The 138228-nt window shown below is 55.3% G+C and overlaps 4 protein-coding genes and 2 pseudogenes across 12 annotated transcripts; 3 read left to right on the top strand and 3 right to left on the bottom strand.

Moving 5' to 3' along the window:
• Positions 1 to 24272: 24272 nt before the first annotated feature.
• Positions 24273 to 43571, top strand: RBFOX3 (RNA binding fox-1 homolog 3). 4 transcript variants are annotated; one of them, XM_077163136.1, is made up of 11 exons: positions 24273 to 24494; positions 29908 to 30042; positions 31958 to 32011; positions 32783 to 32875; positions 34249 to 34309; positions 38639 to 38692; positions 38954 to 39086; positions 39725 to 39764; positions 40828 to 40886; positions 41776 to 41854; positions 43387 to 43571. In XM_077163136.1, exons 1-11 carry the CDS (start codon positions 24273 to 24275, stop codon positions 43429 to 43431), a joined length of 975 nt encoding a protein of 324 aa, XP_077019251.1. In that variant the 3' UTR covers positions 43432 to 43571. The 4 variants fall into 4 exon arrangements, with proteins under 4 accessions (XP_077019251.1, XP_077019249.1, XP_077019250.1 ...); XM_077163134.1 differs by having other exon boundaries at positions 39584 to 39764; XM_077163135.1 differs by having other exon boundaries at positions 29905 to 30042.
• Positions 43572 to 47958: 4387 nt separating this feature from the next.
• ENGASE (endo-beta-N-acetylglucosaminidase) lies at positions 47959 to 58753 on the bottom strand. Of its 3 annotated transcripts, none has more exons than XM_077166146.1 (14): positions 58579 to 58753; positions 56813 to 56880; positions 56503 to 56704; positions 55484 to 55632; positions 54746 to 54903; positions 54025 to 54173; positions 53538 to 53703; positions 52400 to 52503; positions 51952 to 52060; positions 51534 to 51724; positions 51119 to 51267; positions 50537 to 50645; positions 50195 to 50309; positions 47959 to 49991 (listed from the first exon to the last, which is right to left on the bottom strand). In XM_077166146.1, the coding sequence occupies exons 1-14, from the start codon at positions 58719 to 58721 to the stop codon at positions 49563 to 49565; spliced, it is 2241 nt and encodes a 746-aa protein (XP_077022261.1). In that variant the 5' UTR covers positions 58722 to 58753; the 3' UTR covers positions 47959 to 49562. The 3 variants fall into 3 exon arrangements, with proteins under 3 accessions (XP_077022261.1, XP_077022263.1, XP_077022264.1); XM_077166148.1 differs by having other exon boundaries at positions 56503 to 56731; positions 58579 to 58594; XM_077166149.1 differs by lacking the exon at positions 58579 to 58753 and having other exon boundaries at positions 56503 to 56700; positions 56813 to 58362.
• A 3742-nt stretch (positions 58754 to 62495) lies between these two features.
• On the top strand, positions 62496 to 63170 carry LOC143688323 (HIG1 domain family member 1A, mitochondrial pseudogene; annotated as a pseudogene).
• A 734-nt stretch (positions 63171 to 63904) lies between these two features.
• LOC143688322 (ribosomal protein uL30-like pseudogene) lies at positions 63905 to 72697 on the bottom strand (annotated as a pseudogene).
• A 126-nt stretch (positions 72698 to 72823) lies between these two features.
• C1QTNF1 (C1q and TNF related 1) lies at positions 72824 to 95287 on the bottom strand. 3 transcript variants are annotated; one of them, XM_077166145.1, is made up of 5 exons: positions 95119 to 95177; positions 92139 to 92501; positions 82034 to 82210; positions 78827 to 78969; positions 72824 to 78056 (listed from the first exon to the last, which is right to left on the bottom strand). In XM_077166145.1, exons 3-5 carry the CDS (start codon positions 82195 to 82197, stop codon positions 77506 to 77508), a joined length of 858 nt encoding a protein of 285 aa, XP_077022260.1. In that variant the 5' UTR covers positions 82198 to 82210; positions 92139 to 92501; positions 95119 to 95177; the 3' UTR covers positions 72824 to 77505. The 3 variants fall into 3 exon arrangements, with proteins under 3 accessions (XP_077022260.1, XP_077022257.1, XP_077022258.1); XM_077166142.1 differs by lacking the exon at positions 95119 to 95177 and adding an exon at positions 92775 to 92973; XM_077166143.1 differs by lacking the exon at positions 92139 to 92501 and having other exon boundaries at positions 95119 to 95287.
• Positions 95288 to 102417: 7130 nt separating this feature from the next.
• Positions 102418 to 117993, top strand: CANT1 (calcium activated nucleotidase 1). Of its 2 annotated transcripts, none has more exons than XM_077166141.1 (4): positions 102418 to 102510; positions 112064 to 112716; positions 114483 to 114686; positions 115715 to 117993. In XM_077166141.1, the coding sequence occupies exons 2-4, from the start codon at positions 112086 to 112088 to the stop codon at positions 116083 to 116085; spliced, it is 1206 nt and encodes a 401-aa protein (XP_077022256.1). In that variant the 5' UTR covers positions 102418 to 102510; positions 112064 to 112085; the 3' UTR covers positions 116086 to 117993. The 2 variants fall into 2 exon arrangements, with proteins under 2 accessions (XP_077022256.1, XP_077022255.1); XM_077166140.1 differs by lacking the exon at positions 102418 to 102510 and adding an exon at positions 102890 to 106509.
• Positions 117994 to 138228: the final 20235 nt, after the last annotated feature.

Here is a 138228-nt window from a genome sequence, read left to right as displayed (position 1 = left end):
TCTCCTCCCTGCAGGTTTCTTTATTCCTGTGGGGTCAGTCGGGGTGGCAGGCCTGGCTGTCAGCTCCCTGGGGTGCCTGGCCCCCTGGAGTTGTTGGAAACGTGCTTGTCTTTAGTGTCAGCAGCAGCGCCGCTCAAGTTTTCAGGCATTTGTTAATGCCAGGTACTGTGCCACCTGCTCACCTGGGCTGCGGCCTTCAGTTCTCCTACAGCCCCCCCAGGTGGGTTCTGCTTTGATACTTGCCCTGGAGAGGGGCGGGGCTTGCCAAGCAAACCTCAACTGCTCGGGACTTGAGCTCAGGCCTGCTTGACCCAGAGGAGTTGCCCAGTGGCTCTGTTGAAGGGATCTGGACTTCAGCACCCCCAGCCCCACCCTCTCTCCCTGCCTGCTGACTTGCTGTGTGACCTCAGACCCCTAGTGTACCCTCTCTGAGCCTTGTAATAAGGAGACGTCCGATCCTGGACTCTCCTGATGAAACTGCAATTTCAGAACGGAAACCCTTGGGGACCTCCAGGCAGGTCCTCGTGCCCCCTCCCCTTCAGCAGCCTCAGCACATCCTACTACCACCACCACTCTCACCCCAGCAGGACCTCCTCAGCTCCCCTCCCAGGTAACTCCTGCAGCAGATGGGGGGAAATTCCCAGCTGGCTACGAAAAGAATTCCATGCTCTTAACTCTTCGCTGGCTGCAAGTCCAGCTTTCTGTGTTTTCTTCTCTTTTTTTCTTGTGATACTAAATATATAAAACAGAACTTGCCATTCTAAATCACTTTTAGGTATACAATTTAAATTAATCTCACTTACAATGTTGCGCTACCATCACCACTGTCCATTACCAAAACAGAATTTCAGGACCCTAGAAGCACTAGCTCCCCATTTCTGCCCCCACCCCAGCCTCAGCCTGGCCTGTCTCCATCCATGAACTTGTTTGTTCTAATTACTTCACATCAGTGAGATCATACCACTTTTGTCCTCTTGTATCTAGCTAGTTTCGCTCAATACAATGTCTTCACCCGCCCGGTGGCATGGGTCAGAACTTCATGACTTTTGGCGGCTGGAAGATTTTATCCGCTGTGTGCATTACCACCTGTGGGTCAGCCAGTCATTGGCTGGTAAACATTCAGGCGGTTCCAGCTTTCTCTTTTGTTCCGTTTTTTTCATTAATTCGTGACACTAATAATTGGTTCTTCCGTTCTCCTTATTTACAAAATATTACAGAGAGGTCAGAGTGTCTTTGGCCCCCTCCCCTAATCTGACCCCAGCTCCCCAGGGGGCCCTGCCCTGGGGTTCTCGGCCATGTCCCTTCCCGGCCTCACACCCTCTAATTGCTGTCTGCATCCCATAGCTGCTGGGCAGCCACCCCCACCCCACCCTTGTCCCCGCCAAGCCCTTGCTTTGTTCTAGTAAATGGTCCCCGAAGGTGGCGGCCCAGGGACTGTCCTCAGGAAGTCAGGGGGAGGCTGGGCACCTGGCTGAGGTGGGGGGAGCTGAGGACCCGCAGCCTCCAGTTCCTTCTTGCCTGGAAGAGGACCCCTCCGCCAGCGATGCCCATCAGTCCCTGGAGGGGACTCCCGCCCCCAGCATGCTCCATTTCCCGAAGACCTCCATGTCTGATTGAAATCTGCTTCAATCTGCTAAAGCTGCCGGAATGCGATATACCAGAAATGGGTCAGCTTTTATAAAGGGAATTTATTAAGTTGCAAGTTTACAGTCCTAAGGCCTTAAAACTGTCCAAACTAAGGCATCCAGAGAAAGATACTTTGACTCCAAAGAAAGGCCGAATGGCATCTGGAATTGCTTTGTCACATGGCTGGCATCTGAGGTCCTTGCTCCTGGTTCATTGCCCTGTGCTTCTGATTCCAGTGGCTTCCTCTCCAGGCATCTGGGGACCCTCTCTGCCGGCTCGCTCCAGGTTCTGGCTTGCTTAGCAGTTCTTGGGAAGGCACATAGCGACATCTGCTGGGCTCCAGTTTCTAAGGCTCTCCAACCAGCTGTGTCGGCCCTCCAAGCAGCTCCAGGTGTCTGCATCTGAGCTTTCTCCAAAGTATTTCCCCTTTTAAAGGACTCTAGTAAACTAAGACCTACCTTGAATGGGTGGGGTCACAACTCCATGGAAATACTCTAATCAAGAGGTCACACACACACACACACACACACACAAACTGGGTGTGTCACATCTCCATGGAAACACCTACTCAAAAGGTTCCCCCCTAAATCATAGGTCTGCCCCCACAAGATTGGGTTAGGATTAAAAGAACATGGCTTTTCTGGGGTACATGACAGTTTCAGACCAGCACAAATTCTAATAGAATTCTGGGGTCCAAGAAGTGTGGGGAAGGGCAGGCGCATGCTTCTGTTGCAGAACTTCTCAGGGCCTTGAATAGTCCCTGGGTTGGGGCAGCACAACCTTTCCCAGGGGAGTTTTGGCCACGGATACTCTTCCAGAACATTCCAAGGGGCTGAGTTCCTCAGCACAGGTCTTGGGAAAGTGCTAGCCCGGGGATAGCCCCAGGCCACGGGCTGGCATCTCCGCATGCTTACTTTGACCCTGCATCCTTTGAGCCTCAGTTTCCCCATTTGCTGTGACCTGTGCAGCCCATGCAGGTGAATGTTCTGGCGAACAGCAGGTATTCAGCACATCTGACCGAGTCCCACACCACCCTCTGCAGACACTGCTGGTGTCAGGTGGGTGGATGGTCCCTGGACTGGGGGCTTCCTGGAGCTGCCCTGGTGGGAGTTCCACCGTCCCCGGCCAGGGCTTGTTTTCTCCCCACTTGTGCCACCTTAGGGCTTAGCCTAGTAGGAGGAAAGTACCCCTGGGCCTGGCTGCGTTGCTCTGGGCAAGTCATATAAGCTCACTGAGCCTGTTTCCCCATCAGCAAATGGAGACAACAGCATATGCCTCTCCATTGCAGTGAGAGTCAGTGAAGTTGTTGGCTGGCGGGTTCAGGTAAATAGGCATGGGCCATCAGAGCTCACCCTCAGGGGCGCCAGGACCCTCTCCGGGAGCCCCCGTGGGGAAGCAGCCTGGCAGGAACACGGCTCCGTGCTCACCTCCCAACCCCGACACTTGCCGGCAGCGGGACCTACAGACTCCCTCCGCTTCTCGGCTTAGGGTTAGGGTTAGGCTTCGGCTTCCCCATCAGTGAAATGGCGATAATGACACCCGCCTTGTCTGACTGCGGTGAGGTCAGCGAGGGAGCCCTGCTGGGCACACAGTCACAGCCCAGACACCATTATTACAGTTGGTGTCCATTCTGCCCTGGCCACAGCCTTCCCTGGTCTCAGAAGGGCCTACGATGCCAAGTTCTAGTCCTAAATAATTGTCCCAACCCATGGCCCGCCCACCCTTGGGCTTGTGCCCCTCCCTGGCTTCTGAGCAGGGACTGCTGACTGCCCGGCCTTGGCCCAGCCTCGTGGGGAAGGAGTCCAGCATCCTCGTCAGCAGGAGAAGATGAATGTGTTTAATTCAAGGAGCTTTTCCTGAGCAGTGAAAGGGAGTAAATCATTGTTCCAAGCCTCAGAGCCCAGCGCTGGCGCCCGGGCACAGCAGGTGGGCGGCCACGGGGCCAAGTGGGCCGCCAGGCAGATTCACATGGACAACAGGTGGGCCAGGGACGTGGCCGCCAGGTGTGCCACGTGTCCACAGCAAGCCCCTCTTCCAAGGGTGGACGTCTGCCCTGCCTGGGTCTCTCTGTGTTCTCCTGGCTCGTGGTGGCTCTGTGTGTTTTCGGAGAAGGCCGGTGCCTGTTGCATGTGTGGCAGATGGGGAGATGCGAATGCAGACAAGGGTGTGAGCCGGGAGGCGAGCCTCTGCCAGGGCAGGGCCGTGATTGTGTGCACTGGGTGTGTAGATGAAGTTAGGGGAGGGGTGAGGGAACATGTTACCCAGACACGGGGGTGGCTGATACATGCATGTCTACGTGCGTGTGTGCTCAGGAGGGAGTGTGCATGCTGTATATATGTGGGTGTGGGTGATGTGTGCCCTGAGTGTGCAACACTCTGATGTGACACGATGCACATGTGTATGCTTAGGAGCAGGTGTGCAAATGTGACTATGTGAGCTGTGTGCATGGACAATGTATGTGGGGGGGTTCATGCACCATCTGTGTGTGTGTGTGCCAAGTTGCACACACGTGTTCAGTGTAAGTGTGCAGAGCATACATTACACACATGGGCAGGCACGTTGCATATACACATGGGTGCTACAGGTAGGAGTCTGCCTGGGCAGTGTGTGTGCTCCAATGGGAGTGTGCCTTGCACACAGAGGAGACTGCCTGTGGTGCCTCTGAGTGCCTGGGAGTGTGCACAAGTGTACATGTGCCTGGCCTGGGTCCCAGGCCACATGCTGGGAGCACGCACCTGCATATGTGCAGACACGCATGTGCCCATGGCTCCTGGAGAAGAAAATGTTTAAAAATGGAGTTGTCAGCCCCAAGTTGACAGGCGCAATCAGCAAAGTGCAGCGTCGGCAGGAACGGCCGGCCGGCTCCCGCAATTACCCGGGAGGAAATGGCCCGGCTTTGTGCTGAGGAGGCAGAGTGTGGCTAGAATAAAGCAAGTGGAGCAGACCCAAAAACTTCATTAATTAAAGAAACTCATTAATGAGGGACATTTAATCAGCTGAAGATTAGACCCACACTGCCTCTCGCCTGAGCCCGGCGCCAAAAGGAACAGGAACCATCTCACCCCCTCCCTGCACTGCCCCCTCCGTGTGTCTCCCTCCCCACAAACCCCTCCCTGTGCACCCCTCCCCACAGCTCTCCTCCCCGCACCGCCCCTCCTTGTACCACCCCCACTCCACGTTCCCCCCTCCCCGCGACCCCTCCCCATAGCCCCCCGGCCCTCCCCCTCCGCGCGTCCCCCTCCCTGTGACCCCTCCCCACGAACCCCCTCCTCGGGCCACCCCTCCCTACACTCCCCACTCTCCGCATTCCCCCCTCGCCGCATTCCCCTCTCCTGGTGCTGCCCCCCCTCCCACCCCGAGAGGGCCAGGCCTGGCGCCAGCAGCTTGGCTGAAAGGAGGGAGGTGCCTGGCCTAGCCAGCAGGGGATCCTTTCTTCTTAGGGGGGCAGGCAAGGCGGGCAGGGTGAGGGAGCCAGTTCCAATCCCATGCCTGGGCCAGGGGACAGGAGGGTGAGGTCGGAGGGGTGGGTGTTTCCTGCTGGTGCCTGGGGGGCAGAGGCAGGGAGGGTGCACAAGACAGGCCCTGCCGTGGCAGTGCCACAGCTGAGAAGGAGGCTCCCTTACCGTGTTGGCCCCCGGCCTTCCAGGGGGTTCAGAACACAGCAGGGGCCTCTGGGGACGTGAGGGGCATGTGCAGACAGGGGTGGGGGGTTCCGATTCCGTTGTCCCTGGGAGGTCAGGGCTGGGGGAGTTCCGAGGCCAGTGACTGAGGGGGCAGTCCTGCAGGGCACGCTGTACCCCTGGGGGCCCCTCCTTCTGTGAGGACTCAGGAGGGAGCTGGCCACTCAGGACCAAAGGCTATGTGGCTAGAGCAGCCCCTGCCCTGAGCCAGCGATCACCTGGGAAGTGGCCGTCATGGCCCCAGCGGGCTCAGCCCTGACTCAGGGGGGCTGCCTCAGGTGCACAGAGCGCTGCTGTACCCCCCTCACCCTGAAACCAGCAGGTGAGCACATAAGCACCCTTTCCCCCCACCTCACCCAGCTGGAGGTCCTGGCCAGAAGTGCCCTCCCTGGGCAGCTTTGACCGGTGGCCAGCGGGCACTGCCCAGGTAAGGCTCTGGTGCAGAGAGAGGCCCTTTCTAGAGCGGCAGGGAGGGGCTGAGGGTCTGGAGTGGTCAGCACCCAGGGGTGTGCATGGACCTGTCTCCCTGGGGCAGGGCCCACCCTGCCCCAGGGGTCTGGCAGCCTGGGGGTTCCCCTCACCCCTGTGCCAGGTCCCACCCCACCCCTCCCCACTCCAGTCCCCACCTGCACCAGCAGAGCTGTAAGTGTGGCCAATTCACCTTCTCAGCGCGGGCTCCTCCCAGCCCCGGGGTGCAGTGGGTGGGCCCAGCCCCCTCCCTCCCACCCACCGTGCCACCTGGGAGGGGTCCCCAGGGAGCAGGAGGAGCTTCCCCAGACATGTGCTGGACACTCGGATGGGGAAGGGGTACTGGTGTCACGGGTGTAAGCTGGCGGAAGGGACTGCTGGGGAGGAGCAAGGACACGCGTCTGGCAGCCCCAAGGTGGCAGGACAGGGTCACTGGTGTCCCAACTCAGAGTCAGCACGTGGGGATGGGGGAAGAGGGGAGGGGAACAGAAGCAGCGGCCGTGAGAGCCCAGGAGAGGGCTGCCTAGACCTACCAGGATTTGGAGGAAACAAACCCAGGCCTCTGCCTCTGTGGGGAACAAAACGGAGCCGGACGAGCGGGCTCACGCCACAGCAAGAGGGACTTAGGTCTGATACCAAGAAGCACAGTCTGAGGCGTCTCCAGGTCTAAGTCTGCAAGGAGGAGAGCGGGCTGCGGGTGTGTGTGAGAAAGGATGGTGGTAGGAAGGGGACATGTCCCTGGGAACACCCCCCCCCCACACACACACACACAATGCCCCTTGGGAGCCTCTTGAAGACCAGGCCAGTAGTGGGTGACCCTGTACCTCTGTTGGAAGGGCAGCTTTCTGGAAATCTGGGATTCCGTGTCCCCCCCACCCCGCCCTGATAGCATCCCTGCGTGGCCTGAGCACAAGCCTTCACCCCCAGCCTGGACCAGCCCTCCTCCAGAAGTGAGCCCCTGACCCCAGTGGGCAGCTCAGGACATGTGGATGACCCAGGCAGGTGCGTCCCTCGGAGAAGGCGGCTGTGGCTGGGAACAGCGCCTGGGGGGGAGGTGTTCCAGCCCCTCCTGTCTCGCCTTCCCCCATCCCTGGTCACAGATCTAACGTTCTTAATGGACCGCTGACTCAGTCTTCCCTGCTGGGCTGAGAGCTGCCCTAATGCAGCTGGGCTGGTCAGGTGCTCGGATACAAAGGGACCTGCCTCGGGTGCAGCTGCTGCCCCACGGGGCCTCCCGAGGCTGTGGGACCACCCAGCGTGATCCTCACAGGAGCTCAGGGTAGGGGAGCCGCAGTCCCTCCTGCCTGGCCAGAATCTCTGTCATCTCTGCCACCTCCACCCTCTACCCCACCCCTGGTTACTCTGATGCCCCAGTGACTTGTCCCTGGGCTTGAAAGCAAATCCGCTGGGTCCCTCTGGGCACCTCTGCAGTGTCCTGACCTTGCTGGAGAAAAATACCATCGTCCACCCCAGAGCCGCTGTCACCCGGCTCTCGCGGTGCTCTTCAGCAGCCATCCCCACCCCAGCTCCTCCTCTCAGCCCGGAAAGGGGTCTCTCCGTGCTCCCCCTCCCCACTCACCCCTGCATAGAGCACCTCCCTGTCCCTGAGGGCCTGCCCATGCCGACAGACCTCAGCCAGGGCCCCCCACCCACTCGGAAGGCTCCGGGTCAGTCAGGGCCCCTGAGTGGGATTCAACCCCCTTGACCCCTCCAACCTTTGACCCCCTGGGTGTGTCACTTCCTTGAATATGTGAAGCCTTGGAAGTTTGGTTCCCGGATGTTAGCTGTCTCAGATGTTAAACCCTCCAGGCGCTCGCTGGACATGGCCCTGCCCAGAACATTTGACCCCTGGGAGTTTGACCCCTTGGACACTTCACCCCTTGGACATTTGACCCCTGGGGCATCTCACCTCCTCACAAGTGCTGTTGAAAATGGTGTTTGCTGGAATATTTGTGAACATCTCCTTCCCATGTTAAGGAAACACTCTCCGTTCTAAGAAATTATATGAGGAAATGTGTGTAGAATTTTGTCAGATGCTTCTTTTGCGTTTATTAATAGGGTTTTAATGTTCTCCTTTATTGTATTAATGTGGCAAATTACACTGGTTTTTGAATAATAGCATGATGTCGAATTTAAGGAATTTCATTGTGATGCGTTTTTATGTGGCATTGGATTGATTTCTTGTTCTTTTGTTTAGGAAATGTGCATCTAAGATCATGAGAGGTTCTCCATAGGTTTTGGTCTAATAAGTGTTTCTTTTTTTTTTTTTTTGCTAGCCTCTGGCAGATTTTGCGTAAGAACAGTATAATTTCTTCCTTAATTATATGATTCCTGGTGACGCTTACTTAACTGTGTGATCCCCTGGTGGAATTTGGGGGTCTGGCATTTTCTTTTGGGGGAAGATTTTGATTTTTTTTTCCCAAACAAATACCCCTCCTTCCCCTCCCTGAACCCCGCAGTCATTTCTCATCTACTTTTTGTTTCCATGAATTTGCCGTTTCCAGTCGTCTCTTGTAAATGATGTCACACAAGCTCTGCCTTGTACACCTGCCTTACTTCACGAGCTCCGTTTTCAAGGTTGAACCGTGTTGCCGCAGGTCTCAGGACTGCTTTTTTCCTTCTGGCTGCATAGTGTCCCATCGTAGGGGCAGACTGCATGAGTCTGTCCTTCATCTCTTGATGGACGCCTGGGCTGTCTGCACTTAGCTACTGTAAATAATGCTGCTGTGGACACTGGTGATAAGTACCTGCATGCGAACCTGCTGTGAGCGCCTCTGGGTGTGTGCGTGGAAGGGGGGTGCTGGACCATAAGGGAATTCTGCTTCGCCACACTACTTTTCACTGCATTCCCACAGACAGCGCGCGAGGGCTCCCTTTGCCTCATCCTCTCCAGCACTCCCTGTTCTTTTCACAACAGCCATCATCCTGGGTGTGAAGGGGCATCACATTATGGTTTAGATTTGCATTTCTCCAGGGGCCAATAACCCCCTCGGGCCTTTGACCCCTGGGCTTCCCTCCCCTCCGTGGGCCCGGAGACTCAGGTTTGGAGTCAGCAGGTCAGGGCAGGGCCTGGGAATCTGCATTTCGTATCAACCCCCAGGACACCCACCTGGGGGTACAGAGGTCAGGGCGTGCCTTGTGGTATGGCCTCGCGGGGTTCTGGGGACACTGCCCCGGACGCCAACTCCCAAAGGGGCCCCCAGAGGCAGGGCCGCCGGGGGAGTGACCCCAGAACAAGGAATAAGGCCACAGTTCTCAGATAGGGTCCGCTGGGTGACTGGCTGTGCACGCATTATATAATCTCCGTCTCCGGGAGATTTACCCTCCTAATTACATTTTACTAATTCTCATTGGAGTCTGCCTCCTCAGAGCTCACTGAAACTCGGAGGGGGCCGCTGGGAACCCGGGGGGTGCACCATGGAAGGGAGTTGGGGGGCATCTGGGACCTGAGGCTGCACTGGAGGGGGGACCCTGCCTGCTCCACACCCCCGTTGCACTCCCCCCATCCCCACCCCACCTACCCCCCTCATGCCTAATATCCTGTTCTATTTGCTAAATGTGGATCATGGTCCATTAATAATGCTAATATTTCTAATGAATACGCAGGAACAAATATGAGGCTATTCCACCCAAGCCGGCAGAGCAAACGGCCCCGGGGTCTGGAAGGACTGCGGGCTGGGGGCTGCCTCTGATATTTGTCATTGCAGTGGAGGGGACTCTGGGGAGCACTTTTCACTTTGTGGGGGTGACAGTTGTCCTTTCGCTTTGTCCTCACGAGGCCCTGGGAGACAGCCGCAGCCCAGACGATGGTCCCCCGTCTCACCGGTGCCCCGGCTCGGCCCCCCGCCCCCCGCATGTACACGAAGATGCCCACATGTGTTTGCACACTTACACAGCAGCATCTCAGCAAGCCTCCAGGAAGGGCAGAGAGCAGATTACTGCACTGAGAGCTTGGAGGGCTTCCCAGAGGAGGAGTTCAGACACCTCCAGGGCAGGGGAGGGCCTGGGGTGGGGGGAGGACAGTCATGAGCGGGGACTGGAGTGGTTTTAGTTCTGGGCCGTGGCATCTCCCCAGAGACAAACAGTGGTTGACGGCGCAGGAGGATGAAGCGGGGGCAGGAGTGCCAGCTGGGTGGGAGCTGGGTGGCAGCACCGCAGGGAGCCGCAGCACAGCTGGGCAGTGACTGGCGGTCACGGCTGGCCTGGGTCCTTCCTCGGGGACCTGCTCTCTGGGCTCCCCTCCCTCTCCCCGCATACCCCTCCTGTGGGGCCTCTGGCCACAGCTTCCCCATGGACAGGGCTCCTCTCTGAGCTCCCCTCCTCCCGGGGACCCAAGAGCTTGGTGGGCCAACGAAGCCCACCCAGCCTCGCCCATCTACCTGCGTGGCCTCAGGCAGGCTGTCCCACCCCAAGGAGCCGCGCCTTCCTCTCCCGTGGAAGGGAGGACGCCGTTGGCCAAGAAGCTCTTCCACTGACGCTTCGCGGGAGGGCCGGGTAGAAGGGTCTCCCCAGGCCCGGGTCTCTCCCTCTCGGCCTTGCACCCCTCCCACCTTTCCCCTCAGTCGCTGCTTTTGTGGGTCTCCGAGGCACCCCAGAGGGAAGGTCCAAACCTCAGCTGGGCCTGGGGGGAGCCGGGAAAGAGAGGAGGGTGAGGCTTTTGGATTCCGAAAAGGCCCATCCAGGGGACGCCGCAGCCGAGTCAGCGTCTGCTCTGGGGAACATCTGTCTTGGGTCTTGTCCGAGGGGTAGCAGAGGAGTTCTCTTGTCTCCACCACCTGGCCCCGGTGGCCCCCTGCACCCCGCACCCTCACACCCAGAGCTACAGACCCAGACCACTCAAGGCCATGTGTGAAATGGGGGGTCTGGCCCAGCCGGCGGGTGGACCCTGAGTGCAGGGCTGGTCTCCCCACCACCCTGCCCCTCCCTGAGGGACCCCACCTGGGTGCTGGAGCCTGTGGCCACCTCTCAAGCCTGGTAGTCCCTGCCCAGCAGCCCCAAGCTCTGAGCGTGGGGGCCTGGGGGTGTCTCCTGGCCTGACTGGCCCTCAGGGGGCCCCACTTCCCAGCATCCTCTCCCGCACCCCTGGCCTGTCCGCCGGACCCCACTAGCCCCTTACTGATTTCCCCAGGCAGGGCGGAGAGCCGGGGTGGAGGCCAGGCTGACGGGAGGAGATTTATGAAGCCACATTATTTATGATTGTATGCAGCAAGCTCGGAGGGAATTACAGCTTAATCGTGTGAAAATCCCAGCCTTGCCTGGGGCTTTCAGCTGAGATCTGGTCCCACCTGAGGCAGGAGGAGGCTGGGGCAGGGGCCGGCGCTCTGGCTGGGGAAACGGGCTCCTTTGGGGACTGAGGTGCCACATCCCTCAGCCTTTGAGGGGAAAGGTCCCGGGGGTCCCTCGATGACAGAGATTCTTGCCATTTCTTGTGCCTTGAACCCCCTTAGCCTCTGGAGAAGCTGTGGACCCTTCTCAGAAAAATGGTCTTAAATGTGTGACATGAAACACGGAGGATGGCAAAGGAAAGGGGGTGTACTGGGTATCGTAACGTGGGCTTTCTCCTCGCACATGGAAGCACCAGCCCAGCGCCAGGTCTCGCCCTGCCCTGGGTCTCGGCACGTGGCAAACGGAGAAGGTGGCACAGATGTGCCAAGCCGCGCTGCCACAGGAGGGGACTGCAGGGCCTGCGGGGTGGGTGCACGCCCGCGCTAGTGGGTGGAGGAGGTGCCAAGATTCCTGTCCAGGGGGGCGCAGGAGGAGAGGGCACAGACGCCCCGAGTTCTCCAGAGCCCCTGGCTTCAGTGCAAGTACCCAGGCTTTCTCGGTGGCGCCGCAGCCTTAGAAGGCATCGTCGCTGTGCCTGCAGAGCATGAGTTGCTGGAGGGCTGGAGGGGCAGCCCTGGTCTGGCTTTGGTTTTGAGGATGAAGAAGCAGGCGGAGGGGATGCCAGGTCCCACCTCCTCAGAACTGGCATGTCACAGGGCGTCCCCATCCCTGTGTCTGGGCAGAGGGGCAGGGTGCCCAGGACACTCCCCAGGGGGTGGGTGGGGGGCGTCAGAAGTTGGACCCAGTGTTGGGGGCTTCATGAGAACTTGGACTCGACTCTGGGGGGTTCTGGACATGAGCAGGGCTCCACACTCAGATCTCTGTTTGCTGGGGTGTCCCAGCCCCACGGCCCACCCAGCTGGGGTGACCGTCACCCACCCACCAGCCTCCCAGGCAAGTTGTCTGGCCTCCACCCCCGGGAGTGGAGCTCAGGACCCCAGTGGGAAAATAAGATGCTGGAGACCACAGGAAAGGGAGGGAGGGGCCAGGAGTCTGGTAGAGGGAAGGTGGCAGGCACCCTCGGAGCCAGCCCACACCTGCCCTGCCAATGCCAACAGGAAGTGGCAGAATTCGAACTTGGTGCTGGATTGTTAAGTTGAGGTGCTTGGCTTTCAGTCCAGCTTGTCTCTCAATGAGCCTCTGCCTGGATTATCCCTGGAGCCTCTCCTGGGTCAGAGGGTTGGACAGACGCTCCCTGCGGCCTGTCCTTCGGGGTGTCTGAGAGGGAAGGAGGAGGAGGGAGGAAAGGAGAGGGGCCTGGTGTCAGTGGCTGCAGAACGTGGGAGCCTAATGGCCCCTGCAGGAAGCAATAGCAGGTGGTAGGCCGTTCGACAGCCTTAATTAATATAGGATATTAAACTGGCTGTCGGAACAGGAGGGACCAGAGATGGCTTAGGTGGTTTCTCACCCCAGTCTTAGAGCCAACCCTCCCCGCTGTCCCGCACGGCCTGCCGGAGCCCCCATGGCACGTACCCTTCCCTGGACCTTCCCTTTCTTAGTGGGTCAGGAAGGGGTTCTGGAGCTGGCAAGGCAGCCACTTCCCCCGCCCAGGTGTGCAGGTAGCTTGAAATCACCCTGGTGGGAGCCACATGGGCCCACGCTATAAAGCCGGGCTTTCCCCAGAGAGCCTCACCGCCCCCACCCTGGAGGGGCCGCAGCTGCAGAGGCCGCGGGCGTGCTGGGAGCCCCAGGGGGAAGCTCAGACACAGAGGGTGCTCGGGCAGCCCTGGTGGGATGCCAGGTTGGAGGGAATTCTGTGAAGCTGGGACCGCAGGCAGCTCCGCAGCCCTGAGGCCTTGGAAGGGGAGCAGGCGCCATGGGGCCTGGGGAGCGGGCGCGCCCCCTTCTTACTTCAGTTCAGTTCCCGAGGGTCCGACCGCTGCGTGGGCTGGGCAGGTGATTTCCGGGCTCTGCCTCTCCTTACGCCGACAGTACCTGATACTAAGTGCACAGACCATGCTAAGTGGCTATCGCTATTAAAGCCATCGCCATCACCACTGTTACTGAGCATTGATTGAGCACCTGCTGTATACCAGGAGCTACCTCAGGCTCTGAGGACTCGGTAATGGCACCAGCCAGAGCCGTTGCCCTCGGGAGCTCTTGGGGTCCCTCTCACCCCACTCTCAGGCTCGGGCTCACTGCTGCCCCGACCAAGTCCCTGCTCTGCCCTGAGGGGGCACCCCCTTTGCTTAAACAAGGCCACGCCAAAAGTCTTCCTCCCTCCCCCACCCTACAACTGCTGGCAAGCTCAAGGCCCACGGGACCCTCCCTCTGCACCCCCTGACACCTTTGGGATGACATCTTGAGTACCTTTTGCAAGGGATGTAGAAGATTTTCCTGGATGAGACGTCTGCATTGCTTCCATCCTCTGGGGGTGGCTGCATGGAAGAGGGCAAGGCAGAGTCCCCAGTGGTGGTGGGGTCTGGGACCCACCCACTGGCTACAACTCAGCTTCCCAGGTGCCCTGCCTGTCTGTGGGGGTGGGGGTGTGTCTCTGTTCCTGCCTGCCGTGGGTGTGCTCTCAGTCCTGCTCACCATGGGACTTAGGCTCAGGAGCCCATGACCCATGGAGAGGGCCTGTTTGGGGGCTGGGAAGCCGCTGAGATGGAAGGCAAAGACCTGGTGAGGGAGAATCCTGTGGCCGTGAGGCCCTCCCCTGTCCCTCCGCCAGACCCTCTGTCCTGGGCCAGCCCTGCTGTACCCGGGGCCAAGGAATCCTGCAAACCCTTTCTTTCCCTGTGGGATCTTGGCAGGTCCGTGAAAACTGTGTTAGAACTGCATCTTTCTGGGAGAATGCAGTCCCCCCTTCTCCTCCGTAGGGAAAGCCCCTCAGAACCACCTTGGCAGGTGCTTAGTGTGAGGGGGACACACCTCTGCCACCTGCCAGGAAATCCACCTGCTAGCCTGGGACAAACACGACAGAGCAGATGACTGGTCAGCCCTAGAAATCCCATCATGAATTTCAGGTTTCATGAGTGCTCAAGGGGCACCAACTGATGTGTCCGCTTCCAGAGGTCACAGGGGTGTCCCAGCACCGGGACCAAGGTCTACCCCTCTCCACACACTCCCAGCAAGGGACTTCGGGCAAGTCTGCCTCTGTGGGTGCCAAGCTGCTCCCCTAGGAAGCAGACAGTGCCCTCCTGGCTCTCCAGGGTCCCTTGCAGCGTGCACACTCTGGGGTCCTGGTTGTCACGTCTCTTACGTGAGCAGGGTCTTGTGCAAATCTCATATCATGTCCTTGAACCAGAGCAGGACCCCTTTCCAGAGCCCAACCCAACCCAAAGAAAGGATGTGGCACAGGAGCGTGAGTGAACCCGACCAATAGAAACATGTTGGCAGGGCATGGACAGGCCAACCCAAGCCAACAGAGACAACATGGCGGCAGGAACTGGGCCTCTGGCGCGTGGGCTGCCGGGAGCAAAACGCATTGGGCACCTGGACGCTCCCTTGCACGTAGACTTATTTCACCACCATGTTTTCAAGCTGAATCTTTGTCCTTTTAGAGAATCTAGCCTTTTCTTCCTTCCCCCCCCAACTTCTCTTCCTCCAATTAGCATATCAAAAAAAAAGAAAACATGACTTTGGCCTCCAAGAAAAGGTAACCAAATGTAGCAGTCCTTTCCACTGTCCCAATGTCTCTTCCCCCGCCTTTTTCCCCCTCTCCCATCTCTGTGCATCTGGATCCTATGTCTAATTATTGTCATACACGCATTCTCTCTGGCAGTCATCTCGCTTGTTGATGCTGCCTTCGTCTACCAGCGCACCTGCCATCCCGGACGGGCCAGGCAGGAGCAGGCCAGCCGTAGGGCACAGGGGTGTCCACGGTGCAGAAAAGTGGAGAGACCTTGGCACCTGGTAGAGGGGAGGTATGAGCCCAGCACAGGTCCCAGCCTCAGGCTGCTGTCTCGGAGCTGGCCTGGATTCAGTTCCTGCCAGGGCGGTTTACCTCCATTTGTTCATCTGTAAACTGTGGATATAAATAACCCAGCCCTCCTGGCAGTGCAGCGAGGGATACAGGGCTGGAGCAGCTAAAGCTGGTGTGGACTCTGCCCCTCAGAGGCTCAGCCCCTGAAGGTGAGTCAGAGCCCGCGTGCAGGCGCCGTGGCAGAGCAGGTGCTGGGGTGAGCCTGGGGGCAGGTTTGGGCATGCGGAAGGGCCCCTGACTGCCCCTCCCACACCAACAGGGCCTGCTCCTTAGTGAATTCCCTTCCCGGGACCCCCTCCAGCCAAGGCCGGAGGGACGCCTGATGGTGAGCGTGGAGGACACGAGGGCCCCTGTCTGTCTGGGTGGGGCCGGGTGGGTATCTTCGCCGACACCTCCTTTGTCATCCTGACACTGCAACCAGAGACGAGCATACAGACCGCCTGGCATCTGGTAGATGGGCCACAGCTCTTGTGCCCACCCCAGGAGGGCCTGGGAGCTCAAGGTGACAAGGGGCCCAGGGACAGGAACCTCCCGCCTGCCGGTTAGGCCCCCAGTCACCCTGCCTCCACCTTCGACGCGGGATTCTGCAGAGAATCAGACAGGGCCGGAGGTTGGGTATGCTTAGCAAGGACTCTCCGGGCTGGTGTCCCTGGAAACCAGTCTCCAACCTCCCAGCCCCTCGCTCCCAGACAGGCTCCCTCAGCTGGGGGCCGAGGAAGAGGCGCGGCAGGAGGAGGGCAGTTGCCACATAACGTGCCTGCAGGTGAGTGGGCTGGCACAGGTGGCAGCAGGTAGATCACCCCAGTACCAGTTTAGGAAAGGGCCTGTGGTTTTGCTTTGTTGCTCTTTCTCCCTCCTGCCTGGCAGCCAGCTTTGCCCAGAGGTGGTGGAAAAATGGCCCAGTGCCCAGCCTTAGCCACGAGGCCCTCCCCCTGCAGCCTGGCCTGGGGACCTAGAATTGCTGGCGGCGCCTTCCTGGGGTGAGGGCAGGGTGAGGGCGGCTGAGATGCAATCAGCTTAATTGTCCTGGAGAGCCTGAGGGCCAGGAAGGGACCCTGCAGGACAGCGGCCTGAGGCAGGGAGATCAAGGCAGCTGAGGACCCCTCAGCTGCCAGAACCCCACTTTTCCCTTCCCTCCACCACCTGCTCTCCAAGCACCCTGCCCACCCATCCCCTTCCATGCACAGGCTGCACAGACCCTGACCCCGGCAGGAATGGCGAGCTGAGGGACCCGGGGCTCAGGCTAGGGGAAGAGAATGCTTCATGCCAGGGATGTTGGGACAAACACATGGCAGGGAGGTCTCCAGCTCCAGATCTTGGAGTTAGAGGGTGTCCTCTTCCAGCACTTGTCTTCAGGCAGACACCCATGCATCCCCGTTCCACAGAGAACAAGCTGGGGTTCTGAGGGGCTCAGGCTGAGCCCGGGGTAGCCCGGAAAGCAGGATCCCCGAACAGACCATCCAGGCCCCTGCAGTCAGTCATGGGGTCGCTCCAAGTGGGCAGCCAGGCCTCCCTGTCTCCAAGCCACTGCCCGCGGGTTCCTTGGGCAAAACAAGCCCTTTCATCCAAATCAGCACATCACCAGGTCACTTGCTGTAGTGTTATTTGAGGTGAGTTTATGTACGAGAAGATGGTTTACAGAGGGTCTGAAGGGTGTAGAGGCCACCAGGGGACAGTGCAGGACCCTGGAGCAGATAGAGGGGAGGGGGTGCAGTGTGGGGCAGGTCCAACAGACAAGGACACCAGGCACAGACCCTGCCCTCCGGGCCAGCCCCAGCTCCCCCCTCGCTGGAGCCTTCCCTCCCCTACCCAGCCAGTTCCACTGCCCTGTCCATGGCCCTCAGGCCTCTTCACCAGGAGAAAGAGGATGGGTCTCTCTCGAGGCTTACCTGACTCACCAACGCTCATTACTTTTGTTGGGAAACCCCTCTAGGCACAGCCTGTGCCCTGGTCATCTTTAAGTATGGGCTCAGAGAAGGGGCTCCTCAGTTAAACTTCATTTTAAAACAAAAAATTCACGCCTTTGCTGGCAGCCGTGTGGAGTATCATTTATTTGCCCCGACATTGGGCTGTGGGGTCAGCCCTGGTGGTCACCCTGGGGTGTGATTTGAGGGTGTCAGGCAGTGGTGTGCTGGTAACAGCCAGGCAGCTGGCTCTCTGGGGGGAGGACCCAGACCTGATGTATAGTGCATGCAAGTTCCTGTGAGTGGTCCTGGTAGCGTTTGCCAATCCCCGTGGTGTGAATGCTCCCACTAGCGTTTGCCAGTCCCCATGGTGTGAGTGCTCCCACTAGCTTTGCTAGTTCCCATGGTGTGAATGCTCTTGCTAGTGTTTGACAGTTCCCGTGGTGTGAGTGCTCTTGCGAGCATTTGCCAATTCCCGTGGTCCCACTAGTGTTTGCTGATCCCCATGGTGTGAGTGCTCCTGCTGGGATTCGCTGATCCCCATGATGTGAATGCTCTTGCTAGCATTTTTGATCCCTGTTACGTGAATACCCTTACTAGTATGTGCCAATTTTCATGTTGTGTTCTTATGGTGTGAATGTTCCCAGTAGCATTTGCCAGTTCCCTTGGTGTGAATGCTTTTGCTAACATTTTAGACCCCTGTGGTGTGAGTGCCCTTACTAGCATTTGCTGATTCTCATGTGGTAAATATTCTCACTGGCGTTTGCTGATTCCTGTGGTATGAATACTCCCACTATGGCCGATTTCCCTGAACGTGGAGCAGGGAAGAGGTGCTCCCATTTGGCTCTCATCAGCCAGAACAAGCAGCTCACCCCTTGGAGACCCCCACTCTCTACCTAAAACATCACCTGGTGCCTTCCCACCTCTCTTTGAAGATGGTGTGTGCAGCAGTGCACATGGGATGGGACAGGTGTGTGTCCCGGCTCTGCGACTCACCTGCTCTGTGAGCCTGGGTAGGCATGTTGGCCCCCCTCTGAGCCTCCTTCCCCTCTATAAAAATAGCGACCATAGCACCTGCCACGTGAATAAATATGAGATAAAGGGCACAAAGAAACTGGTCAGAGCAGCTGCTCCACACAGCAAGATTTCCTAGTTGTATGGAGTTCCCCATTCAAGGGTAAACCCCTCCCCGGATGTGACTGTCATGTTCTGTGGGAGTTTCCGGTCGGAGCCTTGGTTCTCTCACCTGCAGAGTGAGGCCAACACCTGAGCTGCCTTATGGGCTGATCCTGAGGGCTCGGCAGGATGGTCCACAGAGCTCAGCCGGAGACCACGCCCACGAGGACTTCTTGTCGTCTCTCCTGCTCTGCTCATTCGCTCCTTCAGTCATTCGACCCACATTTGTCACGTTCCCCCAACAGGCCGTGCGCTGTTCTGGGTGCTGGGACTCAAGGTCCTTTCTCGTGGAGATTACCTTCTGAGTGCTAGGGGCGCGGCAGGAGGCAGACAGTGGATGGGGACAGCCTCTGGGGTGGAAAAGAGTAGAGCTGGGCAAGGGGGGTGGGAAGGGCTGGGGCGGGCTGGGGGGCTCTTTAAATAAGGTGGCCATGGAAGACCTTGCTGAGACCGCAGCCCAAAAGGAGGTGGAAGGTGCCCTGGAGATACCTGGGGGAAGAGTGTCACTGGGAGAGGGGACAGCCATGCAAACTCCATGAGGCAGGAGCTGGACGTTCAAGGAACAGCAGAGATACTTGTGGCTGAAGTGGAATAAACAAGAAGAAAAGCAAGAGATGAGATCCCAGAAGTAGGTGAATCCAGTCACACAAGGCCGAGGGAGCTGTTCTGAACTGCAGTTTTTGCCCCGCGGAGGATGGGGTGTGGGGACATGGAGACGGTGAGACATGGTTGGATTCATTGGATTCCAGGTGCATTTGGAAGGAGGAATTGCCAGAGTTTGCTGCCGGATTGTTTGTGGAGTGTGAACAAAATGTCCTCAAGGGTGACCCCTAGGTTTGAGGCTGAGTGCCCAGACTGAGAGGGTTGGTGTGTCCTGAGATGGGAAAGCTCTCAAAGGAGGGATAGCTGATGGGGAACAATGGAGAATAAAGCAAGAGAGCCTTCAGGAGCATGTTAAGCTTGAATTATGTATTAGATGTCCCAATGGAGATTATTGAGGGCAATTGAAGTTCCAGAGAAGAGTCCAGGATGGAGCTGTAACTTGGGAGTTGTCAACATGTCAATGATGTTTTGTATTTTGAGACGGAATAAGAACGCCCAGGTAGTGAGTTGTAGCCAGAGAAGAGAAGGGGGTCCAAGAGCGGAGCTTGGGGGTCTATCAGCATCAAGGGATACATGGGAACCAGTAGCACAGACTAAGGAGAAATGACCAGTAGGAGAATCCACAGAGTGGTATGACAGAGCCAAGAGAAGAAAATGTTTCTAGAGCAAGGAGCAATCAACTACATCCAGTGCTGCCAAGAGGCCTGGTTGGACTTTACAGCATAGAGGAGGTGAAAACCTTGACAAAGGTGGTTCCAGAAAATGGTGCAAAAGAAAAACCGACTTGGGGTGTGGCTAAGAGAAAATGGAAATGAAAGAATCAGAGACCACAGATTTAAGCAACTCATTCAAAACGGGAGGCACAGTGACTGGGGTTTGTAGAAGGAAGGAGCTGTGAGGTCAAGGAGAGTTTCTTTTTTCCAACCATGGGAGAGCTTGCAGCCTGTCTGTAAGCTGGTGGCAGGGGAGGGTGGCAGGAGCTGTGATCACGTGTGAGTGAGGAGGGATGAACCTGAGAGCACAGTTGTTTGGTTGGATGGGAGCACTCAGGTTCGTCCTCAGCTGAAGTATAGGATAGAGGCACGTAAGTGAGCAGAGAATACGAGGTACTCTTGTTCATCGCCATGAGGAGGGCATTTGGAGGGTGGAGGCAGTTGTTCAGAGTGAGAGCTGAGTGGTAAGACCAGACCCCCTGCAGGTGGTGATCACAGAGCTGGAGTGAACCATTCAGGGTGATTGTGTGTTTCTCTCTAGCAGTTGTGGAGTGAAGCAGGCAGAGCTGGATCTTGCCAGGATGGAGGTTTTGCCAGGAGAATGTGATGACAAGAGGAAGGGAGATAACAACTTGACCCTGATCTTTAGGGTCATCCATCCACCTACCCACCCAGCCAGCCAGCCAGCCAGCCATGCATCTACCCATCCGCCTGTGCATACAGCCATCCAGCCACCCACTCCCTCATCCATCCAACCACCATCAATCCATCCACCACCCACCCATCCACCCAGCCAAGCATCTACCCAGCCAGCCAGCCATCTAGCCACCATTCCACCTACCCATCTAGCCATCCATCATCCATCCATCCACTCACACGTCCATCTTACCCATACATCCACCCACCTACCCACCCAGCCAGCCAGCCATCAATCCATCTATCCACCCACCAGACCACCCACTCACTCACCCATCCATCCATTCATCCACTTACCCACCCACCAAATTATCCATCTGTCCATACACCCAGCCAGCCAAACAGCCGGTCATCCATCTACCAGCCAGCCAGACAGCCCCCTACCCACCCATCAACTCACACACCCATCCACCCCCACCCACTCATACGTCTACTATCTACCCACCCAACCATCCGTCCATCCACCTATCCAGCTACCCATCCATCCACCCCCCTACCTACCTACCCAACTATCTTTCTATCCATCCACCCACCCACCCATCCATCCATCCATCCAACTCTCTGTCCATCCAACAAGTGTAAGTTGAGACTCTTCCCAGTACAGTAGGGTGCTGTGTTGAGCATGGGATATGGGGCCCAGGTGTGTGAGTTAGTCCCCAGTCTCTGGGGAATCACAGTGTACTGGGGAGCCAACCCCATTAACCAGACTCTCCAAAGTGTGGCCAGCTGAGATAAGCCCCACAGCCTGTGCAGTGCAAGCTGAGGGGTCTGCTCTGTTCTTGTTTCTGTGCGTCATTCCCGCCACTGACACAGGCCCCGGCAGACCTGGGAAGAAGGAAGAAAAGGAAAACCTCAAACACTGCTGAGCAGACCTACTGTGTGCCAGACACGTCAGTGCCCTTGGAGGTGGCGCTGGTGCCCTTTGTGGGGCCCTCCACCCAGGCAGCGAGGCAGAATCTCCTAGGGAACTTGCCATGAGGCCGCTTGCTTCCTCTGGGGTGGGGTTGCAGCCTGGTGGGTTGTCTAGAGCCCTCCTGGAGATGAGGATGCGCGACCCGCGTGGAGTCACAGACACTTCCAAGGACCCACCTAGCCATGCCCTGTGATTAGGAAACCGTTAACAGATAATGAAACATTCAGAGGATAAACAGTTACCCAGGGCCATCAGGAGCCAACAGGAGGGACTGGAGCCGCTGCCTGGGCACTCCAAGGCCTGACTGTGAAGTTCACTCTGGTTTGGCCTCTCAGAACCCTTTCCTTGTGCAGGCAGGACAGGAGCCAGGTGGCCTGTGTTGCGTCTGGGCCCTCCCGAGCTGGCCAGCAAGGGGCTTAGATCTCTGTCCTTTGGAACCGGTAGCTGGGGTAGGGAAAAAGGACAGTATCTGAAAGTGAGAGTGTCTGCAAGTCCGGGAGTGCCCAGATGTGCTGTTTGATGTCACCTACATCCCTAAAATAGCCCCATTGCCCAGCTGCTCCTTGCCCCCTGAAGACCCCCAGCTCAGGGTCACGTCACTACCCCCCAAACACTTAGCCTGGGTGCCCCCACCCCGAGCCCCTGATGCTGTCTGGTTTCCCTAACTGTTGTTCTCTAGCGCTGGGCTGAAACTGCCGCTATGGGAGTGATTGACAGCTGTCAGTTTGCCTTGGCTCCCTTAGCCCCAGATGGGCTTTAGGGTCATACCCTGGCAGGAGGGCACACGTGTCTATGCAGGCAGATTTGGGCGTGGGGAAAGAAGGGAGCAGATGGAGGAGAACCCACCCTTTCTGGGCCTTGGGGAAGGGTGCAGAGGAGAGCCTGACCATCACAGAAGGTAGTGAAGGTTCTAATCAAATATTTATCAATTCATTGATCTTCCCCGCGTCTGCTCGAGGCCCGGGACAACGCCCTCTCCCTCATCCTGGGCCTTTCCACACTTCCCCCTCAGTCTCTTACCCCTGCTTTCCCTTTGTCTGCCTCCTAGATGCCCTCCACGGCCCCTGTCCCGCCCTTCTTTTTCCCCTCTGTCCTGAATCCACCCCTCTCCCCATGTCCAGCCGAAAATGGCAGGCTGGACACATCCACCAACGTGCTTGCTAATGGGCAGTGGGGTCTCACTGGCCACTTCGGGGCCGTGGGGCAGGGGTGTGTGTGTGCAGTGCATGTGCGTGTGTGAGTGTGAGTGTGTGCATGCACACACGTGTCTGGGCATGTGTGTGTGGGTAGGCACACATGGGTGCTCCCCTCCTTTTTGTCTGAAGCTTGAAGGCTGCCCCAATTTCAGAGTTCCTGCAGGGAGAAGGAAGGGATTTGGTGGCCCCAAGAGAAAAGTGTCCGCTCATCAGGCTTGGGGCTCAGCGATCTCTCCCAGGGGTGGTGACGCTGAGGATGCCCGCCCGGCACAGAGCCCAGCGGAGATGGACATGGGGGGCGGGGAAGCCAGGCAGGGCTGGGCGGAGAGCTGGATGACTCGGGAGGCAGGCAGGGTAGATGGCTCATGGGAGGCAGAGCCCTGGCCTGCGGGCAGAACCCCAGCCGTGGGTCATGCATGCATCGCTATTGCCCTCTTGTAACCACTGTAATTCATTAAGCATCGGGCGAGTGCCATCTGAAACTTACCTTTCCTGCTAGGCTGCCGGCCTCAGGAAGGCAGGGTTTTCTGTCTTGTTCGTGGCTGTAACCCCAGCCCCTGGCACAGCTTTGACACCCAATAAACAGTGGTTGGAGGAAGAAGTGGCCTAGAGAAGGGGTGGCGGAGAGCAGTGTCTCAGGAGGGAGACGGACACGTGGGCAAGACGTTAAAACATGCTGTGGTCCAAGGAGCTGGGGGGAGAGAGGAACAGGGTGCAGCCAGGCTGAGCAGACAGGAGGAATGAGCAAACAGAGGTGTGTGTATGCGGACACCCCCAGGGAAGCAGGAGTGGGGTGGAGTTCTTGGACAGACAGCAGCCCCCAGCCTGCACCTAACAGGTGCTTGGCAGAAACCTGCCCTGTGGTCCGTGGCTGCAGCAGGGTCTGTGCATGGGGAGGCCCAGGTGAGAGAAGCCTGGGAGGAAAGCAGCTGCTTCCCAGCTCTGCATCCTTCAGCAAACCCCACTTTGTTGACAAGGAAGCAGATTCCTGCCTGGGGGGCTTCACGGCTCAGATCTGTCCATAAGTGGAGGGGGATTAGCAGTGAGAGAAGCATCTGTCCAGGCAGAGGGGGCTCCTCTGTCACCTAGGGGTCCCTGCCCCACCTGCACTCTGCCTCTGACCCTGTAACATCCCAGTTCCCCTCCTCTGGGGAGAAGGACTTCCACCAGCCCCAGATCGGGGGCGCCCAGAATCACCCGGAAGCCTTGTGAAGTCTCCACCCACCCCAAGCATCTCTGATTCCAGGTCTGGGGTAGGGGGAGACCTGGCGCGTCCAACAAGTTCCGGGGTGAGGCCTGCGGCCCTAGAGCTTTGCTGGAGGCCCACCCGGGGTCCGGGTTTCTAGAAGCCCCTGGGGGTGGCCAAGGTCAGCCTCCAGCAAGCGCCTTCCCCTCCTGGATGGCAGCAGATGGCTTAGGGAACTCTTCTTGGGGGTTCTTGTGAGAGAGACCCCTACCCCTAAAGGCCGGGGTGGGGCACGTGGGCTGCTTTCAGCTCTGCAGGACCCTCTCTCGGTCCTCCCTGCAGGCCCAGGAGGGACCTTTGCTTCCCCTTGCCTGGCCATGAGAAACCTGAGCCTCAAAACCTCCAGGAAGGCGGGCGGGAGGTATGGCCCTCCATCCATGGAATGGTCCCTTTCCTGACTGTAGGGCACACAGACCCTCTCTGTGTGGCTGCCGCCGACTGCACGGGAATTTACAGTTATCTCAAAATAAAACACTTAGGTAAAAGGAAGTTTAAGTGGGTTCAAAGAGCAAGCCCTGGCTCAGGGTCTGCAAGGGCCGGGGCCAGGGCTGAGACCCCGAGGGTCTCACTTCAGACCCTGCACTGTGCTGGGGCCCCTCCAGCTCTGAGGGGGTCCCTATGCTGGGGGGCGCACCCGGGGGGGCGGGCAGCAAACCCCACTGAAGTCATGCATCCACCCATGGGGGCTCCGGGGGGAGCAGGGGAAACAGGGTCCGGGAAGCTCCAGGGTGTGACCAGGTCTCTCTCTCTCTCTCCCCACCTCTGCAGGGCAATCAGGACGTTGCGGCTCCGCCTGAAGCCATGGCCCAGCCCTACCCCCCGGCCCAGTACCCGCCTCCGCCCCAGAACCGCCTCGCTGCCGAGTTCGCCCCGCCGCCTCCGCACCCCACCCAGGGCTACTCGGGCCAGACCCCGGTGCCCCCCGAGCACGGCCTGGTCCTGTGCCCGGCAGCACAGACCCTCCCCGAGCAGCCCGGCCCCGACGCCGGCACCCAGGCCATCACCGGGACGCAGGCTGTGCCGGTAAGGCTGCCCTTGAACCGTGGCGTGGGAGCTCAGCAGGGCGGTGGGCGCAGGGCTGGGAGGGGTCGTGGGGCACCCCCTGGACTCCATGGTATGGGAGCCAGGCCCCCCACCCCCAGCTGGGGCCTCTCCAGCCCGACCATCCAGCTCCCCACAGGCAGGACGAGGGTCCCGGCACCCCCAGCTCCGGCATCAGGCAAATGCACCACCTCGCCTGGGAGGCAGGCAGCGTGGCTTTGGCTGCAGGGACCTGTTAATGGAAAGTGAAGGGACTGGCCAAGGTCAGCGCCCTGGGCTCACCCGAGGTCAGGGGGCGCAAGCCGGGCGGGCTGGCTGGAGGGAACGCTGCAGCCGGCCTCCGTCCCTGGAGCGGGCAGCCAGTGGGCATCTCGGGTGGCCTTTTTCTAATCACTTGTAATCTACCTGCTTGGCTGCCCTCCAATCAGATAGTCGCGATTATGTGGTTGTAATGCAGCTCCGGGGGAAAATGCTGAGCCTCGCGCTTCTCAGACATCCCCTGACAGCAGAGGGAACAGTGGGGTGTGGCCGGCACCCCAGGCGGACGTGGGGTGGGCACCCCATCAAGATCGCTTCCTCCCAGAAACGAGGCTGCCTGCACAGGGCCTGCCTCTGCCCGACTGCGACCCCTGACTGCCTGGGCTGCTCCATCATCTTCCTTCATCTCCCGCGCCCTCCATCTGCCCATCCCACCCCCACTTGCTCTGGAGCTTTGCCTTCATCCACCCATCCCTGCTGCTGGCTGACGGGGGGGGGGGGGGGGGGGGCTGGCCAGGAAGCCAGCACACGCTGCCCCTCCCTGAGGGGTGCACCCCACCTCCCACTGTGCTCTCTCATCACTCCCCGAATCCATCCCAGCTCCCGAGATGCAACAAGGATCCAGAGAGCACTTTCCCTCCTCCCCCGTGTGGGCAGAGGCCCCTGTCCAGCATCCCCCAAGCGCTCTGAGGAGAGCGCCCACCCTACTACCCCCTGGGCTGGGCGGGCCCTACTCTCCCTCCCTGCTCTCGGTGCTGCCCAGCTGGGCTCAGTCCCGAAGCTGTCAGACCTTCCCCCACCTTCCGCAGTCCTCCTGGAGCCCGGTTCCCTTAGCCGAGCCACGGGTGGGGAAGGCCAGGCGCGTGGAGTCCTAGCAGTGGGAGTTGGGCCAGGCTGCCGGCGGCCTCTGGTTCTGGCTGCTCAGGCCTCTGACCCTGGGAGCTTAGCAGAGAAAGCAGCAAACCCAGGCGCCAGCGTGGGTTCACCGTACACAAACCGTGCGGACAGGCTGGTCTTTCTTTCCAGTGGAGCCGCTGAAGACACACTGTGCATCTGGTCACATCTCAGCCTCCGCTGGAGCACACAGGGGGCTCTCGTGTGAGCCCAGGGACTCGTCCTGGAGGAAAGAGTGGCAGGCAGGGTGCTCTGGCTTGCAGATGACCCGAGGTGGGGATGGACAGCTAATGACTGAGCCTGGAGGCCTCTGGACACCCAGTGTGTGCCAGGCACGGAACTGGCACTGGGGGCACAAAGAAGAAATAACCAGCCCTACTCTCCGGGGGGGCTTCAGTTCACACGAATCAAGGACATACATGTCCAAAGAGGCAAGCTGGCTTGGAGGGGATCCAGGAACGAGCAGCAGCTGCTAGAAAGGCTCATCGCGCATCCAAGGGGTAGAACATCCAACCAAGAGGCCACCACCCCGGGGGACCTCCAGGAAAAGCGCTTGGCCACACGAACCCTGGTTGGCGGGGAGCCCTTCCTCCCCAGGAAGCCCTTCCAGGGGGTCTGCCAAGGTGCCCCCACCCCACCCCGAGTGCCACAGGGCTTCCAGCCTCTTCCCCAAAGGGATTGCCTTCTTCCTGCGGTGGGTGAAGGCCGCCCCAAGAGAAGCTGCGCTGGGGCCGGCTGCCCCAGCCTCCCCCCTCACCTGCCCTGGCCCAGCCCGATACCTGGGCCAGTGATGTGGATGGGACAGGAACAGGGCCCCAGCAGCTGGTCTGCACACCTTCCCCTGGGGTGAGACACCCCCAAACAAACACTCCGGGGCCCCCTCTTGAGAAGCGTCCAGGTGGAATTTCTAGAGCCTCCAGGCCCCCTTCCTTCTCCACCTCCCTCGAGACCCTCCTGGCCAGGAATCCGTTCAGGGACCCTTTCTCAAAACCTCCATCAGTCGGGCAAGATTCTCAGAGTCCCCCCCACACTCTCACCCCAAGTAGCAGAGGTAAAAGTCAACCCTCCAGACCTCGTGGAAAGGGGGCGAGAAGATCAGATTCCCGGAAAGGTCGACTGGGCTGATTTGGAGTGGTTCCCGCCCTTCCCCTGAGTCCATTCCCCAGATGGGCTCTTTCCCTTTCCACTCTGGGGAACCCAGCGTGCCCTCCCCGCCCCACCCCAGAGGCCTCCAGCCTCCTGTCTCTTGATGAAGAACGAAGCCATGAGGTGCCTGGGGGCACATCTGCAGGGATTCGCATCATCTCACCTTTTATCATCATCTGCAGTCATTTGGCAAAAGGCCACACAGGCTGTGGAGTGTGATTTGGGTGCAGTGTTGTGGGGGCGGGTGGATGGGGGGACCCCATCTCGGAGCTCTGCAGCGCCCACCCGAGGGTCTAGGTTGCAGGCTGGGGACACCGCCCAGGAACATTCATGGATTCAGTCATTCAAGCCCAGGTGGGGCCGGCGCCGGGGGCCCACCCCCAGCCCTGGCTGGGGACTGGATAAGACGTGCTGTTCGGGCCCCCGCGGCTGCTCTGGCGGCTCTGCCAGGTGCGGGAAACCAGCGAACGGCTCCACTCCACGTGGTCCCGGCCGGCAGCGCCGGTGTCCACACAGGGGTCTGACCCCACCGAGGGGCTGGGAGCCTGGGGTCTGCCTCTCTACCTTCTTTGCAGGCTCTGAGTCTCAGCAACCTGCTCCTGGGGGCCACCTCTTGGCGTCTAGGCCGGGGGCATCTGCATTAACCCTTAGCCCCCCCCCATTGTGGGACAACAGAGTGGCCTGAGCTCAGAGACACCGCCCCCCAGGTCCTCTGTCTCACTTTACGCCGTGGACCTCTGTGACCACCGCCCTCCCCCACCCAGACAATCACTGCTGCAGTAGAAACACCGCCAGGGGCCACCTTTGGGTGAAGGAGAGGGCAGTGGCTGGAGGCGGGTGGGAGAAAGGCTAATGAGGCGCCATGTCTGCCCCCGAAGCTCCTCACCCAGATGCACAGTGGATCTCAGCCACGTGTCCCGGTCCTGGCAGAGGGGTGGACAGAGACCAGTCCTTCCCTCGGCCATCAATACGACCCTGCCTGGAAGAGGAGACCCCCGCCCAGCGCCCTAGGTTCCGAGGAAGATGTGACTCAAGGCCCCAGGCCCCTGCACCCAGACCAACTCCCTGCACCCGTGGATGGGCCGCACTGGACACACGTTGCTGAAGACAGCCCACGGCCTGAGCACCCAGAAGGGACCCAGAGGGACAGGCTGGAAGCGGGCGGCTGCAGATGGGCGATTTCCCGCTCACCTTGGGCCGCGTCGGCAAGGCTCGGCTCCATCTCAGCAGCCGGCCAGAAGCCCCTGCCCGGAGCAAACCTCGTGGCTCCTGTCCAGGGCGGTGAGAAGACGCCCTGGGTGTCCCAGGCCCTGAGCGGGCAGAGGAGGCAGGCCAGCCAGGGGAGGCAAGGGGCTGCCACCGTCGTGGGCGTTTCTCCCAGTGCTTGAGAATTGGCAGCAAAGATTGCTTTGAGAAAAAAAACCGCAGGAAAGCAAAGCCAGCCCCCCTGCAAAGCCGCCTGGGGCTGTGATAAATGACAGGAGAGCGCTTGGCCTCCCCCCAGGCAGCCAGCATGCTGGGGACGCTCTCGGTGCCTCCACCTGTCTTATAATGTTCAGCCGTGAACCCGTGTATCTGCCCCTGTCCACGGCCGAGCTCTGCTGCCCGGGAAGGGGCGGAGGATGGGGGGAAGGGACTGAAGAGGGATCTGTGCTGACGTGGGTGCCTCACACCCCAGACCTTGCCTGTTCCCCTCACCCCCATTATCCCATTTCTCCCACCTCGCACTCTGCCACTGCCTTTTAGGGCCTTTTGGGGTGGGGTACTGAAGGGAGGGGCCTCTGCACCTTGCAGACACCCAGCCGGCAGCCCAGCCCGAGCCCCTTGCCCCGTGCCGGGGCTCCGCCGGACTGAGCCCCCTCCCAGGAAGAAATCCCCCTGTCTCCTGGCCAGGGAGCTGGGGCGGCCCTGCCCTCTGCTGGCCAGAGGCTGCACTGCATCCACTCTCCAGGCCATCCGGATCCCCAGATCCGGCGCAATTCATTCAGGCGAGTGTGTCCAGAAGCCTGGGAGGGGTCTGGGGGTGTGGCCTGCCCGGGGAGCAGGTGGGCATGAGAGGGCAGGCACTGTGCCAGCCGAGAGGAACCAGCAGGCAAAGGGAAGAGTCAGCTGGGGCAGCGGGTGCGGGTGGGGGTTGCTTGGCCTTGATCCAGGGATGCGGATGGGATCCCCCTCTGCACGTGTGGCCCCAGCTTGTTTGTTGCAAGAAAGACGGGGGCCAAGTAAGAAAGACGGAAGCGGGCCAGCCCCCAGGGCGTCTCCAGGCCCCTGGGCTCGGGCTCATCCGCCCTCGGGTGAGACCTATGGAGAGAGCCGTGTGCTCCTGCCTGCTCAGCCTCCCTGGTCACCACCCTGCAGGGCCCCGGGGGTCTCTACGCGGCCCCCTTGCTGCGGCGCTAGGTTTGCTTTGTAGGGCACGAGTCTTTAGGAGCCAGTCTGCAGATGAGTGCTGAGAACCAAATCAAGGTGCAATTGTGAAGGGCCAGGCTTGGGCCAGGTCTGTGCCCGAGCGGGCAGGAGCCTCCTGGGGTGGCTGCGGTCAGGGGTCAGCCCTGTCTCAGGTGCACGTGCTCGGGAGGCCACTGCCGAAACCTCTCTGCGCTTCATCATGAGTCTTTGGAAGCCCAAAATGGTCCCCCTGTCCCCAGAACTTAGCATCTGTCAGGGAGAAAAAAACCACATGGTCTCAATGAAGCTAAAAGTCAATGGACATAAGGTGGGCCACGGTGGTCTCACCTGCCATTCTGGAGTCCCGGGTTCAATTCCCGATGCCTGCCCATGCGAAGAAAAAGAAGAGAAGTCAATGGATATAAGAGACCTGTGTGGCTACCTGGCAGGGAGGGGGTAGGACGTTGGGCTGGGCAGAGGCTCGAGGCAGGAACTGTGAGGTTCCAGGTGCTCTGTCCAGCCCTCCTGAAACCGTCTCCACGATGCTCGTGGATGCTGGGCCGAGGGAGGGGGAGTCGGGTCTGCAGCCCCCCCACCCATGCCAGAGGGGACGGGCTGGTCCTGACACACTGCAGGTGCCCCCCCCATGGGGGGGGAGCGGGGGAGCCAGGAGGGCCGCTCACAGCCTTGGGTCCTGTCCCTGCAGCAGACAGACGAGGCGGCACAGACAGACAGACAGCCGCTCCACCCCTCCGACCCCACAGAGAAGCAGCAGCCCAAGCGGCTACACGTCTCCAACATCCCCTTCCGGTTCAGGGACCCCGACCTGCGGCAAATGTTCGGGGTGAGTGTGCGTCCCCATCCCCCATCCCCCATCCCCGGCCGAGCGTGCAGGCCCTGGGGCTGCCGTCTTGCCACCTGGGTATCCCGGACCCCCCGAGGGGGGGGGAGGGGAGTCTCGGGGTCCCGCACTTCTTTCCCTCCTGGGCCCCGCGGGAAGGGGCAGGATTCCAGTTCAGGGTAAAGGGTCTGCCATGGCCACCCACCAGCACCCCGGCCAGAAGTCCAGCCCCACAGCACGCTGTGGGGCCCCGCAGCCAGGGTTGGCTTGGTTATCGTTGCCTGGGTGTTCCCTTTGGCGGGGGACCTCTGCATCCTCTCCCGAGGGCCAGCTCGGCCTCCTGGTCTCACTCTGGGCAGCTGTCCGGCCCCTGCCCCTCTGGTGTACCCCACAAGCAGACAGTCAATCTCTCTGGGTCTGTGTCCTCCAGCCCCGGGGCTGGACTCAGGTGACACGGTTGATGGGAAGCAGATTCCGAGAGGCATCCTTCCTAGAGTCCCCAGGCCAGTCCCAGAGTGTCCCCTGCAGGATCTCAGCTGGGGCGGGGGGGGCACGGTGGCCCTAAGAGTTCTTAGTTCAGTGGCCGGCAGGGTGCTACCAGCGGGTGCACGGGGCTGCTGGGTCAGGGGGTGAGCGAGCAGTGGCCGGAGGACGGGTCCCTGACCCCCCCAACTGCTGCACCCCCACTCTGCCCACACATATCGTTCATCTCCGGCTCCTAAACCACAGTCTACCCTCCTGCCCCCCACTGCTATTCATCAGGCAAATGGGAAGTGCCTTCTAAGCAGCCCCAGCCCCAAAACTTGCCCCCCTGAGTCTCACCCCCATGGGGGCCATGCCACTAGATTTGGGGTTTGGGCCCACAGGGAGGCCAGGGGAGACCTAGAATCTCCAAGGACCAGCACTCATCCGGGCTCTGTGTCCCCTCGCTCTGGAGCTTGGGCAGCTGCTGAGCCTCTCTGAGGCCAGGCTCCCCCCCCCGCCCCTTTTAAGCAGCTGGCCTTAAGGGGCTCTGGCAGGCCAAGGCAGAATAGAAATGCCCCCCCTCTTGACACCCTGCCCCCTTTGAGACACCTGCCGCGTGGCGCAGGAGAGGGGCCAGGGCATGGGTGAAAGAGAAGAAATCCTGTCGGTTTGGGGGGCCCAGGGAGGCTCAGAGCCAGCCCCAGGGCCTCACACACACTGTTAGGGGGCCGCGGCCACAGGCTCACAGGGTGCCAAGGGGAGAGTCGGGGCCCCTTCCTGGGGAGTTGGGCCAATGACCAGGTGGGAAGGGGCAGCCGGAGCTTCTGGGGTCACACTGCCCCCCAGCCCCCCAGCACACACACAGCCTGTTCCCAGACCCAGAGCCCCCCACTGCCGCCCTTTCTCCCCTCACCCTTTGCCTCGTCCCTTTTTCCCGGAGGGGGCTGAGAGGCACCCCTTCCATCCTTTGGCTGTGCACTCCAGGGACCGCAACCCCCACTTCCGGCCCCAGAGTTTTCTTTCCCTCCAGGACACCTTTGGGAGGGGCCCTCCCCCAGCATCCCACCTGTGGGGTGGGAGGACCCACAGTGCACCTTGAGTGTGAATGGGGGGTAGACCTAACACCTCAGGTGGGCGCCCACCAGCAGCTGTAGCAGAGTCCCAGCTGGGAGAGGTGAGGGGACCTCGGGGGAGCCCCCACTCCCCAGCCCACAGACAGACCCATGTCCCCAAGGAAATGGCAACAAGAAGGTGGAACGGCACCTGGTGGGGGGGGACGTCCCTGCCCCCAGCCCCTCCGTGCCACGCCAGAGTGGACAGGAGGTGAAAGGGGCTCCTGGGCCTGGCGGGGGAGGGAGAAGGACCGAGCATCCGACCAGGGCTGGGGACCCGCCTGGGAGTCTTAACCCACCCCCTCCTGTCTCCCCACCCCTCCTCTCTCTCTTTTCTGCAGCAATTCGGAAAAATTTTAGACGTGGAGATCATTTTTAACGAGCGGGGCTCCAAGGTGGGTGCCGCCCAGAGGCCCCCACCTTTACAGCGCCGGCTGTAGGTCCCGCCAGGCTAACGTGTGAAATGTGCGTTTCCTTCCTGGAAAGCTCGGAGCCCGAGGACCCCTGAGCAACACGGGTGCTTGTATTCTCCGCGCCTCCCACCCCCACCTCCCCCACCCCAGCTGTCTGTGCTGTTGATACCCCAGAGCCATTTCTTTCTCTCTGAGCACAGGACCTCTCTGCCTGCACCCCCGGAGCCCCTGGGCCCTGGGCCTGGGTCCCCACCCCTGGGTCCGCCTGGGGGGCTTGGGGAGGAGCTGCAGGGCATTCGCTTCCCAGGGTGGGGCAGGCCGGGAGGGTGCTCAGCAAGGACAGCCCCTGCCTCCCCTCTGGGCAGGGTGGATACCCCAGGGCTCCTGGGGGGGAAGGTAGAGTGGGGGCTGCCCCGCCCCCAGGAGACCCTGACCCAGCCTCAGCCCGCCCGAGGAGGGGTGAGGACCACAGGCCGGCTTGGCCACAGCAGCACCTGCTTTTAGCTCTGCTCTGTCCCCTGTGAGGTGTCCGCGGTCAGCCCGGGGCCCCCCCCCAGCCCCCTCCCGGGCCCCAGGGCCAACCTCGGGGCTGCCTGAACCCCTCCTTCACCCTCCTGACTCAAGCCCTCTCTCTCTCTTTCTCTCTTCCCCTCCCCGTCACCCTGCCCACCCCCCTTCCGGCCTCTTTTCCTTTCCTCCCTTTTCTCATCCTGTGTCTTTCTCTCCATGTCTGTCCTTCTCCTCTGCTCACAGGGTTTTGGGTTTGTAACTTTTGAAACTAGCTCAGATGCTGACCGAGCCCGGGAGAAGCTGAACGGCACCATCGTAGAGGGACGGAAAATTGAGGTGCTCAGATAAGTGTGCCGCGGCAGGGCGCCCCCGGGACTGGCCACACGTGCCTGCCCGCCGCTCCGGCACCACCCCCCGGCTTCCCCTGAGGCAGGAGAGGAGGCGAGGGGACAGGGACAGGTCAGGCTGAGGCACACCCTGGCTTTTGACCATTGTCCCCTTGTTGGGACTAGAGTCAAGCCCTCCCTGCCCAGGGCCTCTCCCCTCCCAGCTCCTCCTTCTTCTTCCCGGAAGAGACCCTGACCTCAACTGTGGGGTCAGCCAGTCCCCGGGAGGAGCCCCAGAAACCCTGTGCTTGGGATTTTGCCAGCCTCAGGGATGGCAGCACCCCCCCCCCACACACACACACACACACACACACATTGAGGGGCTGGGTCAGCCGAGGAGCCACTGAGCCTCCCTCCCCCATGCTGCCCGGTGTCCTGCAGTCGCCTCTGTCCCTGCAAAGATCCAAACCATAGAAGGGGCTGAGCCGGGGGAGTCCGGGGCCCTCCCAGGCAGCGGGGCCCTCTCTCCCTGCTCTCTCTCCAGAGACCCAGGCTCCGAATGCTGCGGGACTGGCATCCTGTCCCTGACACTGTGGCTCTTTGAGGAGGGTAGTGAGGGGTAGCCAGAGAGTAATAGGGGACAGAGGCCACCACGGAGCCCATGGGACAAACAGTGGGAGGACCTGAAGATTCCAGAACACCTGCTGAAGGCACTTGGGTCAGGGTGCTGCCAGCACCGGGTGGCCCCGAGACCCAGTGGGATCAGCCTGGATGTGTGGGAGGCAGCATGGCCCCCAATCCATCCCTCCCTCCTCACCCCAGCCTGGCCTCAGCCACTCTGGGCAGGGGTGCAGGAAGCAGGAAACCACGCCCCCTCCCCAGCTGGAAACACACACAGGAATTCTCTCTGCGGGGCCAAGCAGTAAGACTCAGGCCCCCGGGGAGTGGGGTGTGTGCCCCACGGGGCGGGGGGTGACCATCTTTGTGCCCAGGCCTGGGAGGTCTTGGCAGCACCCGAAGCTCTTGGGGAAAACCCATGAGCAGGGCTGAGAGCAGTTAGTGGGGAGTCCACTAGCACAGTCTCTCCACAAGGGCTGGGGTCCCCCTGTTCTTGAGAACAGTGTTATAAAGAGCTAGTGCCCAATGGCCTGGATGCAGTAGCCTTGGCCAAAAGCCCAGGGACCCTGGGCCAAGCTGGACATTCGCCACTAGCACCAGGAAGAGGGGACAGCCAAGGCTCCCTGGAGGCTGCATGGAAGAGAGAGGAGTCCCGGCTGGGTAGGCCAGACTGGGCCCGGGTGCCCTGGGAGGGCCCCTCCCGATCCCCAGACCCACTCCACAGAGGCCCAGAAGGAGGCTGATGCACCTCTTCTTCCTGGGCAGGTCAACAACGCCACAGCCCGGGTCATGACCAACAAGAAGACTGCGAACTCCTATACCAACGGTAAGGACCCCGGGACACTGCAAGCGCTACTGCTGGCTGGAGCCCTAGAGGAGCACTGCTGGAGGCCCACCTTCTTGCATGCTGAATGGCCATTGCCCCCTGGTCCCATCACTCTGTGGGTGCTCTGCACCCTGGTCTGAAGGGTGGGTTAGCTGGGGCAGGAGGAGAGCTGGGTGTGTCTCATGTCAGGGCCCCCTGGCACCCAGAGAGACCTTGTTATGGGCTGTGGGTCAGTGTGCCAAGAGCGGCCTCTTTGGAAACACCCGAGGGTTTTCCTCCACGGGCTCGTGTTGAAGGACTCTGCTCAGACTACTGCACCGTGTATGCAGGCTCTGGGCAGGGGCAGAGAAGCGCTAGGGGTCCATGGATGAGTGGGAAAATGAGGGCCTGGATCGAGAGGGGCTGAGCATTTAGGGAGTGGGGGTAAGGATGGAAGGAACAGCTTCCCTCAGGCTTCGCAGCCGTGGGTGGGGACCTGCTGGCCCAGGTGGGCAGATACTGATGGGTTTGGCATGTGTGCGTGTCGGGAAGTGGATGGGAACCGTGCTCCTTTGAAGACAAACCTGCAGGTGCTAAGGGCAGGCTGCAGAGAGGAGACGTAAGGGAATGAATCCTTGTGCTTTTAACCATCCTAACGCCACCAAGCGAGAGGTGCTGGCGTGAGTGGAGTTGACAAGGTGTCAGGGACCTTTTCTAGAAAGTTCCTTCCCTTTGCCGGACAGCAGCTTCTCAGATTGGACTCCCTAGATGCCACAGTGCTGCACACAGACAGGACAGGTAGGGAGTGGGTGCAGACAGGACAGATGGATGCAGTCAGGACAGGTAGGGGGTACACACAGGACAGGTGGTACAGACAGGACAGGTAGGTGCAATCAGGACAGCTAAGGGCTGGGTGTAGACAACACAGGTGGGCAAAGACAGGAGAGAGCAGCACAGACAGCTTAGGTATGCCCAAAGGACATTGGGCCTTCTCTCCTCACCTGTCCCCTTCTGACCAGCTACTCACCTAGTGCAGAAATCCTGGGATGGGCTTGGAGCTGTGAGGATCTCCTGTGTGCTACAGCAGATACCCACACCCTGTTCATCCCAGACGCAGGGCTGCAGCTCTGCCTGGGCCCAGCCTAATCTTGATGTGTCCCCCTCTCCCCCCACTGCTTTATTGAGCAATATCAACTATCAGATTCTTTATGAAAATTTCGGGGAGCCTCTGCTTTGCCAGTGTCCTAAGCACATGCTTGCAATGACTCTTATGCAGTCTGGCCCCCAGCACTGGAAGGGAAAATTCTAGACATATTTTACAGAGGAGGGGTCATCGTTGAAAGTGGGGACTGTGACCTCCAGAGCGAGCACTCCCTCTTCACATGAGAGCTGCATGTCCCGCTTTCTGGGCAGAAGTGGGAAGGTTGTGAGCATGGAATTCAGAAAAAATTCCCTAAACAGCTATTTTCTATGCTGGCTCATATTAGGAGTGTAAACCCTGTTGGTTGAATGAATGAGACTGGAGCAAAGTAAAATACTCTGCTCAATAAAAGAAAAAATAAATTAGACTAGATCAAAATTAAAAACCTTTGTGCATCAAAAGGCATTATTGAGAAAGTGAAAAGACAATGTACAGAATGGGAGAAAATAGTTGCAAATCATGTGTCTGATAAGGGCTTAATATCCAGAACATAAAAAGAACTCTTACAACTCAACAACAAAAAGGCAAGCAAAATGTGCAAAGGAATTAAATAGACATTTCTCCAAAGAAGCTATACGAATAGCCAGTAAGCACATGAAAAGATGCCCAACATCATTAGCCATCAGGGAAATGCAAATCAGAACCATGAGATGCCACTTCACACCCCCAAGGATGGCTGTTATTCTAAAAAACAAAATAACGAGTGTTGAGGAAGATGTGGAGAATTTGGAATGCTCGTGTATTGCTGGTGGGAATGTAAAGCGGTGCAGCTGCTCTGGAAAACTGGCGGTTTCTCAAAGTTAAACATAGAATTGCTACATGACACGGAAATCCCACTTCTAGGTATATACCAAAAAGAATTGAAAGCAGAGACTTGGGCAGATGCTTGTACAGTGTTCACAGCAGCATTATTCAAAGAGGCAAAAGGTGGGAACCAAAGTGTCCATCAGTGGATGAATGGATAAATTGTGGCACATTCACACAGTAAAAAATTATTTGGCCATAAGAAGGAAGTTTCAATGCATGTTACAGCGTGGACAAACCTTAAGAAACATCATGTTGAGTGAAATAAATGAGGTAAATAAAGGCAAATACCATATGATTTCATTTATATGAAATACTTAGAATAAACAGATTCATAGAAACAGAAAACCGAGTGGCACTTACCAGGGGATGGGGGCAAGGGGAATTGTTACTTGGTGGGTAAAGAGTGTTTGCAAATTTGGGGAAGGGGGAAAAAAAACTTCTGCTCACCTTTGTGGCATGAACAGTTTCACTTAAACAGCTTCGCTGACCTGGGCTGTGGTCAAAAAGGTCCTCTGGAGGTTGTCAGGAGTTCTAGCACATGAGCTGATGGTCGTGAGCCTGGAGTGTGACTTCCTTCCACGTTGCAGTGCACGCCACAATTCATCCATCAGGGGGACAGAAGTTGTCCCCAGAGAAAACAAGCTAGCCAGGTTGGACCAGGCATTACAGTTTGCATGTAGAAAAAACAGGTCATCCAAGTAGGTAGCAGGCCTTCTCCATCATCTGGGGTCCCAGACCCCAGATGCAATGAGGCCAGCAGGGGCAGGGCGTGGCACTCAGGGCCATCTGAAGCAGAGGCTCTGCCTCTGGGTCTCACCGTCCAGGATGGACCCGGGAAAGCCCAGATGGAGCCTGGAGCCCCGCCGGCCGCCTTAGCTGAGACCCCAGGGCTGCACTCCTCATGGGCATTTTACTAAGAACAGTCGGTTCTTAGGGCTGGAGGTTTTCCCAGAAGATGATGCGTCTTGCCTCCTAACCAAAGCTTTATAGAAGGTTCCAGAGTCCCGGCAATGATGTGCAGATACAAGTGTCAGTGCTGGTTGCAGGTTGGAGGTGGCTCACTGTCTTGGCAAGGGTGCCAAAAGTCAGACCCCGCCAAGAACAAGGAGCCAGACCCTGGGCTGGACACCTCCCTACCCACCCCATGGTGCGGCTTCGAGAATCTGGGTTCAGGGCTTACGTGGAGCTGGCCGCTCATGCCCTGACTCTAGACACCCAGCGAAGACAGACAAGGAGCTGGGCCTGCAGGGCAGCCTGCAAAGACAAGAAGTGTCTGAGCTCAAGGAGGGAGTGGGGGGTGGGCGTGGTAGAGAAGGCCCCCCTCTGCCATCCTCCATTCCCCACCCCCCATCTGGACATCTGGGCTGCAACTTGCTCAAAGCCAGCTGGTTTCTACCACCTGGGGCCTCAAGGTAGAAACAGGCCTTAAGCTCATGCCACCCCATGTGAGTCCAGGTGAGACAGGAAGATTGGCCAGGAGCAGCTTGCCCTGGGCCAGCCATCTGCACGGCGAGAGAAGCTGGGCAGTAGATGGCCTGGGACCCCATTAGCGGCCAAGATGTAGATTCTGCTGTTGGGATATGACCCTGACACTCACCAGCTCTGGGCTGCAAGGTGGCCACACCTAAGCTTCCGTTTCCTCATCATGAAACGGGGATTATATGGCACCTATTCCAGTTGGAGAGGTCAGAGGACCCAGCAAGCTCAGGCATAGTTTACAGTGGTGTATGTGGCATGTGGAAAAGTGCTCAGCAAATGTGAGCTACCCTTATTTTTGGTAGCCCCTCATTCCAAATGCCAAAGCTGCTCCCCGTTCCAAAGCTGGAGAAAACAGCAACTTGGCATTGGGGAAAGGGAGGCCCTTGGCAACACAGTCCCAGGGCCGAGACTTAGGGGCAGAAGGTGGGAAGTTAGGCAGAAGCCAGGTACCTTGGGGGCTGCCTCTTACCACCTGGAAGATGGCAAGGTGCCCCGTAAACCCCACAAGAGAGAACCCCGATGTTTGGACTGTAGCATGCACTGAGGCACAGACATTGCCAAAATCAGTCACTCCAGCTGGGGGCCACAGACATTTATGAACTGTGTGTGTTCCCTTTCCTCTCCCAGGTCTCTTCCGTGTCTGGTGTGTGGGGGTGGGTGGGTTATTCGGGAGCAGCCTCTGGAAAGAGGCCCTAGCCGGGTCCCCTCCGCTGCCCTGTCCAGCTGCAGAGAAAGGCTCTGTGCAGAGGCCACGCCCTCAGTGACCCCCGTGGGGCTCAGCCTGTTCCCTGCGTTCCCAGGCATTAAGGGTGAGGTTGGGAAAGGATCGGGAAGCAGGTAACTGGACTCTCCTTCTGTTCTAGGCTGGAAGCTAAATCCCGTGGTAGGCGCTGTCTACGGACCTGAATTCTATGCAGGTAAAGGCTCGGGGCGGGGCGGGGCGGGGCCCAGGGCGGATTCGGGAACAAAATGCGAGGCGCCGCCAGGGTCAGTTGCGGTGGGGGGCGTGGCTGAGTGGTGACAGGTGCAGTGGGCGTGTAGGGGGAAGGTGTGGCTGGGGTGGGCGTGGCTGGGGCGGGGCGATCGGGTGGGCGTGGCCGGTGACTCCCCGGCCTTCGGGCTTGCCTCGCCCTCTCGGGTCCTCTCGGCTCACTCTGTCCTCTCCCGCACCCCTGCAGTGACGGGGTTCCCCTACCCCACCACGGGCGCAGCGGTTGCCTACCGAGGCGCGCACCTGCGGGGCCGGGGCCGGGCTGTGTACAACACGTTTCGGGCCGCGCCGCCCCCGCCCCCCATCCCCGCTTATGGAGCGTGAGTACCTGCGGGGGCGAGGGAGGGCGGCATGGAGGGAGGCCCCTGCGTGGTGGCGGGAGGGAGGCCCGGGACTCGCCAGACGGGTTGGGCAGCCTGTCCAAGATCCCCCGACCTCGGCACTTCAGCCACCCCCATTGTCGGCACCCCAGTCCCTGCCAGGTGCCACTGGCACGTTGTGGGGGGTTGGGGGGGTAGCACTTAACAGCCCCCAGCACCTTGTCCAGATGCTTTAATGGGGCGAGTCCAGTCCTTCAGCTCAGCATGGGGTTCTCTAAGCCCATCTGGTCTCCTGGGGGTTCCCAGGGTCTAAGCAATCCCTGCTGTCGGGTAGCTTGGGGTCCTGTGTCCCCCACCACCGAATGGGAGCTACAGATGCCTGGGGAGGGGTCTGTGGGGGCAAGGGTGAGTGAGAGGCTGGGGCCACTGGGTCCCCCGGTTTGTGGGGAAAAGGAGCTGACCAGCAGGGGTGTTACTCTATTGTTATACCAAAACAGGGCGCTGGAGCAAACGCTTGTTAAAATGCCAGTCCCATGGGCAGGGCTGGCCCCGTGCCCCCTCACTCCTCAGCAGACACCGGAGCCGGCCCACCCCGCCTCTCCAGCACTCCCACCACTCTCTTGTCCGTTTGCTTCCAGGGTCGTGTATCAGGATGGATTTTATGGTGCTGAGATTTATGTAAGTGGACCCCAGGGGTGTGGGGAGGTGTGGGGGTGGAGGGGGCAGGGAGGATCATGGCAGTCTGTTTCAGTAAAAAGTCAGCATCTCCCCCACCCTTTGCCACTCCCCCCACACGTATAGTACCTGGGGTCTGGCAGAGACAAGGCCATTTGTCGCATCCTGGGACCTCGGCACAGCCAGCCCCAGCTGTCTGCACCCATCAAGGGTGTACCATTGGGTCTCCCAGCAGCCATGCTGTTGGGCGTGGCTTCTCCATCTGGCCAGGCCTTGTGAGGTGGCAGGAGTGGGCGACTCTCCCATATCCCTCGTCACATTTGGGCCAGTGAGTGGGTGTCACGGGCCCCAAGGAAGACCAGGAGGCAGGGGCTCCGGGCAGTCAGCACCCCTGGGCTCCTGGGCTGAGCCCCCTGGTGGAATTCTGCCACTCCTCTCTCCCTTCATGGGATTGCACTCACTCCCTCCTCTGGCACAGAGCCCCCCACTCGTGAGCCCTCCTTGCGCGGCTGGACCAGCGTCCACAGCTCACCCAATCATTCGTCCATGCCACGACGCATATGGCACCCTTGGCCCTCGAAGCCTCCTAGTGCCCAGGACAGCACCCAGAGCTACCCCTGGGGCCTCCACGCCCAACAGCATCAAGATCAGAGGGTCACTGGCCTGAAGGCAGGTCTCAGGGCAGCTGCATTGTGCCAGGGCCTGGCCGAGCACACATGCCTTTGGCACCCGTGGCGTGGGTTGAATGCCCAAATGGAGGCATGAGTGAATGAGCAAACAGAGGGATGAAATGGAGGGCTCGCCTCGAATAGGCCAGGTGGCAGTCCGCGGTGCACAGGCCTCCCTTAGACCAGACGCTAAGCACCCCCAGACCAGGCACCAGCCTCACCTCACCAGGCCAAGGCAAAGGTCCTGGGCCTGTGAGACTGGCCATGCCTGCAACCCCAAAGGCAGAGCCCCCCAAGACCTGGTCTCCGCCCCGACCTCTCCCTCTCCAAGACTCAGCCTTTCCCTGGGTGACTCCCACTAAGCTGCTCTGCCCTCTCCCCCTCTTCTCGCCCCGCAGGGAGGCTATGCGGCCTACAGGTACGCTCAGCCCGCGGCCGCGGCAGCCTACAGCGACAGGTGAGGGCGCAGGGGGTCTGGGCTGGGATGGGGATAGAGAGGCCTTGTAGGGCCGCCCCGGACAAACGGGGCCTGGAGAGCCTCCGCGGGGTGGGTGCAGAAGAGGGGTGGAGGAGAACAGCTTCCTGCGTGGCTGTCTCTACCCTCGAGGCCCCAAGTGAGGGAGACAGTTAAGCACGTTAGGTCCCGCCCCTCATCGGGACTTCTGAGCCTGCAGCCACTCGGCCGTGGGATGGGATAAGACAGGGTCAGGTGGGGTGAGTGGGAGAGGAGACCTTCTGCGCAGCACTGAGAGGGCCCAGATGTCCGGTGGGTGCCCTCTTGGTTTGCAGGGTCTCTCCCAGTCCCCTTCCCCTTGAGAACCCCTGTGTCCTGCTGGCTGCACAGTTCCTGGTTGGGGCCATTGGACAGGGAAAGTGGGAGTCCTCGTCCCTGGCGGGTGGCACACACCTCATCAGGGACAACTGTCCCTTGTCTGTGGCTTCCGCTCTGGCCTGGGGCCACCCAGCCTCCCTCCCAGCAGTGGGTGGAACCCTCCAAGCCACACCTTCCTCACGGCCCCATAGAGCAGTCCTGCCCTCTAAGAAGCTGATGTTTCAATACCCAGCCTAAACGGGCCAGAGGAAGGTCAACGCAGGGACCTCAGGGTGACGTCCCTGGCCCTGCCCCCCACTGGCCCCGCCCCCACCGGCACTTTGCCTCCAAACAGACCTGGTATAACACGTTGGTTGCCCATGACCAGTAACACAGTCACGGGCGTCCAGGGAGGGTGGGCTATTGTATTCCAGAAACTTCTACGCAGGCAGGTAGGATGGCAGGGAGGGCCATGCCAAGGAGCGAGGAGGCCTCACCACCTCCCTCTGCTCCTCCCCACCTGCATCTTCTCTAGTTATGGCAGAGTCTACGCCGCCGCTGACCCCTACCACCACACCATCGGCCCCACGGCCACCTACAGCATCGGAACCATGGTACGGTCCCTGGGGCCTGGCAGGAGGGGCAGGCCCAGCGCCACTGGCCTGGGGCTGGGGGTGGGGTGCAGGCAAGGGCCCTGAGGGGAGCGGCCAAGGCCTGGATCGGAGTTGGGTGGGGGCCCCTTCCCTCTGGTCGTTTGCCAACCATCCTGGAGCCACCCGTGTTTCTGAGCCCGTAACTAAGACCTGTTAGCAGCGGCCTTCCCATCACCCTGCACAGCGCCTGCACTCCCCTCCCTGTGGGCCACAGGCCCCCACCCCGGCCCTCCATGCCTCACCTTCCTCACATGAGATCAAGTGGGACCCGCAAGCGAGAAACTGGCAGGGCCTGTGGAGCGCCGCCTGCTCTGTGGCTGCCTCACGGGGAGGGTTGTGGGGGGAGCCGGTAGCGGGGGAAAGATGCTTCTGATGGAGGTGTGAGGGCCAGTATGTCCGTGTGTGTGTGTGTGTGTGTGTGTGTGTGTGTGTGTGTGTGTGGCCAGCTGTCAACACATGCAACCCAGCTTGCGCTGCACCCCAACATCTCTGTCCCGTGGACACCCACCCTCTGTGCCCACCATACCCCCAGCCCCAGGGGGGCTGTTAATGTCGGTTTGTAGCCAGCTCGGCATCCAGCATCGAAGATACAGACACCTCTTGGGGGGATAGAGAAGGTGGAGGTTCAGAGCCAATATGGACTTTTCCTCATCCCCTCTGGTTTTGATGGCCCCCTCCCAATTTTTGTTTTGTCTTTTTTCATTTTTTCACAATCCTCTGACATGCCTAGCAGCCAGCAGCCACAAGGGAGCAGGTCCCTGGGGGCCCCACGGCCCTTCCCCACTGAGGCACTGGCCCCCCCAACAGCCAAGCCCTGGCTGCAGCTGCCCTTCACTCCCAGAAGAGACCCCTCCTGGGTTTTCATTTTTCAGTTTAAAGGTTTTTTTGTTTTCCCCAAACTTTCCTTGTCTCACACCTGCCATGTTCTTCCCTTTTCTGGTGAAGCTGGTGACTGGGGGGGCTCCAAGTCGGGGGGGGGCCCGGGGGAGCCAAAGCACCAAAGACCCGTCCTGGCCAAGGCTGGGCCCGGGTGGAGGGGCAGGGCGGAGCTGGCAGGCCCGTGACCCCGATGGGTCCCAGAGAGAAAGTCCCTGCGGGCTGTGTGACCGGCTTCAGTGCTGAGTCTGACGCTGGAAGGATGGGCCTCCTGCTCAAACCTCCTCCGCTCAGGGAGAAATAGAGGCACAGAGAAGGGCCAGCTGAGCCAAGGGCAGTCCCCAAGTGACAACTCCAAAGCTTCTGGGCAGTGACCCCAGAACTCCCTCTCGGTCCCAAGACTATCACTAGATCAGAAGCCTCCATGAGCTCCCGTTGCCATGACAACCCGATGCTCATCCTCCCCAAGGAAAAGTTAAGAGGGCGGGGGGATGGGGAGGGGAGAAAAGGGGATTGAGCTATTTCTCTTTTCGGTTTCCCTTATCTTTTGAAATTTGTTTGCTTCCTCCACCCCCACCAAGAGCCGGGACTGACTGGCTGTTTCTTTGACGCTGCAGGCTAGCCTCTGCCGAGGAGGGTACAGCCGCTTCACCCCGTACTAGCAGGAGACCCAGCCCCTAACAGCATTCACCCTGCCTGCCAATCACCACCCAAACCAACAGCCCAAACACCAGGCACAGCCGCCGGCAAGACAGTCCTCCCCTGCTGGGCAGTGGCTCACGGCTCGCCCTCTGCACCTCTAAAATCCATAGGCTTTTATCAGCGGCCAGCTGGTCTCCCCCCCCCCCCCGCCCCCCACGATGGCCTATGTGTCTTTGACCCTGGGTATTTACTTCTCTATGTCTGAAACCTGAGTTTTCTGAGTTTGTCTCTGTTGGTTTTGTGCCCCCCTCCACTTAGGTATGGCATGCACACACTGGGGGGTGCGGGGCAAGGCTGGGACAGGGGCCCCAGGCCTCCCAGGGAGCCACGCGCAGCCAGCCCAGTGACACCTTCTTTTCTGCGCCTTCCCCTAGCGTTCGGGGCTCTTGCACAGACCCTTCCCAACAGGGAGCAAGGGGGCCTCTGGTGCACCTGCGTGGCTAGGATTCCCGGGCCGAGACAGAGGAACCCTCTCCGCGCTGTCCTCAGCCTCCTTTGTTGAAACAGAAATTTTTTAATGACATTTTATTGACGGCATTTGCCGCTGAAGTTGTTCCAAGCACGCAGTGTGAAAACTGCCCGGATGGCAGCATTTCCCTTTCCCAGAGCCCTCGCTCAGCCTCGGCCTCCATCCGGCCTGGAGGCTCACCCCCTGGCCCCAGCCTCCCCACTCTGCAGGTGGCACCTTACCCCCAACTGCAGGGGGCTCCAGCCACCCTGGTAAGGGTTGGGTACTGTGGTTAAGCTCACTGGCATCTTTTTATCAGGGTACATTTCAGAAGGGGGGCCCTCAAAGGACAAGTAGGGGGAAGGGCATCCTGGCACGCAGGCTTCACCTCGAGAGGCCACGTGTGTGTGGTGCTGTGCCACACGGGTCACCCTTTCTGGTTCTGGGACCGGCCCGGCCCAGCAGGCAAATCCCAAGACACCCCCAGGAAGCTTCTGGACCACACTGGGGAAGTCAGCCAAGGCAGGCCAGGGCTGCTTTTCAGGCGCTGTCCGTGCACGCGTTTATCCGCTGGACAAGGTGGTTCCTACCACCCCCAAAGCCCCGGTCTCCTAACGTGCCAAAGCTGGGCTTCCAGGGTGGAGAGCAGCCAGGGGATGGATTGGGGCCCCTTCCCACCCACAGGTTCCCTGCTCCCTGACTTCCCTCTTCTCAGCCATCATCTGCTGTAGCATCTCATTCTCTGGCCATATCGGCCACCATCTGTGGCATCCCTCCATCCACCACGCCCTGCCGTCTGTCCAACCTAGGCCCCTGCCCCATCTGGGCCTGACATCTCCCCAGGCTGCTCTTCTAGCCAGGGTCAGCCCCGAGCAGTCCCGAGGCCCCAGCCTGCCTCCCAGTCCCGGCCCGATGTGCCTGTCATTCCCACCCTCAGCAGCTTTCTACTTATTGTGGAAGACAGTGGGGTCCCCAGAGTGGGAGGGGTGTGTAGGTTTGGGAAGGCCAGGACTTTAGCCAGGGCCACCTTGCCTGGCCACCCTCTCCCCTGCCCCACCCTCCCCTGGCTCCGCCCCTTCAGAAACGTGCTCTCAGGCCCCGCCCCTATCCCCCCCCCTCCCTCGTCTCGCCCTTCAGCCCCTGCGGAGTGGGTGCAGAGTCAGCCCTTTGGGTCGCGTCGTTCCTCGCCCTGGGCTTGGCCGTTGCTTCTGTGAACCTGCAAGCTCTGCCTTTTTGTTTCTGTTGTAGTGAAAGCTTCCACCGTTTCCTTCTTGGACCATGAAGGGCAAAAACAAACAAACAAAAAAAAACAAAAAAAATCACAAAACAAAAAACAAAACAAAACAAAAAAAGATGTTAAATCCAAGCAACAAAAAGCCAACCAAACCAAGAGGCATCCGAGCAAGTGCAAGCCCACCCGCGGGCCCCGCGCGCACCGAGGAGCCGGCGGCAGGAGCTGGGCCCGCGGCGCCCAGGAGAGCGGAGCACGGGTGGCTGGCAGCCGGGCGGGGGCTGCCCCTCCGGCCCGGGCAGTGCTGGCGAGCTTGAAGGGAAGGGTCTCGCTGCCATGGCCGGGGGGTCCTGTTTTCTATCGAGTCTTCCTTCCCGTGGGCCCTCACCCCCAGGACATTGGGATGCCATGGGCCACGGGCCTGAACAGGGAAGAGGGGAGAGGGGGCTGGGCCGGGGCAGCGGGGAGTGGGGGGGCAGCTTTTCATTCCCAGGGAACTCCGGCTTTGTCCCGGACCCCGTCACCCCGGGCCCAGTCCCCCTCTTGCCACGCCATCCATGCCCATGCCCTCACCCCGGCGTGGGCAAAATCACCCAGCGAGGAGCGTGCTGTCTGGAAACTGCCGACCTGCAGCCTGGGGTGCCGCCTCCTTACGCAAAAGGCTGAACCAGTTCCAGAACTCTGGGTACCCCCCCATGCCCTGGCCCACCCCAGGAGAGGGTACCTGGGGGCAGAGCAGAAGGAAGCCCGCCAGGGACCTTAAGTCTTTGACAGGTGGGGGCCTGGGGGCCAAGGACTTGCTGGCCCCTGCCGCCTATTTTCTGGAGGTAGCCTTAGGAACCAGGGGTGGGGCTGGGCCTGCAGGAGGGAGGCCAGACTCATTGCCCCTGCGGGGTCCCAGCCCTGCCCTGCCCTGCCCCGTGCCAGGAGCAGCCTGGGGTGCTCCCAGTCTTGGGAGCCAAGGGGAGCAGGGACACACCGGGAAGCCCAGTCCTGCTGGGCAGCCGAGGGTGGGTGAGGTTGGGAGTCCCAGGGCTATGGGTCTGGGCGGCCAGAGTGGGGGTCCAGGGAGCGCAGAGGCCGGCCGGGGTAGGAAGGGAGCCCAGGCTGTCCCTATCCGTGGAAGGGGTCGCCACAGCCCCTCCCCTGCCTTGGCAGATGCCTGAGGAACTCAGAAGAGCAAGTCTGAAGCCCACCAGGCACAGTAGAGGTGGGAACAGAGGGGATGAAGCAGGGAGAAGGCCCTGGCAAGGAAGGATAGCTGGGGTGGGAGAAGCAGCAAAAAAACAAACGTAGCCTCCCAATGTGGCTCCACCATTTCATGAAACTTAAAAAGTAAAAATGCACCTCACTTTATATTCAGCATAAGCTACTGAAGCTATTGAAACAAAATCCTCCTTTTCTATTCCTGTTGTACATAGACCTCGGCCCCTGCCTCTGGCTCTTCGTCCTTGTACAAAGCTGCTCCCTCAGCCCATCTGCTGCTTGGGGTCCTTTTCTTGCAGCAGCTTCGCCCCCTGCCCTGCGTCCCCCCTGCAGGACTGTGGCCGGGCCCCAGGCTTCTTTTCTTACCATTCTGTATGCTTCCGAGGCGTGACCACTCAGAGTGACAGTATTACTAAGATTATTAATAAAGATTTCTTTCTTCAAACCAGGACAATTCTTCCTGATTTGGGCAACTCCTGGGCACAGAGGGTGGGCACAAGGAACAAGACTGGGGGGCTGGGACCAGGATAGGCATGCCTGCTCAAGGGGATGGCCTGATGTCAGCTGGAACAAGACCCTTCTCGGCCACACTTCCCAGTCCGGGTCCCCACCCCCATCCCCGATCCCAGGGCAGGCAAGTAGGTAGAGGCTCCCTGGCTCCTACAGCTTCACCTCCCCACCCAGTGGGTGGCGTTTGTGTCATGAGCCTTGGACTCGAGGCAGGGGCTGGCGTGAGTGCTTCCCTCCCTGGGCTAGCACGATGCTAGCCAGCGTGAACCCTCAGCAATGGAACGGGACCCATCCCAGGAGGCCACCCGAGTGGTGGCCTAACAGGGTCCCCAGGAGAGACGGAGCTGTGGGCGAGTGTAGCCGGTGCTTTGGGCAATCTTTTTCAGATGTCACCCTGGCCCGACAGTGACCCGGGGCCCTGTCCTTGGGCCTGAGAGCCAAGGAGCAGCTGCGTTCCAAGGTAAACCCCTTCTCCATCTGGTTCCGAGTCACGTTCCTGGGATGGGAGCAGGAGCGGGAGGCCAGCTGAAGAGGTTCAAGCGGGGGGACCAGACTCCCACTCCCAGGCTCCGAGGGAGGGGAGGGGGCATGAGGAGGGGCAGGATCCAGGCCAAAAGTTAAAAAGCCCAGATCCTGAAACCAGTGCGGTGCTGCCGGCCCACACTGCGTCTCATGACAAGTTGAGTTCTTCGTTTTCCACAAGGCCAGGCAATTTATTTCAGTGTGATTACAGCCACCAGAGGGCACAGGCTTAAATGCCGACATATTAGTTTTCATGCATAGGCGCCTTCAGTGTTGGTGGGGCTGGGGACCATGCTCTTGGGGACAGGGACAAGTCACTGCACACCGAGCTCTGCTGAACCCCCTGCCTTCTAACTGCTTGCTCACCAGACTGTGAGAAAATAATTGCCACTATAAATTTTCTCTCCTTCTCTGCATAAAATATTCAGGGAACCAGCACTTTTTAAAAAAAGGACAGGAGGACTGCTGAAGAACTAAGAAAGGCCGCTTACAGTGCTGCATGCTCCGGCCGCTGGGGCCCCAGGAGAGGCGGGCCACCCTGCCCAGCCGCCAACTCCCAGCTCGGGGACATAGGGAGAGGCCAGTAAGGCCCTCTCAGCAATCCCTGGTCCAGACTGGGAGAGACAGGAATTATAGAAAACAAAATTCAAAGAAGTGAGTGACTCCGAACTGGGACGCTTGTGTTCGCCTGGCTGCACCCCCACCTCTCCCTCCAGCACTGTGCAGCCCCCTCTAGGCTCCAAGGAGAGGCCCAGGGTGAGAGGCGGCCTCCACCTTGGAATCAGTCAGCACAAGTGGTTGCTCCTGTCAAATACGAGTGCTCTCCCCCTCTTCTGGACACAACTGATAAAGAAAGCACATTTGCTCGTTCTGGAACTGCCAGCTGGCTGGGCCCAACAGTGAGACACGGAGGAGTGAAGACGTCCCCCGTGGGATAAGGACACAAGACTCTGGGGTGCAGAATCCACTCACCCAGGTGGCAGCCCTGCATCTCAGGGCCAGGGGAGCAGGGGCGGCAGAGTGCTAGGCCAAGTCCAGCACCTGGAAGCAGACTCCCTTTCCACTGCAAGGCGAGCTGCTGAGAAGAGGCCAATGAAGGTTTTTTGGCCCATGAAGGTTTTTAGGCCCCATCTCTTACATGTGTCCAAAGAGCCCCATTTCCAGAGGAAGGGTGAAAGGCAGCGTGGCTGTTCTGCTGCCTAATGGCAGCCCCCAACTGCAGCCTCAGCCACCAGGCAGGCTTGGTGGTGACGTCCAGCTGGAGTGGTCTAACCCTTAGCATCAGCCCTGGCAGGAAGCGATCTCCTGCCCACCATGATCCTCTGCAGCCTGAAGGTGAGACCTCAAGAGTGCCTGGGCTGTCAGAGGGTCACAGTGCGCCCTCCAGAGGTGCCAGACAGGAGGGCTGGGAGGTACCACAGGGGTCACTCAAGGCCATGCTGGCCAGAGACCGCCACATCAGGAGGCTGCCACAAAGGCCCAGGGTCCTGGGGAACAGCTACCTCTAGCTCACTTGGGCCCCTTGCTCCACCATGCCAGCCCACTGGGCAGCCTGGGTGTGGGTAGAAGAAGGATACTAGGAGAAGGGGGGCTTCAGTGAGAGGGCAACTGCCCCCCACCCCTGCCCCGAGGAGCGCCCATGCTCATTCCCACTCCCAGCGGCAGGGCACCCTGTCTCAGGGCCTTTGCCTCTTTGCCTGGCCTCCGCTGTCTGGCCCTCATTCTCGGCAGCATCTCTGAGGCCTGCACCAGAGACTTCCCGCCACCAGCTCAGCTCATCTCTAATAGTTCAGTCTGCAGACATGAAAGGCTGCCATCTTCTGCTTAAAAATCGTGAGCCTATTAGGAAAGGTCCTTTACAGAATTTCCCAGACTAAACTTTCCCAAATCCTTTAAATTTTATCTTGGAACTATAAACTGTGAGAGGGATAAGACAAAAACAGAGGGCCCCATTCACCTCAGGGAGCCCAGCAAAATGACTTCCTATCACCAACATGTAACATTTCCTATTTCCCATGTCCCCGCCACGACCTGCAGCCTCAGGGAACTGACCACCCCCTGCCCTCGGGCCCCAGGTCTCCTGCCACCACCTGCTCATGTCACGCGCCCAGCAGAGGCCTGGAGCAGCCAGGGAGGGAAAAAAATCTCAACCCTGAGGCCACAGACCACTGGCTTCAATGTCCACTCCCATGGGGACTGGAGTAGAGCAAGACTGCCCTGCCCCACTCAGCCTCAGGCACCAAAAACCCTTCCTGGGGGACCGGCTGTACCAGGAGCTCCACCCGGCCATCCTGGCCAGGCCTAGCTGCATCCACTGCCAATTTCACTACCCGGTACTGGTTGGCAAAAGCCAGGCCCAGGAGTGTGGGCTTCTCTGGCCCTGGTAGCTCCCTCCTGTGAGAGCTGCTTCCTGTCCCAGTCCGGCAGTAGATTCGGAAGCAGTGGACTTGGGGGAGGAGGTATGACCAGTGCAGGGTACAGCTGAGCTGGAGTTTCGTGGGGGCCCTGTCCAAGCTTGGGTCCACTCGTTGCCAATGGATGCAGGAGACAGTGACAGCCTGCACCTGAGCCAGAGGGGTCAGCAGGCTGTTCGCCCCTACCACCTGCAGAAAGAGAGACACCTTAGCACAGGCCCCGCGCGCATGGGGAGGTGAGGGGCCCTCCTCCAGCTGCCTGCTGCACCCCCTCTGAACCAGAAGAGAGCGGCATGGCCTCATCTCTGATGGAACAGATCTCCTGGCAGGCACCAGCTCCCACCAGGCCTCGCCCCCACCCACCCACTCACCCACCGTGGCCTTCATCTTACCTGGATTTCTCCAAGGCGACAGATGAAGGACTCCTCTTCCTGGCTGCCCGGAGGCCGGGAGAAGTTAATGAAGAGATCCTGCAGGAGGCAGCCACGCAGACTCACCTCGTAACAGCTGGCAAGAGGCAAAAAGAGGCAGGTCATGTGGGCCCAGCTCAGTCCAGCACTTTGGAGCTGCTCGTCTGAGGCCCCGAGCCACAGCGGGAAGGGAGACTTGTCCCAAAGTGTCCCTGGGGATCTAAGCAAGGTCTCCGCATGTTCTGCAACCTCTTGGCTCTGTGGTTCTGTCACCACAGTGTGGCCGTTCGCTGCTGGGGACACATCAGTCAGGAGAGGACTCACCGCTGAATCCAGCCCCCGCTGAGTGTCTGGCCACATCGGCCCGCCCATCTGGCCAGCTTGGCAGGGGGCACCCGGAGGGGCCGGGGACTGTACTTCGTGCTTGTTTCTGCTGGAGAAATGGGGGACGTATCCCCAATGAGAAAGAAGAGACTCCCAAAGAAAAACCACACCTGGAGGGTGGACAGCCCTCCCAGCCACTCAGCAGGGGACATTCTGGATTTCAGACGGACCCTCTGGGTGGGGCCCAATGCTTGTGTGCCAGCAACAAGGGTTGTGGGCCTTGGGGAAAGAGGACAGGTGAACGTGCCGTCCAGGAGGACAGAACAAAACAGAAAGCTGATCTGGGGTTGGCCAGGGCTTACTCCTCCTAGGCTCTCCCCACTTGCCACCTCCCAGCCCCTTTTATGGGACTGTCTCAGTGGCTGCAGCCAGGAGGAGGCCTGGCCAGCTGCTCCACACCCTCGGGAGCTTCTCCAGCCCTCTCCTCCCTGAGACGTCCCTGAAGCAGCAGAGTGGGAGAGCAGGAGAAAGGGAGAAAGGGTGGCCCCACAGACAGGCATCAGGCCTGCCCCATCTCCTCACCATTCAGCACCGAGATGCCACCAATGTGGCAGCTGCTGGCGTCCCCTGTGGTGAGCTCCAAAGCCACCCGGACAGCCGTGGGCCCTTCGAGTTTATATACCATGGACAGAAAAACTTTGGGTGGCACTGGTACATGCAAGGAGAATAACCTAGAGAAGAGAGAGCCTATGATAAAACCACAGATAAATTCTGCTAAGACCCTGAGCCAGCTCCCAACAGCATCTCCTCGCCTCTGCTCCCCTAGAACAGGGACTCGAGTCCTCGCAACCCAAGGACAGACTTTGACCCAGCTCAGACTCTTTAACAGGCTGCAGCTCTCGGTCCTGCTCCCTATGTTATCCATCCAGCTTAGTGACCAATGTGGAACAAGGGGAAATGCTGATCCCTGCGCGTCTCAGCTCCATCATTCACCCACCTTACAGCCACATCTCCCACCTCGGGAGGAATCGCCCCCCGGATAAGCAAGGAGCTGCCCCCGTTCCAGGCGTCCCTCAGGCAGCAGTGGGTCTTCACCCAGCCCTGGCTGTCCCCTCCCAGTCTGTGCTCTCCAAACAAGGGCTGGATCTCCTGGGCACCAGGGTGGTACCAGGGTCCCACCACCTCCTCCTGAACAAAAAGGCAGAATCAGAGGGAGGAGTCAGCAGGGGAGAACAAAGCAGAGCTGGCAGGGAAGAGCAAAGCTGCCATCCACCCTATCCATATACCCCCAGGCTCCCCCCTACCCAGCCCAGCTAAGGCCAGAAAATACAGAGAAAAGGTGGCCCTTAGGCCATGACCCAGCACACTCAGGAAACCATCTTTCCCTGCACCTCCCAGCATGCTCACCCACATACCTGTCCATAGCAGACTCGTCGGGTTCCCAAGCCCAGGCAAAAAGATGTGACAAAAGGTAAGGAGCAAATGCTATGAGTGGGCAGATAGCGTTCCAGCAAACTCCAGAACCTACACAGGAAACATGCAGAGGCCACGCTCAAGTCCAGGGTAACAGGGAGTTTTCCCTCCAGCTGGCACATCGTAATGCGAGGGTTTCCCACATCCATCCAAGGCAGTCCTTCCAGAATGGACTGCAGCTTCCCCCACTAGGCAACTGTCAGAGGTGCAAGCCTGAGGGAAGTGGTCCTGCAGGCTCCCCAGCCAGTGCTCTTCCCTGCTTCTTGGGTCTCCAGGATGCTGCTACTCACCACCCCCAGCAAGGGGTCCTTGGAGAGCAAGACATGAGCTATTCTGAGAAGCTGGAGAAAGAACCTGGGGTGCCCAGAAAGAACCATGGGCAGAACTCACTTGTCCTGGTTCTGGAAGAAATCCTCTTTCGCCAAACACTCATACACCCAGCCAGGAGCAAACAGGGCCGCCGAGAAGCCATGCTTGCGGATCAGCTCCAGCGACTAGGGAGACACAAGTCAGGGAGGTGCCTCCCACCCCAGAATGCTGGTCACGTCAAGACGCCAACCAGGGTCCAGCTAGGCCTTCTGGACACCAGGGACACAGAGATGGGTTCTTGTAGGGTCCAGCCTGGAAAGGGAGGGCTGACGCTGTACAGTATCCCCCTCCCTCCAACTCCATTTAGGGCCTTTTATGCCTCGCCTCCCCTGTAGTTCCAGAGACTGACTAGTAGGGGTGCCATGAAGGCAGTGGTAAGAAGGGCATGGGGTGGGGGGGCAATGCCCCAGAGGGTGGGGGCTGGACGTAGGGATGCTGACAAGCTATGCATCTCTTGCCTTCTTTTCATCTCTCTCACTTACACCTCTCATTATATCATCAAAATCACAAGGGGTAAAGAGAATCTTCAGTTATTGGATTAATTTATTCACTTAGAGCTTAATTAATGGCTGAGAACCTCCCACTGGCACTGGGGAAGGGCAGAATTGACAGTCCGGAGACAGGCTGTTTCCCCTGCACCAGGTGCATCGGCCCCCAGCTCCCACCCCCCCACCCCCCACTTTATCACTGCTGACATGACTTGTCTTACCACAGAGATCTCACTAGTTATTAAACTAGCAGTTCTCCAAACTTGGCGATTCTGCGGTGGTCATTAACCCCCGAACCTCCCATGAAGGAAGCACGGCACTGTACCTCCATCATTCCCTAAGTGTACCCCAATGGCTTGAAGCATCATTTCAGTGCCCTTAAAGGAAGGTGGTTCAAAAAAAAAGAAGAGCTAGCTGGAAGGAGAAAACCAGTTGGAGCAAGATGCTGCCATTGCTGCCCACACTACACAACCCACTATCTGCCTGGAGGAATGGGCTGGAGGCAGGCGGTCCAGGTTAGGATGCAGCTGGGCCTCAGGACAGGCTGCCGGGAAGAAAGAATGCCACCTCTCTGGATGACAATGAAGGTTCCAAAAGAAACACTGGGCCCCATAGACGCAGGCCACAAGGCCTGTGGGCCACTGGCCATCCGGCACAAAGCCGCTGCCCACCTTGTCTGTGTCGAACTGGCCCCCCACGATGTTGCTCCGGGCAAACACGTCCACTCCCACGTACACGTCGGCCTGCCGCCCCTCGGCCTGCTTCAGCATCCGTGCCAGGTGTTCCTCCCGCCAGTTGTAGTTGGTGAAGAAGCCGTCACAGGAGTCAAAGAACACCCTGCAGGGTAGCAAGGGCCAAGGGACTCGGCCATCTCCTTCCCACCCAGTACGCACATCCACTGGCAACACATGGGCTGTGAGCGGCCTGTCCTGGACCCAGGAGGTTCCAAGGTGCAGGGACCCAGCCAAGAAGTCAGTGCTGGCAGCCTCTGGACAGCGCCAGTGGTAATGGGCATACAGTCCTGTCTCGTGATGACCAGGGTATCGGAGCACATCTGTCTTCTCCCCTTTACACCCACAGTGGGCAGCCGTGCAGTACTGTCTCTCTCCTGCCCACTTGGGTCCCAGTGCCCGGGGCCACCTGGCCTGCAGGGCTCACCTGTTCTGATCATTGAGTTCATCTTGCCACTTGAGCTGCCCACTCTGCACCACGCTGTCGTACCAGAGCACCAGCCCCCCTGGGACCTGCTGATGCAGCTGTGTGGTTAGGTACTGAAGGAAAGGCGGCGTGTTCCCCACTGCAGCCGGCTGGAGAAAGGAGTACAGACAAGATGCTCAAGGAGGCCCAGAAATGTCTTTCTTTCAGCTAGGGTCAGGAAGTGCTCCTGGAGCAGGACCGACGGGAAGACAGTCAAGCCCAGCAGTAAAGGATGCCCAGAAACAACACAGGTCACCAAAGTCCCCGGGTCCCAAAGCCACTGAGAGGACAGCCCAGCCAGATGTGCCACTTCCCCTTCTTTGTGAAGCAGGAAAGGCATAGACAGGAAAAAAAAGGAAAAGGTAAAAGGGGAGAGGTGGTCATGAAGGGGATCCAGCCCAAGCAGAGACAGAGAAAGGGAAGGAACAAGGAAAGCAAGGGCTCAGCCAAGCAGGGTTTCTAGAAACAGAGCTGGAGAAGGTTTCTTCTCATGATGAAGCACCTAAGATTTCAGAGTTGGCCCTGCTGGAAAACACGGAAAAGTGGCTTCTGTTGTAAAAGGGAGCCAAACAGGAAGGGCACAGGATGTGGGACCCGTGAGTCCAAGGAGAGAGGTGGGGCCGATGGCACAGTGACATGGGAGTTGGAGGAAGGTGCATTCTAGGGGAAAGACCACGCTCACACTCAGGGAGTTCTCGATGTTGATCAACCAGCCGTCAAAGTGGAAAAACTGGGCGATTCGGACCAGCTGATCTGCCACAGCCTGGTATGAGCGCACGTCTCCTGCCAGGAAGGCCTCACAGAATCTGCCACCTTCGTTCCACTCTGTGATGAATGTCCCTGCAAGGACAGGCACGAAATGAGCTCTGACTTGGTGCACCACTTTCCTCCAACCCCAGAGTTCTCAAAGTGCAGTTCCTGGACCAGCAGCATCAGTCTCGACTGAAAACTTGTTGGACCTTCAAATTCTTGGGCCCCACCAGATACTTAGTGAGCGACTCTGGGGTGGGACCCAGCCGTCTCAGTCGCCAGCTCCATAAATGATTCCAAGGCAGGTTAAAACCTGAGAAGTGCTGTTCTGACCCAGGTGTTGGCGAGCCATGATCCAAAGGACAAATCCAGCCCACAGTGTGTTTGTAGATACAGTCTTATCAGAACACAGCCATGCCCATGTGTTTACTTGTCATCTCTGGCTGCTTTTGTGCTAGTTAATTGCTGGCATAAGAGTGACCAAATGGCCTACACAGCTGAAAATCTTCACTGCCTGGCCCTTTCCAGAAAACATTTGCTGATGTCTGCTTAGCTTATAGAGGCAGGGCCTGGGCAAAGAGCGTGGCTCACAAAGAAGCAAACAGAGCCCAAGCCATCTCATCAAAGCCTCCCAAATCAGGCTCAGCAGAGGGGAGTCTCTGGCTCTTACCCAGCACACAGACCCCGTGCCTGTGGGCAGCATTGGTCCAGCCTACCGGGGGGATGGTGACCATGTGATGACTGAAGTACACAAAGATGTCGATGTACTGCCAGTGATAGAAGGAGTAAGGGCCCTGCACTGCTGAGCCCTGAATGAACCTGCAGAAAGACAGTGCAAAGTCAAGTTCGGGGAAAAGGGTCTCCGAGGGTAAAAGGGAGCATAACCCTTTACCTCCATTCGAGCAACACGACTGAAAATTCACTCTGTGCCAAGCACCGGGCAGGGACTGGAGAAAGAAGTATGGGCAAGCTATAGTTCTTACTGGCAGAGGATTAGTCATAGGGAAACATTTTTACTGGGGTATTTAGGCATTTGTCATTGGATGTGCATGAAAGAAGCATTTTTAGCTCCAGCGAACAGATGAAGAAATGATAGGAGAGAAAAATGGAGGGTTCATGGAAAAGCTCCACGTCTCCAGCTCTGCCACCCTGTTCAGAGAAGTAAGCAAGAGGCAGCCTCGCTGTATTGGAAGGCTGGGGCTGAGCATCACATGGGCTGCACCCAGGGCAGTCCCAGCTCTCTTCATCTAGACCTGGACAGCCAGCTCTGAGCAGCCTGAGATCATTTTATCTGCATTTCAAATCGCTGGATGGAATGTCCTTAATTTGGAATGAGTGGGTGGAAACTATAACAACCCTGAGCATTAGAAGCCAGAAGCCAAGGGGCCTAGGATGAGATCTGGGCTGAAGTAAAGGAGGTTCTGGAAACAACACAAGTGAGGAAACAAGTCCCAGGGCCATACAGTCTAGGGCTCAAGTTTAGGCAGTTTATGGAGATGTCACCTAACCCACTTCTTTCTCTTTACAGATGAAAAGCTGAGGCCTGTGCCTCTCTCCATTAGCGGCAAAGTCCATCTCACAACTTCCAAGCTGGTGCTCTTTCTACCACACAGAGCCCTCCCTTCACTCCATCCCACCTCCCATCCAAGGAAAACATGCAGCAAAGAGAACAGAAGGCAGGGTCCTCACCTGTCATCCAGGTACCCGCCCATCATGTCGTGGCAGAGCAAGGTCCGGGGCCTCTGGCTGTGCAGGGGGGGCTGGCGACGGGCTGGGGGCCCCATGGCCACATTAAAGCCATCCTCCATGCTGGGTGTCCAAGCCAGGAGCTCCTCCAGCGAAGACAAGTAAAAGCTGATAGGCTGAGTGGTGTCTTTGTCATAATATCTAACTGGTCAGAGGAGGGAGGCATTGAGGACTTCATGGAAATGCTTTGATGGTACCTGAACCAGTACTAGGGCCCGTAGAGATGGTAAGAGTCTCAGGACTGGCTTCTCACCTGGCAAAGGATCTGGGGAAAAATTGACTATTTCTCGGAAAACTGCTTCTTCCTGACCCTCTTCCATTCTGAGCAAGGAGAGAGTTCAAAAAAAAATTTTTTTTAATAAAAGGATAAAGAATAGAAGCACATGAACGATTCTCCCCAATTCTCCAGCTTACATTTCTTAATACAAACTACAGAAACAAGTTACCAAACCAAAGGGGCTGGTAGGCTCTGATCTGCCCACATTGGCCTGCAGTGGCCGCCAGGTATCGCTTTCCACTCGGGCATCTATGCATTGATTGTGAACCCTCTAAGACAGCCATCCATATATCAGAGCCTAAAGACCAAAGATGCCTACTTCCCAAGGCACACAGGTTCTGCTATGGCCAAAGGGTAAGGCATAATCAAAGCACTAGAAGGTTTAAGCTCCTTAGACAGCAGAGGCCAAGCTTTCTCTATAGTTAGCATCTAAGTGCATTCGGCTGAACATGCACTAACTCCCCAGGTGTTCATGAATGGATGTTACGTGGGGAAGAGAACCTGTGGGACATGAAGTTGGGAGACCTTGGTTAAATCTAAAGTAACAGCTTTATTTAAAAGAAAAGAGAGAGGACAGTGAGAGGCAATAAGAAGATACTGTAGCTGCCATTTGTTGGCCTGGGCTTCAAGTTAAAATCCTCTAATTCTACCACACTTCTTCGTTAACTGGGATCATCTGCTACTTCTACGCAGAGGCCTGGCAGCAAAACTCCCTCCTGAGGATCTGCCGTCTCCAACTCCTGGCCCAGAGTAGTGGGATGAGGTTAGACACCCCATGAACTGCAGGAGGGAGCAGGAGGGATGAGATCAATTAAAGTGGAGATGCCAAAGAAGATGTTACTTTTTAAATTTAGTCACACCACCTTCCTCTTTCCTAATCCCCTTTCCATGGCCAATTACTTTATCCCTTAAGCTCCCAGCAACCAGGACCTCTCACAGCAATCATCTGTCTACACCAGCTCATCTGTACCACCTTTTCTGCCTCCCCTAAGTAGGGAAACCACCATCTCGGCATGCCTTCCCTCTAAACATCTCCCACCAACCACCCACATTCAGCCAGAAGCACTCCTCAGACCCATTCTCTTGGGTTGAAAGACAAGGCTAAGGATGGCATGCCCAGAAGGCTATGTCTGTGCTTCTAGCTTCCCCCCAGCAGCCCAATTATCAGGGGTCTGCCCCAAGAGAGAAGGAGCTCTGACCCAGAAGGCCTCTGGCATCACTTTTCTGCCTCTGTGCCTTTACCCATTTTGTTTCCCACAACCGGAAGACTCTTGTCCCCCTTCCTCTCCCATTCCCCACCTTTTGAAGTCGACTCAGTTCAAAAAAGATTACCCCTCCAGAAACTGTCCTGTCCAGTGTGGTTCCATCAGCTGGCATCTACTGGGCAACCCCAAGGGCCAGGCTGGGACCCTGTGCCTCAGCAGCGGCCCTGGGAGGGAGGTGTTGGTCCCCTCTGACAGGTGAGGACGCTGAGGCTCCAGCAGCCCTCGGGTCTGCACCCCCATTTCTGACACCCGCAGGGAGGAGCCCCCATCGGAGCCCCCGAGCATCCGGCGGTGCTTGGGGGCGGGGCCGGCGGTGGGACCGGCAGGAAGGCAGAACCCCTCCCCACGACCGGGTGGGAGGATAGTGGAGAGGAGTTAGGGTCGCGGTCTCCGAGCCGGGGCGCCGGACCCCCCAGCCCGCCGCTCCTAGCGGGGCGACCCGGGCCCGCGGAACCAGTCAGCGCGCCGGCTTCCCACCTCCTTTGCAGCCGCCGTCGCCGCCGCCGCTGCGGGCTCTGCAACTCCTGGTCCCCCGCGCTCGCCTCGGAGGGCTCCTGCTGCGGCCGCTGCCTCCGCCGCGTCGCCATCCGTGTCCCCACCGCCGTCGCCGCGGCCTCCATGACTCCCGCCTGGGCCGAGCCGGCAGCCCTGGATCCGCGTCACGCCCTCGGAGGGGTTGGGCCCCGGGCGGCCCAATCGCAGGGATGGGCCCGCCCCCGCAGCCTCCCGTCAGCCAATGGGGACAGCGGAGTACGGCCGCCCTGCTTGGATTGGGCTTAGGTCGGATTCCCGGCTCGCGCGGGGGCGATGGGACTTTGGAGCCCATGCAAGGCCGGGAGGCGGGGCCGTGGGCGGGGAGGGGGCGGGGCCGTTGATTGGGGCGGGGCCAGAGCGGACTGAGTTAAAGAATCAAGACGCTCCTTTCTGGGATTCCCTCTCTAACTGCACCACCCTCGATTTTCAGAGCAGCGACACTGAGATTCATCTCAGGGAAATTTCCCAAAACCACATAGTAAGTGGTTAATGTGAGACTCGAACTCAGCCCGTCTGACCCCTATTAAAAGATAATTTTCAGAAAAAGATAAAGCCATGATTCTCGTACAGATATGAATATAAACGTGTTTAAAATTTATTTCACTCGTTAAAATCAACGAGGGAACAGACAGATGCTCTAACCGGCTCAAAAGGAAAATTATAAAAGAGACGCATTTAGAGATGAGGATAGTGAAACGGATATGAAAATGAAGGTAGGCGGGCCACGGTGGCTCACAGCAGGCAGAGTTCTCGCCTGCCATGCCTGAGACCGAGCTTCGATTCCCAGCGCCTGCCCATGCAAAAAAGGAAAGGAAAGGAAAAGAAAGCAGAAGTATTTTTTCCCCCAGCCTGGGATGAAGAGAAGTGAATCTCTACGGAATAAGACAATTCGCAGGTCTACCAGATACCTACAACTTACAAAACAAGGAGTGTAAGAAAGATCAGAGGAGGGAGGCATTGAGGACTTCATGGAAATGCTTTGGTGGTACCTGAACCAGCACTGGGGCCCATGGAGATGGCATGAACATTACATGAATTTTCTCTTTTTAAAAACTTAAAGCATTGCAGATGAAATAAGCACTAAAAGCAGAGACACCCCTGCTGGCAGTGAAGGACTAGAATCATATGACCAATGAACAGTTTTCCTTTCAAATATCTTTGCTTCCTCCATCCCGAACATTGCTCGACAGTAACCAGCCTGCCCCCAAGCACGCAGGATCTGGAGGTATCCCAGGGGGTGGCAGCTGCCCAGCTGCTTGGGCACAGGAGGAGTTGACAGTAAAGACATTGAATGAAGTTCAAGGAGAGGGGCCTGAGGTGCCAGGTTGTAAAACTGGGCCTCATGGGGGCAGGGCCAGGCGGAAGGGAGGCTCCCCCAGGGCCCCAGTCGCCAGCACCCCTTCATGCAACTGGGAGTTTCCCACGGCTGAGCCTGCAGCTGCTGCCCAAGCCAAGCTAGAGCCTAGTCATTACTGTTGCAGACTTTGAACTTTATGAGGCCCCAAGCCTCCATAAAACTGGGGGTGGAAATATGACTAAAACTGTTGAATAGGGGCCACCATCATCCTGCAGGCTGGTCGGTCAGGCAGGGAGGACAAGTCACTAGGGAGCAAGAGGATAAAAAGATTGTGAAGCCAGCTTCTCTGGGGCTCCTTATGGGGCTTTAGCCTAGGGGAGTTTGCAATAAAAAAAGGAAGCCATATGTAGAAACCAAGACCTCAATATAGGCAACTACATGGTTAAATATAAATGCCAGCACTGTTGCATTTTTATTTAACATCACTTTTTACTTCTTACATCATTTAAAATATAAATGCATAAAAAAACATAAGCCATCATATGGGGCACATGATGTATAAAGATGTAGTTTGTGACAAGAAGAACATAAAGTGGTGGGAGGGAGACCAAGGGATATAGGAGCCGAATGTATATAGGCTACTGAAGTCATCAATACAAACCAAATTAGTATTAACGCCAATTTACTCAAACTCTTCCAAAAAATTGAGAAGAGAACACTCCCTAATTCATTCTACAAAGTCAACATCACCCTAATACCAAAGCCACTTAGAAACACCAAAAAAGGGCAGGCCACAGTGGCTCAGCAAGCAAGAATGCTCGCCTGCCATGCCAGAGGACCTGGGTTCGATTCCTGGTGCCTGCCCATGTTAAAAAAAAAAAAAAAAACACCAAAAAAAGTGAAAATTACAGACCACAATCTCACGAATATAGATGCAAAGATTTTCAACAAAACACTAGCAAACTGTGTTCAACGGCACCTTAAAATAATGATTGATCATGATCAATTGGGAATTATCCCACCTATGCAAAGCATGGTTGAACATAAGATTAATACAATGAAGGAAAAAAACACATGGTCATCTCAGTTGATGCAGAAAAAGCATTTGACAAAATCCAGTAATCCTTCTTGATGAAAATAATCTGAAGAAGAAATCAAGGGAAAAAATCCATTTGCCAGAACAACTAAAAGAACCAATATATGGGAATAAATCTAACCAAGGATGTGAAAGAAAAGAAATAAAAAACCTAAATAATGGAAGGACATTCCATGTTCATGGATGGGAAGACTAAATATTGTTAAGATGTCAATTCTACCCAAAGGAATTTATACATTCAAGCCAATCCCCATAAAAATTCCAACAGCTTCTTTGCAGAACTGGAAAAGCCAATCACCAAATTTAAATGAAAAAGTAAAGGGCTCAGAATAGACAAAACCATCTTGAAAAAGAAAATCAGAGTTGGAGGCCTCACATTTGTCAATCTTAAAATTTATAACCAAGCCATAGTAATCAAAACAACAGTCAGTACTGGCACAAGGACAGACATATAAGCCAATAGAATCTATTTGAGAGCTCAGAAATCAACACTCACATTTATGGCCAAATGATTTTTGACCGCAAGGCAAAAGAATAGTCACTTCAAAAAACGGGGCTGGAGAAACTGGATCTCCATTTACAAAAGAATAAAGATGACCCCCTACCTCACACCACATACAAAATCAACTCAAAATGGATCAAAGACCTCAATATAAGAGCTTTGGGCTCTGCCCTTAGCTCTGCCTTTTTAATCCTCAGTTTTCTCACCTGTAAAATGGGTGTGAGAATACCTTTCTCGTAGGGTGAGTAGGAGGGTTGACTGCGAAGCACTCACCCAGCACAGGGCATGCTTTAGTTCTCACTGCGCAGTGGTGAGAGAGGCTGGGAGAGCCTGAGTTGGTCTAAGTGGCCCCAGGCAAGTGACAAGAGGAACCCAGATGACTTCAGGAAGATGAGGCCTCTAGTGGCTCACTCTCAGAGACAGCCCTGTTGGCAGGGGCTGGACCTCCAAAGTTGCCTGGGACCAGGCAGGTATCACGGGGGTCTGCCCAGTTGACCCAGCCCAGCCTTAACAAATTAAAACCAAGATCAATCTGGAGATGGATAATTTAAAGTTGCACTTGCTGTGCTTGCCAAAGGGGTCCTCGGGAGCCTTCTAGCAGTCCAACTGGGCACCAAAGGCAACACAAGAAAACAACAAACAAACAGAAACACTTTCACACTATTATTCTTTCTTATGTGGTTTTCCTAGATGACCGAATACGATGGCTGCGCTCCAGCCTCCCCAACTCAAAGAAGGCTCCACCCAGACACCTGCTCAACCTGGCCTTCCCTCCCCACCTGAGCGGTCTCTACTTAGTCCTGCATCTGGCCTGCCTGTCACCCTTCATGGGTGGGCTATGCTCACTCAGCGACAGTAAAACGCCCCTGCTGAGGTGCCCTCTTCGCCATTTGTCTGTGTGTTATTATTGTTAATTGCGTGAACATGACATGAATTTTCTCCTTTTAAAAACTTAAAGCAGAGACTTTAACGGGTGTCGTCGGTAGTGGAAGATTCTTCAACCAATCATTATGTCAACCAACACAGATGTTTCTCTATCTTCATATGATGAAGATCAGGGATCTAAACTTATCCGAAAAGCTAGAGAGGCACCATTTGTCCCTATTGGGATGGCAGGTTTTGCAGCAATTGTTGCATATGGATTATACAAACTGAAGGGCGGGGGAAATACTAAAATGTCCGTTCACCTGATTCACATGCGTGTTGCAGCCCAAGGCTTTGTTGTGGGAGCAATGACTCTTGGTATGGGCTATTCCATGTACAAAGAATACTGGGCAAAACCTTAACTTTAGAAGAAGAGATGATGTCATGGTCTTGCTGGTGGTATTTGCTTTCGTTAAGACACTTCAAATTGAGGTTACACATATATGCTGAAAATAAATTGAGTACGTTCAGACAGTAACACAATTTTTTGAATATTGGCTTCCTTTCTTTCAGGCTTGATTTGTCTGGTGACCAAATTATTGGTGACAAGTTCACTAACTAGGTCATTCAGGGAAATCAAGTTAGCACAAAAGAAACATGTCATTCAGATTATCTTGATAATGGTAAAATGTCCACATTCTTGAACTCTTATAGGTGAAATTAGCTCTAAAAAAGACAGCAGGCAGAATATCGCATTGTTTGGCTGTTATGTAAGAATACCATTTACCCAAATTAATTTAATTTTTTTCTGCTTACCTTCTGTACTTGTTTCGCATTTTGGTTTCTAGGGCTGGTTGACTCTTAAAGAACTCTTTCAGAAAAGTGCATGGAATACAACATTGTAATGTCTCCCACAACTGAACATATGTGTGTTTAAACTAAACCTGAAAACCTGGTAACAGAGCTGCTTAGAAGTAGTATTTATTTTAGAATCATGCTTATTAATAAACATGAGAATAACTTAATTATGGATTCAGTTTAACTCTTTTATAATTGCAGAATTATATTTTTACTGCTGTTATAACTTTTAAATGTCATCTTGAAATAGAAGTATGTAAAGTGCTAATCAAAAGAAAATGAGGACTTGAAATGTGTATAGTATTTGTTTATTTTCTCTGTAAGATTCACAAATGTTGAACAAAACACCTTACCTGTATTGAAGGTGATAAGTGATTTATGAACAAGTTGGTTTGGCAAGGGATTATATACAGATTTGATATACTACAGAATGCTTTGTTGCACTTGTGAAAATTTTTGGTCTGACTTTACATTCCATGGTGATAACATGGTAAACATATTGTTATTAAAGTGAGTGAACACAAAAAAAAAACAAAAAAACTTAAAGCATCGCAGATAAAATTAATATTCTCTTTAACCTACAACCCCCTCCCAAATTTGGCTTCCTCACCTCCCTCCCCCTCCCCCAGAGACCCCTCAATATCCCCCCTATATTATCAGTTTTACCTGTCTCCTTCCAGATGCTTTAAAATGCCTTTACATCCTTTTCTATTTACCTAGAACTATATAATATTGTGTGTGTCTTATAAAAATGGTATCATATTGTACAAATGACTCTGCATTTGGCTTTTGTCACTTGCCAATATTTTTTAAATCATGCCATGTTGATTTAGAGACCCCTAGTTGGTTAATTTGGACTAGTGTTTAATATGCCATGGTTTGGATGCACACACTGCATTTAAAATGTTGCTGGGCTTTTTTCCACTGTCACTTTTTACACTATCACTATTTACACTGCTAAAATGAACAGCTTTGCATATACCCTTTGGACACACACATCAATTTTTTCAGGTTTGCATATAATATTTCAGGTTTACGAGTCATTTTTAGATCGCCGCCTGCAGGGATGTTATCCAATGACATTCTTGTGAGTGTGGGTTACTCCGCCACCTCCCATGGATATGACCGAATGGTACCACCTCTTTTCACCTGATGGGTGGTAAAGGTGTCTTGCTGTTTGAATCTGAGGTTGCAAAGCTTTTCTTGTTGATTGGCCATTTGGAATTCTACTTCAACTTCTGTGACAATCAAAAGCTTTGCCAATTTCCATTGCATTGTCATTTCTTATTGATGTGTAGCAATTGGTTACGCATTCTAGATATTAATTTTTTGCTCATCATGTACAAATGTCCCAAATATGTGTGCTGCATATCTTTTAATTCTTTAGAGGTGTCTTTTGTAGTTACAGTATGTACTCATAGGTATTAATACTGTCCTTTAAAACTTTGCTGTTTTCTCCCACTCATGAAGACTAAACCTACTTCAGGTTCATGGAGATATCCTTTTGCATTTTGAGCAATTCAAATTTGGTTGTCTGTATTTGGTTGGGTTGGGCTTGGGTTTTTTGTTTGTTTGTTTGTTTTGTTTTTTACATGTTCAATTTCCAGATGCCTTTTTTTGGAGCTAGGTGTTTAATATTTCATCTTCCTTGTTCGCCTATTCAGATTTTTCTCTTTCTTCTTGGGCCAGTTTTGGTAATAAATGTTTTCCTAGAAAAGTGTCCATTTCATTGAGGTTTTCAAATCTGGGGTATTAAGTTGTTCATAATTGTATTCTTTAATCTCTTCGTTATGCCCTCTCTTTAATTCCATTCTTGTTTATTTGGATCTTCTTTTTTCTGATGTCTTTCATTGGAGGTCTGTCTGTTTTACTAGTCTTTTCAAAAAAAAAGCTGATGGTTTCAGTCTAGTTTTTGTTTATTTTCTGTTTCATTCGTTTCAGGTTATGTTTTCTTTCCTCCTATTTTCTTTGGATTAATTTTGTTGTTCGTTTTGTGGGTTCAAAAATAGAAAGTTTCTGGTTAGTTTCCCGGACTGTGCACTCTCATCTGCCCCCCCCCCCCAAAAAAGGAGAAAATTTGTTCACTTATCTTAAAATCTTTATCGTTTTCATATAAATTCAGTTGAGGGGACACAGTTCCCTCTGAGAATTACTTTCATTGTCTCCCACAGGTTTTAATACATGGCACTTTCGTTTTCATTAAATTCTAAATACTTGGTAACTTCTATTTTTGGTTCCCCTTTAGCCCATTTATAGTCTTAAAAGTATCATGTGTTTTAGCACTCATTTTCTGGTTGATTTCTAATTTTTTGTGCATTTCCCTATAGGTCTGTGTGACTACAGGCTGTAAATACTTGTATTTGTTAATACATCTTCTGTTACTTAGTTCGTGTGTGTGTGAAATGCAATATGCAACTAACTATTAACAGTTATTCTTCAAAAATTCTCTATGTCCATGTTTCTTGTATGTTTGGTTGTTCTGTTGGTTTCATACTAAAGTGTCCCTCATGGATTTTTCCATTTTTCTTTTCGTTCAATTGTGTGATGACCTCTCTTCTTGGCAAACCGTGTTAGCCGTATGAAGCGCCACCCTTTTCCCCATTGCACAGAGCTTTATTTCAACTGAAAATGATTTGCTCTACCAACTTTAATTTTGTTAGTATTTTTCTGGTGTATATTTTTCTACCATTTAGTCCTATGCACATCTCATGGATCTGGATTTCGTTTCTCTATCAAATGGAGAGTCTCTGTTTTTCCATTAGAATAGTGTCATCTGCTCGCACTGGGCATTCCTTATGTGCTTGGATTGATTTCTGCTGCCTTATTTTATTTTTGCTCTCTGTTTGTTCATCTGTGGTTCCCTTTTGACCCTTTGATTGGTACAGTTTTCTCTAGTCTAGCTTTTCTCTACTGACTATATTCTGCTATTCTGTTAATACTGTCTTGAATTTTTAAAGATTTTTTTCCTTTTTTTATTATGAACTTTCTCAAAGATACTGGAAAATACAAAAAAATGCTACTACCAGCCTTCCCAATTCCTATAATGTTTTCATATCTACCTCAAATGTTTTTAGTCCTTTCTTACAGTGAAATTTAGCATGCATCAGAAAAGCCTACAAAACAAAACGTGGAGCCCAATGGTTTATCACAAAGGAAACACCCATTTACCCACCACCCAAGGCAAATAGGAAATGGCCAGAAGTCTCCCTCTAGCCCTTCCCAATTACTTCCCTTTTCCTTCCTGAAAAGATACATGACTCTTCTGACTTTAATCGTAACTGCTTCATTTCTTTTCTTAATAATTTGCCCCTAAAAATGTATATTTTTTTATTTTTGCCTGTTATTGAACTTTACATAATGAAATAATACAATACACTCACACATATGTATTTGATAATATATGATAGAATATATTTACAACTGGGCTTCTTTCGCTCAACTTTATTTTTATGAGATCCACTCATGGTTTTGAGGTTAGCTGGAATTTATTCTGTGTGTATTTCAAGTTCTTTCCAAAATGAGGCCCTAGGAATGAGTCCCCTGGGTTCAGGTAGGCCTTGGGCTCAGTGCACAGCTGCAGGGCGCTGGGAGCCTGGTGTTCAGGCTTCAGTATCCACCTACAGTAAACTGCAGGGCAGTGTGACAGCAGGACTCCCACCTCCACGGCACCTATGCATCCTTTGCTGATTTCGGAAGAGCGGCCACGTGGAAAAATACACTGGAGCTTTCTTTTGGAACCGGGCTGTGATATGGGAGGTACCTGCCATGCACATCACCCACGGTGTTTTGCCTGATCCTTCCCCTCCAGTTTGTGAAGACAGAGCAGAAAATAATCTTCTTTGAAGATATTCCACAACAACTCAGAAGACAAACACATGCCTCCAATGCAGTGTGCTTTCAGAGATTCTGGGTCTACTTCAGCTGTCGGATGAGTCGGTTGATGCTTTCGTCTCGATAACCAGGTGAGCCCATCTCCCTGAAAACGCCCACTTTATTCTTGGTAGCATGGAATGGGCACATGAACTGGGAGATCCACTCAAAATCCTCCCCTGGGAAGGCAAATTCATGAATGTGGTCTTCCCAGCAAAAGACACCAAACCTCCCCCGGTGCTCCTCGATTACTGTATTTTCTGTCAACTGGATTTCCTTCTTCTTGACTTTGACTTGTCCGTGCTTCAGGATGAGCTCCCGGACAGACTTCAGATTTGGACACCCCCAGGTCACATAAGGTCCCACGGCACACAGCATTTTCAGAGTTGTGGGAGTCATTTTCACAAATACGCCACTGAAAATGCCCCTCAAGCGAAGACTCTCAAAGGCCCTCTGCACCAGGAAACCTACCCCATGGATCCTTTGGATGTGACTTACAAGGGCCAAGGAATGTTCGTCTGGCATTTCCAAGCCATGAGGTTTCACTTCTAGCCGTTTGAGGCATATCTTGTCATGTTGCTGCCACTGAGAATCATTAAATACAATTTCAGTCACTTAAACCTGAACCATTTCCCTTTCCTCTGCGTCTTTTCCAAAAGTGCCTGGTATGCCTGGCTGGCTTTGGGGGCCTGACAAGCCTTCCTCTTTTTCAGGAGAGCTTCTGGAACCAGAGGGATCTTTTTTCTTAGCACTTCCTCCACCATCTTTCCTTGTGCGCACACTCACTCGAATTTATTCACTTTTAATGCTGTAGAGTATTCCATTGTATGAAGATACCACAATTTCTCCACTCTACCATTGGCAGATATTTGGGTTGTTTTCAGGATGGGGCTATCAGAAAAGAAAAAAAAAATGCTGTGATGACATTTTTATCCCAAGATCTCGGGGTGTAAACACATCCTTTCTGATGCCTGTATACCCAGGAGGGACAGTGCAGGGTTAGAGAGTACACACGTGATTATTGGAATTTAGTAGACAACACCAGATTGTTTCCCCAACTGGTTGGACCGATTTATACTTCCACGAACAATTCCTTGTCCCCACCCTCTCTGTCTTAGTTTTCCCTGGCTGCTGTAACAAATCACCACAAACTGTGGGACTTCACACAATCTAAGCTTATCATCTTGTAGTTCTGGAGCCAGAAGTCCAAAGTGGGTCTCCCTGGGCCATGACCAAGCTGTCAGCAGGGCTGGGGCTTGCTGGAGGGTCCTGGGAGAGTCCTTTTCCTTGCCCTTCTCAGCTTCTAGTGGCCCCAGGTCCCGTGGCCCTTCCTCACATCACTCCAACCTCTTGCCTCCATCTTTCCATCTCCTTCTCTGACTCTGAGCCTTCTGCTCCTTCTTTCACTTACAAGGACGTTTGGGATGACATTGGACAATCCATAATATTCTCCCATCTCAGGATGCTCAACTTAAGCCCATCAGCAAAGTCCCTTCTGCCATGTAAGGTGACATATTCACAGGTTGCAGGGATTAGGATCTGGACATCTTCTGAATAGAGGGACCAATTCAATCGACCATTCTCTCCAACACTTGGTGTTATCAGTCTTTTAAATTTTGCCGCTCAGATGGGTGAACAATGATTTAAATTAGCCTTTTCTCTGTTTGCTATTGAACTTGAGAATATTGTTCTGTAATTTTCAGCTATTTAGATATTTTCTTTTGTGAAATGTCTGCTAGAGCCTCTTGCCCAGTCTCGAGTTTGGTTGAATTATTTGTCTTTGTCTTTGTATTTGTCCTAGTCATTCATAGGAATTCTTTATATAGTCTGCATAGGAGCTCTATGTGTTGTAATAATTTTCTTCCAATTTGTGCATTGTTTTCACTCCTTTTGTGGGGTTTGTTGTTGTGCTCATTCTTATTGAACATAAGTCCTTGGTTTTATTGTAGTAGAATTCATCAACGTTTTTCCATCTGATGCTATTTTTTAGAAGCCTTAGTATTTTGCCATTCACCCGTACATTTATAGTTCACCGGGATTTGTATTTGTTTATGAGGTGAGGGAGGAATCAAGTTTTATTTATTAGCATACAGTTCCCCAATTTCCCCAACACTATTTTTTGGAAAGGCCATCCTTTCAGGAAAACTGGTTGTCCGTACATCCCTGAGTCTGCTTTGGGTCTCTATTCTATTCCATTTGACTCTTTCTTTATCTTCGTGCAAATCCCACAGTGTGAATGTTGTAGCTTTATGATAAATCTTGATCATCAGTGGAGCAAGTCCTACTACCTGGACCGTTTTCAAGACCGACTGTGTTACTGTTGGCCCTTTGTACTTCCATAGGACTTTTAGAACCAGGCTGTCAATTTCAAAGAAGAAATCTACTGAAATTTTGTTTGAGATGTCACTGAAATCCCAAATTGGGAAAAACTGATGTCTTTACACCCTTGAGTTCTGCAATTCATGAGTATGGTATACCCTTCTGGGTGGCTATGAAAATGCACTGCTCTGATCTCTTGCTAAGGGGTATAGAGTTGCCTGAAGATCCCAGCTGCTGCTTTTTGGGGCTCCCCAAGATGATGCACTGAGATAGTGCTTCTCACAAGCTGCTTCCAGCCCATGCCTGAGCACAGGCAGGCCACTGTAATGGCTGTCATGGTCAGGTTCATGTGTCAACTTGGCCAGGTGCTGGTGCCTATTTGTCTGGTTGGGCAAGTGCTGGCCTGTCTTTTACTATGAGGACATTTCATAGGCTTAGATCATGATCATGTCGGCTACATCCACAGCTGATTCCATTTGTAATAAGCCAAGGGAGTGTCTTCAGCAATGAATGATGTTTAATCTAATCACCGGAAGCTTTTTAAGGAGGATTAAGAAGAGACAGGCTCTTCTTCCTGCTTCAGCCGGCAAGCCTCTCCTGTGAGGTTCATCCAGACCCTCCATCGGAATCGTCAGCTTCACAGACTGCCCTGCAAATTTCGGATGCCGTGTTCCCAGGGTTATGTGAGACACTTTTATACATTTTATATTTACAAATATTTCCTGTTGATTCTGTTTCTCTAGTGAACCCTAACTAATACAGTGGCTAAATATTTCTTGGAACTGTGCTGTGATTGTTGGAAAATGTCTATATTTCACCTTATTTCCTGGAATATGTTTTCATTTGGAATAGGACTTTGGCTGTTACTATTTTTTCAGACCTTTAATATACCGTTCCACTGGCTTTTAGCTTCCACTGTTTCTGTTGTGAGATCAGCTGTCAAGCTTATTATTGATCCTTTGAAAGAAAAAAATGTCCCCTCTTTCAATTTTCAGCAGTTTTTGGCAATGTGTCACGTTGGGAGTGGATTCTATCTTATTTATCTTGCTAGGGAGTCACTGGGTTACTTGAATCTGTGCATTAGTAATTTTCATCAATTTAGGGAAATTCTTAATGTTTCTGCTCCACTCTCTCTCCTCACACTCTAGGATCCAGACACACATGCATTGACTTCCTTATGGTTCCTTCCTGTAGATTTCCCTCTATTCTGTATTTCCCATCCTTTTGTCTCTCCATGCTTTTTTCTAGATATTTTCTTCTGATTTAGTTTCCCATTCACGAACTTTTTTGTCCTCAGCTCTGTCTAATATACTGCTATTCTCATCTGTTGACTCTTTAATTTTAGTTGTTTTGCATTTTACTCTAGGGTTTCCATTTGGCTCTTTCTCCTTCTCCCTTTGACTCTTGTCATCATCATCATCATCAGTCCAGCTTCTCTGCCACAAGTCTTTTATCTCCTTGAATGTTGCGAGCATTGTTATTTAAAACTTTGATTCTGATAACTCTACCACGATCTCTTCCCTCAACATGGTAAGCATTCAGTACATACTTGTTGATTGTCATTAGTAAACAGGGTCTCAAACCATATGGGTAATTCACTTCGTGGGGAGCTCAATTGAACTGTTGGAACATTTTCCGTCTTTTGGCAGGGAAGTTTCCCAATTATCCAGAGCATACAAATTTCTAATCCTATTTGTGAAAATGTCTAAGTAAAGTGGAAATTCTTTGTCCACGTCTGGCCATCGGCATTATGACAAATAGGCTCTGCTCCGCTCTGCCCTGGGGAGGACTGATTATGCAGGCCAGTTGAGGTAGGGCACTTGAGGTCAACATGCTTTTCCAATCCCTAGTCCGGCTGTGTAAGGACTTCAGGGAGAGGAAAGTAGAGTCCTCTGGAATGCTTCCCTTGGCACCTGAGTTAGCCTCCTGCACTTGAGTGATTTCATCAGTCTGTTGATTCCAAAATGTTCAGTAATGTTCTTGGAAGAACTAACCCTGACACTCCCATCCTCCTTCATTGGGCCCTGACCCCCTAACCCATCCTAAGCCAAACAAATGGGACTAACTCTGAAAGTTTCATATCTGGAGCTCCAGGACTCCTTTTTGCCCTCAACAAAGAAAGCCACAAGGCACCTTGGTGTTTGGTTTTTATTTGTGCGTGTTTGGGTTTTTTTGTGTGTTTTTTATAACTGTTTTACTAATATAATTTACATGCCATGTAATTAACTCATTTAAAGTGTATAATTCAATGGTTCAAATGCATAAGCCACCTTTACAGTCTTGTGTAACTGTCATTACAATCCCATTAGAATATTTTTATAACCCCAAAGGAAACCCCACATCCATTAGCATTCACATCCCATTTTTCCCAGCCCCTGGCAACCATCAATATGCTTTCTATCTCTATGGATTTGCCTATTCTGGTCATTTCAAATAAATGAAATCATGTGATATGTGGTCTTTCACGACTGGCTTCTTTCACTTAGCATAATGTTTTCAGCTTTCTCGTAATACATACGAGAATTTCATTCCTTTTTATTGCCAAATAACATTCCATTGTATGGATAGACCACATTTTACTTACCCATTCATCAGGTGATGGGCATTTGGTTTGTTTTTGCTTTGTTGCTTTAATGAATAACACTGCTATGAAATAAGTGTGCTAATTTTCGTGTGGACGTATGTTTTCATTATTCTTGTATAAGTACCTAGGAATGGAATTGCTGGGTCATGTAGTAACTCTATTTTTACCTTTTGAGGAACTGCCAATCTGTTTTTCCGAACAGCAGCACCCTTTTCCATTCCCACCAGGAATGTTTGGGGTTCCAATTTCTCCACATGCTCACCAACACTTGTTCCTATCTGCCTTTTTTACTATGGCTGTCATGGTGTATGACTATGTTTTTATTTGCATTGCCTTAATGATGTTGAGCATCTTTTCATGTGCTTTCTTGGCCACTTGCGTTTCTCATCTATAGAAATACATAATCAGATCCTTTGCTCACTTTTAAACTGGGTTATTTGTCTTTTTACTATTGAGTTGTAAGAACTCTTTAGATATTCTAGATATACAGGTCCCTTATCAGTTATATAATTTGTCTTCTTACTTTGTTGATCGTGTCCTTTGCAGCACAAAAGTTTTTAAAATTTTGATGACATCCAATTTATTTGTCTTTTCTTCTGTTGTGTGCGCAATTTATGTAAGAAAGCATGGCCTAGTCTAAGGTCACAGAGATTTATACCTATGTTCTCACCTGAGAGTTTTAGCTCCAATATCGAGGTCTTAGATCCATTTGAGTTCATTTTTGTATATGACATAAGGCAAGGGTCCACCTTCATTTTTTGCATGGGGAAGAATGCTGTTGTACTTATTCTCTCTTTCTTGTTTTTTTTTTTTTTTTTTTTTCCTTTTTCATGATTTGGACAAACTCCTCTGATTTTACCTCAGTTACTATGGACTCATAAAACTAGCTTGCCATCATGCCATTGTGTTCCCAAAGTGAACCCTACAGAAAGCTGCTCTTGTGAACACATGCACACTGTGCACACACACGCTGAACCCCCGAGGAGTGGTACCTGTGAGGCTGGGGAGTGTGTTTCTTGCCAGCCTTACTCCAGACTCCAAGGAATCCTGGAAGTCCTACCATGAGCAATATTTTCCTTTGGTGGAGTCCTGGCCATTTCTAAGTCCTTTTATTAATACACTTGTATTTGTATTGCAAATGAGTTTACCAGGTCTTTTCCAGGGATGGCTGGCCAATTCTTTATTAGCTGGGGCAGGCGAGGGGAAAAGAACCTAGTACAGAATAAACTGCTTGGAGAGGTAGCAGGGAACTTGATACAAAGTGGGCAATTCTGAGAGTGCTGGCCTCTGTGCCACCCTGCACTGAAAATCCTGGATAAGTCCCCTGGAAGCCAAGGACCCTATCTTATTTGTTGTTATGGCCCCAGCACCTGGTTCATGGCCCAGCACGAAGCAGGCGCAGGGTAAATATTTGGTAGGAGAGTGAGCAGAGACACAGCGCCAGCCTGGAGGGACTGAAGGAGGAGGGCTCTGAGTGTGAAGGCCTCGAAAGGAGCATTGGGAGAGTCCCGAAGCAAACGCTGCTCCCTGCAGTCAGCAATGGGTGGGAGGCCCACGCCCCACTAGCTCTGTGCCGGGAGAGGCTGGGCAGTGAGCACCTGGACAAGGCTGGCTCACTCCTTCCATGCACCTTTGGATAAACAGTCCGCCCCTGCTCCCAGCTGCATGGAAAGCCCATCCTCTGCCAGGTGCCCTTAGCCCTGCAGAGCTGGGGTCTGCTCTTTGTCCCATGGAGAGGAATGCAGTGTCTGCCCGCTCTGGGCTGGCCCCAGTCCAAGCCAAGCATGACAGGGCAGGCTCCCCACGTGACCACAGGCAGAGGAAGGAGACCAGCTGTCTGCCACCCTGCTGGCCCCAGAGGGAGCAAGGCAGCTTCTGTGCTGCCCGCTGGCAGCCTGGATAAGGGCCCTGGCTGCTAACCCAGTTGGCAAGGAATAGAGAGAAGAAGAAGAAACATCTGCCTTTCCCCACTCAGGCATAAAGGGGCTATTGGTGGATGGAATCACGGCTGTAAGCCATTATGAAGAGTTGTACCATGTCCCCACAAAAGGTACATTCAGCTATTCCATCTGGGAAACCTCGGGTACCCTCTCACACATTGGGGACTCCTAAGAAAGCAGACCAAACACTTGATTTTGAGACTTGCCCTTATGAAACTTATTTCTGTGGCGGAAAAGCTAAGACAAACCTCCAACGAGGCCTAAAAGCTACTCCCAGAGGATCTCTTCTGTTGCTCAGATGTGGCCTCTCCCTCTCTCAGCCCAGCTTTGCAAGGAAAATCATTCCCCTCCCCAGGACATGGGACATGACATCCAGAGGGGAAAGTCTCCCTGGCAACATGGGACATGACTCCCAGGGATGAGCCTGGTTCTGGCATTGTGTGATCAACAAAGCCTTCCTGACCAAAAGTGGGGAAAGAAGTGTAATAAAATAAAGCTTCAGTGTCTAAGAGAGATCAAATAGACTTGAGAGACTACTGGGGAGGGTTACTCTTATGCAAGTTTCAGCTAGATATTGCTAATTGCCATGGTTTGCCATACCCCAACTCTCATTCCCAGTCGCCCTCAAGAACACATAGGGCTCTAACTGAGACTATAAAAAGCTTTGTGCACTAAGTTTACTTTCCTAGAACTTATAACTTCCAGAGGGTTCCTAAGCCAGATAAATCCTGAAACTCAGAGGGACCAGCCTCTCCAAGATTATCAACTAATTACGTCTCCCTACCCTTTAGTGTGGACACCCCTTCTCAACATGTAAAAGTCAGAATGGGCATTGCCCAAAAATCCCTATAGATTGGGAGGAGGATCAAAGGAGAAGAAGGAGGTATAACAGAGAAAAACAGGACTTAACAAATGAGTATGACTGCTAAATCACTATACAAATATTAGCCTCCAGTGTTTTGGAGCAGCTAGAAGGAGAAATGTGAAACAGTGGAATGGTAGCCCCCCGCAAACTCTAAGATCTGTTCTTTAGCTACTTGTTGAAGTGTGCTTTGAAAATTATTGCTTTACCTTTCTTTTCTTTGCATGTGTATTTCAAAACTAAACACATTAAAATAAAGATATGTTCAAGTCCTTAGGACTCCAATACCATTGAACATGACCTTATTTGGATAAAGGGTCTTTGCAGAGGTAATTACAATAAATTCTTTTTTCTTTTTTTTGCATGGGCAGGCACTGGAAATTGAATCCAGGACTCCGGCATGACAGGCGAGAACTCTGCCTACTGAGCCACCGTGGCCAGCCCTGCAGAGGTAATTAAATTAGGGGTCTTTAGGCAGGCTCTAAGTCCAACGATAAGGTATTCTTAGAAGAGAAAGGAGAGTGAGACCCGCAACCCAGGGAGAAGGCCGTGTGCAGATGGAGGGAGAACTCGGTGCTGCAACCCTGAACCGAGGCACTCCTGGAGCCACCTGGAGCTCCCAGAGGAAGGAGGCTTTTATGGGCAGAACCCTGCTCAAGCCCTGACCTCCGTCCTGTGGGTGGGAGCCCCTTTGTAGACAGGACCTTTGAAGGTGCTACTCATTTAGATGAGGACAAACTGAAGCGGTGTGGGTGTCATCCCCTGAGGCTGGGTCCTTATAAGCAGAGGAGATGTGGACACCAGGAGTTGGAGACAGAAGGGAACAGGTGGCCCCGAGACGGAGGCAGGGACTGCGCTGGGGACCGCCAGCTAGCCTCCACCAGAAGGGAGGGACCTCGGGGAGAGCACATCCTTGGTATTGGACTTCCGGCCTCCAAAACTGGGAGGCGATAAGCTCCTGTGGCCTAAGCTGGATAGTGTGCGGTGTTGGGCCCAGCAGCCCCAGAGACCTGAGGCAGAGGGAACCTGCCCTGGGGCCTGGAGGCACCCCAAGTTTGGCTTCTGGCCTCCAGAACTGAGGGAGAATAAATTTCTATTGTTTCAAGCCTCCTGGCTTTTGGCAGTGCCAGAGAGGCCCCAGGAAACTAAGACAATTGTCCAGGTGTGGAGCTGGGGCCAAGGTACAATATTTGGGGTGTCTGCTTTTCCCAGGAGGCCGTGGCCCCACTCAGGAGGGCCAGACACCCCACACACACCCCCACACACCTTTCTCAGCACCAGGGCATCCGGTTCGGCCCTGAAACACTCTGGCTGCCGGGCCCGAGAAGGTCCACGTCTCTGCTGGGAGAGGCGGCTGCGAGTGTGGCCTGTGCCTGCCAGGGCCCGTGTCCCAGGGGCCAAGCTGGGGGGTCCCAGGCCACGGGGAGTAGGGAAGGGAGGGGGAGCAAGTCCAATGAGCCAGCCAGCAAGGCCGAGATGCTGAAGACGCAGTTCCGTGTTTAATGCTTTCTTAAAGGAGCACGGCAGAGCGCAAAGCGCAGGCGAGGAGCCTGGAACACGGCGGGTTCAGGACAGCCGGCAGCAGTCCTTCCAAAGGGAGGGTCGTGCGGACCCGGGGCCCCAGCCGCCAGGCCCCAGCGGGGGAAGAGGGATTGGGGAGGCCCCAGGAGTCACCAGAGAATGGGGGGGGAGGCCCGTGGGGCTCAGAGGCCAAAGCTGGTGACCAGCGAGCCCAGGCCCTGGGGCCCTGCGTGCCGCGCGGTCGGGAAGGGCTGGCGTGGTTCCCGAGATGGGAGTCCCCGTCCCAAGGCTGCTTGCGGCTGGGACGGGCAGGAGCAGGGCAGTCTGTCTGCTCAAAAGTTGGGGCCTGGGCCCCCGGGATCGCTGGGGACAGGCAGCAGGGCCACCTCCCACAGAGGGGATGCGGGACCAGGGCTGAGGACCCCGTCAGGAAGTGGGACCCCGAGCTGGTCCAGGAGGTTGGTTCTGCATGAGACGCTCTATGACCAGAGATGGTCAGAAAATAGAAGACCCGGAGCCTTGCATGCTGACCGGTCTGAGAGCCAGCGTCGGGGTGGCACTGAGGGGCAGCAGAGCCGGCGGGACAGACTCCCGGAAACCAACCCAGCAGTGCCCGGGGTCCCCAGCGCGGCCTCAGGGGTGGGACGGCTGCCCCTCCCAGCCAGCAGGACACACAGCTGTCCCCCCATGAAGGCCAGTGCGTGGCTAAGAACATTAAGCAGATGTGCTTTCCCCACGCCCAGCCACCTGTCCCGTCACCTACAGCTTCCACTCAAGATCTTCCCTGCTCCCAGGGGTGTTGGGCAATCTCAGGTGAAAACAGCTTTCCCGGGGTGGGGGTGGGGGGCCCAAGGTGGCTGGGGCAGGGAGGGAGAGGCAAAAACCACAGCACCCCCCTTTCCCCTCCACTGTTCACTTTGCTCTTTTTGAAACCTTCACAATTTGCTTTGTTCTCTCCAGGGTGGGGGGGGACGGATGGGGTGGGGGTGGGGGTGCAGCTGGAGGGCCCTGGGCCGTCGGGACCGCGCCCTGCCCAGGCAATTCCATCCCCGCCCGACGGCAAGGGCTGGGACCCCCGCAGTGGCATCGTGCCCGGTGCCAAGGCAGGGGGAGCAGAGGCCGGGGCGGGCGCGGGCGGGCGCGGGCGGGGTGCCCGGCTAGGGCTCGGCGGCGTGCTTGACCAGGTAGCCGCTGAAGGTGATGTAGGTGTCGAACTCGTCGCTGAAGACGGCGTTGTCCCGCTCGCCCTTGAACAGACGCACCCACACCTCGTCCTGCTCCCGCAGCTCCAGCATCAGGCTCTGGCTCTGCATGATGCTGCGGTCGCTCACCTGGGCGTACAGGATCACCGCCTCCTCCGCATTCCTCATGATGTGCAGGTACGTCTCCTTCTGGTTCCAGGTGTGCACGTTGAGGCTGAAGAAGTAGATGCCGGGCACGTAGCAGTAGAACTTGCCGGTGAACATGTTGAAGTGGCCGTAGAGGTTCACGAACTCCGTGTCGAAGACGACGGTCTGGTAGTAGTCGTTGCTGTGCAGGGGCTTCTTGCGGCCCACCGAGAAGGCGGCGTAATGGTTCTTGCACCGGTCCCCCGGGGCCCCCGCGGAGCCCTTCTGCCCTTTGGGTCCGCTGTGGCCCCTGGCGCCCGCCGACCCCGTTTTCCCAAATTTCCCCTGGAGGCCTCGATCTCCTGTGTCGCCCTTCTCCCCTGAAAGGGGTGAGAACACACAGGGAGAAGGTGAGCATCCTGGGGGGCGGGGGGGTCACTCCATGACCCCCCCCCCCGCCCCCCAGCTTCTCACTCTGTTCTCCAGGGTCTGCCCCTTTCAGCACACACAGGGCCGGCCTCGAGAACTTCACTTCTGCCTCTCTGCATGCTGGATGCAAGAGCATTTCGGTTCCCCGATGGGTCGAGCAAGCAGACTCCACCTCAAGGGTTTTTCTGTTTGCATCCAGAAGCAATCATCCACCCCCGCCTCCCCCCACACACACACACCCTGCCCCCTCCTTCTGGAAAGCTCTGGCAAAGAAAAGAGGACATACGGGTTTGTCCAAAAACAATAAGCTTTCCTGGCCGGGCTGGCTGAGCAAATGGAGTGCAGATGTGGGAGCCCCGGGGGTCCCCGTAGGGTGCTGGGCTGCAAGGCGCGGAGCTGCGGTGGGTGGGGGCGTGGCGGGAAACCACTGTGGGCCCCAGCCTCGAAACAGGGCACGGGGAGGCCGGCAGCTGGGCTGTGAGTGGAGGTGTGGGGCCCAGGCTGCCGCCAAGCTCCCTGTCCTGTCCAGGGTCCTGCAGGCCCCGTTCCAGTCCCTCCTCTTGGAAAGGCACCAGAGCCGCAAAGGGGGGACAAGCTGACTTTCTGGGCCCTCAGGAGGACAGCCTGCCCCACCCCACCCCAGCTGCTCCCTCCCCCTCTTACCCCTCCCCCTCTTACCCCCCCCCCCCGCTTGCCCTCCCCCGCCCTCCCCCAGCCTGACCTTTCAGGATGGTGATGTTGATCTGTGGCATTTGGAATGGCTGGTACACGGGGGCCCCAGGGTCACAGCAGCGGAAGCACCGGGGGGCAGGGTGCTCCCCGTCCTGGCCGGGGCCATATTTTCTCTCGTGATTTTCTTCTGCCCTGGGGGTTAGAAGCATCATGGTGAAGCCATGAACTCTCCCCTCTTGTGCTGGTTCTCCCCACCGTCCCGGCAGGACGCCCGACGGAAGGGAGAGTCCGCGTGTGCGCGGCACGTGCCGGGACCCTAGATGGAGTCAGAAACCGTCCCCTGCCCTTGGCAAACAGCAGCGCTAGGAATGAAGACAGTAATCGCCAAAAGCAAACTTGTGAGGGATGTGCGAGACAGGGCAGCTTGGGTGACATCTGCGCCTTTGCGATGGGGTCTTGAGATGGCAGGTGGCCATGCTGTGACTGGCAATCCCCCTCGTGTGTCTATAAACCTGGAAATTACTGCGTTAGGCTGACTCCTGCCTAAATGAGAGGGTGCAACTACATCTTTAGGATTCTTTTGCAGCAGCTGGATATTCTATGCTTACAGCTTGACATTTGAAGGAAGGTAACAGCTCCATGCTACCCCCTGGTGGTAACTCCCTGCATTCCATCTCCCTCCCTCCTTACCCCCCTCCCCCTCCTTCCCTCCCTCCTTACCCCCTCTCCCCCTCCCCCTCCCTTCCTCCTTAACCCCTCTCCCCCTCCCCCTCCCTTCCTCCTTAACCCCTCTCCCCCTCCCCTTCTTATTCCCCCTCCCCCTCCCTCCTTACCCCCTATTCCCCCCCAACCCTCCCTCCTTACCCCCTCTCCCCCTCCCCCTCCATTCCTCCTTACCCCCTATGCCCCCTCCCCCTCCCTACCCCCTCCCACTCCCTCTCTCCTTACCCCCTCTCCCCCTCCCTCCCTCTTTATCCCCTTCTCCCCAACCCTCCCTCCTTGTCGCCCTATTCCCCCTTCCCTTCCCGCCTCCTTACCCCCCCTCCCCTCCCTCCCTCCTTACCCCCTCCCCCTCCCTCCCTTCTTACCCCCCCTCCCCAACCCTCCCTCCTTACTCCCCTCTCCCCCTCCCCTCCCTACCTTCCTCTCTGGAGGCTCTTTATAGACAAGCTCTAGAGCTGGGCCGGGCGCAACAGGACCATCTTACGGGTAGCAAACCCCCTCTCAATGGGCCACATCTATCTCTAACTCTATCCCCAACATCACCCCACTTTTCAGGCCCTGCAAATTCAGGAAATGGCTCTATAAGTTTGGCCACCCACAAGCCTGGAACTCCCAGCAGACACTGCCAGCCCCCAGCTCCCTCCTAAGCCCTAGACCTTAATTTCAAGCCTCTCTTGAGACATCTCTACCTAGAGCGTGTGACGTGTCTCAAACTGAAACGCATGTCGTGTCACTTTGATGCTGTGACCTCCTCCTCTTTCCAAAGGCTGTCCCTAGCATACAAGCTGAGACCCTGAGCACATTCTAGATGCTTCCAGCTACCTCCAGAATCTGGTCCTCGGCCCCCGTCCTCTCTGGGCACAGGCCGTTGCCATTTGACTGCTCTCCCGGAATGTGTCTCTCCCAATGCCAACTCATCCTCTCCCTTGCCTCCCTCCCATGTCTTTTCTAGAGCACAGCATGAGTTAAACCTCTCCATGATGCCCTGCTCCCCACAGGGCTGACCTTGAGGAGACCCCTCCCTGCAAACCAGCCTGCCTCCAGGCTCAGCCTCTGACCTCCGCCCCACCCCCACGACCCGCCCTGCCCTCCAGCCCTGGCATTGCCAGATGCCAGCACAGCCGTGTCGTGGACACACCATGGGGGTGCGGGGGGGCTTCTCCCTTTCTGCACCTGGGGGGACCCCAAGCTCCAATGCCAGTCTCCATGCTGTCCTGGTCCCAGGCCTCCCTCTCTGGGACCCACGCAGAGCTTCCTTGCCCTGCAAGGCGGCAGTGCACACAGCCATGGAGGCCCTTGGAGGCCAGGGACCACAATTTCGTGCGTGAGTCCCTGCGCCCAGAGGAGGGTCTGAGCCACGGAGGCACTCGATCGGTGTGTGCTGAATGGAAATAAGGAAGGAAAAGAAAGAAATTAAGAAATTAGAAATAATAGAACAAAGAGTGTAAGGAAGGAGAGAGGGAAAGATTGAAATTGAGGAAGACAGAAATTGAGAAAGAAAAAGAGAAAGAAATACATTTTTAAAATAAGAAAGAGAGAGAAATAGAAAGCAAAATTAGGAGAGAACAAAATGGAGAGAAAGAAACATTCAGAAATTTGAAAGAAACAAATAATGGAAGGAAGGAAGGAGAAAAGAGTGAGAAAGAAGGAAAAAGAGAAAGAGAGAAATTAAAGAAGACAGAAATTGAGAAAGAATAAGAGAGAAATTAAGAAGGAAAGAAAAAAAAGACAGGAAGGAGAAAGAGAGAGAGGGAGGGAGAGAAAAGAAAGAAAGAGAAATAGAGGTGGGTGAGGGAGGGAGGGAAAACCACTGTTACTGCACCCCAAATCCTGTCCAATTCCACGGGACACTAACAACAGCCTAACACCTGGTGGTGTGTGTATGGGGGGTGGGGGGGGCGTCCAGTCAAGCCAATGTTCAAAATGACGAGGAAGTTCAGCGCCAGTGTGGGGTTAGTGCCTGGGTCTCTAGGTGTCATTTGCTGAGTGACCCCTACAAAATATCCCAAACAGCCTGAAGTGTCATTCAGACGTAATTAACTTTTCAGGGAAACCCACGCTTCGCTCGCCACCCACACAGCCTCTCTCTGCTCCAGCTCAATAAGGAGGCCAGGTCAGGGAGTGCCAGCTTTTGGCCCGGGGACCCTCCTGAGACCACATGCCACTGCATCCTGCCTCCAGTTTACTGAAGACCCCAGCAGACATTTAAAAGGGACAAAGAAGGCAATGCAAGCTGGAGAGCTGGGGCTAGCAGGTCAGGTGGTCCCCACCAAAGGATGTGGCTGTAAAGACCCCCAGAGACTCACGTTCCTTTGGTGTTGGATGGAGCTGGGTCACAGGCGGGAGGTGCTGCAAGGAGCCCGAGTGATGGAAAGGGGAAGGGGCTTGTCTGTTGGGACCGCACGGAAGGCCTGGGGCCAGCCTCCAAGCGGACAGCCGCTTTTTGCCCTTCGCTTCCTTTCGGGGTACCCCGAGCCCCGGGCTCCACCTGGCCAGAGGCAGGGCCACTCTCCTTAGATCTGCGCAGCCTCACCTCTTAGCCTGGTCCAGCGGCGGTGGCTCCTGGGTCCCCTCCTCCTTGCCATCTCCGTGGGTCCCCTCCTGTTTCTGCTGGCCACGTGGCACCCGGCCCAGTCCTGGGCCCCAGGCAAACGCCAGCAGCAGGCAGCACCCCAGCCTGAGTGCGCGGGAGCCCATCGTCCCGTCGTGCCTGGAAGGACAGAGCCCGGGGGGCACCCGCGTCAGGAAGCGGCTTGCAGGGGATAGGCCGGGAAACCCAAGGCGTCCGCCTGGCCCAGCGATGCCGGGAAATGCTGGTCACAGCTCCTGCTTGGAGGCTGACACACACACACACTCACACACTCACATACCCACACATACTCACAGACACACACACTTGCACATTCACACTCACAGACACACATTCACACATACATATGCACACACTCCCAGCCACATTCATACGCACTCACATATACCCACATACCACTCATGGACACACTCACACACTCATGCATACACATGCACACTCTCCCAGCCACATTCACACACATACACCACTCGTGTACACACTCACACACGCTCACACTCATGTCACACATGCACATTCATATCCACACACTCGCACTCACCCACACGCGAACACACACATGTGTGTGTACACCATCCCCGGAGCCTCAGCCCCCCGAGGGCGCTACCCGTGCCCCCCATCAGCTCATGGTCTCTGCAGACAATTCTTCATTAGGAAAATGAGCAAAAGCCTGAATTAAGTTGAGTGGTGGAAGGGCCAAACCGCTGCCCCGTGTCCACCAAGCAGCCTGGGCTCGTCCCCCACGGCCCTTCACCAGGCCGGGAGGTGCTCAGGAAGGACCGCGGTGCTCAAGCAGGTAATTTAGAGGGGGGTCCAGCCCACCCCCAAGGGCATCTATCAGGGCCGATGCCTGCTCAGACCCAGCCTCCAGAACTGGGAGGTGAGAAATTCCTGATGTTTCAAACCACCCGTCTGTGGTACCTTGTGACAGCAGCCTTGGGAAAGTAATAAAACATTTTCTATTAAAATGTATTAATATTTTAATGCCGTCTATATATTAAATATGTAATATATTTAAAATATCATCTAATATTTATCTACATCATCTTATTAACATCCTTCATCTTCTCACCTATCTATACGCATCTGTCCTCTATCTTTCATCTTTTTCATCTATCTTTATCTGTCCATCCATCTGTCCATCCATCCATCTGTCTGTCTGTGTATCTATCCATCCATCCCCCTATCTCTGTCAGTTTGTCTGTCTCTCCAGGCTCCTTGGCCTGGCACCACGTCCCCTCCAGCCACCCCTTCCAGCTGCTTTTCACAACACGCCTCAGCCCAGGGCTTCCCAAGCTTTAACGTGCACACGTGTCACCAGGAGAAAGTGGTTAAAATGCAGACCCCGAGTCCCCCGGGGTCTCGGGCAGGGCCTCCCGACCCCTGCGCCTGCCCGCCTCCTGCTCACATCTCCCCCTGCCAGCGTGCCCTCCCTCCCCGCCTCCGTGACAGCAGAGGGCCACCGCGGCGGGCACTGCGCCAAGCACACGGGTGTCATCCAATCCCCGTGACCCCACAGGTTCAGGCCAACATCATGCTCATTTGATAGGTGAGAAAACAGAGGCTTAGAGAAGTTCATTAGCTCAAGTTCATCTGATTTGTTTAAGTGGGAGAGGCTTGATTGAAACAGTCTCAGATCACACCAAAACCCGGGCCAGACTCCAAGACCCAATTCAAGCATCTCATCTTTCTTTCACCAAATCTTTCCTGACCCCTCCGCTGGCAGGGAAAAACCTCTTCCTCCTCTCTTTCTATTTAGTTCTTCATATTCTCTGGCACCGTAGATATTCGTATTTGGCCTTCAATATTCTTTCTACCCAAGCAGTCTGTGTCCTCCTTTGAGCTTAGGACTCTGTCTTGTTCATCTTGGACCAGCCAAGCAACCAGCATTCTGTGCTCAACTAACATTTCTTCTAATTAAATTCTCTAAACATGTTTCTTTCTCTATTTCTGTATTTCCTCTGCTTTTCCTTGGCGCCTTAATAATTACTCTTCTATTTTTCTTTTCGGCGCACTTCAGTTAGAAGGAAAAGATATTTTTCTTCCTTCAAACATTTTTTTTTCTGAATCCAAAATCATCTATATTCATTTTGGAAAGGTTGGCAAGTATAGGTCAGAGAAAGGAAGTCAGAGGCACCCTTGGGCTATTCTGCCCCAGGACTCTGCATCTCAGCACCGTCGTCGCGTGGGGCAGGCCCATTCTCTGCTCTGCAGGGCTGGCCTGGGCATCGCAGGACTTTGGGCAGCTGGACTCGGCCCTCTAGAAGCCAGTGGCACTGTCCCCCGCTGTGACAATAAAATGTCCTGGGGGTGGGGAGTGGAGGCAAACCTGCCTGTGGTCGGAACCACTGCTCCACTCCTATTAGAAGCTCCACCTTGCATGTTGGTTCAGCTAGCTCTTGTCTGGAAAAAGGGATTTTCTGCCCTGGGTTGGAAGAGGTGGGGACCAGGCTGCAGTGGGGTGAGGCCTGACTCTCACAAGGCGCCTGGGATCCATAGCATCCCAGCAAGGAGGCAGCGGTGCTGGGGTTGTGGGGTGCAGGTGGCAGAGGCTGCTGATGGGTCTCCCTCTCTACAGCCGGAGCAAACCTGGGTTGAAGACTTTCCCCCTCTGAAGACATCTTTAAAACCGCCAGCAAAGTCGGCGGGTCGGGCCTTAGGATCTCTGCACTCGCTTTTGGGCAAAAGCAGTATTTCCCAACATCTGATCCAACTTGGCTCCGGATCCCTTCTAGCTATTTCCAGCGAAATGAGCACCCCCCTCCCCACCATGGAGGGTGAGGTTTTGTGTCCAGTGAGGTTACTCAAAAGAATGTGCAGCACCCAGCAAAGGCAAGTCCAGAGAAGTGGCTCCCCGGGCAGCCAGCCAACGGCGTGTCACTCCCACCGACGTGGCCCTTCAGGCTCCCGGCTGGGCTGCGGTCGGGGCAACCGAAGACAATTCCAACGTGACTCAAGTTCTTTGCTTGCCTTTTCCAAACCCCGGGAAGAAGAGTCAAATTCCCCAGTAATTCTGCTAGCCGTTTTCTCTCCCATGCATGTCTGCAGGCCCTCCAGTTCGGCACCCCTCTACTCAACCTCCCCATCTCCCTCTGCTTCACCATTCCCCAACAGGAATCCCCTTTCCAGGAGGGAGGAGGCAGGAACGGGAATGTGGGCTAATCGCAGGATCTGGGGGAGGGAGCCAGTCTGAGAACACCCCCTCGTTAATAAATGTCCCCCCCTCACAGCCTCCAGATGGACCAGGGTCGAGTCTGTAGCCAAGACAGTATTCGCACATGAATTCAAATTCCCTTATATTTAATTCCTTATATACTGTTAAAAAGCAGTCCTATCCAACCAAATCAATAGGGCAAGCCCTCAATCTTGGGGTTTGTTCCTATGACACTTATCCCCACAAACGACAGGCTAAGCCTACTTAAAATTAGGCCTAACAGTCACCCCCAAAGGAACCTCTTTTGTTGCTCAGTTGTGGCCTCTCTCTCTCCAGCCAACACAACAAGCAGACTCACCACCCTCCCCCGGTCTATGTGGGACATGACTCCCAGGGGTGTGGACCTTCCTGGCAATGTGGGACAGAAATCCTAGAATGAGCTGGGACTCAGCATCAAGGGATTGAGAAAACCTTCTTGACCAAAAAGGGAAAGAGAGAAATGAGACAAAATAAAGTGTCAGTAGCTGAGAGATTTCAAACAGAGTCGAGAGGTTATCCTGGAGGTTATTCTTACGCATTAAATAGATATCACCTTTTTATTTAAGGTGTAACAGAGAGGCTGGAGGGAACTGCTTGAAAATGTAGAGCTGTGTTCCAGTAGCCATGTTTCTTGAAGATGATTGTATAATGATATAGCTTTCACAATGTGACTGTGTGATTGTGAAAACCTTGTGTCTGATGCCCCTTTTATCTACAGTATGGACAGATGAGTAAAACATATGGATTAAAAATAAATAAAGAATAGGGGGAACAAGTGTTAAAAGCAAAAAATGTGTATATATATATCAGGAAAAAAAATCAGTCATATCACCATATAGACCCAGCTGCAGGCTGCCGTGCCCACGTTTGCACAGCAGATGTCGGCGCACAGGGACATGTGTTGGGGATTTCATCTTGAGGCCACACCCAGCCCGGTGCCATTTGACAAGCACGCTCCATAAACATGGTTTTCCTCCTGCTCTCCTCCCTCGTCGAGCAGCCTAGAACCCCCTTGAATCGAAAGGAGCCTTAAGAGACGAGTCCCAGGGCTCATGCAACCCGGGTATTCCCTCTCCACAGACTTCTTAACCCAGGCACAGTTTCCCACCACTGGCACACGTCGTGCAAGAATTGGGGAGAAAGGGACTCAACCCTAAATGAAAGATATTCCCTGGCCTCAGCAATCTTGCAGGAAGGGGGATGGTGGGCACCCAATTATAATTCAAGACAGAATGGCAAATGCTGAATTAAAAACTGTTGAGTGCTTTAAGGGTCCTGACCCACACTGTCCAGAATGGGGGCCACTAGCCACCTGTTACAATGTAAATTAAAACTAAAATGAAAGGAAATGAGCATTTCAGGTCCTCTGTCAGAGGAGCCGCATTTCCAGGGCTCGGCAGGAATGGGGCGTTTCAGTCACCCCGGAAAGTTCTATCAGCAGCTCTGCTCCAGATGATGATGGCGTCAGTGGGGGAGGAACTGTGAACAATGAGATGGCCAAAAATCTGGGCCTCACTTAGACCCTTCCTCCAGCACACGCTTAGCAGCTTCTGAAGGTCTCTCCTCCCGCCATGAGTCTGTACCAACCCGATCCTCCCAGGAGCTCCTTGATCCAACACAGCCTTCAGCACCTCTCTTGCCACCACCCCTTCTCCTCACCTGATCCCCCCACCGCCCCCTCCCCAATGCCTCTTGGCAGGAGAGGAGGCCCGGACTCTCCCCTCTCTGCTTTGACATCTGGGGCAATTCTCCCGTGAGGAGCTTAGAGCCCTCTGGGGCTGCAGGAGGCATGTGGATTCAGAAGGGGGCTGGGGGATGGTGCCGAAACTAGGGGAAGGGCCAGGGGTGTTCCTCCAGCCCTGAAGTCATCGGAGCTCCCCAGCACATGGCATCTGGTAACAGGCCCCTTCCCTTCCCCCAAGGCTGTTAATCCCAGAGGCGGCCATGAGGCATTTCCTAAGGGGGCAGATGGGAGCAGAGGGACTTGCAGCTGGCAAATGCCACTTGGTCACCTCTTCCAGAGGCCCATTTCACATCGAACTTCCCCTTCTGTAATCAGGCAGCCTCAGCTGGTCTCAGACCCTTCTCTTCTCTCCCCCATTTAGAAGCCTCGGCAGTGAGTGCGTGGCTGAGTGGGGTTATTTGGAGCCGAGAAGGGCGGCAGCCAGTCTCACTCTCTGTATCTCCTCCTTGCCCTTTTCCCAGAAGCCACTCTCTGTCTGGGAGAAGGGGAGAGTTTTAGGGTCTGGGGGTAAACTTGCTAGTTGATAAGTCAAGGTTTCCTGGTTCCTGGAGAGAAGTGAAGCCGGGTTTGGAGCAAACAGGAAAGGGAAGGGAGGCCAGGAATTCTCTCCCTCCCAATGGCACCATCCTCTCCTGGGGCCAGGGCACCTTGGCCAGCCTGGCCCACCTGGCCTGGAAAGCCGGCCCCAGTCTGAGTGTCTGCCCAAGCCCTGCAAGCAGGAGGCCATGGGGGGCTGCCAGGCCTTTGGGGGCACCTGGCCAGCCCGGCCCTCAGAGCTAAGATTCCTTCCCAGTGGAAACAAAGACGTCCTTGAGGAGAGAATCCGTCCTTAGATTACCTCCCAGCTGGAAGCCCTCGGGCGGGGCGGGCGGCGGGCCTGCCCCTGCCCAGAGGAGCATGTGAGGGAGAAGAGGCCCTGACAGCCTGTGCATGAACCGCTCTGCAGGTGGCCTGGCCCACGGCCCACCCCCACCACACCGCGGCTGTCTCCCCTCCAGCAGCCATGACACCCCTGAGGTCTGACCACTCCCAGGAGACAGGGAGGGAAAGAACCTGGGGTGTCTATGTCCCTGGGCCCTGCCTACCTTGGACCTTTTACAGCCGACTTTGTCTACGTTTTCGGAGTCGGAACTTACCCCCACAACTTTGCATGCATCTCCCCTGGAAGCTCTGAGTGAGGAAGAGTTTCACGCCACATCCAGTAGCTTCTAGATCAAGAATATAATTCAGCTCAGCATCCTCCCAGACTGCCCTCCCTGGGACTGCCGACTGCCCTCACGGCACCAAGCACCTCTCTGCGCTCATCTTTCCTGGATGCTTTAGAGCGTCCCCCAGGCGCTGGCCTGCCCTGCACCCTGGCGGCTGTCCCTCTCCATCCCCTGCTCTCAGCTCCTCTCACCCCAAACCCCGCTACACCTTCAACTGCCTTCCATGAGCAGCCCCTGACCTGCCAGCTGAGCTCTAGACATGGCAGCAGGTACATTTACATCGATTAAATTAAATTAAAAAAAAATCCATCCCCAGTCATTGCACAAGCCAAATTCTAAGCACACACGTGGCCAGTGGCTCCCAAATTGGACCACACAGCTTATAGAGCATGTAGAATGTTCTAGAATGCCATGTGTCCAACTGTCTTCTGAACACCTCCTGTTCACTCGGCCAGGTGACCCCTAACCTCCAATTGCCAGGGTCTTTTCTCCACTCCTGCACCTGTCCTGTTTCTGGCTCTGGACAAGACGCTGCCATTTGCACACACGGCCCATTTAGACTCCTAATTCTCACGGACCACCGCATCCCCTCAGCAGGTCCTCTCCCCTGCACACACCTGGCTTCTGCCACCATCTCCTTCCCAGCACCTGGCTGGCCTCCAGGTCCCCTGTCCCCTCCATACCTCTCACCAGAGGCATCTTCAAAAATGCACATCGGATTGCCACCCTTGGCTTCAAGAGCTCATTGGAACTATAAAGCAAACACTCCGGCCGGAGCTTCACCCTCTGATATCTGTCTCTGCCTCAGGCCCAGAAATTCCCCCCTGGATGTCCCCACGGCAGCCTCCTGGAAACATACTCAGGCCCCAAAATAAGTCCCAGGGTCTCACCCTCTTGTCCAAACCTTTTCCTCTGTCTGACATGTCTTCCATAATCCCTTCTTCGTTGATACAGCCTTCAGAGCTCAGCTTAGTGCCACCTCCTCCAGGAAGTCCCCCAGCATCTAATGGAGAATATGCTCCATCCCTCATAGACAATGGGCTCCTTGGAATCAGGGGCCATGCCTCATGTCACCTGCATGCCCAGTGTCCCATCGCTCACTTGGCTGTAAGTATCGACTGAACTCCAACCTCAACTTTCAGTCGTTGGCCAAGTGGCAGAGCCTGTGGCAGCCTTCATCCAGGGACAACTCCAGGATCCCACACTGCTGGCTACACCTCCAGGTGGTTGTAGTTGGAAACTTGCACAACTGAATGCACAACCTACACACACATACACTCGAATGCCAACATCGGAGGCCACCCACCTGGCCACTAGCAGCCATCATCTCCAGGTGATGAAAATATGGATGTTCTTATTTTGGCTTCTCTCTCTCTCTCTCTCTTTTTTTTTTCTTCCTATAATAGTCAAGACTTCTTTCACAGTAAGTACATGTCATTTTTCAGTTAGAAAATGACAAATAAGCCCCCACCCCAGAGGACCAAGTGTGCATTCTTTTTATTTCAGGGAATGTGTCTCTATGCATAGAAAAGCAGATGGGGGAGTGGGCTTGAGGCTGCTTTGGCAAATGTGTGGCTCCAGCGGAACCAGCTGTGTCTAAACCTCCCCGATGCCCAAGACCCACGTTCTTTCATTCATTTGTTCAGGAGGCATTTCCCGACTGCCCACTACGTACCAGGCGGTGGGCCAGCCTCTAGGTCCGGCATGGCGGACCCCTGGCGGGCACTGTGTAACATGCTTAGGCCAGGGAAGGGCAGGCAGGTAGGGACCCAGCCAAGAGACACTGACTGGAACTACAGTCAGGCAGGCCAGAGAGCACCCGCTTTCTGGTACGGGGGAGGGAGTTTGTTCTGTCTTGCAATCACCCTCCCTGGCAGTTCTTGCTACCCAGGTATGGCCAGCAGCCACGAAACGGAAGGGAGTGGAGCCAAGTCCTGGAGCCCATTTCGCTGCTCGTGGACAATGGCCAGGCCAGGCCCGTGGGTCCAGAAGCAGCCCATTGTTTATCAAAGAAGCCCTGCAGTCCCCGAGGCAAGTGCCCCTTCTGCAGGCTCTGGGCCCGCGGCTCTCACAGATGCTACTGGGCATGAGTCTTAGGAGACCCACGGATTTTCCAGACAAGGATGTAGGCTCAGAATGGGCCAGACAAGGCTCAGAATGGGCCAGCTTCTTGCCCCAGTTCCTGGGGTGGGGTAGTGCTAGGGCTCAGGTAGGCCCAGGTATGGCTGAGAGCACAGCGCCTTCACCTTGATGCCCCTGCAGAAAGCAAACAGGCACTGCAGGTCAGGCCACCAGCCACAGCGGTGGGCTCTCCTGCCCATCTGCCTGCTCGCTTGGCCACTCGACGGCAGCCAAGACAGCCGCAGTGGCCCTTGGCTTAGAAGCATCTCTGCCAGCCGAGGCCTCACATCCACTCATCTGGACAGAAGGTCCCGAGAGGCTGGCCCAGGCGGGAACTGGGGAACTGGCGGCAGACGGCCAGGGCGCAGTGAGGTGCACTCACCCTTGTGCCAGCCTGCTGCCAGCCTGCCGGTGCCTCAAACCTACCAGCACATGCCTTTGGACTTAGGAACAGAATCATCGGCAATGGTCCCTGCTCCTTGGACTGTGGGGAGCTCGGAGGCGGGGGGTGGCGGCACATTTTTGCAGGGTGAGAAGAGACAAGCCCATGGATCAACTCTGAAAGGGGGTTGGGGCGGGCCAGGCTACTTCCTTCGTGCAGGTGGCAAATAGTTTCATCCCGCGCCCTCGGTGGAAGCCGACTTGAGCCTTGGCTTGCACAAGCACCTGGGAAGGAGCAGTGTGAAGAACTGAGGGCTGGGGGGTGGCAGCAAAAGCACGCCCTGTGTTTGCCCATCCCTTGGGGGCTGTCTGGGGGTCAGGCCCCCTTAGTGGGGGCCCCTGAGGAGAGGGGACTGGAAGCAAGAGTGGGGAATGGACCAGAAGGAGGCAGGGGTGGGTATACCAACTCCGCCCATCCCCCCATTGCCAGTCTCAGTCCCTCAACTGGGAACCTCCTGCCAGCTGAGCTCGGAGAACCACTGAGTTCTCACAGATGGACTTCAAGGGGTGGGGGTGCTCTGACCACCAGAGGACCCAACAGCCCCACCTCCAGCCCACCCCGATTCTGCCGTCTCTGTCAGAGCCCATTTGAGACCCCTCTCAGGGAGAACAGGGCTGGGCATTTTGGGGAGCAGCCCAGACCCCAGCACTAAAGACCAGCCCCAGAAACCTGCAGGGTGGAGCAAGGTCTGGCCTGGCTTCCGGCCGCACCCCACCTACAGATCCACCCAGGGCTGGCCACTTTCCCAGCTCCTTTCCTTCCCTCGTCTCCAGGGCAGAGGCAGCTGGCAGCCAGATGTCCCTGCTGGGAGAGGAGAGGGGTGCAATCACAATGAGGGGGCGGGGGCTCTTGCCAGAGGGCAGCAGCTGTGTTGGATCCAGCATAGGTGTCAAGAGCTTGCAGTGACATCCCCCAGCCCTCAGCACCCCCAGCAGCCGCCTGGCCTGGCTGACTCCTTTCGCGCATGCTCCCTCTTCCCCTGACTCCCTGCCTGCCATTTCTTGCTCAGCTCCATCCCATTTCAAAGGAAATTCCTACAGGAACCAGGGAGATAGTCAGACGCAGGGGCCCCAGCTGGCACATATCTGGTCCTCCTGGCCCCCCCAGGGTGGGGCCGGGTATCTGCGAGGGGCCTCCAGCCTGCATGGCTGGAGAAGGGATGGACTCCCGGAGCCTCAGAGGCAGGCAGGGACACCCCAGGGGTACGGGGAGCTCCCGGTGCCCCTGTCCACGCCCATCCCCGCTTCAACTCTACTCGGATGCCAAGCCCTGTTCCGGAAAGCAAGCATGGGCAAGAACCAGGGACTTAAAAGGGCGCTCAAGAGATGGGAGCCACTCACCTCGCTCGCTTTGCAGGCACCTCGTGGTTGCACTCTCTGACAAGGAGCCGGAGATGGGTTCTCCTCGCCGAGGGGTCCAAAGCGGCCCCAACACGGCGCCCTCCACCGAGGAGGCAGTGAGCCCACGTCAGAGGGTGGGGGTGGGGGTGGGGGTGGGCGGTGAGAAGGAAATGAGCACGTGTCCACTGCTGCTCGACCAGCCCAGGACAGCACCCGAGACCCCTGGCATCAGGCTGGAGGATGCCCGGGCAAAGGCCGGCCCTCAGCACTCGGGAACCCCGGGAGAGCCAGGAAGGAAACCCGTCTTGGTTTTGAGCATTCTTTTCCAAACTGCTCTCTAACGTGGACAGACAATGCCTCACCCTGCGTGGGGAAAGGTGCGGGGTCAGGGAGAAGACAGGGCCATGCTCTCCAGGGAGACTGCTGGTCTCATATCACAGTGACAGAAGGCAGATCCCAGCAGGTAAAAACTGGAGAGCAGGAGCGATCCCCTCAGCCTTCGCAGCGCTTAAGCCGCTAAGATGAAGAGCCTTCCTCCACCCAGATGTCGCGGGGCCCTTGGGGTGGACAGAGGCTGCCCCCCAAGACACCCACTTCTCTCCCGGTAGAGGCAGCAAATTGCCTGGTGGGAGTCACCTTGCACTCAGCAGGGCATGGTGAGGGGCACGGGACCGCTGCCCGCTATGCCCGCCCCTCTGGGCTTCCTGCGGCTGCCTCACCCCAAGGCCCTGGGGTCTCAGCCGCCCTGAGACCTGAGCCCAGAGGACCAGCCTCAGATGGGAAGCCGCGCCGGCTGAGAGCCCCCCGCGCACGACTGGATCCATGAAACCCTTTTCATCTTTGTTTTGATGGATGAAGTTCGATGCCAGAATGTTTGGTTTATGAGTCATGCTAATTATAGTTGGAGGGGGGGGATGGGGGCAGGGGGGCGGGGCAGAGGCACAAGGAAGAACAGAAACGAGCACGATCTGAAAAAAATTGTGCTTTGCTGGTTGCCCTGAATAGGGAGGTTACTTCCCAGGAATGAAGAGGGAGCTGCATGCCTCCTTCCTGGGGCCAGGCAGGCTTTTTCACTCCTGCTGGTGAGGGCAGCTCACCAGCTGTCCCAGGAGGAGGGGACAGGGCAGTGGCACCCCCTGACTGGACAGGACTGCGCCTCTGGAGCCCGTGTTCCTGCTCTCCCGACCTGCCGCTGGCTGTGAACACCTTCTTTGGTGTCTCGGAGGGGAGAAGAGAGGAGAGGAGAGGGTTCTTGGGAAGCAAGCCTGGCTATCCTTCCTGCCACTTTCTCCACTGGCAGCTGGGAAGTGGCAAGAGCCAGCCAGACTAGAGAAGCTCAGGTCCCAGCCTTGCCTTGAAAAGCTGTGTGCCCTTGAGTAGGTCTCTGGACTCGGTTTCCCCAGTGTGGGTAGGAGTGTTTACAAGCAGAGCCTTTGAGGATGGAGACAGAGATTCGGGCTTGGGGCCTTGGCTGAGTCCTGAAAATTGCCCAGAGCCAATGTTTGCTCAGCGGCTGCCATACCCGACGCAGTGGTTACCCTCACTATCTCGGTTGTTCTGTCTTCTCTAGGAGGAGTGGGTGGGACGCAGGAGAGGGCACCTCGACCCTCTGGCTCCCATCTCCCCTACCCACTGCCGTTCTCCCCCCTCCCTGGTTGATGGGAACACTGAGTGGGACTTGAGCAGGATGTCCTTCCTTGGAGTCCTTGAAGTGGGTAGAGTCACAGCAGGCCCCCTCCCCATGACTCAAGTTGTGGACATGCACATGTAATCAAGCATGCTGATCTGCAGAGGTACGTGAGAGCCACGGCAGCCTGCTGGGGAGTGGATTCTTTCTGTGCTCTAAAAAGCCAAAGCTGAGCAGCTTCTAAAGATGTCACATGTTCCCCCGGGGACCCGGGGCATATCTGGAAGTTGGGAAAACTCACTTTCTCAGGACTCTTTCATTTTAAAACCTCTAAAGAAGGAAGCTCCAAGCGTTTAGCCAAATTGCTTCCATTCCTAGAAACTGGATGAGGTTGGAGAGGCAGAGAAAGAAAGGTAGCAGAGAGAGAAGCAGCTTCCTCCCTCCCATCCAAGCCCGGTAACCTGGAACAGTCCGTGAATGCCTAACACATGTGGAGGGTCCGCAGAACACACAGGAGCTTCTGGACTGAACAGCAGTCAAGGAGAGGCACATGGAGAGGGGGGAGGGTCCAAAGCAGGTGGCAATCACACCTGTAGCCGTGGAGAGGCCCTGGGAGAGCCAGGTGGTTTGTGGTATGTCAATTCAGAAACAGAGGTGCTATCCAGAGACCAGAGCGGCTCAGCCACTCTGGGACCCAGACCAGGGGCCACACTTGGTGGCTGTGGCAGCTGTGCCTTGAGACCCAGGAGGGTCCCCAGGGAAGGGACATTGTTTTCTCCTGTCCAGGCTGGAACCTCTCCAGGAACAGCAAGGCTGTTAGACAGATGCAGGGTCAGTGTTTCCTGTCCTGCCTGCTGCTCCAAGCGGGCCACCGCAGGGCTGGGCAAACCTGGCCCTCAGGTGGTCCAGACAATCTTGGCAGGGGGAGCGAGGGATTCCCACCAGATGTCCAGGCAGGCACGGATGTGCAAAGCACCAGGGAAGAGTTAAGCAAGAACACCCTACTACAAATTGGGGGTGGGGTGGGGGTGAATTATCATTTCTGAGAGCATCTGTCTGTCAAAGGGCCTGTCTGATCCCAGCTTGAGACTGGAGACGGCAACCCTTCCAGCCTCGTCTGGGGAAGGCGAGTATACACTAAGCCGGCACAAGACCTTTCATGGAACTCGGTGTCTTTCTTTGCCCTTTTGCCACCCCTGCCTACCTGACCCCGCTCCCCGCGGAGCTCACCGCCCGCCCTGGCCGAGGGGTCTGCTCAGCCCTGCTTTGAAGCTCAAACTGAAGCATGGAGCAGGCGCTGGAGAGGGGCACCGCGGCTCCCCCCCGGCCGCGTCCCGCCCGCGCGCCACGTACCTCGCAGCCGGTCCCGGAGGGCGCAGCGCCGGCTCCTCCCGCTCGGCGGCCGCCGCCCCTTAGAGCATCTCCCGGAGCCCGAGCCCCCTCCCCGGCGGGTCGGGGCGCCGCGCAGCGCAGACTCGCCGCAGGAGGCCGAGCAGCGCGAGGACGAGCCGCCCGGGAAGCAGGCGCCGATGGGGGCGGGGAGGGGGCAGCCCCGGGCGGGCCTGGCCAGCGCCGTCCTCTCCCGGGCTCCGCGGGCGCGGCGGCCAGAAGCGGAAACGCGGTTTCAGCGAAAGCCAAGGAAGAGCCGGGGAGAGCGGGAGCGACGCGGAAAGGCAGCGGCCCGGGCAGATGTGCGCGGCCCGGGCGCCGCGATCGCTCGCAGCGCGTGTCTTCCGAACAGCCCCGCCGAGCGTTCACTGTGTGTGTGCCTGTGCGGGCCCCGCCGCCGCCCCCACCCCCAGCCCCCGGGCCGCCCCGGACCGGGAGTGGGGACGGCACTTCCGTGTGTCTGGAAGTCCTTCCAGATGTGCGGACAGCTGGGAGCCCAGCCCAAGGGTGGCTCCGTGCAGGGTGGGGGCGCCCAGGCAGGTTGAAACACTCCTTCCCCACCCCAGCAGCTTGATGGCCAGGGGCAAGTTCCTCCTCATCTTCACCAAACATATGTTCGAAGATGCTATTTCCAGGAGTTCAGGAATCAGGCATAGCCCACCCTATGGGAACAAGACTCCAAACACCGCCACGTGTGAGACTCACCTTTGATTCTGGGCTCCAGCTGGGGTCCAGGGACCATGCACAAGTTTGGGGGAGTCCGTGAATCCCCAAAACAGAATGCAAATTTTATGTTGGTGGTGTGTGTGTACACATGTGGATTTTGATCCATCGCTTTAATTTGTTGAGAGTTTCCAGGGAACAGGGCAGAAATAGTAAGGGGTAGGGTGAGGGTTGGCTTGAGGGGCTGTGGCATTTCCATCTCTATCAAGCCTCTCCTTGTTGTGAAGAATTGACATTTTCTGCATCTTACGCAAATGTTCTAACATGCCCTTTAGCCTCTTTTTCCAACCCACCGCTGTCCACAGTGTCTCCCAGCTGCCCGCAATCCCAGCCCAGTCTCCAACCCCAGATTCTGAGTCAGGCAGGCTTATTCTGGAATATTATCATGTTGCTAGAAGAGGAAGGATCTGGCAAGAGAAACAAATCACTGCTGTGATAACTTTTTCATTTTTTTAAAATGCTTTTTTCCCAAACCCCGCCCCCCCCCCCCCCGCCCCCGATTGCCCTGGTGGGGACGTTGTTTCTGAACTTTTTGTTATCACTCTAGCTACATCTGAACAGAGACGTAAAAGCAGGGACGCTGACTTGGCATGTTTTGAGGCAAAGCAATGAGGCTGAGCTTCCTTATTCCTTGTCTTGGAATGCCCTCCCTCCACCGCTCCCCCTATCTCTGCTTGGAAGGCCAAGCACCACCATCTGGGAAGGTCAAGGGAATATAAAGGGGGACAAGGGGCCACACGCACGCTTGAGGCACCAGGCTGGGTGAGGATGGCATCTAGTTACAGGCAAGAATGGGCAGACAGGGTCAGGGGAGGCAGCCCGCCAGCACCCAGGGCCCCCTCCATGGAGAGGGGGGTGAAAACGCTGCAGAATCCTCCAGAGCCCCCCAAGTACACAGAGGCCACTTCGGGGAGATCATGGAAATTGTCTCCTTTAGAGATGCAGTTTCAGCTAGTATTAGAAGACTTGGGTTTGTTTACGTAGTTTGGCATACGTGTCTAAAATTTGGCAATACTTACATCCCTGGTAGCTTATCATGCCGGAAAATGCAGAGATACAAGTTGTCTTCATTCTCGTAAGTAACATGAGGAAGTCTCGCAGTCAACAAGGGCAGGGCCCAACTCACAATTAATCTTCTATCCCCTGCTCTGTCCTCAAGCAGCCCCAGGGTGACCACAATCAGCATGGCCGAAGAGTCAAGCAGGCAATATCTTCACGCGGCCCTGTGAGCCCTTCATCCTGGAGGGTAGAGAGTCCAGGCCTTCCTTGGGACTGTTGTGAACTGAAAGCTCCCTGGGTGCAATGGGACACTCAGACTCGGTGACCAACAGCAGAGCATGGTGCCAGTGAAGCTGGACACAGCTTGAAAGAGAAAAAGATGCAGAAGATCGAAGCTTTGTTCCACGCAAGATGGCTTTGGTGTCAAAGAACTAAAAGACAGTCCCCTTGAAGACGAGTCCAAGACTTCAACTCAGAGGCCCAGTTTAAAGCCAAGCTCCAGAAATATGGTGACCACCTCTCCCAGATGCAGCTGGCTTATTTTCATAGAAGGCTATATTTGTTTCCTGGGGCTTAACAAGGTACCACATATTTGTTAACAAAGGACCATAAACTGGGTGGCTGCAAAGGACAGACATGTATTCTTTCATGGTTCTGGAGATGAGAAGTCCAAAGTCAGGGTGGGAGCAGGGCCATGCTGCCTCTGAAATCTGTAGGAGAGAGTCCTTCCTTGCCTCTTACTGGCACTCCTTGGCATATCTTGGCATGGATTGTAGATGCATCACTCCAAGTTCAGCCTCATCTTGACTAACCAAATGTTCAAAGACCCGATTTCCAAAGAAGGTCACATTTATAGGTCAGGGGTTAGGACTTGAGCAGATGTTTTAGGGAGGCACAATTCACTCCATAACAGAGGCTTAAGCCCCACCCCTCTCTCTTCCCTTGAGTCAGTCTGGGGATGCCGCCATGCCTTGTTGGCCTCAGTCTCCTCAACTGAAAAGCGGGGATGGGCCCACAGGCTCTTATCTGGAATCCAGAGGGCCAGAGGTGCTCTGGGTGAGATGCATGTATCACACAGACCACCTTATCCCGGGAGCTTTGGGGAAGCCCTCTGCAATCAAACTCTCAGGCTGCCATTAAAGGATAATTAAAGGCCTCTAATGGTACCCAACAGTTCAGATCACATTTTCCTGCCAAATTAGTTTGTGCCAAATTTAGGAGAAAATTAACGTTTCAGGGATTTTTGTACTTTTGGAATTTGGGATAAGGGATTAGGAACCTGTAATTTCTCACACAGTTGATAAAAGGGTTGACAGGAAAGATAACAAAGGGCTAGAATATAAGTTCTAACTATCATTATCTTAAGTATTATCTCCTCCCTTCCCTCCTAGTGGGTTGAGCCCCCATATCTCCCAAGTGATTAGAAAAGGGATTACTCATTTTTCTTGAGGCAGAAACTGGCGCAGCAAGGGGGTAGGGGTGGGGTATATTATATGAAGCAATGGAAGCCTGGGATTTCCCAAGATACGGGTGTGAGACAGAAGGCTGGGAGGCATGGGAAGTTCCAGAGAACAGCAACTGAGCTCTGAGCCACAGCCTAAGGCTGCCATCACGGCCCACAACTCCAGCCAACAGGCAAATGGGCAAAGACTCATAAGACCAGCCTCCTAGAGAAAAGAAATGAAATCTCTCATCAAAACAGAGAGCTTGCCAGGTTCTTAATGCTCTTTGTCATCAACCTCATTACAGCTTGAAAATTCTAAGTACAGAAAGATGGAAAATTTGGCAACCTGGGACGTTCTTGCAAACCGCTTGGTTTCCTTCCATCACTTGCCGTAGCACCCCCACCCAACCAGAAGCAGAAAGGTCTCTGTTGAGCAAATACCTTCTTGGTCGGCAGGGTCCCTGCCTGTGCTAAGACAAGAGTCATCATAAGAAACAGCAACAAATCAAATACAAAATAATAGCAGCAGTGCCTGGGGGAGATCTCATCAGTCCTGAGAAGGATCTGAGCTCAAAGCCAACCAGGAAGACGAGCCCCCTAAGGTCTCTCTTTGAGACCCCCCAAATGAGCAGTGAACCAAGCCCATCCTGGAATTGCCTACGCGCTCATACCCCCTACACCGGGATGTGTGAGCCAAAACCCCTACAGGCTTCCTGAGTTTTCCCAAGTGACTCCATATCCTCTGAGAAGGGCAGCTCATTGGGACGGAAAGCCCCAGAGACTCACAAGGAAAGGGAACATTCCTTGGACCTCGGGCTGGAGAAGGCTGCATGTTTCATGTCCTCCCAACTTGGCAGTTCCTTCCCTCTCCCTGGACATGGCTTTGCTTCTCAATGTGCCTTCTCATCATTGGGAAAAATGATGACCCCAGTTAAAGGCTGTAAAATACTCCATTCCAGATAAGCAGAGCATGCTAAATCACAGAGTAAATGCTCTGTGATTTTTCTGACTGCGGCCCTAACATCCTGCTTTTCCCAGCTATTTTGGGCTAGGCTGCCCAGTCTCATCCCACAGAGGGCAGAGACCAGTGCTGCAAACTTGAATTCCATTGCAAAGGGTAGCAGTAGGCAGGCTGAGATTGTGGCCTCCCGCTGCCAAGGGGTGGGGGTGGAGAGAGTCTCTGTGGAGATTTGGAGAAGGGGCTGAGATGGGAAAATGGAAACTTGGCAGCCAGCCCTGGCCTCCCTGGCCTCTGGCCCACGTTTCTTGCTTCTGGACGGCAGTGCCCGCATTCTGGGTGGCTCGGGGCAGGTGGAGCTCAAGACTGGCAGCTACAGGGATGGGACAGCTTAATCTGCTACTTTATGGGCCTTGCATCTGGAGAAGACCTCGAGAACGAGCCCTTTTAGGGAAGTGCCCATCCAGGGAGGTCAGGAGATAAGAAACTATCCTCAGAATCTTACGTTTGCCCTGGCTGTGTTTTCTGGCTTTGATCAGACCATTTAGTTTGCCTCAGTTTCTCCATCTCTAAATGTGCCCTTCCTGTACTGATAATGAAAGCTTTTAGCTACGCAGAGCTAGGCATAGACTGAACAATCACTCAATATGTTGCTTAATAAGTAAAATGGGAGGGCCCCCTGGTGGTCTGCACAATGCTAAGCACTTAATTGGGAAATGAATGAATGAGTAAATGAGTTATGCCAACCCAGGAATGAAGGATTGAAGGGGGAATACGTAGTGTTTGACGCTAGCCTTAGAAACAGAGGAGAGAAATTCCAGAAGGCAAGATTCCTGAGCTCAAGAAGCACCTTATCCAGAAGGCCATGTCTATTCATACCCGAAGACAAATACCCTTTGACTGAGCTATCTTTCTTATAGGAATTTATCCTACATTTTACCTATAGTTGTGCTCCAATAAGTAAGTTCAAGGATGTCCTCTAAATCAGTGCTGTAATACAAAAAGATCATAAACATCCAGAAAAGCCATCTTCAAGGCCTGGTAAAGCACCATCACCGCAAATCTCAATCCCACTGTCCCGAGAGTGAAGCCCCTCTCTGTACAGTGACACGGAACCATCTCCAACCCAGATTGTGAAGTGAGAAATTACATGAAAATCTTGTGGAAAAACATTTAAGAAGAACTAAATAAATGGAAAGGTAAGCCATGTTGTAGGATAAAAGATCCATTATCATAAAAATCTCAATTCTCCCCCGATTGAGTTACGGAGTCGATGCAATTCCAATCAAAATCCCAAAAGGGTGTTGGGGAGAGAAACTTGTCCTACCACATATTAAGTCTCATTATAAAGAAATAACAATTAAGGCAGTGGGACTGGGGCAGATAGGGAAAATTATACCAACCCAAAATATAATGGAAAGCCCCCAGACAGAAATATATATATGTATATATATATACAATCTGTGAGCTGGCCTGGCCTATCAGTGGGGAAAAGATGAATTATTATAGATCACTAAACCAAACAAACAAAAAAAAAAAACAGTGCTGAAATGTTGGGGCATTCATAAGAGAAGAAATTAAATGGCCAAGAGTTGAGCTATGCCACTGCTCAGTAATCAAGCAACAAATAAGGAAATATGTAGCACCATCAGCGTGGCAAAATTAAAAGTCCTGATAATATTTGTGGAGCAACTGCATCCCTTCTCCACTGCATACAGTTTTATTCCATTTTTATAAAGGTTAAAATAGGCAAAACTGAACAATCTATCGCTTAGGGATACATACTTATGTGCTAAAATTATAAAATAAAGCAAGAGAATGATTAATACAACATGCAGGATTGTGGTTACATCTTGGGGTGGGAGGGAGTTGGAAATGGAGAGGAACACTTAGAAGGCTTTAAAGATTCAAGAATATTCTATTGCTTAAACTGGGAGGTATGCGCATATGTGTATAAATTGGGACGTATGTATGTATGTACATATATATGCTTAAGATATATGTATATATGCCTAAAATATATACAGATGCATTCATTTAAAAATAAAAGTAAACAATTTGAATAATTTTAAATAATAATAATGCTGGTAACCACTTCAACATGACAAGAAACATAAATTCAAGAAAGGTTTGTTCCCCTCCAAAAAGAAAAAAACAAAACGAACCGTGCAGAACCATGTGTTTAGCATATTTCCTGTGGTTAAAAAAAAAAGTAATTTGGTATATGAGTTTACGATTGTTTGTGCATGCATCATATATCTCCAGGAGGAAATATAAGCAACTGCCTCAAGGAGGGGAACGGAGAACAGGAATGGGAGGGAGGGGTCTTTTTCACTGTGCATCTGTATAACCTGAATCGACCACCACCACCCGGCGCTTCTATTACTGAAAGGAAGGCTTTTGAGACCCAGGGGTGTTTGCTTGCACGCAGAGGCTGAGGGGGCAAAGCAGCGTGGGAAGGACGGACCCCCTCCAAGCCCTCCTATGTCACACTCCGCTGCCACCAGCTTATTGTTGTTGTTAAGATTTCTAAACGCCCCCCCCCCCCCCCCCCCCCCATTGCAGGCTTGCGGGTGGGAGGTCCCAGGGACGGGGAAGGGATTGGAGGAAAGGGATGAACCAGAGGCCCATATTTGGGAGGGGGTTGTTGGTTGCAAGTCAGCCGCAGGGAAACAAACCCTCTGTGTGTTTGGTCTCCAGGAGAGATAACCCCCCCCGGCCGAGAACCCTGCAACCGGTGAGACTTGTGTCCTTATCTCTGCTTTGGAAACGGACCAGCCCTCGGAAGGCACCGATTGTGAGAGCCAAGGAGAGGGGCGCCCTGAGGATGGCGGTGGCAGAAGGAAGCCGAGAGGCCCGGGCAAGGGGTCCCACCCCACAGCCTTTAACCCTCCCCCCAATTTCTGCTTGGCTACTGCTCCGGAACGACGCGGCGAAGAAGGCCTGCGGAGTGGACAGTGAAGAATTCGACCATCCTCCCTCCCTCCCTCCTTCCGCGAGCGAGAGGTCCCCGCTCCTAGTCCGCGGAGCTGAGCAGCGAAACTACAACTCCCAGTGACCCCCGCGGCCGCCACCTTAGGCGCGCAGTCGCAGAGCAGAGGCTGACGGGAGCGCGTTGCCCGGAGGCGGGGCGAGCGCTCGCCGGGCGGAAGTCGGTCGCCCTGCCCGCCCCGGCCCTGCCCTCGCCGAGGCCCCGCCGCCCCGCGGGCTCCCGGAGCCTGGCTCCCACCGGGTGAGTGACGGCTGCGCCCGCAGCCGCCGGCGCCCTCGCCTCGCGACGACCCTGGCCCTTGGTCCCCGGGGCCCGCCCCTTGACCTCAGGCTCCCTCCCCTTCTGTTCGAAGCGGGGGGTCCTGACCCTTGACCAGCCCACCCCCCTGAGCCTGGGGCGGGACGTCCCCCTTGGTCTCTGGGAGTCATTCTACTTCTGACTGGTGGCGGACGCCTCCCTCCTCCCACCCTGGACAAGGACCCCCCACATCCCCCCTACTCTCTGACCTGTGCTGGGCATCTGCTGACTGGTAGAGAACCCTCTCTCCTCTGACTGGCACTTTGTCACACCTGTGGCAGCCCATCTTCCCTGCTCTTCTCTCCCTCCAAGGCTGAACCCTTTCATGCTTTCCTGGCTTCCCCTGGAGCTCAGCTCACCTTCCATCCTTTTGCACCCTCACTGTTCACCCCCATCCCTCTCTCTCTGTTTCTGCACTGCCACCTCACCTCCCTGACCTGGGTGCTTTCACCCATGGAGACTGACACCTCCCCTCCCCTTCCTTGTTCCTTGGGACGTTTGCTTCGCCCACCGTGTCCCCCTCTGACCTGCCATCAGCAGACACGTCTCCCTGCCAAGCACCTTTCTTTCCCTCTCAGTGTTTCCTGGGGTCCCCAAGTCTCTGTTGACATGGTGGTTCCATCTCTCGTTCCTACCTCTGGGCTGGATGTCTGACATGGCACCCTACCGTGTTTGCATTTTTCACCTAAGCGTGAGTTTGGGTGGACAGGTTGCAGATGCCTGCTGACTCTTGCTGGCTCTCTGCAAAAGGGCCAAAGCTCAGAAAAGAGCAAAGGAAGCATGTGCTGCCACCCTCTGGGAGTTGTTGAGTTTCTGCAGCTTCTTCTGCTCGCTTTGAGGATGATCACCCCATGCCCAGCTCCTTCCTGCCTCCCAGCCCCACAGGCCTTTCAGCAGAGCAAGCCCCTGCGCCTGTGGGCACCGTGGAGCTGGCAGGGGCAGCATGGCCTCTCTGGGGCCCCTCCCTGCAGCCTCAATGCACCTTCTGTACATGCCTCAGGCACTGCAGAAAGGCACATTGAAGGAGCGGCTGTCTTCTCTCTTCTGGTCTTGGCAAGGGTTTCCTGTCCTCTGCAGCCTAGAGCATCTTCAAGGGGATTTAGGTGAAACATGGATTATCAGGCACTTGTCAGGAGCCAGCACAGAGCCCTGGGGACAGAGAATTCCAGGTCTTCTCCTACTCTTTTTCTTGTCAGAAGTAATCTAATCACAAAAGGTGACGTTTCCTTGCAAAGTGCTGGAGGCAGTCTTATGGTCGCAGCAGTACAGCCACCACCTTTTGTGAACATATTATCCTCCCATGGAGGTGTAATCTGATAATTTGATAACCTTCTTTTAACTAATAATCTTCTTTCTTCCCTGCAAAGCTGAAGCTCAAATGTAGCTTACACCGTATTTTCATAGCCTGTAGCATCTTACGAAATGTGTTGGCTTCAAGTCCCTCGGTACTTGTGGACACTTTTACCTGCTCCCCAAGCCACAGGGGCAGTGAGGAGAGACCCAGATGCAATAGGGACAGCTTTTTTCTGGGGACACTTCCTCTTCTCACTGAATGTGGCTTTTGGGGGGGCAAGTGTGTATTTCTAGTGCTGCTTGGACAGGCTCCCACATGACCCCATTCATCTGAGTCTTGGGGTCCTTTCAGGTAGTACCATGACACCCTCATGACAGCCATATAGGATAGGTAATAAACACTCTAGTGTGTTCTCTTTCAAACATGGGATATCTGCAATCTGGGAATATTGTCATTTGCCCAAAGTTCTGAAATGGATTAGTATTATAACAAGGAATCCGTCTCCTTGTTGAACAAACATTTGTGAACTGATACCAGGGATACTGAAAAAACAAGACAAGCAATTATTCTTTCCCCTACACTCCGAACTGCTGAGATTTCCTGGAAAGCTCTTATTAAATGCTAACACTTAAGCAAATTAAAAACTTTTATATTGCTTTTTTAAGAACTTTTTTTTTCCTTTTCATTAGTTTAGGATGATTAATGGGGGAAAATAATCCTGGTAATCTTCCCCTGTTTGGGAAAATGTTAGCTTTTTTTCTTCTTGTCTACACTTATTTTGAATCCTATTAGTTTATCTGCATTCAGTCCCATAATGAAATGGAACCCACAGCTCCATTCTGACCCACTGTTGCACCCAATGGGGAACAGAGCCATGCATACTTTAGAGTTGGGCAGGAGAGTGAGCCCAGGCAGGGCCTCAAGACAGGGAGGCATGCAGAGTAGGGGACAGAGCAGATGGAGGTGTGCTGAGTAGGAAACGTGGAGATGAGCATGAGGTGCGCGGCCAGGCCTGGCTGCAGGGACTCAGTGGGTGAAATGAAAGCTGCAGTGAGGCTGAACATTGTGTTCCAGGAGCCCTGTGCCGAGGAAGGTAGGAGAAGTCCAAGGAGATGGGTTCATGCAGGTTCAGCTCCACTGTCTGTGGGCCAAGTGTGGGATTATTGCCAGGCCCTCTGGAAGGTGACACAAATGATGTGTTATCTGGGATGTCATGCTCATTAGAGAGGGTGACATTTTTGCCAAACTTCCTTTAAGTATAAACTTGATGATGGCACAGATCAAGCATTCACAACTCTACCCTATTGCTGTAAGTGCAAACTAGAAGTTCTGAAGCTGCCCCACCCACCCCTCTGGTAAAGGGTCCTGGCCCTTGGAAAAAGTGGGGGCTCTTTCCCTGGCTCCCTCCTTGTAGTCGGCAGAGCATGGCCCCTAAGGCTGCCGGTGTCCTACCCCCAGAACTTGTGACTGTGTGATCTTACATGGCAAAGGGTATTCCAGGTTGGTTGTCAGCTGACTTGAGAATAGAGAGATCATAGTGGCTCCAGGGTATGCACAGGTTCTTAAAAGTAGAAGAAGGAGGTAAAAGAGAATCAGTAGATGATGCCAGAAAGGCCCAGGGAGATGCTGGTTTTGAAGATGGAGGAAGAGGCCACAAGCCAAGGACTGTAGGCAGCCTCTAAAAGCTGGAAGGAGCAAGGAAATGGATTTTCCTCCAGATTCCCCAGAAAGGAACAGCCTTTGATTTCAGCCCAGTGACACCTCCAGTAGACTTTTCTCCTCCAGCTGGAAAACAGTACATTTGTGATGATAAATTTGTGGCAATATGTTACAGCAGCCATAGGAAACAAATGCATTCCTCTTGGGCAGTTGACTTAAAAAGCCAGCTGAAAACTGTCTTAAAGAAGGCTCCTCTGTGGGGGAGTTGCCTTGAAAATCCTTGCAGCCTGTACCTGACTCCAAGGCACACACTTACCTACTCCCCCTCTGTCTTCTGGCCTCAGACTCCCAGCCACGCCTGAGATGGGATTTCAGGTACAGTGATAAATCTTGGCAAGTTCAAAAAAGGAATCCCTTGGATCAGTCCCAGAGGTTTTTGAGGGCCTGGCCCATGGTAGGTGCTTAGGAAATGTCCATTTCTTTGAGACCTGCTAATCCAGAGTTCTTTGAGGCCACAGGTGGCGCTGACATTTCAGAGCCCTTGGCATCTGTCTTTGCCACTCCAAGCTGTTAAAAGTCAGTGAGGGGAACGGACTTTGGCACCCGGCAGGGTGTGAACCCCTTCCTGCCTCCACTGTGGATACAGGCTCTTCACGACCTCCCATCTCCACCCATACCCTGGCAAGGCAGGATCTCCTCTGCAGGAGTAAGGGGCTGGGGAAGAGAAGGGTCTGCAGCTGCCCCTTCAGAGGTGGCAGGGAGCCTAGAAAGGGGGCCCCTTGCCCCAGTGCCGTGCCACTTCTTCCTGTGTCACCCGGATCTTGAAAGGGAGGGGTTTGCCCTGGCAGCTGCACTTAAACCTGTTTGCTCAGCCACCTGGCACACCACTCCTGAAGGAGGCTGGGGAGGGACCCTCTGGTCTCCAGGATCTCCCTTCATCCCAAGGCCTTTTTCGGAGCCCAGTGCAGTCCTGTGGGTAGCCCATGGAGGTAGGTGGTTCCTCATCTAAGGCTCTTTCTTAACAGCAGAGGAGCGCCTCGACTCTGGGGCAGGGAGCTCCTTCCCAGGTGGGTGTTAGGAAGGAAAACCCCCTGCCTCCTAGCTTGGGCTGCTCCCCTTAGGATCTGGGAGCCTGCTTTGGAGTGGACACATGAGTGGTGCTGCAGCAGTTGCCCCTGGCCATTTCCCACCTGGTTCACAAAGAATTCCTGGTTCCCTAAACCAGAAAGGCAGGGAGCCTGGGCCACTGCCCATCTCGGCGAGGGGGTGGGGAAGGAAGTGAAGGCTCGGAGCTCTGGGCTAGCTGTGGCCCTCATCCTTTCCAAGGTTGCCATGTCTGGAGAGTAGGCTGCTGCTGAGAAAGGCAGCCGCAGGGTGCATTTACCTGAACTTCTGCAGCAGGCGGAGAACTTACTTGCAGGCCCACCTGAACAGGTGAATTTGGCCAGCCAGAGGACTTGTGACGTTTTTTTCTAACTCCTTAGGCCTGTTTTTCCTGATTACATGAAATCATGTTGCTACAGGTGGCAGGACTGACAAACTCCTTGTGGGTGACAATAAAGCACACATTTAAATTGCTTGGCAATTTGAGAGGTGTGGGTAAGGAGAAGCGCCTCAGGCTCCTGTTTGAGCCTTTTGTCCATTTCCTCTCCCGCCTTTAGTAGTTATTTTTGTTATATTTTGTTTTTATTCACAGCTGTCAAATTATTGTTAATTTTTAATCAAAATGCGAGTTGTCACTGTATACCACCCCTCCAGCAGCCAGGCCCAACATACAGGCCTGCCCGAGGTTGGGGAAAATAAATAGAAAGGCATCTGACTTGAAACTTACCTTGTGTAGAAAGGAAAGTTTCTTGGGATAGTGAAGGAGGAACAAAGACTCAGGGCTGGTTTTGATCCAGAGGAAATTTAGCCTCCATGGTGGCCTTAAGGAATTTTCTGGAAGGCAGAGTACTACTATCAGTGACAGCAGTCACTCTCTTACTTGGTGAAAGGTGCTCATGTGCTGGTTTTTTCTGCCCCCAACCTCCACCCCCCCAGTAGATCTTGGGGAAGCAAGCTTGGCAAAGGGGCATCCCTTCACTCTGGGAACTCAGAGTAAGGCGTGGGGGTAAACTCGAGGGAGCAAGTGAAGGCAGCCCAGTGAGGTCCACACTAGAGCAGAGAGGATGTCCCGGTTACAGGGTGGGGCCCTGGCTTCCTGCAGCGGATTATCACCTGACTTGGCTCAAACCGACATGCGTTTGTTCTCACGCAGTCCTGCAGGTCAGAAGTCCAGCTGGGTTCCACTGGGCGGAAGTCCAGGCGTCGGCAGGTCTGCGCTCCCTCCGGAGGCTCCAGGGGAGCTCCCTGTCCTTGCCCCTGTTGGCCTCCCGGATGGTGGCCACATCGCCGCTGCCTCCTATGTCGTCAGGTCTCCCTCTGCCCGCCTCTGATCAGGAGCCGTGTGATAGGGTTTAGGGCCCACCTGGATGATCTGGGCACCCTCCCATCCCCAACGCCTCAACTTAACCCCACCTGCAGTCCCTGTTGCCGTGAAAGAGAACATGCAGTTCTGGGATTAGGACCCAGATAGTTTGGAGGGTGTGAGGATGGACTTCACCATGGAGAAAGGGCAGGAAGGGAAGGAACAGCGGAGCGTGACTGTCATGGCACATCCAGGGGATTCTAGATGGTTCTGTGTGGCCAGTCGAGATTGGCATTTCAGGTGGACCAAGCAGCCTGTGCAAAACTATGGGCACTTGAAACGTGCAGCTAAATCATTGGCGCAGGCAGGTAGGTTGAAAAGCCAGTTGAGCCTGAGGAGTTTGGCCCAGAGCCCTTTTTAGAGAGAGCATTTTATCAGGGTAGCCTAGTCCACAGAGCTCCACACTTGTGCAGAGCTGGGTGCTGGAGATCTTGGCTTTGCGGGCTCTTTGGCCTCTGCTGATTGACTCGAACCAGCTAGTGCAGCAGGGAGAACAGCTACATTCGGTGTTAGGGTGCAACCAGCAGCGTGAGTAGGGAGGTCACACATGGCAGGCAGGGCCTGTGGCCAGATCTCTGCCCCGGCAAATCCTTGGGAATTGGCACCGTTATTATCCACAATTCACAGACAGGGAAAGTGCAGCCAAGAGAGGTGCAGTTACTGATCCAGGGTCACACGGTGGAAGACGGGGACCTGGCAGTCTGGGCCAACCTGAGGCCTTCCGAGGAGCTGAGTAAGGCTGTTAGGGCAGAGGAGGTGGGGTGTGGAGGTGCGGGTGAGTGTGAGTTGTGGGGGCCCAGCGCCTGCCGGGCTTTGAGACCAAGGAAGTGAAGGGTGGTGACTGCTTCCCAGGGTGTCTCCTGAGGGCGGGGAAGATCCTTCAACAGGGTGGCATGTACCTGAAGGAGACCTGTTTGGGAAGAAAAATGAGTGTGGGGGCATTGGGATTTGAGGCTCAGAAGACCCGGGGCCCTGTTCCGGAATTCAGGGGAAAGGGCTGAGCCAGAAAGGCACTCGGTAGCTTGGAGGTTAAGCCCTCAAGAGAGTGGCAGGATGGGAAGAAGTAGGCAGCCCGGATTTTCTGGAACAGGCGGGCCAGGAGAGTATATGCCCTGAGGCATGGGAGCTGTGCCCTTTCACTGCAGCCTGCAGACCAGCAGGTAAGTGGTGCTCACTGGGTGTGCCAGGTGTGGGCAAGTCCACCAGCCACCTACTGCAGAGCAAGGGGTCAGCCCCTAGGCACAGAGGCCAGGACAGGAGGCAGCGTGTGGACATGCTTTCAGGATGGTGAGGGATGGCTGGGGCTATTGACAGGGTGGGGTAGGGCCAAGATGCCAGGGCATAGGGAGGGCTTTCCATCGCTCCCCAGTGTTGGCAGAATGTTTCCACCATGCCAGGGAGCGTAGAGTCCAGAGATGAAGTGAATCGGCATGCTCAGTGGGCCCGGTGGGGGTCGGCAGCATGCTGCAGATGATGCACAAAACATCAAGTTCCCTGTGTGTGTACACAGACTTCTACAAGCCCAGGGGTGATGTCAGGCTGAAGAGAGGAAGTTGGGAATCTTTAGCCTGTCTGTGGATTGTGGAGCCTTGAGGTTAGAGAGAAGATTCCAGAGCCTGAGTGTGTCTAGAATTGAGAGCATGGCCTTGGGGGGGGTGGGGATCTAGCAATGGGGGTGCCTGTTTCCCCTGCCGTGAAGGCCTTGTAGCAGAGCTTGTGGCCAGCACTAGGCGCCTTTCCTGGGCTGGGCAGGAAGTGGCCCTTCCTGGAGAAGCTCCTGAGAGGCCTGCAGCTGAGGTTGGCGTGAGGGTGCAGCAGCCCCCAGGACACAAGGTTTCTCAAGGACCAGGAAGGCTACTGGCACTCGCTCTGCCCGAGAGGCCCAGGCCTGGTATTATGGGGCCTTCCTCCCAGCAGCAGGCCCCACATGCCTTCCCTCCCGCCTGAGAGGCTGCTTTTCTGAACCAGCCTTGTGGGCGAAAATTTAAGAATCTGTCCAGAAAGCAGGGGCAGCTTTGGTGTGGCAGCGCTGCTATGCTTTTCCACCCGTTTGGGGCCAGTTGGCGGCTGCAGAAGGGAGAGACAAGGAGGCCTCGGAAGCCAGCAGAGTCAGTGGTCTGTGGTCCCCAGGGCTGCATGGAGCTTCGGAGTCCCTGGGCCCCTCCCAGACACTGCATCTCAGTGGGAATAGCATCTGCCTGTACAGTCAGACTGTGTGTGCATGTGTAGTCAGGCCGTGCATGTATAGTTAGACTGCATGTGTGCATACAGTCAGGCTGTGCTTGTATAGTCAGACTGCATGTGTAGTCGGACTGTGCATGTGTAGTCAGACAACACACGTGGGGTCAGGCTGTGCATGAATGGTCAGACTGTGTGTGTTTAGTCAAGCTGTATAGTCAGATTGTGCATGTATAGTCAGACTGTATGCAGTCAGGTTGTGTGTTTAATCTGTATAATTAGTCAGACTTTGTGTTTATAGTCAGACTGTGCATGTGTATATTGTTAGACTGTTCGTGTGTAGTCAGGCAGTGCATAAATAGCCAGATTGTGTGTGTTTAGTCAAACTATGTAGTCAGACTATGTGTCTGGTCAGACTGTTCATGTGTAATCAAACTGTGCATGTGTAGTGAGACTGTGCATGTACAGTCAGACTGTGTGTTTAGTCAAACTTGCATGTGTAGTGAGACTGCATGTACAGTCAGACTGTGTTTAGTCAAACTGTATGTATAGTGAGACTGTGTAGTCAGACTGCGTGTGTAGTCAGGCTGTGCATGTATACTCAGACTGTGTTTAGTCATACTGTGTATAGTCAGACTACGCGTGTGTATGGTCAGTCTGCATCTGTACAGTCAGACTGCATGTATAATCAGACTGGATATATATTGTCAGACTACTAACGTAGTCATACTGCATGTGTGTGCAGTCATACTGGATGAATATGTTTATTTGACTGCACATGTAAATGTGGTCAGACTGTGTAATGGTCAGACTGTATGTGTGCAGCCAGACTGTACCTCTATAGTCAGACTATGTGTGTGCTTGTGTAGACAGGCTGTATGCACATATGTGGCCAGACTGTGTATGTGTATAGTCAGACTGCGTATGTATGGTCAGATGTGTGTGTTTGTGTGTGTTTGGTCAGACTGTGAGCCTATATTTTGCTAATGATGTCCCCTAGAGTCCCAGGGAGCAGCCCCCTCCTGATGGGCTCTTGGAGACTGCCCTGCAGACAGTTCTCCATCATGGACAGCCAAGGCTGGCCTGGCACCTCCGTGGCCTCACAAAGCTGCCACGGGAAGTGAGCCTGGGGTGGGGTGCAGTGCTAGCTGTGTCTCAGGCTGGAGTTCCATCGCTTGCCAAGCATGGAGTTGCCAAGCCAGGCCCCCGGGTGTGCCCTGGGAGCAGACATAACAGACATGCTGGGCTCCATGAAGCGGGTACAGCTCAGCTCCTGGCCATGGTTATTCACAGTGATAGAAAGGGCCAGGAGACAGAGCTGGCCACAGCAGTAGCAGCTCAGACCCAGGCACAGAAGGTGTCTGCTTGACTTTGGGTCTTTGTAAATATTCTTACATTTCAGTGTTACAGAGCCCAGGAGGAAGCCAGGGCTCACAAATGCACTAAGTGAGCATTTGTCTCCTCGGCACTGGGCACTGTTATAGGAGCCAGGGGCAGAGATGCAGAGATAAGTGGGTGCTGTGACATCACAGGGTACACATGCTAAGAAAGGGGGTGGAGGGCGACACCGGGAGCCTGGCAGTCATGGAGGTGCCCCCAACCCCTTGGCCCTCTCCTTCTCCCTTGGCCCCTCCCCAGTCCCGCTGTCCCTCTTCAGTGGGGCAGAGGAGACTGGCTCATTTTGCTTAGAGGAGACAAATTATCTCTTACTGAATACGAATAAACAAAGATATCGCTGGAGTCAGGGCTTGGCTAAGCCAAGGAAGTAGGATGGCCACAAAGTGATGGAAATGCCATTTAGTGTGGGGAAGTCAGATGTCAGACGTGCACTTCCAGCCAGTGAGAGGCCTTGGTGGTTTCAAGGTCGCTGACCTCTCCCCTGTCTTCCTGGGCTGCAGGTCCCACCTGGCTTCCAGTCCGATGCCCGTTCCTCCCTGCGGCCGCCCGCAATGGAATGAGTCTATGCACTCCCTGCGGATAAGCGTGGGGGCCCTTCCGGTGCTGGCCTCCATGAGCAAAGCCGCGGACACCCGCTTCCGGCCGCGCTGGAAGGTCATCGTGCCCTTCCTCGTGAGTGCCGCCACCTTCTGGCTGCTCTACTCCCACCGCCCGACCCCAGGCAGGTCCCCCGCGCCCAACGCCCACAGCCGGAGGCTCGACCCGCTGACCGCCGACCGCTACAACGACACCTACCCCCTGTCTCCTCCCCAGAAGACGCCGGGCGGCATCCGGTACCGGATCGCAGTCATCGCGGACCTGGACACGGAGTCGAGGGCCCAGAAGGAGAACACCTGGTTCAGTTACCTGCAGAGGGGCTATCTGACCCTGTCGGACAGTGGGGACAATGTGGCCGTGGAGTGGGACAAAGACCCCGGGATCCTGGAGTCCCACCTGGCTGAGAAGGGGCGGGGCATGGAGCTCTCCGAGCTGGTGGTCTTCAACGGGAAGCTGTACTCGGTGGACGACCGGACAGGAATCATCTACCAGATCGACGGCACCAAGGCTGTGCCCTGGGTGATCCTGTCTGATGGTGACGGGACGGTGGGGAAAGGTAGGACAGCCGAGCTGTCTGCCTGCTGGCGCTCTCGGGGCACAGGGTGGGGGGAAGGGCTCTGGGGCTTTATCCTATGTGCACGTGGTGAAGAGCCCCCCACCCAGCAGGAGGGAAGCCAGAAGGAGCCCATGTCAGCTCTGACCCACGGCCTCCCAGAGCCACACGCCAAAGCCTCGCATTCTATCTTACTACAAAGCAGGTTCTAGAAGTATTAGATTCTTATCTGTCCGCCAGAGAACTGTGCGCTTCTTTCCAGAATAAGTCTCAGGGCTAAATCCAAGGCCACTTTATTGCCTCCAGGAACTTGCTACTTTTTTTTGGTCTTCAAAGACATCTTAAATTCATACTGGCATTAGAGCCACCATTTAAAGGCTTTTGTCAGTTTGTCATAATTATGAACTGAAGGCTTTGGTTTCTATGTATTAAAAAAGGTAGATATCTCCTGCTGCCCCTCCCTCCTCTTTCTGCAAACCCAGCAGGAAGAGCGTCTTGGTGTGAGCTGCAGTGGCCCCTTTTGATTGGAAGATGACCTTGGGAATGCCCAGCCCTGAGCCTGCAGATGTGGGGAGATGGTGAGGGCATTGGCAGAATTGACAGAAGTTTCCATGTTGTGTCCGTACTCTAGCAGTGGAGCTACGCTTTCCAAGGCCGGAGGAGGAAATGCATTGAAGTAACTGGGCCCACCTATCAGTCAGCCAGGCCCTCCCTATCACGCAGTGATAAAATCCCTTCAGTGTGGGGCATTTGGCAGGCAGTGCCCTTTCCTGACACTCTGGCAGGGATAAAGGGAGCCTCCGAGAGTGCCCTGAGGTCAGATCACCCAGAGGAGGGGGAAGGCCAGGTAAATGGAGAATATCTTATCTCAAAAGGCCCCTGGGGCCTGATGAGATTACTAGGGTCCCAAGGAACTGAGCCACCCGCAGAGAAGCAGCCCAGAGGTGCTGCTGCCTTCTCCTTTGGGGTGGGTGGGGGGCTTCAAGAAGAGTGCAGAGTTTGGGAAAGCAAGCACAATCCTGGACACCAGATGCAGGGCAGGTGCGAGGACAAACGCTTCTAAGCAGCCCAAAAGGTTTGAGAAAAAAAGACATGGTTTCTGAGGAAGCATGGGCTCTGGCCTCTGACCTCCTGCTCTCCGGCACCCTCTCTGGCTCCTGGCAGCCAGTGGGCCCTCGGTAGGAGGCTGGAGACTGCTGCAAGGTCAGCGAAATTTCCCTGTTATGTAGGACATTTCAGGGTCCTCTTCTTTTAAACTTCTCTAGGATTTGAGATGAATCTTGAGGTTGGGGTTATGGCATGAGCAACAGGAGAATTTGGGGTTCAGGGAGACCCAAGAACAGGTGGGCACACCTTTAAAGGGTGAAGCAGCAGAAGGAATTTAAGTTGATTGTAAAAAATAAAAATAGGATATCCCAGCAGAGTCTCTGGATCAAGCTGCCAAAGAATATGTAGTCTCTCCTGGGGGGTAGGAGAGAGGAAGAAGAAAAGTATGAGAAGGGAGTGGGTGGTTTCTGGCCCAGCAGGCACGCTCTGGGTGGTACGCTCTGAACACAGGTGCCTGCTGTTCTGTGGTCCTGGAAGAACGAGCCCTGGGCCAGTCTCACCTGCTTTCCCCTGCTCCCTTTTCACCACCTCAGGTGGAAGCACAGGGCTCCTGGACCTCTGCTCTCTGGCAGGGCTGAGGGAGCAGGCGCCCAGGCTCGGGCAGTCGGCCACGGCCGTGTCAGCACGGCCAGGTCTCGCCACTCCTGTCTCGCTCCCCCTAGGCTTCAAGGCCGAGTGGCTGGCCGTGAAGGACGAGCAGCTGTACGTGGGTGGCCTGGGCAAGGAGTGGACCACCACCACCGGGGAGGTGCTGAACGAGAACCCCGAGTGGGTGAAGGTGGTGGGCCGCGGCGGCAGCGTGCACCATGAGAACTGGGTGTCCAGCTACCACGCCCTGAGGACCGCCGCTGGGATCCGAGCCCCAGGTAGGAGGTGCTGAGGGGCCAGGCCCAGCTGCTGAGTACCCAGGCCACCTGGGGCCGACACAGGCAGATGCTTCCGAAGGCCCGCCCACGGTGATGATGGGTTCTCCATGTGCGCCCCTGAAGCACAGCGCTTCACTTTCTTGCTTGGTTTTGATGCTTTCAGCAATCTCTGCAGGTGACCCCTTCATGCCCGTGGGTCCCGGGTGTGAATGAGCCAGCAGCTGGCATCCCTTGCTGGCCCCAGCAGAGCTGGATTCTGGCCCATTAGCAGCCTATCTCTGCTTTCCCAGGGCCTGGGACAGTCACACCTGATATGGTAGAGGAGGGAGGCCACGAGCTCTTGGCCTTTCTGCCTCCTCTTCTGAGACTCTGGTCAGTAGTGGGGAGTTGGAGCACTGGGCGTAGGTCAAGTGGGCTGTAGGTTTTAGGGTGAAGGGGTTAAGGGGGTGTGAGGCAGTCCCCAGTGCTCCTTTCGTATCTTCAGATGTGGAAGACATGATCCTCCCCTACCAGCCCCGCTCCCCCTTCATCCTGCGCTGTGCCGCCCACACATCAGACTCGAAGCTGCTTTCCTCTCTCCACCCTGGGGTCTCTCTTCTTTCCTGTGCCCTTTGATTAGCCCCAAGGAAGCAGCAGTACAGGTAGAACCCATGGGTTTTGCTCCTTGGCAGCCAGGGAAGAGCCAGTGAGGGGAGGTGGGTCTGTGTGTGGGGTGCGGGGGTAGAGAGGGCACGTCCCGGACTGAACGCAGCTTTGGCAACCTCGGTCCTGCGTCCCCAGTCTGTCACTCCAGATTCTTTTTGAACAGGGACAGGTTGAAATGGGGCGATCTAAGGAGACGAGGAGGGCATTACTTTGGGCCCGTGGGCAGCCCCCTGAGGCTCGCAGCACCCAACACCGGGCAGGGGAAGGAAGCACGGGCGCCCCGAGGCGGGGGTGGGGGTGGGGAGGAGCGCCTGGGGCCCCTCCCCGGCGGAGTGCCCTCCGGGCCGCCTGCGCCACGCCACGGGCTGTCCGTGTGTCCCCAGGCTACCTCATCCACGAGTCGGCGTGCTGGAGCGACACGCTGCAGCGCTGGTTCTTCCTGCCGCGCCGCGCCAGCCACGAGCGCTACAGCGAGAAGGAGGACGAGCGCAAGGGCACCAACCTGCTGCTGAGCGCCGCGCCGGACTTCGGCGACATCGCCGTGCGCCACGTCGGGGAGCTCGTGCCCACGCACGGCTTCTCCTCCTTCAAGTTCATCCCCAACACCGACGACCAGCTCATTGTGGCCCTCAAGTCCGAGGAGGACGGCGGCCGCGTCGCCACCTACATCACAGCCTTCACGCTGGACGGGCGGCTGCTCCTGCCCGAGACCGAGATCGGGAGGGTCAAGTACGAGGGCATCGAGTTCGTTTAGGCCTGCGCACATCAGGACTCGTGTTTTATAAAACCAGAAGCCCGCACTTTTATGTCGTTTCTCTTTTTCCTGCTCTGTTCGTAACCGGGTGGTGGGCGCCTGGTTTGGAGACCTTTAAGGATGGGGCCTCAGCCCCAGGGTGCAGCCAGCAGGCAGGGACGATGTGCCCCGAGACTCCTGGGAGCTGGGCAGGGCCCTCGGCCACCGCGGGGACCAGGCCGCCTCTGTGCTGCCATCTGGCGGTGAGAGGCGATCGTTGCAGGCACTTTGTTCAGTGTGTGTGTGGGGGGGGGGGTCCCTCTTGTTTTAATCCCGCTAGGCCTTTTCTTCCAATCTGCTCTTCCTTTCCTTTCTTCCTATGTGTTCTTCTGTTCAATAAATGTTTATTGAACACCAACTATGTGTCAGGCACTGTTCCCGGCCCTGGGAACACAGAGCACAACGTGGACCTGCCCTTAGGGACTCCTGGGCCACCCCCTTTTCTTCCTGCCTTGTGAACCCCCTGCATTCTGCACCCCCACCCCCACCCCCACCCCCCAGATCTTTGGAGAAGGACATGCTTACATGGCAGGACTGGGAGAGACGGGGCATGCTCCAAGGGACAAGTCTGTCCACAGCAGCCACAGGGAGGGGACCAGCTCCCCCATGTCTTCCCCAGCCTTACATGGAATATTTGCCACTTGATATCTCCGGGTGCTCTGTTTTCTCCCTTTTGTAAAATTCTGTAGCTGGGCAGCACTTTGAAATGTAGTTATTAAGTTATTTTAATTAAAGCAGTTTGCTTTCTTATAAAACAGAATCACTCTGTCTATCACACAGAGCAGTCTTCTAGTTACCAAATTCGTTCCCAGCACTGGAGAAAATTGCAATTAAGTAGTTAAGGTTGTAAGATGAGTTGTTAAACGTTTCTGAAACTTCGACCAACAAATACATAGATAAAGAAAGCATTGCCTTGTTTTTTGTTGTTTTTTCAGCAACTCTCAGAAATGGCCATCTTTTTAAAGCTGTCCGTGAATGATTTGACTTTCTTTTGTGGCTCGGGGGAGGGAATCCAGGTTCTGACCCCTCAACCCTTCCCCCCGTCCCTGGGCCTTCTCTGTTCTGGATACGGAATGCCCAAGAAGGAGGCTGCAATTTCCCCGGAGTTTCTTTCTTGAGCCTTTATTTCCCCTCCCCAGTGGGGATTTTGCAACCTTTTCTCCATGGAAACACTTGACACAAACGCTGGCTGGCCAGACACCCCACTGTGTTTTCTCGGCACTCCGGGGTCAAGGCCAGGTGGGGGCTCAACACAGAGGTTAGCCACCGCCAGCCGAGAAGGGGCCCCCCATCAGCCTGCAGGCTTCCTCCCCAAGAAGCTACCTCATTTCCATGAGTCCCCTCATGGCGAAGTGACAGGGCCAGGCAGGCACAAGCCCTTCTTTTAGCTTCTGACTGTTAATGCATTGGACCCCAACAGCCTTTTCCCACTTTGAAGGGAGCCCAGTCAGGGTCCTTCTTTTTGCCATGGCTGCCTGTTTCTCCCACCAGAAAACAAACAGCAGAATATGTGAAAAAAAAAGCTATTGAGTGTGACACGTTTATCTGCAACTCTTCTCCCACAGGACCTAGCCTGGAAGAGCCGGAGTCTTTTCTAATTTTGTCTGACAGTGATGTCAGGGCTGTGTTGTTTAAAATGCAGACACGACAGCAGGAAGACTGTAGGACTGGGACAGGCATTAAATAGATGCATTTCTAAAGGGTTCGCCTGGAAACAGCATTTTTACACCATCAGCGCTTTTCAAATATTGTAAAGCCAGCCTTTTTTCCCCTTTCCTCTCTAGTCACTGCTGTAAACATCATGATTGTTCACCTCGCCTGCTGGATCCATTTGTTTTATGAACAATAAAGTGTCAGAGGGTAACGTGAGCTCTCGCCTCCTGTCTGTGTTGGCTCTTTGGGAAGGACACGGCTCCGGGGAGCAAGTGACAGGGAGGTGACTCACCTGCTCCAGTTTCCAGGCTGGGGGGAGGGGAGGGCAGTCTATCAGGGACCCCAGGCAATTAGCAAGCAAGCAAGGTCCTTCACATAGGACGGCCAATGGGACAGGAACCCAGCAGGCCTAGGGTCAGGGAAGCCTTTCTGGAGACACAGCATCCAGTCCAACTTTTCCTAAAGTCTGCTCCCTGCAACACTGGTCCAGGGTGCCCCAAGCACAGAGAGTGTGGGGATTGAGAATGTAGGTTCTGAAGTCACTGCCCGGCTTCCAGAGCCAGCTGTCTGACCTTGGACAAATTATCCAACTTCCCAAACGTGTCTATGCTTCAGTGTCCCCCCTCGGGAAAGGGAGGTGATATTAGAGCTGCTTCCTAGCATTTTTGCACATGTGGAATGGATTAATACATAGAAAGTTCTTAGAAAATGCCCGCCACAACCGTTCACACTCAATTCCCCATTTGGTTGTTGTTGCTAAGCCAAGTAGAGGTATGTTCTGGTTTGAAACTGTTGTGTGCCCCAGAAGAGCTATGTTCTCTCAATCCTGATCCAAATTTGGGGCAGCCACGTTCTATAACCCTGATTCAGTGTCGTAGGGTGGAACCTTTCGATTAGACCGTCTCCATGGAGATGTGGCACACTTAGTTGTGGGTGTGACCTCTTGATTAGATGGACCTGTGACCCCGCCCATTCAAGGTGGGTCTTCATTAGTTTACTAGAGTCCTTTAGAAGGGGAAACATTCTGGAGAAACCCTAGAAGTGACAGAGACAGAGACGTTTGAGACCGAGACAGAAGTATTCCAGATGTTAGGCAAGGGCTCACAGAAATAGCCAGAACCTGAAAAGAAGAAATCTCTAGTCCCAGGCAGATGCTAAGCTAAGTGAAGAAACTCAGAGTTTTGCTTAGAAAGGAAGTCAGTCAGAAGCTGGAAGCAACGGAACCAGGAGCTGGGACCAGCAGACGCCAGCCATGTGACTTCCCGTGTGGCAGACATCGGCCTTTCTGTGAAGTCAAGGAATCTTTCTCTGGATGCCTTTGGACATTTTTAAGGCCTTAAAACTGTAAAGTTGTGACTGGGTAAATTCCCTTTATAAAAACCAATGCATTTCTGGTATATTGCATTCCGGCAGTTTTAGCAAACGTAAACAAGAGGTTTCCAGAAGACTTCTGGTGAATAGGTTAAGGTCTCTCCAATCCAGAGAATACGCAGAGAGGGCAGACGTCCTCAGGCTGAAACCTCAGGAGCACGAAGAGTCAGGGAGTGGTGGAGAAAGGCCTGGATTAGAGCTGGAGGAAACTTTCAGAGAGGGGAAGAAAGCAGGGGTGCCGACATCCTGGGACCCTCAGACCCCTTCTCCCCTCTCCCCACCCCCTGCCTGTGTCCCCAGGGCTAACTGGTCCTCTGGGCTCGGCCCCTGGGGGCCCCAGCAGATGATCAGAAGGATAAAGGAGCGGGGTGCTGTGGTCCCCGGTTCCCTCCTGCGGGGTGCCTCACACTGAGACAGCGCCCCACACCTCCCTCTCCCTCTGGGCTTCAGCAACTGCTTCTGCCCCTTGTCCCTCCTGCACTGTCCGTAGCCCCCAGGTCCACACTGTCCCTTATCTCACTATATAAACAGTCCTTTTACTGAGCCCTCCCTAGAGTCTCCTAACTTGGGGGTGCTGTCTCTGCCTTGTTCCAGTGCGCCAGGGGAGGGACTATTTCAAGAAGAAGAAAGGAGTCGACTGTCCAATTCTGCAGGGAGGCTGAGTGAGCCTCGGTCTGGGGAACGTCCACTGATGGAGCTGAGGAAGGGCAGGACACTCACAGAGCCAGCCCGGTAGTGAGGGCGGAAGCCAGAGTGCACCAGGCTGCAGTGTGAACAGGAGGTGAGGAGCTGCGAGTGAAGGGCAAAGGACCTGAAGATAAATTTCTGAGCATATCATCAAGAAGTCCGTACCCACTGGGCTCAAAAAAGTAACTTGTGACAATTGATTTTTTTTTGTTTTTTGTATGCTGTATGGTGGACATCATATTTCATGCTCATTCCACGTGAGTATCCTGTTACTGCAGCACCATCTGCGGAATTTTTGTTTGGTCGTTTTTTGTCTGTTTGCATTTGTTTGTTTTGGGGAAGTGATGGGCCGGGAATGGAACCCGGGTCTCCCGCATGGCAGGCATGAATTCTACCACTGAACTACCCTTGTACCCCCGTGTCAGTTGATTATTTTAAAAAAGGAAGGGAGGAAGAGTGAGAGTTTGACCCCTCCTCTCCTCCTTCCGGCGTGTAAACTTGGGCAGATCATTTACCCTCTCCATTCCTCAGTTTCCCATTCCTGGGAATGGGCAGCAACTTCTTGCAATGGCCAGGAGCATTACATGAGTCAATTCATGTCGGAGGTTTCCTTAGTTCCTGGATCAGTTCACATTCACTTTTCTGGTTATGTATTTGGCAGGAGATACAAAGCAGAAGCCAAACGGAATGACCTGTAAGCTAATTAGCTATTCTCATCTCTGAAAGCACACAGCCCATTATTTTCCCAATAATGTGAGCATGACACCCTGGTTAGATTTGTGTCAGATGTTATCACATCAGTCCCCAGTTAGGGGGCCCCTTAGGTTAGGGAATCTAAGGAGGCTGGATGCTGGGAGCCCCAGGGGAGCAGATGTGGCTCTGTGATTCCGTGTTGGGGCCTTTGGTTTGTGAATTTCACTTGTCCCAACACCCGGGACTTCCCTGGGCACCGGGCTAAAGATGGTGCATCCTTAGTTTTCAGTATTTCCACCAGCATCCTCCCAGAGGACTCCCTCTGCATCCTTGTGTGGTGTTCCTGCCCATCACTGGCCACTTACTCTGTGCACAAATGATTTGAGACTCTTAGAAGTGACAGTTTTCAGGGTCGGTCAGCACTTCCAGGCAGGCCAAGGCTCTGAATTAGGATGGGGTTTTCAAACTCCTTTGTCTGTTCTGAAGATTTTCAACAGCGTCTCCCCCTGGATTTTTTTCAGCTTCTTCAGAGGAGAATAGGTTAACCGTGTGGCCTCCTAAACCAGACTGAACGTCTGCCTGTCCGGGCTCCCTTAGACGTAAGCTGCTAGGGAAATGACACATCCAGCCCAGCCATTCTGGATCCCAGATGTCTGTTGGAGCTTTGCAAATGCCAACACCAGGGTGCCATCTCCAGGATTCTGATTTAATTGGTTAGGGGCCTGGCAGGGGCCTCAGATTTTAACAGCTCCCCAGGGCGTCCTCATGTGCAATCCAAGGTTGGGGATCACCACGTTGGGAAAGCCTGGCAGTGTTCCAGGGGAATAGCCCTGGTCCAGAGCCGTGGGATGCAAACGACAGAAACAGAAGAGGACATCAATCCCTTAACCCTGCAGCCTGGCGGGCTGAGCTCGCCATGGCACTGGCTGGGCCAGGCCTGCAAACCCAGCTGGCAGTACAGTTTCCCTCCAGCCTCAGCTCTGCCCCCTCACCTTCATTCTCAGCTGGGCTTGCCTCTGGGAAGACAGGGCTGGGGGCAAAAGGGGCCTCAGCAGCTGCAGCCATGGCTCTACCGGTGGGGTCTGCGGGGCAGTGACGGGCCAGGTGCCCCCAGGAGCGTGGGGCCCTCTCTGGACCACACAGCCTGGAATGAGAGGAACATGCTTCCTTGGGGTTCATGGAGGTGCTGGCTGGCTGGCGGCTGGCCAAATGAGAAGGGGTGCCGGGGGGGCAAAGCGGTTCGTGTGCCCAGAAGAAGATGTCATGTCGGCTGCCCTGCTGCCTGTTCCCGGGTGCAGTGGCCGAGGCCAGGGGACATGTGCATGGTTCTTGGGGGCACGTCAGAGCCATGTGGGCTGAGCGCCTGGGCCTTTGGGTTCACGTTTGGAGTCTCCATTCCTTCCCTCATAAAGGGTGTGCTCAGCAGCCGCCACAGTGTGGGCAGGCCCCCCCCCCCCCCCGAGGAAAGGTATGCAGTGTGCGTGCAGCAGGCCAGGCTCACGTGACACCCAGGCAGCACCATGGGGGTGCAGGCCTGGCCCCTCTTCCCTCTGCTCCCCCGAATGCCAACCCCCCACTAGGAAGAGGGCTCAAGGTCAGAAGTGGCTGTGACTGTCTTGCTCGCACAGATCCAGTGTGCTGGGGATCTATCCAGTGTGCTGGGATGGATCCAGCTCAACTCCTAACCCAGGAGCCGTCACTGCCGCTCCCAGAGACCCGCAGGCCCACATGCACAGTTGGGCAGGTTGCTCACTGCTCAAGGGCACCCACCAGAGAGGAGGGCACGGTTGGAATGGTCCTCTCGCCGGTTTGTGCATTCTGAGGGCCTGGCCACGCTCCACCCACAGCCAGCCTTGTCCCACCTTTCTCTGGAGTAGTCGGGCAAAACGGAGCAGCCCCTGCACCCAAAGGGAGGCGGCATTGGCACCCCTTGCTCCATGGGCTCGATTGGCTGCCTTCTTTGTGGCCCTGAGTTCCTGCCCCAGAGCGGGTAGCCCTGGCTCTCCCGGGAGTGGAGTGGCCGTTAAAACTCTTCCCCCAAGGTCAGCCCGTGCTAGGGTGAGCAAGCATCCCGTGGGACCCAGTACTAAAGGGACTGCATGGGACAGACCCCGCCCCGGGATGCCGGGGCCCAGCAGCAGGCATCCCCCGAGGTCCTGGCGAGGGAGGGAGTCCCCAGCCTACCCCTCACCCACCGCCTGGCTCTGGCTCAGGCAGCCTCTCCAAGCTCCAGCTCCTTCGCTTGTGCGATGGGTCATCGATAAGGCGCTTCTCCAGGGGTCCTGGCGAGGATGTGGGGGAGGGGCGGGGTCTGCACTGCATCACCCGGCCTGCCCTCGGCCGGGGACCCAGGGAAGCACTGCAGAGAGCCAGAGGAGACCTAGCTCTGTGTTCAGGGTGATAGCCACGTGATTGGGATATGGGGGCGGGGGGCTGGAATGGGGGGTGGGGGGGTGGCCGACACGCGTTCCCACGGGTGAAGTTGTAAAGCCAGAGTGGAGACTCGTATGGTTATGTGCTGGGAACTCCAGGCCTGAAGACAGACCCCTGCATCCTCCCTGCCCCTGCCCCTGCCCCTGCCCCCAGCCTGCCCTATGGCCCCGGTCCCCGCCCCCAGCCTCTCTGAGCCTCGGCTTCTTCAGCCCACCTAGCCCTCCCCATCCTGCCCTACGCCCCACCCTGGGCCCCTCCTCCCCATCATCCCCATCCAGCAGTGCTGCCCCTCCCCCCGCTGGTTCCCCTCACAGGCCTCCATGTCCCTCTATGGCCTGTGGCTCGAGCCGTCTCGTGGCCGTTGCTTATGGCACCCTCCTGAAGGGACCCCTCTAGCCCCTCCCTCCCACCCTCACGCCCCGCCCAGCATGGCTTTGTCCCCTGTCTCTGAGACACACTCCCCGCGCCCTCCACCCTCCCCAGCCAAGCCCACTGGGGAGCCACCCCTGGGCCTGGGCCCATCGGACGGGCATGCAGGCCTCTGGGCCCCTGCCCACTGCCTCACTGCCCAGAGACAGCCCCGCCCACCCCCCTCATCCTCCTGGGACCACCCTTTGGATGGCGAGGGGCCCTGCCCCTCACCCTGGGCCTGTCACTCTCCGGAACTCCATCTGTTCTCAGAGGGTGGGCACGCAGACCAGTCCCAGCGCTGACCACTGCCTGCAGCTTCACTCTGCCTCCTCCTTCTGCTGCACCATTAGGGGCTCCCAGGCCCTGCCCTGGCCCTCCCACAGCGCTTCCCGATGTGACCGCTGGTCACAGCGACCCAAGGTGAGCTGAACCCCAGGGAAGGGCCCAAAGCAAGAGCCTCAGGAGCTGCTGTTTCCCTGCTCGGCAGGTTCAGCCCCAGCCCTGACTCCCTCCCTTGTAGAAAAAGGAGAACACCACCCTGCCTGGAGGCCTGGGGCATAGAGATTAGCCCAGGTCCTCCCTGCTGGAAGCTCTGGTGGTCCCCAGGGGTGGTGACTTGTAGGTACTGGGAGGGATTGGGACTTGTCTGGGCCTCAGGTGAGATGCAGCTGGGAGGGTGGTGAGGTCAGCGCCCATGGGACAGAGGCTGGATGTGGCCGTGAGTCCCGGGAGCCTTTCCTTCTCTACACCGCGAGCCTCTCGGGGCCCTTCCACTTCCTCGTAGATTCACAGAGGCGTGACACGGCCCCCAGCTGGGCATTGTCCTTGAACCCAGATGTCCCCCAAAGTCTGGCACCCAGCACTGGCCGACCCTGTTGGCATGGACGGGGCTGTGTCCCCGCAGGCCTGGGTTCCCTCTCAGCCAGCCGTCCTGCGGCCCCAGTCCTGTACGGCCACCTTCAGCAGGGACCTGCCAGGGCCTCCTCCTGGCCCCCTCCCTGGGCCCCACCACCCCCCGTCTCAGCCGGGGGCACAAAGCGTTCCCACGGGGCAGAGGGGCCCGGCTTTGAAGACGGGCACAGGCCCACTCACTTGGGCGTGTGCCGGCCGGGGGCTGTAGGTATGTGACTCCCACTCCCCTGTGGGTGGGCCCCCCGCAAGGATGCTCGGGGTGCAGTGCAAACCTCAAGTCACTGGTCGACAGGTCACCCCTGATGGAGAGGATTTTGCTGCTCCCTCGGAAGCACAGGACCGCGGGGAAGCCCTTGCCCCGCTCTCCCCCGTGCATCCTGCGGGCTGGTTGATGGGGCTGGGGCTGTGCAGAGATCGTCTTCGGAGGCCAGTGGGGCACCATGTGTGACCACCGGTGGGCTAGCCAGGATCTGGGCAGAGCCTCTTTGGGCCAGGTAGGACCTGCCGTTCCCCAGGTCCCCCAGAGCTGCTAAGCAGCCCCAGGTCTGGGAAGGGTCTGACCCCCTGAGATGACCCAATCGGGCAGCAAAGGCATGCAAAGCTTATGCCCACCAGTTTAATGCCAGCCATGGCCCCAGGCTGAGAGCCATGACCAGCCCATCCCCCACGCTCTGCCCGTGGCCATGCAAAGGCACTTGGCACCGAATTCAAGAGGTAAGCTGTGCCCATTCCCTCTGGCCCAGAAACTCCACTCCTGGGAATGTATCTTGAAACAATTTCCCCCAAAAGGAAAAGCTGTATGCAGGGAGATTTTCACTACCCAGTGTTTGTGAGTTTGAAAAACAAGTGGAAATAACCTGAAAGTTTAACCTGCTAAACTGCAGAAAGCAGACCCCGTAAAAGTGCATCGGCTTTGACAAGGGAATTTATTAGCATACGAGCTTACGGTTTTGAAGTGGTGAAAATGTCCAAATCAGGGCACCATCAGAACGATGCGTTCTTCCTGAGAACTGGCTGTTGGTGATCCCGGACACTCTGCCACGTGGCGAGGCACATAGCGGCTTCTGCTGGGCTTTCCTGTCCCTTCTGTTCCAGGTTTCCTCACTTCCGCATTCTGGCTTCTGTGGCTTTCTCACGTCCTCTGAATTCCATTCCCTTTTAAAGAACTCCCGTAAGAGGATTAACACCTACCCTGAACAAGGTGGGCCACTCTTAAGAGCCTACTCCCAAAAGATCCCACTTACTGCATTTCCTAATATCTCGTATATAGACAGTTTAGTTGAACACCATAAGTACGTGGGACCTTGAGTAGGGCATGAGATTTTGTTGGTTTGTCCGGAGTGATGTCCCGATAAATCCCAGCGTGATTTGAACAGTGAATAAAAAAGTATTTGCAAAGTTCCCTCAGGGAATGGTGAGAAACGGGGAAAATTCAACTTCCCCAAGCTGAATTCTTGATATTCTCACAAGCAGTGCAGACAATCAAAGCTATAGGTTGAGCCCCCAATTTTGGGGTTTGGTCATATGAAACTTAACCACACAAAGGATAGGTCAAGTCTACTTAAAATTATGCCTAACAGTCACCTCCAAGAGAACCTCTTTTGTTGCTCAGATGTGGCCTCTGTCTCCAGCCAACACAACAAGCAAATTCACCCCCCTTCCCCTGTCTATGTGGGACATGACTCCCAGGGGTGTGGACCTTCCTGGCAAGGTGGGACAGAAATCCCAGAATGAGCTGGGACTCAGCATCAAGGGATTGAGAAAACCTTCTCGACCAAAAGGGGGAAGAGTGAAATGAGACAAAATAAAGTTTCAATGGCTGAGAGATTCCAAACAGAGTCGAGAGGTTATCCTGGAGGTTATTCTTATGCACTAAATAGATATCACCTTATTAGGATGTAGTGGAGAGGCTGGAGGGAACTGCCTGAAAATGTGGAGCTGTATTCCAGTAGCCATGTTTCTTGAAGATGATTGTATGATGATATAGCTTTCCCAATGTGACTGTGTGATTGTGAAAACCTTGTGTCTGATGCTCCTTTTATCTACCTTGTCAATAGATGAGAAGAACATATGGAATAAAAATAAATAATAGGGGGAACAAATGTTAAAATAAATTTAGAGTGAAATGCTGGTGATCGGTGAGGGGAAGGGGTGAGGGGTATGGTATGTATGAATTATTTTCTGTTTTCTTTTTATTTCTTTTTCTGAATAGATGCAAATGTTCCAAGAAATGATCATGATGATGAATATGCAACTATGTGATGATATTGTGAATTACTGATTATATATAGAACGGAACGATCAAAAGTTACAAATGTTTGTATTTGTTTGGTGTTTTTTTGGTATTTAAAAAAAAATTAAAAATTAAAAAAAAAAGATCCCACTGACAATGGGTCCATCCCCACGGGAATGGATACTTTTCTGGGGCACATAACAGCTTCAAATCACCACACTGACTATTCAGCAACAGAGATAGTTGTATATACTATGCAATACTGATCTGATGTCTCTGCAGGCATTAAACTTCATAAGGATGAAAGCTAAGTGCATGGTTTAAGGTCACCATTAGAAATCAGAGCCCAAACTTGAATGTTCGCCATGACTGCAGCTGAGACAAGCCGTCTTTAAACAACCAGAGGGGATGTAAAAAATAATAGCACGGGTTTTAACAGAATGCAAGGATTGCAGAATGTTCTTTTTCTTCTCTAATGTTTGCGTGTCTGTGCAGCCCTGCTTGCTGGGCTGGCCTCCCCTGGCTGAGCGCCCGAGACCCGCTCCATCCCTCTGTCCTGCTGTGCCAGCAGGAGCCGGTTTGTCATGCTGGACGAAGATGCGCAGATGCGCGTGGGGGATGAGCTCTCGCTGGCCAGCTGCCAGTCCCAGGGCTGGGTGAAGGGTCCCTGCGGGCATGAATAGGAAGCCAGTGTGGCCTGCTTGGACGATGAGGAAGGCCTGCCCATCCCGAGCCCTGGGGCTCTCTCCCTGGTCCCCAAACATGCTGGGGTGTGGCAGATGGCGTGCAGACCAGAGCCCGGATGCCCAGGAAGGGTGGCCATGCCCATGCCCCCCGCACACACGCCCTCCATGCAGACTGCACCCCTGTGCAAACAAAGGGCCCCTCTCATGGGAGAGTATCCAAAGCCCCCAAAGCTAGTTTTCCACAACAGAGAATGCCACATTCCCATAGCTGCTTCAGCAACACTTCATGTGACCTGATTGCCTGGCAGTGAGTGTTCCAAGCACTGTGACTTCTCTGTATTGGGGACTTCTCTCTTTAAGTGCCAAAGCTTGATTTTTGTCAGCTCTCATCCGAAACATCCTGTGCAGCGCCCTGTCTGTGGGGTCAGTGGTCCGAGGAGGCCTGGAGCATGCCTCGGTGGACGGAGGCCCTGTCCGGGTGGGGGGTCCCGACCCTCTCCCTGGGACCAGCCTCTCCCGCGTCCACTGCACTCGTTAAAGGAAACTGGAGCTCTGTGCTCTCGAGCCCTGGTGCCTGATTTGTGTTGTTCTTTCCTCTCACTGCCAGCGGTCGCTCCCTACTGCTGCTTGCCCCAAAGGCACCGTCCCACCTCCTCCTGCTAGAGCCCCCCACAATGCCATGAGGCCTGGGAAGGGGGTGCAAAGGGACCGGACCGCATGCGTGGCAGGGGCTGGGTGGGGAAGCTGTGGATTGGAGCCACCCCTGCATTTGGTCTAAACCTGGGAGTGGATTCAAACCTCGGGAGCTGGTGGGGGCGCTTCCCCTGAGCTTTTGAGGGGGGTGATGGAGGAGCCCCCACCCCTCCTGGTCCCTGCCTAGACCCCCCAAGGGTGGCTGCCTCAGGCCAGGAGCTTCTGGAAGGCTACTGCCCCAGGACTCCCTCCAGGCTCTCTCCCTGCACAGATGGCTTTGGTTTTAGCGGACAGCCCTGGAGCGAGATGGCACGGTTGGATTCTAAAGGGGTCTGCAGGTCTGGTTGGCCAGGGAGCAGACAGCTCACCCAGGGGTGCGCTGAGGGGAGGAACGAGGAGAGTTTCGTTCCGGGCCTCCCGCTGTGCGGACACGATGGCATGGCACGCTGCCCGCCAGGGGCCCACGTCACTCTGAGGCCTGCTGGGTCCCTGTCTCCAGGAGCCTTTCCGGGGAGACAAAGCAGGGACTGCTCCTGCAATTTTAAGAGGAAGAAATGGATTCCCCGAGAACGACAGCGGTTTTCTAAGGTGGTGGAGCAGGCGAGCGAGGGCCAGGCATCCCCATGTCCCCACGTCCCCACTACACGCTTCCCTCCCCCTCCCCGTGGCAGCCTGCAGGGCCCTGGCACCCACACCTCTGACGACCAGCTGACCTGTGACAGCCAGGAGGGCTGTGACCTGGCCATTGGGGTGAAGGTGGGGGATGGGGAGAATGGCAGGGGTATCTGCACCCACAGGCTCACCTGAGTCACAGGCCTTGGCCCCGGAGCCGGGCAAGGTCCCCCCGAGGGCGGACACTGGGTGTGCGCCATTCATCAGGGACATTATCAGGTGAGCCGCCTGCGGTGGGAAGGGGGCCAGGGGCTCGGCTGCTGGGCACCGTCCCCAGGGGCTTCTCCCTCTCCCTTCTCCAGGGATGAGGGCACCAGACACAGGAGTACCTGACAAATATGCACACACAACACAGACAACACATACCCACACACAGCAATACAACCCACAACACACTGCATGACACCATGTAGCACACAAGACATACAGCTCAAGTACACAACACACGCATAACACACAGCATACAATGCACACGCAACACATTACACAATACACATGTAACACAACACATACAACAAATGTGCACAATACATATACAACACACTCGCATACAGCAATACAACACACTACAAGATGCAGTATAGTGCACAACACGTGCACAATGCACACATGACACAGCATACAATGTGTGCACAACACAATATATGTGTAACAATGCATATAATAATGTGCACAATGCACATACAACACACACCCACATATAGCAATACAACACAGCACATTACATGATATAGTGCAGCACACAACACATAAAACACATGCCAACTCACAGCATACAACACACACAACACATTACACAATAAACGTGTAACAACACATGCAAAAATATGTACTATGAACACACACATATTACACAATACAGTGTATGCACATATAACACATGTGCACAATGCACACATAACAGCATACAATGCACACACAACACATATTACACAATACACCTGTAACAACACATTTAACATGTGCACAACACACACCCATGCCATAATACATATTATACACAAAACACATATTATGCAAAGTGTAACACAACATGTGCTAATGCACACACCACACATATAACACAATTCTGTGTAGCACCACACACAGCACACTATGCACACACAAAACATAACAGTACATGTGCAATAAAACATATACAGTTGTACAGAATATACACACCACACACAACACACATGGACAGCACACAACACATTTGACACACTACATGTGTAATTCACACACACATACAACACAACACACACGTGTAAACATACCAATTCTCCAAAGTACAATGTAAAAATCTCTCTAGATAACCACTCAGCATTAAAAGCTTAAAGAAGTTTGAAAAGCAGTGTGGATTGGAGCGCACGGGTGGTGCAGTGGTAGAAAGCTCACCTTTCATGCAGGAGACACGGGTTCGATACCTGGACCATGCACCCCCCCAAAAAAGCAGTGTGGATTTTGAATTTAGTTTGAACACAACCAGAAGGGACAGCTTGTTTTTTGAAATGGTCAGTGAGTTCGAGATGGAGGACGAGTCCCAACAAGTCCCAGCGCAGGGAGGATGGTGTTGGGCGATGGCCGTTGGCAGGAGAGGGTCTTGGCAGCCGCATCGCTCCTGCCCCCTTCCCTCTACGCAGAGGCTGGGCCACCTGCTCAGTGACCCCCCACCACACACACCCACTGGGGGAAACGCCAGACAGGCCCGTCCTGATGTAGAAACTGAGATGCTGAAAAAAAAGCAGAGGTGGAACCCCTTGTGAAACCCGCTGATGGCACGTTCTGCAGACCCCCAGCCAAAGGGTCTCATCTCCACAGACCTTCCTGGGGCAGAGGTTTTGTGCATCTCTGCAAGGGACTTAAATTTGGAAATGATCAATTTTTAAAAAGAGCTGACTTAAAATTTTCGTTACCCGTTCTTATGACCCAGAGCTTCAAATAACTGAATACGATAATTGCAAGAAAATAATAAACACTATTGAAGCCAAATTAAAATGGTTTCTTTCTAGCCAGGTACAAAAACTTGGTGGGCCTCCGGGAGGCTCTTTGCAGTCTGCCTTCAAGGGTGCCTGGTGGCGCCCACCCTGCCTTTGCCGGCCCACCCAAAGCTCAGCGATTCCCTGGAGAGCTCTGCCCCCGCATGTGCATGCACACATGTGCACGCACACACACACACACACGCACACAAAACATGTGCGCGCACATGCACACAATGTACATCACACGTGTGTGCACACACGCACATGCACACCTGCACACACTCCCACGGCCGAGAGGCCACCGCAAGCTTGAACTCTCAGCCTCTTCCGGCGCCCAGAAGGCCTCAGAAAACTCGAATCAGCGCGTGAACTGAGAAGGAAAAGCTGCCCTGCCCTTCCCTCCCTCTATCAGCTCCAGGGACAGAGCTTCCTGCGATGAGAATCTCAGGGACGGTCACTGTGGATTGTGGGGGGTGGGGCAGCTCAGCACCTCTACAGGACACTGGTGGGGGGACGCACCTATGGAGTGGGGCCCCAGGCCGGAGGGCAGAGTCTGCCATCCACAGCAGGAGGCAGACGGCATTGTGAATGAATGGAGGAAGAAATGAGTGCAGGAAGGAAGGATGGACAGTGCTTTGGCATCCTGCTTCTGGGGTCCCACCTGCTCCCCATAGGCTCTGCAGCCCAGGCCCAGTTCTGTTTCAAGCACATGCAGTGGATGGGGGGGCATCCTTGGGGCTTCTGGAAGGCTCCAACCCCACAAGTCATGGTTCCTGTAGCTCCAAACAGCGGGCAGCCACCTAGAGAAGGGGGTCTGATCCCCAGGAGCCCCAGGCAGGCAGAGGGGAGTTACCTTTCCAAGCGGGCCCCTCCCAGACGCCGTGGAGTGGCAGAGCCATCCCTGGTGCCACTCTAGCGTCATGGGCTCCCAGGTGGGCAGGGTGTAGGCCTGGGCTACTGGGGCATGGACCAGGTGCTGGGGGCAGAAGGGCACCCAAGGAAACCAATGGAACAGTGAAGGGTCTGTCTAAGGGCACAGTGCCTGAGGGAGGAGCAGGACTGCCCCATGACAGGTGAGTCCTGGCACCTGGACCTGCAAATACCAACCCAGACCCACTGACAGTGATAACTGGGAGGTGGTCAGGCTGCACCCTGTCACCAGGTGAGGGTCGAGGCGACCATACGTGTCATCCTTGGAGATACCCTGGTACACACCGCATTGACAGCGCACTTTGCTCTAAGTAGATGTGAAATAAGAACACATGAGTTTGCCCAACAGATAAATTAAGGGGAGCTTGAATACCTGCAAAAATCCATCTTTGGGTTCCCTGAAGTGGGTGGCGCCCCTGGGGGATCTGTAGTGGGTCGACAGCAAGCCTGGAAAGGGGTCGAGAGGCAGGCATGGGTGCCTGGGTGTTGGCCAGGCCATCAGCTCCCACCTCTGCCCCTCCCAGGCACCTCTGCTCCCCAAGGGTGGCTGTCTCTCTGGTATCAGTGAGACTCGCCTCGGCCTACGTGGCCAAGCAGCTCAGAGTTAGTGCGGGGCCTCTTTGCTACACCCCCCCCCCCAGGACCCCTCTTCCCAGATACCCCTGGACTTCTCTGCCTACATTTGCCCTGTTCATCCAGGGTGCCCTGTGGGAGGAGCTCTGCGTGCAGCTCCTGGCCTAGAACCCAGGTCGAGGCCTGGCTGGGCGTCCCCTTAGCCCTGCCTGGTGAGCCGGGGCTGTGGAAGGCTGTGGACACCTGGAGCCTGGAGAGGGGCGCCCCCGCAGGTGCTGGAGCCCACCTGCTTCCCTGTGACACAGTCCGATTTGCTCACCAGGTGTCCCTGTCCTGGAGCCACGAAGGGTGGTTTCGGAAGCAGACCCTGTTCCCCACGGTGCCCTCGGGCTGCTGGCCGGGGTCAGAGGTCTGCCCCTCACCCAGGCCACCAGTCCGCCCCGCTTTAAAGAGGGCGCTGGTTCCCACCTCCCCCTCCCTCCATGGGAGTCCCCCACCTGTCCTTCCAGACCCCGCAGCACCCTTTGGGTCCAAGCTCCTGGCCTGGCCCTTTGCCTGCCTCCCTGGCATCCAGAGTGGCTGCTGCAGCCGCGGGAGCTCATGCTCCTGGGCTGGACTTCCCCGGGTCTGGCTGCCGCAGAAACGAAGCCCCGATGCCCCGTGGCCGGCGTCACCGATTTCGAGGCCCGGTTGGCCCTGCTCGCCAGTGGCCTGCTCTCTTCCCCTGCCGGCGCGGCGCTCCAGCAGCTTCCCCGCGGTCGTCCGCCCTTGCTCCCCGACCAGCTCCACCGGCGAGGGCCCAGGAGGCAGACATGGCAGAAAGGACCCGCCGGAGCTCTCAGCTCCTTCGCCTCCTTCCTCTCTGCAGCCGCCTCCTGCCGACGGCCGCCAGGTGTCTCTCCTGCCTCCGTTGATCTCTGAGCTTAAAGAAGCCACTGGAAGGTTCCAACTGGAGCTCACCCCGGGGCCGGGAGCTGCCAGCTCTCTCCCTGCCGTGTGGGCTCCAGGTCAGGAAGCAAGTACCCCGAGTGTGGTCGCCGTGGAATCTTCCCACGTGTCCTACGGTTTTCCAGTCCTCTATTCTCACTGGTCACGGACCCTTAAAATTGCGAGTGGGCAGGCCACGGTAGCTCAGCTGGCAGGAATGCTCACCTGCCATGCCAGAGGACCCGGGTTCGATTCCCGGTGCCTGCCCATGTAAAAAAAAAAAAAAATTGCGTGTGGTCCCCAGGTTGTTGGGTCTCCCTTGTGTTTGGGGGTGTTAGGGGTGTCGGGTGTGAGGTCCCGCCCTCCAGCGCTTGCAGTGAGTGGGGGAGATGGGCACCCAGCAAGCTTTGTGGTCACCCCAAATCATGATCAGGTGCGGTAGGGACCAAAGGTCACAGGGACGGGCTGCTTGAAGGCAGTTCTCTAGGGAAAGATGGTCAACAAGGTGGGGTCTGACGGTGGAGGAAGGCGGGTGGGGGCTCGCTCTGGGTGCAAACAGTGGCATGTCCCAAGACTCACTCCCCTGTAGCCCCTGGCACACATGCGCAGGGTGGAGGGACAGAGACTCTCACCTCAGTGTTGTTTGCAAGAATGAGAAATTGGAAGCAACCTGGAAACCCACCAACAGGTGTTTGGGCACCACCAAAAGACACCCACGACAGGGTTAAGTCGGGGAGGAGAGGGATATGCCAAAAGCATGCAGGGCAACTCACGGAATCCCGGGGCAGCTGGGACCCTGTGGGCACGGTCTGACTTAAAGGCCACGCTTGGACTCGGGGTGCTGTGCCCCCCCACAAGAACAGACCCCACCACCCGTAGGGGCATGAATTCTAAGCTGTCCCCTCTTCTCTGTGCTGCTCACTCTGGGCACAGCATCCCCCAGGGGAGGTATCTGCTCAGCCGAGCTCAAGCCATGTGCCTGCCCCCTCTCTGCTGGGGCCCAAGGGTACATGCAGCTGGGCTGTGGTGGCCTCCAAGGGGCAGGCAGCCCGAAGGCTCACCCAGAGGGAGGGACGATCAAACACTGGGTGGCCAAGGCAGCAGCGGACGCCCAGCGACGCACCTTCCTTCCCCACTTGTGTTTCAGAAACAAAAAGGAGAAACGTCAAACCTCCCGCCTCACTGAGGGGAGCTTCATCCTGTCCTAGACCCACAGAGGCTCCCCAAACCCACAGAGGCTCTGCACCCAGCTCCAGGCACACCATCTTGGCAGCACAACCACTGCCCCCCACTGCCTCCCACTGCACCCACTGCCCTCCACTGTCCCCACTGCTCTCCACTGCCCTCCACTGTCCCCACTGCCCTCCACTGCCCCCACTGCCCTCCACTGCCCTCCACTGCCCTCCACTGCCCTCCACTGTCCCCACTGCCCTCCACTGCCCTCTACTGCCCCCCACTGCCCCCCACTGTCCCCCACTGCCCCCACTGCCCCCCACTGCCCTCCATGCCCTCCACTGCCCTCCACTGTCCCCACTGCCCTCCACTGCCCTCTACTGCCCCCCACTGCCCCCCACTGTCCCCCACTGCCCCCACTGCCCCCCACTGCCCTCCACTGCCCTCCACTGCCCTCTATTGACCTCTGCTGCTCCCCACTATACCCACTGCCCCCCACTGTTCTCACAGTCCCCTTGGCAGTTTAAAATTCTAGGACTTACCTGCATTGTCAATCTGCACCAACTTACTCCGAGCACAACAGTGAAGTAAAGAATAAAGAAAGGAAATGTTAGTGTAATATACAGGCATACCTTGTTTTATCGCACTTCACTTTACTGTATTGTGCAGATATTGCATTTTTTGCTCATTGAAGCGCTTGCCACCTGATCGGTCAGTAACCATCAATCAACAGCAAGGCAAGACCCTCCACCAGCAAAAAGATTACAACTCGCTGAAGGCTTAGATGATAGCATTTTTTTTTCAGCAATACAGTATCTTTTAATTAAGGTATGGATATTGTTTTTTTTAGATATAATGCTATTGTGCAATTAATAGACTACAGTATCATGTGAACATAACTGTTTTTACTTTATTCAATTTATTAAGCCTCACATAATGTTTGAAGTCATGTATAAATTAATTTAGAAATACTCATCTTGTCCAGTTAAACATTTTATGAAATAATTCTATTTTCAGCCCCCATCCCTCTACAATATTAATATATTCGTCATCTTTTTTTAAACCTTTTTATTGTATAATATAACATATATACAAAGCAAAGAAACAAAAAGACAATTTCAAATTTTCAAAGCACTCTCCAACAAGTAGTTACAGGACAGATCCCAGAGTTTGTCATGGGCTGCCATACCATCCTCTCAGATTTTTCCTTCTAGCTGCTCCAGAACTCTGAGTGAATTGTGGTATCGCATTTCGGGGCTACTCATGCCAACATACATATATATTTATATATATATATTTAATCATCACAATTCACTTTTTTTCCTTTTTCTGCGAAAAATAACATGTATACAGAAAAAGCAATAGATTTCAAAGCACATCACAACAATTAGTTGTAGGACAGATTTCAGAGTTTGGAATGGGTTACAATTCCACAATTTTAGGTTTTTGCTTCTAGCTGCTCTAAGGTACTGGAGACTAAAAGACAACAATATAATGATTCAGCAATGATACTCATTTGTTAAATCCAACCTTCTCTGTGTAACTCCACCATCACCTTTCATCTTTCTCCCACTCTTTAGGGGTATTTGGGCCATGTCCATTCTGGATTTTATCGAACACAACCCTTGTATGCACTGGGAAACCAGAACACTGGTGCAACGCGCTGTATGGCGCTAGTCTGGAACCGAACCCGCAATATCTTCAAAGCACACGTGTGCACCAGACACAGCGAAGACAGCGTGGTGGAAGTGGTGGCCTCGTTCCTCCTGGTTGCAGGACCACAGCAGGTGGTCAGGACCGCTCTCTTCTCCTGCCGCTCCGTGTTCTCTTTGCCTTTACCAGCATCGCAGCAGCAGGGTACAGGCCCTTGGAAGGCGACCGGAACCTTCTGGAGAGCTCTGAGCCCTGCAGACCCTGCCTGCCAGGGATGCTGCCACCCTCACAGAACCGCTGGTTGACACTTGAGTGACATGTGCACACCCCTGCACTGCCGGGCAGAACCCCTGTTCCCCAGGACAACCAGGCACGGCTGTCCAAGCCAACACTGCACTCCTCCTCTCGTCACCTATGCGTCCGGGGGCACGAGTAGCCCCAAAATGCAATGCCACTCAGCTGCCGGCTCAGAGGAACGTGGCTGCATTCGTTGGTGAAGCATTCTACTATTTTAAGGGTGAAACTGCTAAGCTGGCAGAGCCTGGGGGCCAGGAGCTTCAGGGACTAGGAGGGAAACGTCTGCCCCTGGGTGAACAGGTGTACGGCTCAGCAGCTCCTCCAGCCAGGGAACCCGCACACCTGCTCCTCAGGCCGGGGGACCCGCACACCTGTCCCTACAGCCAGGGGAACCCGCACACCTGCTCCTCAGGCCGAGGGAACCCGCACACCTGCTCTTCAGGCAGGGGGACCCGCACACCTGTCCCTACAGCCAGGGGAACCCGTACACCTGCTCCTACAGCCAGGGGTACCCGCACACCTGCTCCTTGGGCCAGGGGGACCCGCACACCTGCTCCTACAGCCCAGGGGACCCTCATATCTGTCCCTACAGCCAGGGGGCCCCTCACACCCGCTCCTCAGGCCAGGGGGACCCGCACACCTGCTCCTACAGTCAGGGGAACCCTCACACCTGTCCTTACAGCCAGGGGGGCCCGCACACCTGCTCCTCCAGCCGAGGTAACCCGCACACTGGGTCTTAGCAGCATTTTTGCATTTAGAAAATGAGAAATGGATTTATTCTTATATAGCAAGAATCTGCAGGGCGGGTGGCTCCAGGATTGGTTAATGCCCTGTCTGCGGCATCCCCAGACCCAGGCCCCCCGCATCTCTCTTCACTGTTATCCTGAGGCTGCCGGCCTGGCCCAGCCTTCCTATTTAAGCCATGTAACAGGCAACGGACTGCACCTAAGACAGTGGGCCTCGGCCACGCTGCCCGAGCACCTGCGTGCCCTGTGGGTGACCATCGCCAAGTCAGAAGTCCGGGGCAGCCGCCCTGAGGGAAACACAAGGGGCAGGAAGAGCCTCTAAATCTGGGATAAATATCTATTCTGTGAAGACAATCGCTGCCACCCCCTTGATGGAAAGGACCCTACGGAAGCAGCCACCATCGGGGAGGTTGGCTCACGAGCGAGGTTGAGGGCTCATGCCAGGTTGAGGGCTCACAAGCGCGCTGCCCCGTCAGGTTGGTCTTGGGAGGACGCGACACCGAGTGGGAGCCCGCGACACCGAGTGGGAGCCCGCGACACCGAGTGGGAGCCCCTCCCTGCCCCCCAGCCACATGCTGAGCCGGCTGAGCTGAGCGGAGGCGACAAGAGGCCCTGACCACCTGCCCCACTGCGTGGAGAGCTGCTCCTCATTCCAAGATGCCTCTCCTTCTAGCGCTTCCCAAAGCTCCTTGCTCATCCTCCAACCCGTTCCTCCCCGTCTGTGGTAGTTAGAAGCTGTTCTCTACCCCAGAACCTTCTGGTGGGTGCAGACCTGTCATGCGCAAGACCTTTTGATTAGGGTTATTTCAATGGAGTGGTCCCAGCATGAGTCTCAATCCTTTTGCTGGAGTCCTTTATAAGAGGATAAAGCGCATACAGCAGAAGAGAGATGAAATTAGAGAAACGCCCCAGAGAAGCTAGGAAACAACCCACAGGAGCTGAAAGCAACGAATCCAGGAGCAAAGGGCCAGTCACGGTGGCCATGCGCCTCCCCAGATGACAGAGAATGCCAGCAGCCTGCTGATGCCTCCAGTGGAACATTTTCATGGCCTTAGAACTTTACATTTGTAAGCCAATAAATTCCCATTGCAAAAGACAACCCATCTCTGCTGTGTTGCATTCCGGCAGCTTTAGCAAACCTAGACTCTGCACAAGCCTGTGATCACTTCCCTGAGGCCACATGGCCCCAAGCCCCCCTCCATCAAAATGAAAAAGCGATGGACTGATCAGGGCTCTGCTCAAAGGGGGGAACCCCCCCCCCCGCCAGACGCCACAGCCATCCTCTCCCGCCTGGGGTTTGCAGGTGCGACAGTCAGAAACCTTCCCTTTTTGTCCCTTGTTTTGAGACTGTCCCCTGAAGCCACGCATGGCCAAGGGAGGGGTGCTGCATACAGGAAAGC

The sequence above is a fragment of the Tamandua tetradactyla genome, chromosome 6 (assembly GCF_023851605.1).
Source record: "Tamandua tetradactyla isolate mTamTet1 chromosome 6, mTamTet1.pri, whole genome shotgun sequence".
In the NCBI taxonomy this organism is placed as follows: Eukaryota; Metazoa; Chordata; class Mammalia; order Pilosa; family Myrmecophagidae; genus Tamandua; species Tamandua tetradactyla.
Note: the sequence above shows the minus strand (reverse complement) of the source record. Positions and strands in the feature narration are given on the sequence as shown.

Bases quoted from the DNA above. Each gene is read 5' to 3' on its own strand.
- ENGASE (XM_077166146.1), bottom strand. From the start codon at position 58,721: ATGGAGGCCGCGGCGACGGCGGTGGGGACACGGATGGCGACGCGGCGG. The intron at 53,704-54,024 runs GTGAGCCCTGCA...GCTACCCTGCAG, and splicing joins GAACTCAATGATCAGAACAG to GGTGTTCTTTGACTCCTGTG. The intron at 50,310-50,536 runs GTGAGTCCTCTC...GCCTCTTGCCAG, and splicing joins AGCGGGGGCTGGATTCAGCG to CTGTTACGAGGTGAGTCTGC.
- RBFOX3 (XM_077163133.1), top strand. From the start codon at position 24,273: ATGGCCCAGCCCTACCCCCCGGCCCAGTACCCGCCTCCGCCCCAGAAC. The intron at 34,310-38,638 runs GTAAGGACCCCG...CTTCTGTTCTAG, and splicing joins TGCGAACTCCTATACCAACG to GCTGGAAGCTAAATCCCGTG. The intron at 39,087-39,583 runs GTGAGTACCTGC...ATACCAAAACAG, and splicing joins CCCATCCCCGCTTATGGAGC to GGCGCTGGAGCAAACGCTTG.
- C1QTNF1 (XM_077166142.1), bottom strand. From the start codon at position 92,962: ATGGATCCAGTCGTGCGCGGGGGGCTCTCAGCCGGCGCGGCTTCCCAT. The intron at 82,211-92,138 runs GTGAGTGGCTCC...CTGTCCTTCCAG, and splicing joins GTGCCTGCAAAGCGAGCGAG to GCACGACGGGACGATGGGCT. The intron at 78,970-82,033 runs GTGAGGCTGCGC...TCTAACCCCCAG, and splicing joins CCGCTGGACCAGGCTAAGAG to GGCAGAAGAAAATCACGAGA.
- CANT1 (XM_077166141.1), top strand. From the start codon at position 112,086: ATGCCCGTTCCTCCCTGCGGCCGCCCGCAATGGAATGAGTCTATGCAC. The intron at 112,717-114,482 runs GTAGGACAGCCG...CGCTCCCCCTAG, and splicing joins TGACGGGACGGTGGGGAAAG to GCTTCAAGGCCGAGTGGCTG. The intron at 114,687-115,714 runs GTAGGAGGTGCT...GTGTGTCCCCAG, and splicing joins CGCTGGGATCCGAGCCCCAG to GCTACCTCATCCACGAGTCG.